Source organism: Sus scrofa, chromosome 5 (assembly GCF_054392235.1).
Source record: "Sus scrofa isolate SSC_HxYL_T2T_F1_AM1 chromosome 5, Sscrofa_HxYL_maternal_Yorkshire_Landrace_v2.0, whole genome shotgun sequence".
Lineage (NCBI taxonomy): Eukaryota > Metazoa > Chordata > Mammalia > Artiodactyla > Suidae > Sus > Sus scrofa.
This window is the reverse complement of record NC_139387.1, coordinates 68,249,116-68,393,294: the sequence shown is the minus strand read 5'-3', so window position 1 is coordinate 68,393,294 and position 144,179 is coordinate 68,249,116. Positions and strand designations below refer to the sequence as shown.

Genomic DNA, 144,179 nt, shown 5'->3' with positions numbered 1-144,179 from the left:
AAATACAACACTGAAGTAATCAGCACCCAGATTGTTAATATTTCACTTTAAAAAGTGGAAAAAAAAAGGCAATGAAGTGGAAAAATGTTTGCAGCAAATATAACCAAAAGAGGGGAATTAGCCCCACCTACCAGTGTCCTGACATGGTGTCAGCCCATGCAGTCCACATGGGGGCCACACTTAGAGCAGACGGCTCTGGTGTCCAGAGAAGTCTGCTGCTGGGCCCCACAGGACATTTCCTATATAAGACCACTGCTCCAAGAACAAGAAACATGACCAAACCTCCTAATATATAGAAATAGACAGAGAGGTATGGAAAATGACAGAGACAAGATGTCCCAAGAGAAGGAACAAGAAAAAAAAGATAACAGAAAAAGAAGTAAACAAAGTGTAGATAACCAATTTACCTACAAAGTTTAAGGATATGATCATAAAGATGCTCAATAAACTCAGAAGAAGAATGGATGAACACAGCAAGAATTTTAACTACAGCAGGACAACCAAACAGAGCTGAAGACTACAATAAAATTTTTAATTTTTAAATAGACTCAAAGGATCCAACAGTAGGTTACATGCAGATGAAAATCAGCAATCTGGAAGACATAGTAGTGGATATCGCCAAAGCCAAACACAATAAAGAAAGAAGTTTTTTTTGTTTTTTTGTTTTTGTTTTTGTTTTTGTTTTTTACCTGAGAACAGTTTAAGACACTTACGGGGCAACATCACTTAGACAAGTATTTGCATTATAGAGGTCTCAGAAGGCGACAAGATACAGAAATGGGCAGAGAACTTATTTGAAGAAACAAGAGAGAAAACTTTCCTAACCTGGGAAAGAAAACAGACATCCCTGTCAGGGAGCGAGGAGGGTCCCAAACTGTATGAACCCAAAGAGGTCCACAAAAAACACATTATAATTATAATGGTAAAAATTAAAAATAGAGAGACTATTAAAAGCATCAAGGGAAAAGCTACCAGCTATTACGAGGGAACTCCCTTAAGGCTATAATTTAGGTTTTCAGCAGAAACTTTGCAGGTCAAAAGGGAGGTGAAAGTGTGCTATATTCAAAGTGAATAAAAGAGGTTCAGACCAAGATGATGGAGGAAGAAGAGAGAGAGCCCATCTCCTACAATCACATCTTAAATAGATTTACATGTGGACCACTTCTCACTGAAAACTAGCTGGAAACTGACAGAAGGACATCTGTATAACCAAAGCTGTAAGAAAGATACACAAATAATCAGGGAGGAAGGGAAGAAAAGTGATTGGATCAGAACCAGTGACCCTGGGAGGGGACTCAGAGGAAAAGGGAGATTATATTGATGGAGACCCACCCTGGGAGTAAACAAGTCAAGCCACAGATTGGGCTGTGCCTTTCTGGAGGACTACTGGGACAGACAAGAGTGCTGTGGGACCACTAGACACTGCTCTTAGGGAGTGAGTATGAAAACATGAACATGAATGCACAAGCCAGCTTGCCTCCAAACCTGGACAGAGGTTTGCTCTGGGGATGCTGGGTTTTCCTCCACTGTTTTTCCAAATACCCCAGCTTGAGCACAGTAGACATTTTGCCTTACTCACTCCATGTCACAGCATGGCACTGTATCTGGGGCAGCCATGAACAGGGGAAAGGATCTGACCATCACACACAGAGGCATCCAGGTCTTGGGGAAGAGCCTGGGTTGGGGGTGGGGGTGGCAGTGGCCATTGTTGGCACTCACTCAAGCAGTTCCTCAGAAGGGGTCCAGATCTCTGATGGTGTCTGCTCCACCACAGCCCACTCCCATATACCTTCTCAGACTCCACTCAGGCCACTATTGCCCCACAGAGGAATTCCACAACATAGTAAGGGGAGTAGAGGCTGGGGACAGACACAGATGAGAGAGATAAAGAGAACTCATACCCCATTGGTGCATCTGAGAGAAGCCATGGTCGCTTGTAGATGCAGCACATCAGACCTCTGTCTTCAGCTGTACAGGCCCCACATGGCTTGACACCCCCCCACCCCCGCTCTGGGGCAAGGGTCCAGGTAGAGCAAGAGGGAAAAATAAACACTTAAATGGAACAGGGCTCGCTTGATCTCAACCCTCAGGAATTCTGCTTCAGCAACTTGGAATCAGATCCTCCCTCTAATAGGTAAAGAGTGGCCTTTGAACAAAGGAATAGCCCCACTTCATACATGGCTCCAGCTCTAAGCCCTCCATCTCCAGCCCTATCCCCTACCCAGGTGATAGCTGCACACCCTGAGGAAATAGGTAACTCCTGTTTATATCAAATCCAGCTCTCCCACCAAAGGCGCACACTGTCAGTATAGGGACACTCCCACATAATTGCACATTTAAGACCACAATGCATATCTGTTTCACCTAAGTTAGTAGAAGTAGATAAATTTAAGCAAAATGAAAAAACAGAGAAACTATTCTCAATTGAAAGAAAGCAAGGCAGAACCCCCTGAAAAAATAAGTATGGGGCAGAAATAATTTACCAAAGAATTCAAAGCATTGGTAATAAAAACATTAATTATAGAAAAGAATTGGTGTACACAATGAACTTAATAAGGAACTAGAAAATATGAAAAAGACCCAACCAGAAATGAAGAATTCAGCAGTTGAAATAAAAAACACGCTAGAAGGAATGAAAAGCAGACTAAGTGATAATACAGAAGAACACATAAGTGATCTGGAAATGAAAGTAATGGAAATTACCCAACCATAATGGCAAAAAGCAACACAAATTTTTAAAAGTTAAATCAGTCTAAGATTTCTCTGAGATGACATCAAGCACTGGCATTATAGGTGTCCCAGAAGAAGGCGTGACAGAGAAAGGGATGAAAAAATATAGAGATGTATTTGAGGAAATTACAGTTGGAAGTTTCCCAAAACTGAAGAATAAAAGTGATATCCATGTACAAGAAGCAGAGAGGGTCCCAAACCAGATGAACCAAGACAAACTCACACCAAGACATATCAAAATTAAAATGTCCTATAGATATCTATTAAGTCCAACTGGTCTATTGTGTTGTTGAAGATTACTGTTGCTTATTGATTTTCTGTCTGGATAACCTGTCTATTAACGTAACTGGCATGTTAAAGTCCCCTATTATTATTGTACTATTGTCAATTTCTCCTTTTATACCCGTTAGTGTTTCATTTATGCACAGGTGCTCCTATATTGGGTGCATATGTTAATGAATGTAATATCCTCTTATTTTCTTGATTTCTTTATCCTTATATAGTGTTCTTTTTTGTCTTTGTGGACTTTTACTTTGCCTGATCTAGGTATTTCTGCCCTTGATTTCTTGTCTTTTCCATTTGCATGAAATATTTTCCCCATCCCCTCACTTTCAATCTGTATTTGTATTTAGCTCTGAAGCCTTTTGTAGACAGTGTATATAGAAGGCATTTGTTTTTTTATCCCATCAGCCACCCTTTGTCTTTTGATAATAGAATTCAGTCTATAGACATTTAAAGTAATTATCGACAAGTATGTACTTATTGCCATTTATTGCTTTTCCACTTGTTTTTGAAGTTCCTGTCTGTTCATTTCTCCTTTTTTTTTCTTCCGCTGTGACTTTATTTTCTTTAATAGTAATCTTATGTTCCTTTATTTTTAGTTTTTGTATATTTGTTGTAGGTTTTTGATTTTTAGTTACATGAGGCTTGTGTATGTTGACCTATAACTATTATTTATTTGTTTTAAACTGGTAGTCATTTAAGTACCAACACATTCTGAAAGATCTACATTTTTTACTCCCCTCCACCCTATTTTGTGTTTTTTATGTTATCTTTTACATTCTTATCTCTTAACTATTTATTGTAGTTATAGTCGCTTTTATAATTTTTTGTCTTTTAATCTTTATACTGGTTTATTTAATTGGTTGATCCTCAGTTCTTTCTATATATTTGCTTTTCCTCCTGGAATTTTCCCTTTCCTATAGATTCTTGCTTCCTTTTCATTTAAAGAAGACCCTTTAAAATTTCTTCTAGGTTGAGTTAGTATTGATGAGCTTTTTGTTTTGTCTGAGTTCTTTATCTCTGCTTTGATTCTAATTGATAAGCTTGCTGAGTAGAGTATCCTAGGTTGCAAGTTTTCTACTTTCTATGTTTTAAGTATGTCATGCCACTCCCTTGTGGCCTGCAAAGTTTCTTCAGAGAAATTAGCTGATAGCCTTATGGAATTTCCCTTGTATATAACTGTTTTTCTCTTGCTGCCTTTAGAATTCTCTCACTAATCACAGATCACCCTAAAAAATATAATAGTAATGAAAAAGTTTAAAATATTGCAAGAATTACCAAAAGGTGACACAGAGACATGAAATGAACAAATGTTATTGGGAAAATAGTGCCAATAGACTTGCTCAATATAGTGTTGCCATAAACTTTCATTTTGTAAACTATACCTTTACTGTGAGGTGCAGTAAAATAAAGCACAATAAATTGAGGTATGTCTGTACTGTCACATTTTCTAGTGTATCAAACAAGCCCATATAATAATATCTACTAGATTTTGGATCTTATGAATGATACATTATAGAATCTCTGGATTCCATTGTATTTCCGGTATGTCATAAACCATAGAATGACTCTTCAGGCACAAGATTGGCTTGCTTACCTAGAACAAATAGAAAGGAAAGGAAAAAATATTGACCTACTCTATAGATAGGTACAAGATACTAGATCTGTATGGACAGCTGCTGCATTCAAATCCAACTTAGAGATGTCCCTGTAAGAAAATGATGAAAAAAAATTCAACATAGTGGTCAGTACTCCAAAGAGTCCACCTGTTTTTCACTGTATTTAATGGGTTTCCAGCAGGTCAAAGTCTTGGCAAAAACAACATGCATTAAATAGAATAAGAAAAAAATGTAAAGATATTTGTGTACTACACAAATTACCAGCAGAGTGAATCCACTCCAAAAGAAACTCTCAATAAACAACTGCACAAGATGACCATCTTATGGATTTTCTCTAGCTTTTGAACCCCATGCCACTGGAAAAGGAACCAAAGAGGCTTACTGTAGAGACTAGAGTTATTGATACCTGTTATCACGGTAATATTGGTTTGATGCTACACAATGAAGATAAAGAGAACTATACCTGGAACACAGGTGACTCATTCAGGAGCTTTTCACTATTCACATCTTCAGTAATAAGATTCATTAGATAATACTTGTGATATTATGGAGCTAGGTTTTCAATACAGGGGCAGTGAAGCTTTGGGTCATGTTACCAGTTAACAAATAGCAAAAAGAAGCATGAAATAAATGATGAAGAAGAAAGTTATGATTATCAAGTTTGTCCAGGAGTTCTGGTTGTGGCTCAGTGGGTTAAGAATCCAACTAAGATCCATGAGGTTGTGGGTTTGATCCCTGGCCTAACTGAGTGGGTTAAAGGATCTGGTATTCTGCGAGCTGCAGTGTAGTTTCTAGACATGGCTTGGATCTGGTGTTGCTGTGGCTGTGGCATAGACCAGCAGTGGCAGCTCCAATTCAATCCCTAGTCTCAGAACTTTCATATGGCGCGAGTGTGGCCCTTAAAAAAAAAAAATGTTTGGCCTCATAATCAGTTATACAGACAGGGATTGTGCATAGCACTTCCTTTCTCCCTGCCATTCCTGGTTACCTTATGTAAGGAGGACTGGTTGTATAAAGAATATTTGGTTTTAAGCTCCAAATGGGAGCTTTACTGAACTGATTTTACTCCATTACCCTATACTGGCTGAAGGATATTTGTGCCTTTCATCTATTAGAGGTGAGGAAATGTTTGTTTGGATGAAAGAGGAAAATGCACATGAAGTGGAGAAAAAGTAGCTGTTGCTTATTTTTGATTTGTGATGCCCCACCCCTAATTTTTTACCTTTTTCTGCTCTGTCTCTCCAGCTGGCTACCTAGTGGATTTTGCCAATGGGCAGCATAGAAAAAAAGGGCAAGTACCACTGTATTTGTAGATTTTCATAATACAAATCCACCTTAATACATTTCAAGTTACCAACCAGGTCAGTAAATGCTGAATTGAGAAGAAATGTGCAAAATTGGCTCTCTGAGCCACAAATGGCTAGCTTCAGTGTTCTACTTTCTAGCAGTGATAATGGCTTACCACTATTTCTAGTCTCTTAGTTTCTTTGTTCTTTATTTTATTTATCTTTTTCTTGTTTTTTCATTAAACCTGTCTTCATCACTTTAAATCACTTGAACAATGTGAAATTGTGCATTTTATGCCAGAACGCTGATATAGAAATCATTTTTATCTTTGTATCTCTTTGATTTTGCAAAGTTACTTACTTCATAAAAGGGGATTTATAATCCTATTCAATGAATTAATACTAACATGAGCTGTGTTAGGGAAAGCACTTATTCTTCAGGAATTTCTGGATGGTAAACTTTCCTCAACTGAATATAAATTGAAATTCAAAGTGTTCTGAGTGCAGTTTAAAAAAATGTTTAACAGTAGTTTATACATATTTATAAAAGTAACAAATAAAAAAGTACTTTCTAATTTATTTTATTAAATTAGGATTCAGTAACAACATGTATTAGCAAAGTAGCTGCTAATAGCTGCTACATACTAAACTCACAGACATAACTTTTCCCAGATGAACAATTATCACTGTAAATATAATTTCCTTCTTTATATGCACAACCATAGTCCCCCATTTTCAGAAATTCTGATCTGTAAAGAAAAATTAAAAAGCAAGTGTTGGTGACTGCAAATGCCAATTTTACCTCAAGCTTACAATTATCAAGAACAAACAAAATGAGAAAGAATAAAAGAACACACTAAACAAATTAAAACAAGAACAAAACAAAAAACCCTGAGGACTGATTGTCTTTAATTACAAAACATTAAGCTTAACTGAAAATACTAGAGTATCTAATCCTATCCTGTTTAAGCAGAACTGTAAATCAAATGACAAATGATAAGAATATAGAAGTTTATAGATTTAACTTGCCTAAAACCATGCACACATTTCTTCTAAGAGTTCAGTAAAGTTAAAAATGTCAAGGTTCTAAAGATGAGATTTTTAAGAAAGAACTGGCAATTTTCTCCAAACTATATCCCACAGACTGATCCTCAACAAAAACATGATTTCCTTTTTCTTTGTTGTTCTTTCTGCACCTTAAAAAACACACACACAAATACAAGTTTCCCTTATACTCTCAGAAAAGTTCAATTATTAAAACACTGTACTTACAGGCTTTCATTAACTGCAGTGCCATCTTCCCATAACCAGAATTCATTTGTTTCATTGATTTTGAGACCGATCCATCCTTTCATTTCAAGCGTTGATGTAATTTCCTATTGGAGAAAAATTCATAAGCCAGAAATGTGTGCATATTTTACTCCACTCCTTCCTGTTTCAAGGGTTATTGGTTAAACTTCTCCCAATGGCTTTCACACATCCACTTAGTATTCATACGATTTTTCTCAAGATGTTATCTCATTTGGTAATGTGGTTATCTTTTAGAATTAAATGTTCAAATAGAGGAATTTCTCTAACTTCTTCCTAAGAATATAGAGTCAAAGTAATAAAACATCATACAGTTTTGACAACCTTTAGTTTTCCCAAATTATGATGTCAATCACCAAGGCTTTCATATATAAATATAGTTATACTATAACAAAAACACAAAAGTGTATGCCTTACCAGCTCTTCCTTGATATCTAGCTTTAGAAGGTGGGAATTCAGCTCTGCACAGGCAACATGGCTCTCTGCCCAGGTTTTGGGCTTATTGAAAAGACAGTAATAACTATTTCCAAATCCAATCCAGTCGGTTGAACAAAGGTCATAGGAACATTCTAGAAAATGTAAACATATTTAATGTGTATGTTGTACTATGAAGAGCTGTTACCAACACAATGACTATATCTTCATGTTTGTTATACATATGAATATTAGAAAGCAAAACTTAAAGCACATTTTTTTTGTAATACTTCTGGTAAGTATTATGCAAACCATAGCCAACAATAATATTTACCTCACGTTTTGGATTTTTCTACTTAAAATTTATTACAAAATTTTATCTATAAGGAAAATAATTTCAAATGCGATTATAGTCATGTTTGATGAGATTAAAATTATATATGCATATTTAAAAGTCTAAACAATATATAATCATGTGAACACAGAAAGTAATTAATGAACTATTCCAATTTTTGTCGGGAATTTTTATTAATAATTTTAAATATACAGAATAAAATTCAGTAAGTAATTTTTAAAAATGTATACTTCAGCTAGGTAATAAACATATACAATTGGTATATTTTAATAATCCTTTTATAATCATCAAAAACAGGGAGGGGGATCAAGATGGTGGAGAATGTGGAACTCATCTCCTCACACGAAATACATTTATAGGTAGTTCCTGTCATGGCTCAGTGGAAACGAATCTGACTAGTATCCATGAGGATGCAGGTTTGAGCACTGGCCTCACTCAATGGGTTGGGGATCCAGTGTTGACGTGAGCTGTGGTGTAGATTGAAGACTGGGCTGGGATCTCGTGTTGCTGTGGTTATGGTATAAGGCTGGGAGCTGCAGCTCTGATTTGACCCCTATCCTGTGAGTTTCCATAGCCACAGATGCAGCCCTAAAAAGACTAAAATAATAATAATAATGATACATTTACATGTGAAACAATCCTCACGGGCATATATCTGGAAACTGGCAGAACTCTTACACAATAAAAGCTGCAAGAAAACTGTACCCCAGTAGGATGAGAAAAAAAGGCAACATGTCAGGACCTGCACCCCTGGGAAGGATCAGAAAGAAAAAGAAGAACCCTTATCCTGCAGAGTCAGCAGGTGAGTCACAATCGGGCATCCCAGTCCTGGGGTCCTGTCTGGAGAAGACAAGCCCCCTTCTCTACTGGGAAAACTACTAGGACAGACACAAGGGCCAAAGAAGCCTTGACTCTACTTAAGAGTGTATTTAGTCAAATCAGGGTGGAGAGAGCCTTGCACTGGTAGCTGCCCCATTACCACACTTCTCAATAAAATGAGTGAATACCCTGGCCATGCTCACTCCACCCCATAGCCTATAATGATATCTGGGCCAATCAGGCCCTGAGAAAAACCAAGAGGCCTGGGAAGCGATCTGGTGGGGTGGTGGCCACTGTCAGTGCCCACACAGGGTGCTGGACGAAGCAGTGGTGACTGTTGTCAGCACACATACAGGGTGGCACCAGGATTGTGCAGCTGCTTAATGCTGAATCTCAAGCAAACAAGTGCTAGAAGAGGATTTGATCAATTTTGATGGTTCTGTAATGGTAATTCATGGTGGTTGCAATGTGCATTTCCTTAATTATTTCCTATTTGATTGCTTTTTCTTTTCAAGCTAGATAAATAAAGGAAAAAAACACCAGCAATATGAATACCTAATATTTGTCATGAATATATTATTTTATTTTTTTCTAAGAGACATCAAGCAGGTACTAAAAGCAATGATTAAATTAAACAAAAATTAACAGCTGCTGTTGTCTAGTCTCTGTTTATTGCATCTATTGACATTTTCCCTTTTTTTCAAAGAATTTATTTTTAATAAGACTTGCACTTAGTTCTTTCTTCCATCTTTTTTACACTTCCTTAGACTTCTTCTTTCATCAATGTTTGTCCCTTTTAACTCTCTTTGAGAGTGCTACCCCAAATTATTTTTGTCATATTCAAAGTACTCTATTGTCATTATTTTTCTTTTCTTATCTTTCTTTCTTTTCCTTTTTTTTTTTCTGGCTTATAGGGAATGCTCATCAGGAATACTCAAGATGAATGCCTTTGGGCTCAATGACACAGGAACTCTACCCTTTTGGTTTTTGTGTAGGCAAAAGATATATATTTCTTAGTAAATGCATCTGTGCTGAGAATATAACACTTCATGAAAAAGCATAGTTTTTCCTGGAAAGATGACAGAGGGAAACCACTGCAACTGAAAAAAAAAAAGACACAGTTAAAAACATTTCTCCCGGAAATGAAAGAAGATGTAAATAAATGAAAAGATATTCCATGCTCCTGGATTGGAAAAATTAATATTGTAAAAATGGCCATATAACCCAAAGAAATCTACTGATTCAGTGCAATCCCTATCAAATTACCCAGGACATTTTACACAGAACTAGAGCAAACAATCCAAAAATTTATATGGAACCACAAAAGACCCAGAATTGCCAAAGCAATTCTGAGGAATAAAAACCAAGAGGGAGGCATAACTCTCCCAGACTTCAGGAAATATTACAAAGCCACAGTCATCAAGACAGTGTTGTACTGGTACCAAAACAGACAGACAGACCAATAGAAGAGAGTAGAGAACCCAGAAAGAAACCCAGACGCCTATGGTCAATTAATCTTTGACAAAGGAGGCAAGAACATAAAATGGGAAAAAGCCTTTTCAGCAAGAATCGCTGGGAAACCTGGATAGCCACATGTAAATCAATGAAACTAGAACACACCCTCACGCCATGCACCAAAATAAACTTAAAATGGCTTAAAGACTTAAATACAAGACAAGACACCATCAAAATCCTGGAAGAGAACATAGGCAAAACATTCTCTGATATCAACCTTAACAAGTGTTCTGGTCAGTCTCCCAGAGCAACAGAAAGAAAAGCAAAAATAAACCAATGGGACCTAATCAAACTGACAAGTTTTGCACAGCAAAGGAAACCAAAAAGAAAACAAAAAGACAACTTACAGAATGGGAGAAAATCATTTCAAATGATGCAACTGATGAGGGCTTAATCTCTAAGATATACGAACAACTTCTACAACTCAACAGCAAAAAAGCCAACAACCCAATGGAAAAATGGGCAAAAGACCTGAATAGACATTTCTCCAAGGAAGATGTACAGATGGCCCCCAGCACTTGAAACAATGCTCAACGTCACTGATTATTAGAGAAATGCAAATCAAAACTACCACGAGATACCACCTCACACCAGTCAGAATGGCCATCATTAATAAGTCCACAAATAACAAATGCTGGAGCACGTGTGGAGAAAAGGGAACCCTCCTTCACTCTTGGTGGGAATGTAAGCTGGTACAAATATGGAGAACAATATGGAGATACCTTAGAAATCTATATGTAGAACTACCATATGACCCAGCACTCCCACTCTTGGGCATATATCCAGACAAAACTTTCCTTAAAAAAGACATATGCACCGGCATGTTCATTGCAGCTCTATTCACAATAGCCACGACATGGAAACAACCCAAATGTCCACTGACAGATGATTGGATTATGAATATGTGGTATATACACACAATGGAATACTACTCAGCCATAAAAAAGATCAAAATAATGCCATTTACAGCAACATGGATGGAATTAGAGACTTTCATACTGAGTGAAGTAAGTCAGAAAGAGAAAAACAAGTACCATATGATATCACACATATCTGGTATCTAATATATGGCACAAATGGAACCTTTCCACAGAAAAGAAAATCATGGACTTGGAGAATAGACTTGTGGTTGCCTGGGGGCAGAGGGAGGGAGTGGGATGGATGGGGAGCTTGGGGTTAACAGATGCAAACTATTGCTTTTGGAATGGATTAGTAATGAGACCCTGCTGTGGAGCATTGAGAACTATGTCTAGATACTTACAACGGAACATGACAATGCAAGAAAAAATATGTATACTTGTATGTGTAACTGGGTCCCCATGCTGTTTAGTGGAAAAAATTGTGTTAGGGAAATAACAATTAAAAAATAAATAAAACTCTAATACTACAAAAAAAATTTATCCCTCTCCCTCTCTCTCTTTCCCTCTTCCTCTCCTTCTTTCTCCCTTCCATCCCCTCTCTCTAAGTGCTGAGTTTACTGATAGAGATTTGAGAAAATTTGCAATAAGTGAAAAAAAGAGAATTAAAAATGAAAACAGCTTTCTATATAATGGCTTTGTATCTGGATACAAATTAATGTATAATTTATATGCTTAATAATTTCATAAATGCTAGAGAAATCATTTCCATCAGAGAGAGCTAGAAAGAAAAAAGTGTTAATGAGACACAACTCCCTTGTTTTTCATTTGTTTTCTTTTTACCTTTTGACCCCCCTCACCCATTTCTCTTGCCCTGCATGTCAATATAATTTAAAATCCCAATTTTCTCATAATAATATTCAAATCACAAACAACACTTACCTTATATGCATAATGCTTTGGGTCTTTCCACATTCTCTTATGTCATTTTTCTTATTTTGTACAATATCAATATTTCCTTGGTAAAAATTGAATTGAACATACAATAAAACAGCATTTGATTTGTCTGTCAGGAATCTTTTGGCTTTTTTTTTTTTTTAGGGTCACCCACAGCATATGGATGTTCCCAGGCTAGGGGGAGAATCAGAGCTCCAGCTGCTGGCCTACTCCGCAGCCACAGCAACACCAGATCCCCAACCCACTGAGGGAGGCCAGGGATAGAACTGCATCATCATGGATACTAGCAGGATTCTTTTCCTCTATGCCACAGGGGAACTCCTGTCTATCACGATTTTGAAGTTTTGTGGATGTCAGGAAAACAAACTCTTCAGACCCAATAATCAAAATTAAAAGTGTACTGAACAGAGAAAATACTCACTATCATCTTCGGAAGATAGAGTGGGAACAGGTGATATTTTTTGGTTTTGGTCTTCTCTGCTAGAAAATACTATGGCAGAAATCATAAGAGTAATTAGTTCTGCTTAGGATAAGATAATAAAGACAGTGTAAAATGTATTGATTGTAATAAGAATAGATTATTTTCTTAATTACTTACGGTTTGCAAGCAAGACACCCACTGTTGTCATCAAGGCCACACACAAGATCCCCAGACTCGCAGTTACTACCTGCCATGCTGTAGACTGGTGGTCTAACACTAAAGAAACAGAAACACCGATTAAATTTTACCATTTCCAAGAAGTCATCAAATATAAAATTTAAGATCATTGTTTCACTCTCAGAGGGCATCCGTCTATTTTCTAATTCTTGAATGTGTTGAATGTGTTCAGTGCCAGTGCCAGATCCTTAACCACTAGCCACCAGAGAACTCCAAACCTTAGTTCTTTGACACCTACATTTCCTCATTAGCTCTTTCTTGATCTTCTTTCTTTTCCTACCTGAGGCCCTGGGTATGTCTCCTCAATCATCTTCACTAGCATCTTTGAGCCTTCTTTGCCCAGTATTCTACAAATTATTAACTCTGAGCAACCCCCCCAAAAAAGATACTCTCTGCTAGTAAACTTAGAAATGAAATACGCCTAGAGGAAATAATATTGCCATGCAAACAAAAATATTTCCAAATTCCATATAAATATTAATGTTCATTTACTAGCCATTCAAACAATCAGTCCATGTATTAGTCAAGGGGTAAATAACAAAATACATTTTTTTCTTTTAAGTTAGACACATGAAGATGGGAAATGTTTCTATAAAAAATGACATTGTACTGAAAGTTGGAGGAAAGTGAGAATTATTTCTTGAAATAGGGGTTGTCCACTCAGAAAGGCAATGTCAATCAATGCTGTTGGGTGACAGGAGACTTGGTGCATTTGTGGAACTGAAATTGTAATCTGACTGGAACACAGAGAGCCAAGGAGGGAGTGGAGGTGGTGAACTAGCCCATAGGACTGTAGCGTTAATATATATTTTTTTAACTTTAGGAACAGTAGGGGATCTTTTCAGGAATTTCTTTTGAAAAGTCATCATTTTCTTCTCTATCTGCTCCCCGGCCTCCTGCACATTTCTGGCCTCTACTGTGAACTTCTTTTTCCCCTGGTCCTTCTCCTGGATCTGCCCATCTCTGCCATTCCTGTGCTTTATAGCATCTTCCTGATCCCACCTTCTAAGTTGTGTGGTCCATTCCGGGGGCCATTGTCCATTTGGGCCTGAGTTTATTTGCAGTCTCCCCCAGATTGCCCAGAATTTTCTCTTCTTCCTGGGGATCCAGGCTTTTGCTGTGCCCCTTCTGCTGATCTTCAGAATCCTGATGGCGTATACCGTGGCCCTGGTTAACTCATGTGGGTGCCTCATCGCTGAGCTCAAATGCCAGATAGAGGCAGAGGTACAAAATAATCTTAATTTTAAAAATTAAATTAAAGAATAATAAAAATAATTAAATTTTAAAAATTAAAATTAATTTAAAATAATAGCTAAAATAATTAATTTTAAAAATAATTTTAAAAGGAAGCTTGAAGGAATTCACAATCAATTGCCTGACTCGTTTCAGTGTCCTGCACAGCATACCAAAGTTAGGAAGGCTATCCGCAGCACACATGATTAGGGGAACATGATCTTCAAGGTTTAGCTTTCTTCTAAACGAGTAAAATACTCTCAATTCTAAGTATGTTTCTTGAGACATAAAGAAAGGACTGAAAAGTGCCTAGAGTGGAAGATGAGAGACTTTGGGTGGTCTGTCTCAGTAATTTTGGTGAAAACAGAGGGACCTCAATCCAAGAGAGAAGCAGGTTGGTTTGGACACATGATACTTCATAATTACTTGAATGTGTTAAAGATGAAAGATTTTAAATTTATTCCCAGACTCGGAGATTAAACAATGAGGGGGCTAAATAATGTGTCTAATCTCCTTAGTTGTGGTCAACTTCTGCCCAAAGTCCTTCTGATTATTAAATAAATAAATAAATTATCAAGCCTCTCCAAGGCTCTATCCAAACACCAAGAAATTGCTTTTATTTCACCAAGGATGTTGAGGCTATGAATTCCCTTAACTTGCTCACCCCCATACTGGTATGTATATATTTATATTTTTATATGTTCATACCTTATTGTCAACATCTCCTTTTTGTTTCAGATGATGAGCGATTTCTCTATGGCTCAACTCAAGCCTTTCATATGTCCTATTTACTCCCTGCCACCTAGTCCCCTCTAGAACATTTATTCTCTAAGTTTCTCTTTTTTTGTCCATTTCTTCACCATCTTTCTTGATAAACTCCAGTTAGTTTACACATGGCTTCAAACCTCTCAAAATCTAATATAATCCCTTGTCTTGGTTCATGTTTTTCATTTTTCATTACCATTTTTCTTATGCTGTCTTTTTCAGTGAAAACTGTAAAAATTCTTTCTGGACTCATTTTATTTCCATATTACATTTCTTTCAACCCCTTAAATCTTAGTTGTAACTTGTTGTCTTTCTCCATAATCAAATGAAAATCCCAATTGTTAATCCAAGGAAATAATTTTCCACTTGTACTTTATTAGACATAGTTTATTTTCTCCTTTTCTCAGGACATGTATTTCGCATATACCTGTCTTGAGTCTTTCTCTGCTCAAGTGATAATAGAATTTTCATCCACATCCTCTCTGTTTGCAATATTACCTACTTACATAAGTCTTTCCCACACATTTCCATCCTCTCCCTGGAGATCCAGTTTTTTAAATCCAATTTCATTACGGATATTTTCTTCTGAACTGATCAAAAAACAATTCAAATGCCATATATGATCTAACTTTTACTGGATTAAACATTTTTTAATGGTGGATAAGATGGTTAACTACTCAGTCACTTAAGTTAGAAGCCTTGTTGTCATATTCTACTCAGTTGTCATCTTTACCTCTAATATCCAATTAATCATGAAGTTTTATAAGCCTTACCTCCAAAATATTCTTTTCTTTTTCTATAATCTGCCTTTCCTCCAACAAATTCTGTTACTTTTTTGAAGCTAAGAGGTTATTATTTCTTCATTACTGAACCCTAAGTTCAGATCAGCTTATAGTAAAAATTTCAAAAATAGTTGTGGGACTGAGACTGAACTGAAGACTAATAACAAGAATTATTTTTAAAATAATTTTTAAAATAATGCTCCAAAGAAGCAATTTATGCAATTGTTCTTGCAAGAAATGCAGTTCTGTTGGAATTCGGATCAGTGCCATTTAGAGGAAATGACCATAGCGAAGGACTATTTCAGACACGCTATTTCATGGTAATATCCTAGCATAATTAAGGAGAGTGCTGCCGATAGGTAATTAGTGTAATGTGGCAATTTTATAATGATTTTGAGAGAACGAAATCTTCTAAACCAAGGATTAAGATCTAGCTAATAACAAAATATATATAATATTGTACCTTTTCTGTTTTTCCTAAACAGCTGTTTTCTGCGCTGAAGGTGAGAAGTTCTGGGAAATTTTATTTCCACGTAAGTTACTTGTTCACTTGATATGACATTGCTTTGGTTTTTCTTGGGTGTTTTTTGCTTCTGTTGAGATTTGGACATTTTCAGTTCTGTGTAGGTTAACTCTTGCTTGTTTACAACATCTTTGTTTTGCTTATTCGTAAGCATTTTTTTTTCCTGGAAAGATTTAGATTGCTTTAGCTCAATCTTGGTATCTTTCTGTGTTTGTCTTTAGAATCTATGCAATAGAAATGTGAGGAAAAGAATTGAGGGTCATTGCATTAGATTGGAGAGTGAAAAATGCATTCATTCTGAGGTACAAGTAAACATTTAGGTGTAATATCAGCAAGTATAAATAGGAGGAAATAGGAGACTAAATCTTTCTCTCAACTTTGCATCCCTTATTGAATAATGTCATTCTCCTTTAATAAGAATATACATTTCATTTCCATCTGCATCAGTTTTTGAGAGGAGTAGATTAAAAAGGAGATTTTTTTTTCCTTTCTCAACGTTCTCTTCATAATGAATAATGTCAATAATGTGTGGACTATGGTTAAAACACAACTACATTAACATAGAATTAATTATTTAAATTTGATAATAAAGCCTTGTATTTCAAATCAGGTTGACATAAAGTTTATTGTATCACTGACATAATCCATTGCTTAGTAGGTTCTTTATTAATAGAGGAAAATGGGGTAAATTTTACATTTATAAAATAACTGTATATCTCTCAATCTGCCAACATACTACTTTTTACTACTTAACTTTTTAACTTACTTACTTTTAACTAAATTAAAAAGACAATGCCAATGAACCACCAAAAAGGAACAAGGAAATAAAAAGATAAAGTTCAAAAAATTTACTAAATCTTCAATCTCAATACATAAAGAAAAGCAAATAAAAGAATGGAGTTTTCACTTGTGAGAGTACTAGATCCTTGATACTTTCTGACTTAGCAAGTGATTGAGTACAAAATTATTTATCAACATTTATTAAAACATAAAATATGCAAGACTTTTAATCAGCCAGTCCATTTTTATCAATTTATCTTACAAAATTTTTTTAAATATTAAAAGTTATGTAGCACAGGTTTTTTTTTTTTTTAATTTACTAAGATTTAAATTGGAAAGGACAAAGAATTACCAACAAAAGTGTTACAGTTAAGGGAGCTGTGAAATAAGTTATGATACATCTATATCTTAGCACACCATTAATTAATATAATAAATATTATTGATATGTATAGCAAAGTAAAAGTTTACAATGTGCTATATTTTCAGCGGTTACTTGTAGCTAGACTTTTGGCAGCTTTGCATTGCTTCTATTTCATTGAAAATTAAACATATCTTAAAAAGTACTTAAAGGTGAAATTTTGAGTATTTAAAAAATACTAAATAACAAATAATTTTATACTTAGGACCTTTTGTGTATCTGTGATTATTTCCTAAGAATAAATTTTTAAAAACTGGGATAAAATTATTTTAAAATTAAGGTTTTAAACTCCTTATGTCATTTTCCAAAAGTTTTGACCATTTCATTTATCCACTGGCAAAATGATATTTAAGACTACATTGGCATTATAAGAATATTGCTGTTTAAATATTTGGTATAATTAAAATGTTTTTGGTATAATTAAAATATTTTTAAGAAATTAAAATATTTCCTCCTCCTTCCAGACAAAGAAGAAAAGTGACTATTGTTTTTGAGAATAAATAATTGAAAAAGAAAAAAAAATATCGAAAAAGCATGGTCTAAAAAAGTTTAAAAGTGATAGAATCAGATGGAGTATTGGTTCAAAGTGAAGTATTACATAGACTTGGATCATTAATTTCACTACACATACATGAACAAATTTCAGATAAGCCAAAATGTTAAATGTAAACCATAAGACAATAAAACAAATAAACGGTTAAAAGAAAGTATAAGTTAATAGTTACAACTTTCTAGTCACACATAGACAAGAAAGAGAGTTAAGTTAAATTATGGAAACAAAATTTTATTGCTACTGTAAAGAGCTTTATCACCAATAATTACATTAAAAGAGTTTTATTTTATCACTAGTAAAGAAATACAAACTAAATTAATGATATCCATTTTCACTGGTAAAATCAGTAAATATTAAAAGCCAAATGCAGCTACACAGAGTTAGACAAAGGACAGCAAAGGAGGCATTCATTTACATGTATTTCTAATTAACTTAAATATTTCCCTTCTGGAAAATAATTTGTCAGTATTTATCAAAACCAAATAATGAAAACATCTGATCCAACATTACAAAATAATGAAAAAATGATGGATTATATAATAAAAGAGGCTAAACAGTTGAAAAAATGAAACAATAGGAAAATTCTAAGACAAAGAAATGAAAAATAAAAGGGATAGCTGGATTCATACTTCACACCATTGCAAAATGAGCACGGACCATAATTTTACAAAAAGTATTTTTTCCTAAGCTATTATTTAATACATTCTGAGTTAACAATTGAAATTAATGTTAAAAATTGCATATATTTTAACTTCTTGAGAGAAGGAAATAAATAGAAGCAATCATACTCACCTACTTGAAGAATAAATTTAAAAATAAATTTTGTTGGAAAATAATATGTAAAAGAATGTAATATTGCTGCAGACAGGAATTAAAGTTATATAGTGTATAACCAGGTGTAAGAACATCCAGAGAAGATCTTAGATTAAAAAAGTAATCAAATAATGAGTTATAATCTTTTGCTATTCAAACCGTGTGAAAAACTACAAAGGATGTTTTCATCTAACTGCCAATTTATAGTTTACCTCCCGCCCCCACAAAATACACATCAGGAAGCGAAAATATTGCTTTAGCATGCCATGACCTTTGGTATTTGGAAACCAGTTCATAAATTACAGACTTTTCAATATAAAATGTATTTAAAAATCCATTACATTTAATGACTGCTTAATAAGAATATCCCCATATCAAATCTGAGCACTTTAAGAGAAAAATAAATGAACCAAGTTGCCTAGTGTATTAGAGTTTACATGGAACAAGAGTACCTTTGGATACATTGAGAAGTATGTAGATGTGTCGGAGTAGAAATTATATCTTTGGCTTTACCAGTTAAGTTATAATAGATAATTCTTAGTCATTGCTACCTACTTAGTGGTAGTTAACCACCCAGAGCATGGAGTTTACATCTTTTTATTAAACATGTAATATAGTTTAATATAGTCTAGTATGTTACAATAAATAACTATATAATTTGAAAGCCTTCAATGGTCACCATCTTGTGTGAAAAAGAAAAGATCTTAATATAAATTTCCCGATTTGTCTCTGTTGTTAGTTTGTACCTGACGACTGAGAGTCATAGCACTGATACTATCTTCCTCAAGTTGCCTGGCTAATTTATGAGTCTCACCATCGTTCATTTTTTCTCCTTATCATTGCTCATGCCCTCCCAAGTATCTTCATTATTCACCAGCCTTGATGAATCAGTCTTCTGACTGATCGATATCCATGTGCTTCATCCTCCTGCATCCTGGACACTGCCTCCTCAACTCTAAGTGACTTCATTCTGCCTCAGCTAACCCCTCCCATCGGAACACTGGTCCTTGTCACACCCTTAAAGTTTCATCTCAAAATGTCTTACTAAATCTCCCCACCCTCCAAAAAATACCCTTACCTTTCTAGTGGCTCATTCATCTCCTTCCATCATGAAAATGCTTTGATCTCAAGGCTAGCGTCTCCAGTCTTATCTCTAACCCTAACTTCACTCTGTTTTAAATATTTTTAATTTTTTTAATTTTTAAAGTATAGTTTATTTACAATGCTGTGCCAATTTCTGTTGTATAGCAAAGTAACTCAGTCACACATATACATACATTCTTTTTTTCCATATTATTTTCCATCATGGACTATCCCAGGAAATTGGATAGAGTTTCAATTCCACTTCTTTATAACCTTTCTGTCTGCTTCTTCCCTCATGTCCACCTTGATTCCATAATATGTTTCATTTCTGTCAATATAATAACTCCCTTTAACTTTTTTGGTTCACTTGTTCAAAAAAATCCTTATCCAATATATCATATAAATTATATGTTTCTCTCCGTCAGTGCCTGAGAAGCCAAGGGCTTTATACACAGGTCAGATTTACTGCAGTATAAATTCATTGTCACCAATATGAAATTGCTTTAATGCTGCTAGGAGTCATGTTACTCTTTTCAAGTCACTTTTCTTTCACATTCTCTGAAATTAATTTTATCACACCTTGTCCATTCTTAACAAATCTCTAACTTCACATCCCCTCTTGTTCTCAGAAGATGACCTATATCACAGAAAAAGCCACACATCTCTCAGCTTTCTTCCTATATACACATGCAAATCATCTTATCTCCTGTTCAACAGAGATGCTCTTCTTCCTCTTCAATAAAGCCAGTTTCAACTGTATTTCAATCCATCCACTCCCACTACCCAAGAGTGATACACTCTTTATCACTCTTCTTTCCTTTGGAATAGTCAATGTCTTCTTAGTAGTTCATTCTCACCAACTTAAAATTACAAGCAATTTTTAACCTCATCAGACCTCAATTCCCAATATAATAATTATCCTCACTCTTTGTCTCTCTTAAAAAAAGGAAAAGGTTCTTAAAGAAACATTGTATTTCATCTCTATTTCCTGTATTTTATTCTCACCAGCCAAGCCATTCAATCTGGTTTCTGTACTCCTTGGGATCAGTGCTCCTTTAGATCATTTGTGATCTCTGCTTGGATCCTTTCCTTTCTCTTTTAGTTGAGCTTTTAATAGCATTCAACAACATCCACCACTCTCTTCTTCTTAAACACTTCTTTCTTTATTCTATATTTTCTTGTGGTCTCTTCATCCACAGTCAGTGTTTCCATCACTACTTAAAAGCATGTGTTTGTACATGCACATGTGCTGAAAAGATTTCTCCTTTAGGTTTCAGCTCACTTATTTCCTCATCAATTAACATCTCCTCTTAATAACCCAAATATTAACAACTAAAACACGCACCTCAAAAATGGAAACAAAATAAACAATATTATTATCACAAATATGTTCCTATACTACCAAAGGTTAGCATTCCATTTTTCAAGTTAAATTACAAAACTTGGCTGATTTAAAATAATAAATCATTCTCAAACTGTGTGCTTCTGCTCTGACCTTGCCTTTACAGCTGCAGGTGGTACCATACTTGCTTCTCTCTCTTTGCTCTTGACACATCATTCCTCTTTAATTGAGTGGCCCATTCTTCCCAACATCATTTGCTCTTTACACATCCTAATGTCCTTCGCTGAAACTCTCTCCATCATTTCTTTACCTAAGTAACTAGAGGAATAAGATATTTAATATATCTCTTCTAATCTGCACCCCCTCAGAGATTTTGTGAGAACTCCTACACTTAGGTCACTTACCTCTGTGTTATTTCTCAGAGCATCATGTTGATAATTTACTTTTCTTGAAGCAATAATCAATACTATAATTTAAAAATAATTTCTGTAGTTATTTAACTGATATATATCTTCTCCAATAATTCTATGTTCCATGAGGATATCTCCATTAACGCTTATCATTTTATGACTTGGTATATTACTTAAATGGCCAGCCAGACAATAAATTATAGAACATTCAATCAATTGTGTTTAAATAATTGGGTATATTTTTGGAAAAATAAACAGCTCTCTATGTCTAAAAAATTTCAGGCAAATGAGACTAAACATAAGAAATGTGTGTAAAGAAAAAAAGGAAGACATACTTTTAGTTTTTGAGAAAGGCCAAGAAAAAAGTAGAAAATAAAGACAAATTTTTTAAATAACACATTTGACCAGTCAAAAGAAAAACAGAATATTTTAATTTATATAGCACCCATCATTTATTAAAATATGAGAAATACAGTATATATATATGTATATGTATATATAATGTGTAATGAAGTCATAAAAATATAAGCAATTTCTCCCCAGCATGGTTAATCAGGGGTTTTTCCCACTGTAGACAACACCAGTTCAGTTTTTCAACAAGAAGCTTGCTATTTTTTATCTAGTTTTCTCAGAAATAGATCCCCAGAGACATGAAGTATTAATCTAAAAATAATGAGTACTAGCCGTGGAGAAAGCAATCAGGAGCTGGGACTGAGTGTAGATGGGGAAAGGAAGAGTGGGGGTAAGGGAAGGGGGGGTGGTTGCTGAGGGAGGGTCCATAAGAGCTGGAACCTAGGACTAAGGGCTTAGGAGCAGTGACATCACTCAGTGACATCCTCTTCCTCAGCTGACCACTGAGGGCTGTGCTGAGGTGTCCTCCCTGCCGGTGAAGTCTCTATCGACTGCATTACAGCTGTAGGCTGCAGGAACAGGGAAGACATAGCTGAAGAAACAAGTAAATAATTGTTTATTATTTATAAGTAATAATTGTAAATAAAAATAATTTTAAGAGAAAGTGATGCAAACTCAATGCAATACCCTCTTAAGCAGTTGCATAAAGCAAACTAGGATCTATCATCACACTGTTTAAAATCTGTTATATACCTCACAGCTTTAGCTTTCGCATTGGCTTGAGCTTAATCATGACATAGATGACAAATTGGAGCTTATCTACATGGTTTAATTGCCTTCTGGACTTTTGTCTGAGAAATCATCTTTTAAAATGTATTGGAGTATAACTGCATTTTTAAAAGCTGTGTACAGCTTGAAAGTAATTTACAACATTTGATTAGAGAAAGGAAGGGAAATTAGGGCTTTCACTCTCACATGATTGTGATATGTATGTGCACTGTCTGAATTTGCAATTATATCAATATTTCAGGTTTGTTGAGTTTAGTTTCTTTACTGTCATTCTTTGATATTAGAATCACAGAAAACCTATGAATTATTGGGGACATTAAATCAGCTATAATTAGTAAACAGCTGAACACGAAGTTTGAGATATAAATATTGGAATAGTCTTACCTAAGTATAACATGAAACCCTGGAGAGAGCCACAGGACAGCTCCTAGAGAAAGAGATAAAGAATGCAACTTAGAGATTCACCAACATTCCCAGTTCTAAGAGAAGTGGGGGGGAGAGGGGGCACAAAAATGGAAGAGAAAAAAATGGCCAGGAATCTTAAGAGAAAACCCAAGAGGAAAGGCATCAATAAAATTTAAATAAGAAGAGGAGTTCAGGAGTTCCTGTTGTGGCGCAGTGGTTAACGAATCCGACTAGGAACCATGAGGTTGTAGGTTTGATCCCTGGCCTTGCTCAGTGGGTTAAGGATCCGGCATTGCCGTGAGCTGTGATGCAGATCTCAGACGTGGCTCGGATCCCGTGTTGCTGTGGCTGTGGTGTAGGCCGGTGGCTGCAGCTCCGATTCAACCCCTAGCCTGGGAACCTCCATATGCTGTGAGAGCGGCCCAAGAAATGGCAAAAAAAAACAAAAAACAAAAAAAAAAGACGAGGAGTTCAGTCAAGTCAAATGTTTTCAGAAGATAAACAAATATTGACGTTTAATTTGGGTTCAGAGAGTAGAAGAGTTTGGGTGACCTTTTAAGGACAAGTTCTTTTGAATGTCAGAAAAATCAGTTTCAGCAGAGCACTGGATTGGAGAATAGAAGGCAGATACAGGTGCTAATTGAGAGTCAGTACAATTGGGTGCTGAGTTTCTAGGGGACTCGACCTATAAGAAATTTTTCAATATAGTATCTCCTCTCCATCCTCATGTTATTTTCCTTATCTGAGATGTTATTTTCCAGGCCTTCGCATCTCTGTCATTCCAGGTGTTGGGTTAAAATGCTTTAAGTACAAGTTCCATCATGCTACTTTCCAAATTCTTTAATCAGTGATTCCCTGCTCGACTCCTTCTGGAACGTGCATATACAATTGTATGGGTAATAAACAACTTAATCCTAAATCAGGGTTGAAAATTAGAGGGGGTGCCCTTGTGACGTACACCTTGGACACATATTAGAAACCACCTTTATTTAAATTTCCTTCCTCTCCTAATATGTATGAAGCTGAATAGCACCAGCTCTCTTTTTACCTAGGTTCTGACAGTGAATTCCTGAATCTTTAAGATGGTGCCCTAGGCTCTTACTCTGTATGGTGTACATTTTACATTATGTGTATTATATTGCATCTTAATGTACTTATTATAATTTATAACAAAATTTTTCCTCCAGCCCTACTGAAAATCCCTCCTGATATTTTCAGGCTGTTTGATGCAAGAGGTAAAAATACTCAACCTTAATTAATGCATGTTGTTAGATATTCTTTAATGCATTTGTTAAACTAATAATTATTGAGTATAAAATGTAACTGAGTCTCTGCTGTATGCTGAAGACAGTCACTAAAGTTCAGGTGTTTAGTCAATTGTAAACAGACTACAAGTAAATAATTTTAAATAATTACAAGTAATTGTGTGAAAGACAGTGATACAGGTGTGCCTCTTGAAAAAAGAACCAATGAAATCAAAGCCTGGCATGGGTTGAAGTAGAGTGGTGGTTAAAAACAGTTTTATTTTTAGGAGTTCCTGTCATGCCGCAGTGGTTAACGAATCCGACCAAGAACCATGAGGTTGCAGGTTCAATCCCTGGCCTTGCTCAGAGGGTTAAGGATCCGGCGTTGCCGTGAGCTGTGGTGTAGGTTGCAGACGTGGCTCAGATCCCACATTGCTGTGGCTCTGGCAGAGGCCGGCAGCTACAGCTCTGATTAGACCCCTAGCCTGGGAACCTCCACATGCCATGGGTGTAGCCCTAGAAAAGGGGGAAAAAAAAAAAAAGCAGTTTTATTTTTAGAGATAGGATCTGATTTGAGTCCTAAAGAATTATTAAGAGTTGAATTAAGGGAAAAGCAGACAAATCAAAGAAGTTAATATAAACTCATAAATGGAATAAGTAACCCTTGTGGGCCACACAAAGAAGTAGGAGGACGGTGAGAAGAAATGGAACTGAGAAGAAGACACTCTTGAGGAACAATCTTAACAACTCTTTGAGTAGACTTACTGTTATTCCATGGGCAATGGAAGCTTATTGAGTTATATAAGTCATATGGCAATGACTGATTTGAGTTTCAAATATATAACCAGCTGCTGTGGAGAAGTGGAATTGACATTTCAGAACAACAAAGAAGATCAGAAGACAGTTATAAGGCAGTAGCAGCAGTTCAGGAGAACAAAGATAAAGGTTTTAATGAGAGATATCATGATAGGATGATATAAAATGTCATAAATAATAATGATAATAATTAAAAATAAAAATAATGATTGGAGTTCCTGCTATGGTGCGGTGGGTTAAGAATCTGACTGTAGCAGCTCAGGTCTCTGCGGAGGCTCAGATTCCATCCCTTGTCCAGCACAGAAGGTTAAATGATCCAGTGTTGCCAATGCTGTGGCTTGGATTCAGTCCCTGGCCCAGGAACTTCCATATGCTCAAGGTGTGGCCATTAATAATAATAATAATAGGAGTTCCCCTTTTGGCTCAGCAGAAACGAATCTAACTAGGAACCATGAGGTTGTAGGTTTGATCCCTGGCCTTGCTCAGTGGGTTAAGGATCCAGCATTGCTGTGAGCTGTGGTGTAGGTCGCAGACACGGCTCAGCTACTATGGCTGTGGCAGAGGGTGGTGGCTACAGCTCCGATTAGACCCCTAGCCTGGGAACCTCCATATGCCACGGGTGTGGCCCTAAAAAGACAAAAAGACGATAATAATAATAATAAGTTTAGGATTGACACTGTCAGGGCTTGATGAGTAAAAGATGAGAAAGAAAATCAAGGATGATGTTGGCATTTTCTTGGGCACAGGGTTGGTAATGGAGGTAGAGATTAGTTAACATTTGCTATGTTTAGTATGAGGTGTGGACAAGGGTTTGAGCCCTGACCCTGTTCAGTGGCTTCAGTGATCCAGTGTTGCCATGAGCTGTGGTGTAGATCTCAAACTTGGCTCAGATCTGGCATTGCTGTAGCTGTGTCTGTGGTGTAGTCCCACAGTAGCAGCTTTGATTTTTGACCCCTAGCCTGGGAACTTCCATATGCCTCGGGTGCTGTCCTAAACAAACAAACAAACAAAAACTAACAAGCATCAAATGACCAAAGTAGGGTGTTCCCTTCGTGGCTCAGTGGTTAACGAATCCGACTAGGAACCATGAGGTTGTGGGTTCAATCCCTGGCTTTGCTCAGTGGGTTAAGGATCCGGTGTTGCCGTGAGCTGTGGTGTAGGTCGCAGACGTGGCTCAGATCCCCTCATTGCTGTGGCTCTGGCATAGGCTGGTGGCTACAGGTCCAATTAGACCCCTAGCCTTGGAACCTCCACATGCCGTGGGAGCGGCCCCAGAAAAGGCAAAAAGACCAAAAAAAAAAAAAAAAAAAAAAAAAAAAAGACCAAAGTGGGCCCACTCTGTCATAGCTCCTACAGATAAGTGGGCAAATCTCCCAAAAAAACTTTGATTTAGTATTTGAAATCTCCAGAGAAAAATTGGAAAACCTTTTTGATTCCAGCCTGCCATTTTTTCTGTTCAAAAGGTCTGCTTTTTAAAAAGGGAAACAAAGCTGTGTTGCTTCTTGTTCCCTAGGACTGCCTCAGAACAGAAATAAAGGTTTTAAGTTAAAATCTTTGCTAAATACATCCGTATAAACTAAATGAATTAAATAGATCAATATTCTCTTTTTTTTCCCATATACAATTGGCCCTCTGCATCTGTGGTTGGTAAATTCAACCAACCATAGTTGGAAAATATTTGAAAAAATTTCGGGAAGTTCCAAAAGGCAAAACTTCACTGTGCTGCATCTGGCAACTACTTACATAGTGTTTACATTATATTTAAACTATTTATGTGGCATTTACATTGTAACAGGTAACCTAGCGATCATTTAACTCGTACAGAAAAATGTGCATAGGTAAGGTGCAAGTCCCTTTTATGTAATGGGTTTGTGCATCTGCAGATTTTGGTCAACATTTCTTCCAGGGAAGGGGGTGTGGTCCCTGGAACTGGTCCTTCACGGATACTGAGGGACAACTGTATACCCCAATTTAAACCTTGCTAAAATCCCTGAAGTATTTATTAAAGAAAAATAGCGAACAGAAAATTCTAACCAAATCTACTTGAAATCTGAGCATTTAGATTAATGTAATATCTAGGTCTATCAATTCTTTGCCCTGTAATAACATGTATTTTAATAATTAATATTGTCTTTTTAAATTAGAATCACCAAGTAAATAAATTCCCCAGGATTAAGACTGCCTCCAACTGAAATAACAATATAGCTCAAATTGAACATATTTCATAAATTAAATCTTCTACCTTGCTATGTTGTAACCCGGTAATTCAAAGGTATATAAAAATGTACTCTTCATTTACAAAAGAATAGATTTTGCAATTTTATTCTGAACTTATAATGGTATATACCATTCTTTTATATTTTTAAAATTTTTATTATCAGTCCTTTAAAATTTTCCCAAATCTCTCATGTTCACACACACCTAAGAATTGACAGGTCAATATCTACAATCTTAGATCAGAGGATTTTTCTAGAATTTAGCTAGATTTTATTTAATTTTATTTATTTATTTATTTATTTATTTTTGCTTTTTTAGGGCCACAGCTGAGGCATAAGGAAGTTTTCAGTCCAGGAATAGAATCTGAGCTGCAGCTGCCAGCCTACGCCATAGCCACAGCAACAAAGGATCCGAGCCATGTCTATGACTCACACCACAGCTCACAGCAACGCTGGATCCTTAACCCACTGAGCAGGGCCAGGGATCGAACCCACATCCTCATGGATACTAGTTGGGTTCATTACCACTGAGCCACAACAGGAACTCACAGGAACTCCTGGATTTTAAACTTCATATTTGTTAAAACTTTCCCAGCTAAAACTTTCAGGTATTTAGTCTTAAATTTTCTTTCTCAATGAATCTCAAATTGATTTTTGATATGAAAGTACAAATCTTGCAAATATTAAATATTTTATTCTACTGAGGAATGATGTTTCCTTTAGTTATGTTAGGCTAAAGGAATTTTGACAAGTCTGTTTTTTTAAAAATAAAAAGCAAAACAAAGAGCTAAACATTAAACACAAAAATACAAATATTCAGAAGATAAGTAGCTTTTATATATACATTAATCTCTCATAAATTTTATCCCTGTGTAATCCAATTGGTAAAGTATAATTCTTTGGTTTTATAATGTAAATATTAAGAAGACAAGTTACTTTTAAAACACCAGAAAAAACATGGAGGAGGAAAATCCACAATGTGTGTACAAAAAGAATATACATATTTAATTAAACAAATGATTTTTAAGAAAATAGTATCCTTCACTGTAATGAGACATTTAACATTTACAAGCTTTGTAAAGTCACCTTTTAGTCATTAACTCATAACCACAAATTAAAAAACCTTACTGGTATATCCATTTCATAACACTAAATTTGATATATGTGTTAACTGTCCTTGTAAATGTAATCAATAGTAATCCATTAATTCATGGATGTTAATATTATGTCTAACAAAAAGGTGATTGAGTTTCAGTGCAAGCCATATCAACATAATCCCTAGGTTTTAGATTTCCTTGCAAACATATACGAATGAACAGATTTTGTATGCTGTGAAGCCTGAAAGCTTAGTCGTCGTCTTTCCTCTTATATTTGTGAATATCTCTAAACCAATCTTACTTCCTCTACCAGGGTTTTTTAATTCACTTTATTCCCCTGAAAGCTTCTTCATTTCACTCTCTTTATAGTATTTCAGTTATCAAGAGACATGTTGATGGAAAAAAAAGGCCATTGTTTCAGCCACATAGTCAGGGAACAGCAGCTCCAACCATGTCGACGTCACAGGCTAAGCCACACATCCCCTGGAAGCCACAGTGTCCACCACAACCTTGGCAGAGCTAGTGCTTGCTGTGCATCAGCAGCTGTGAGCAGAGACACCTGCTGCACACATCACCCACTCACCCTCACAGTCCTTTTTCTGCTTTCTCTTCTGTTACACAATCATTTGATTTTTATATGCATTCAATTCTATTGGTCCTATTTCACCTGTCAGTGCTTCCTGAGTGTAAGAGTTGCAACACCTCTTGTTTCAATTCCTCAGAGCCCCTGAGAGGCAACAAATACCTTTTTGTTGTTTTAGCGATTGCTGTTACTTGATAGAGCATATGCAAAACATAGATTAAGACTGAAAATAGTGTGTCTCTGCCTATGTCTTATCCCACTTATTCTTTACCCTTTTCAGTTGGCTAAATCTTAAATATTGCCCAAAAAACACCTATTTAGAGGAGACAACTTTTCACAGCCTACATTTGTGTAAGACCTGTTTAACATACTCCTACAGCAGCCCAGGCTCATTTAGCCTTGTCCTTTGACCCTGCACTGTCATGCTTGTGAATTAATCACCCTAGGCTAAAAGCGTCTTGATGGATTAGACTTATTTTATAACTCAGGGACTAACACCTCACATAAGTCAACTCAATAAATGTAACTCCAGTGAATAAATAAATAATATGGAATTTATGATATTTCCTAGAATGTCTGTTCGTTTCTATCATAGATAGAAAAGCCCCAAATCATATTTTGATATAACTCAGGTAAGTATCCCTTTTATTATATATTTCTAGTATTCAGAACTTTTTTTTCTTATTAGGGGCACACCCGTGGCATATGGAGGTTCCCAGGCTAGGGGTCGAATTGGAACTATAGCTGTCAGCCTAGCCAGAGCCACAGCAACACAGGATCCAAGCTGCGTCTGTGACCTACACCACAGCTCACAGCAACACCAGATGTTAACCCACTGAGATAGGCCAGGGATGGAACCTGCAGCGTCATAGTTACTAGTCGGATTCGTTTCCGCTACACCACAACGGGAACTCCAGGTAGTCAGCATTTGTAAAGTGAATGAAGAAAAGGAAAAATGTTTGTGAAAGACATATAAAATATAATCAAATGGAATACCATATTTTAAAAATAAAACTTTTGGAAGCATTTAAAATGGTTAACGCATTTCAACTTCTACCTTTCCTAATTTTAGTAGAAGCCCCCTCAATACTAGACTCAACCATCTACAGTCCAAACTAAAACTGCTTATGTTAAGAGGTCCTGCTGTGGTGCAGTGGGTTAAGAATCTGACTATAGCATCTCAGGTCACTGCTGAAGTGCCGGTTTGACCTTGGGGCTTGGTGCAGTGGGTGAAAGGATCCATTCAGTCCCTGGCCCAAGAAACTTCTATATGCCAAGGGTGCAGCTATAAAAAAAATAAAAAAATAATGGAAATCCTGTGAAATTAGATTGTTATGATGGTTATACAACTACAGATGTGATAAATTCATTTGAGTAATAAAAAATTAATTTAAATAAATAAATAAATAAATAAAATAAAAATGCCTCCTTATATCAAATTAGTGAGTATAATTCAGAAGGATTAAATTGGAAAGTGTTGGTAAATGTGAAGAGTCTGCAAACATCATCAATTTGTTTCTATTTTTAATCAACAAATATTAGATAATCAGGCATATTTTTAAAATCAATTTTAAAACTACCAAATTCATTTTTACCAAATTGACATAAGCCTATGATTACATATACTATCAAAACAAAGAACATTAATATGGATAAACAGGGACAATTCAAAATGGTAAAGGTGTTAAGTGTCCAACATGACATAAAAATCCTTAGTGTGTACATAGCTAATAATAGAGTATAAAATACGTGAGGAAAAAACTAAGAGATCTTCAAAGGGAAATGGATAAATTAGCTGTTATTGTTGGAGACTTCAACACATCTCCATCAATAATTGATAAATCCAGCAGGCAGAAAATCAATTAAGGAGATAGTTGACCTGGCAGCATTACCAACTAACTCGACATAACTGATTGACATTTATAGAACAATTCCTCCAACAACAGCAGAATACACATTCTTCTCGATTTTGCATGGTCAGTTCACCAGGATAATCCTCATTTTGAGCCATAAACACTTCTTAACAAATTTAAAAACATAGAAAATATATATAGTATTTTCACAGAACACAATGGAATTAATACAAAAATCAGTAATAAAATACAACTGAAAAACCCTCAAGTAATTGGAGACTAAACATCATTAAAAAACAAACCATTAAAAACATATGCATCAAAGAAGAAGTCTAAAGGGAAATTAAAATGTATTTTCAAATAAATGAAATTACAACTTAAAATGTGTGCAATGCAGCAGAAGCAGTGCTCAGAGGGAAATGTCTGGCACTAACTGCATATAATACAAAAATAAACACATCGAAAAATCTAAGCTTTTATTTCAAGAAACTAATGAAAGAATTTAAGGCAATTTAAGTCTAAATTTAAGACTTTAAATTTATATTATATTTAATTTATATTTATGTATAATATAATTTAATTTATATTTAATTTAAGAATTTAAGTCTAAATTTAAGAATTTAAGGCAACTTAAGTCTAAAGCAAACAAAAGAGAAATAATAAAAATTAGAGCAGAAACCAATAAAATTGAAAACAGAAAGCAAAAGAGAAAAATGGAGGAAAACAAGATGATGTGTTAAAAAAATATCAATACAATTTATAAAATTCTAGTTGGGGTAACCAAAAAAAAGAAAAGATACAAATTATTAACATCAGTTAATAAGAAACATCACATCAATACACAGTAGCATTAGCATAAATGTAGATAATACAGTAATAAGAGAGAAGTGAGAGTGCAGAAAAAATTAGACTTATGATCAATTATCTTTTGAGTAACATTATCTCATTTTAATGTCTATGGGGCTGTAGCTATGTCTTCTCTCATTTATGATTCTCTCTCTAATTTTTCTTGGCCAATCTGCCTGCAGGTTTATCAATGTTATTAATCTTTTAAAAACTAGCTTCTGGTTTATGGATATTCCCTATTATGTTTCAGTTTTATTTTTTATTTCTGCTCTTATTTCCTTTATACAGTGTTTTGTGTTTAATTTCATTTTCTTAAAATCTTAGTTAACTGATATGAGAGCATTATTTTTCCTTAAAAGCATTTAGTGATATAAATTTCTCTCTAGGTACCATTTTACCTGCATCCCACAAGTGCTGGTATGTTGTACTTATTTTCATTTGGTTCAAAATATTTTTAATTTCATATAAGTTAGAAGCTTGCTACTGACACATGGTTCTCTGAAAAGTTCTTTATTTTCATCAGTCTTTTGTGGGGAAGAGGTCTTTAAATTATAGAACTTCTGTTGATCTCTCTTTAAGTTCGCTGGCCTGTTTTTCCATCCTCTCTAATCCACTGTTCAATCCATCCAAAAAATATTCCATTTCAGCTGTACCTTGTAGATATAGAATTTTCTTTAAGTTATATTTTGTAACTTTCTCTGCGGATGTTCTCTGTCTATATAATCATGCATATGTATCTTTTTAATATATTTACAAAAGATGGTTTAATTGCTTTTAATTCCTTAGCTCTTAATTGCAATGTCTGGTTCACCTAGGGTTGGTTTCTGTTGATTGTTTTTTAAAACATGGTTCGCATTTTCTTGTTTCTTTACATGCCTAGTGGTTTTTTATTTTTATTTTTTTTGAATGATGTACTTTTAAAGATTTGGATTTTATGTTCCTCTGAAGAATGATTATTGTTCTAGAGTCAGTTAACATGTCTGGAATCAGACTCCAAACTCTCTTCATTGTATTGGCCAGCAGCTGAAATTTCACTACGTTCTCTCAGTTTCTCTTTTTTCACCAGGCCTCCTTCAGCTTCCTCTGAATATATACAGTTATGTGCTTAGCAAAGGATTCAGGCAGATTTCTGGGGGCTTTTTCACAGTATTTTCTGAAACACATATAAACATATATATTATTTTTTAAATTAATCATTCTTTGCCTTGATTTTTCTCTTGAAATCAATGTTATAAAAGAGTATAATAAATAACAACAATCTTTGCACTTCTAAACTTTTGTGGTTATGTATGGAAGTTTCTTCTAAGAAATACTTTTATTATGACATAAAGCATAGACCTATTCTCTTTTATCTTTTTGAGGGGTAGAGGGTAAGCTGTGATTAAACTGAGAGAATTTTTGAAAGCAAAGTTAGAGAATTGAGTCAACTAAGAAAAATTTTAAATTATTGGCTTAATCATCAAAACAAGAGGAATAGAACACAAGTCAGTTACACCTATATTGAAAATTCTTTCAGAAATTGAAAACTACAAACTTATTCTTCAACTTACAGGGCCACATTCTTAGTTTCTCCCTTCATTTTCCTAGTTGTATGTGAACTTTATCATCTGATTTTGGACATTTTCTATTTCAATGTTCAATTTTTTTCTGAAGCATTTTATTGGCCTATAATTGTCAGAGAAGTAATTAAAATGTTTTATAAAGGGTTCATCAGAGTAAATTACATAATAAAGTATCCAGATGAAAGGGATACTGTGAAAACACATAGAGAGAACTTAGAAAGGGTTTGATTGTCAGAAGGACTCAAGTGTGTCATTTAATGTGATAGATGTAAATAAAATCCAGGAAGTGAAAATTGATTGAGATAAGTGATTTAATATTGTATGTTTTCAGAAAAAAAATTGTATGATGATGAAAAGTGAATTTAATAAATATATACGAAAATTGATAATAAATGAGATTAAAATAAAAGATGCTCTTTGAAATAAGCTTGGAGTTATAAACTCTATTATTCAGATGACGAAATTCTCTACAGCAATAGGTGAGTGAAAATGGAAAGAAGGAACAAATGTTGTATTTCTTTCTATGTTACTTTGTTCCTTAACGTGTGAATTTTTGGATCATGTGTCCAGTTTTTGTTTGTTTTAAAATATTTAAATCAGTTGGGAGTATTATGTTACAGTTTTCTTATAAACTGCTGGGTTTTATGAGAGGAGTTTCATCAGCTTAAATGCTTTTTAAAATTTATTTTATTAAGGTATAGTTGATTTACAATGTTGTGGGTTTTTTTTTAATTAAGTAGTTGATTTACAATGCTGTGCCAGTATCAGCTTAAATGTTTTGATTCTCATTTTCTGTGTTATTCCTATAGTATCTTCATTAAGTGAAAATACTTTTTGTGGACTGGGATGGTAGGTGCCATGATTTGTTGGATTCCAAGGTCAAGAGTGGCTCCTTCTGTCAATATAATGATAGTGCAAGGCAGCATCTTAAATGGATGGATTTTGTAGATAGGAGATCTTTTTTTAGATGTCATTTTGTCTGACACTCCCCACTTCACATGCCTACACTTGCTGCTTTTTTCCATTCATTGTACAGACTCTAAAGGTGTTTCTTCCTTCCTTGATACATTTCCCAGAAGTGCTGCTTTTCAAGAATGACTTTTAAGTTCCAGAACACACTTTTCAGCCCTTTCCTTCTACCTAGAATCTGATCTGCTGGAACTCCTTGGAAGGATCTTCACAGTTAGTGTGCTTTTCCTGTTTCAGAGGTAGTGCCCAGTTTATCTAAAACCCCCAGAGCACCACAAAATTAGTTAGAAATAACTTCCTAGACCCTAGGGGTTATTTTTCTACTTACCAGTAATTTGGAGATTTTGTATTTTCTGGTTCTTAGTCAAGCTAAATTTGTGTGAATTGTTTAGGGCCTGGGTGCCCCTAAACAGCTTCATGCAGAGTGCTGCAAAGTAAAAGCCCCTAAACTAATCCCAAATGAGGGATTGCTGACCAGGATGCTACCATAGGTCCAGGCTTAGGCGAGCCTGCCTGTCCTGCGCACCGTCAGTATTCCAAGTCATCTACGCTGATGACTTTGGCGGGCATGGAGGGCAGGGGCTGCTGTAGCAGGTTTTTGTTTGTTTGTCTTTTTTTTTTTTTTTTTTTTTTTTTTTTTTGCCTTTTCTAGGGCCGCTCCCGCAGCATATGGAGGTTCCCAGGCTAGGGGTCGAATCGGAGCTGTAGCCACTGGCCTACACCATAGCCACAGCACAGGATCCGAGCCACATCTGCAACCTACACCATGGCTCACGGCAACGCCAGATTCTTAACCCACTGAGCAAGACCAGGGATCAAACCCTCAACCTCATGGTTCCCAGTCGGATTCGCTAACCGCTGAGCCACGACGGGAACTCCTGCTGTAGCAGTTTTTATTTTTCCATGTGATGCCCATGGTCTTTTAGGCTCCGTTAGGAGGTCTGGATGTAAACAACTGCTATTCCCTCACTCTGTATCATCCATTTCTGAAATTCTCAAGGAAAATAGTAACTATCTCTGCCTTGATTGATTTTCCTCATTCTTGACTTTCATGTCGTGAAGAAACAACAACATAAGTAGCATGTTATCAATGTTTTGCTTTTCTATGACCTGGTTGGTTAACTTTAGTAAACTATTTTAATTTCTTATTTAGAAATGACAGCCCTAGCAGAGTTCCTGGTGGCACAGTGGGTTAAGAATTTGACTGCAGTGGTTTGGGTCGCTGCAGAAGTATGTGTTTAATCCCTGGCCTGGCACAGTGGGTTAAAGGATCCTGCATTGCTGCAGCTGTGGCATAGGTTGCAGCTGCAACTTGGATTTAATCCCTGGCCTGGGGAATTTCCATATGCCTTGGGTGCAGCCATAAAAAAAGACGAAAGAAAGGAAGGAAGGGAGGGAGAGATGGAAAGAAGGAAAGAATAAAGGGAGGAAGGGGGAAGGAAGGAATAGCTTTTAGCTCTATCAATCTATAATATATTTTATTGATAAAAAGTAATTATAAGGTCTAAAAGGCATTTTCTAATATCAAAGATGGAGTAGTACAGTTACCCAAGAGAATGAGAAAATTTAGATCATTAAAATGATTAACAAAGCAAAAACAGAATGAAACATGGATTAGCCAAGGCCTTCCATGATTGTTTTATCTAAACATCATTTAAACATTTGACACTGAAAAATGCCCTTCACTGCTTTATTTTTTATTAGCTCTTATGATCAGTTAGAGTCTATCTGAAAGTAGCCTTTGGCAGGATATTTGTCTTCATCACTAAGACAAGAAGCAAGGAATTAAAGATGTAAGTGAAGTTGATATACTGCAAACCTGTTAGGAAGACTTCTGCAAGCAACTTGAAAAGTAGATGACAATTAACTTTTAAAAATTCCCTGCTTTTTGTTTCTATTGACATTTCTTCATATTTCTTACAGCCTTTGTATGTTGTATATTCACTTTAATTGTATATTTATTTATATTGTATGTTCATTTATATTTCCCCACTCTATTTGTTCTAAAGGTTTATTTCCATAAGGTCACAGCCATAAATTATAAATAGATTCTGAAATATAAAAAAGATTCCCAAAGTCTAAGTATTTACAATCAAATGATATGTTTATTAATTCATCTGTTTAATTCTCAGAAAATCAAACAGGTTTTGAGTTTCTAAGTTTTTTATGCTACACTTAACAGTTCTTTAACTCTAGACCCTGTCTTCTTCTATCACGAAGGCATTTATCCATTTCTGCTCCAAAAAGAGTTTGAATAACGTGAAGCGATAATGGAATAAAGGAGGTCAGATCACAAATCTGGAATGTTGTTGGGATGTGCAAACTTCTTAGCTTTTCTTTCGACCTTCTTCTTCTGAGTTTTTAGCAGACAGCCTTCTCACACATGCAGGAAAAGGATGTGGTACAGTTATCAGTACCAACACTGTGCATATTTGCATACACACATTTCCCCTGGAAATCCGTGCTTGGCTCTGGTAGACTCCTGAGAAATTTAGAAAACATGTCACTGACCACTCACTGTGTTCAAATTAAGTAGCACTATTAAGAAACTTATTATGTGAAATGTATTATACCTGGTGCTGTCGGGAACTCAAGGGAGTCAAAGCACTCTCCTCTTTTCAAAGAACTCATGTATTTATACATAAAAATGTGATGTGCATATAAGCAATACATGTCTTCACTAAATGTGATGATTATTTATAAATACTTATAAATGGGAAGGATAACTCCTCTATAGAGCAAAAGGGAATGGTCTGGCTGGAAAAGGGTGGCAATAGTGGGAAAGGTAGGATATATGATCTGGGATACACAATTAAGTTCAAATACAGATCAGCATGATAGCAACCACATGCATGTCCAGCTATAGTTGGAGGAGGCATATATTACTTGTAAACACATTCTATACAAAAGCTAGCCAAAATTAGTAAAATTTAGAATATGTATACATAAATATATATGTATATAGGTTTATGTGTGAGTGTGAGTGTGTATCCTTCAACAACATGGATTTGAACTGTGCAGGCCCACTTGCATGTGGATTTTTTTCAATGGTAAATATTACAGTACTACAGGATCTGTGGCTGGTATAATATGCAGATTTGGAACCGCCTATAAAAGGACTGATTGAAAGTTCTAAGCAGATTTTTCCACTACATGGAGAGGTCATTGCCCCTAACCCCCTGCATTGTTTAAGCATCAACTGTGTATATAATATGCTGGGACACTTCCCTCTGCTCTGACATGTTCACCTTAATTTATACAATCATCATTTATATAAATGCCATGGGATAGATCCTATCAAATACAGGATCAAATACAGATCAGCATGATAGCAACCACATGCATGTCCAGCTATAGTTGGAGGAGGCATATATTACTTGTAAACACATTCTATACAAAAGCTAGCCAAAATTAGTAAAATTTAGAATATGTATACATATAAATACTCTTATCAAATTTAGTCCTTTACTAAAAATCTAGAATATCTTTATTTATATTGTATGTTCACACACATTTTAAGTCAATGTCAACAAAATTACTTTTCAACAACTCTAGAGCAAAACCAGTTGTTCAGTGCTATCTGGGAAAAAAAGGCAAAGCTAGTTTACTGAATTATTAAACGCTTGGTACATTTGTTTTAAAAATGCCAGATAAACTAGAAAACAAATTTGAACTGTGCTGGGAAAATTAAATTGCCAAAATATTTCATGTTATTTCATTCAGTAATTCAACATACCTATTCAGTGTTTTATGTTCCAAACATTATATAAGGTTTGAAGTAGAGGAATACTTTCAAGTCACAAAATTCCAATGATTAAAATGATAAATCATGAAAGTTAGAATAGACAAACAATTTGATGCAATAGTACAAGCAAGTCTGGGAAAATATTCAAGTATATTTATGCATAAAATAGTAATACAAGCTGAAATATTTGAGATGTAAAAATAACATTTGGATATTGAATTTTTAATAGATATTACATTAAAATCAGTGATGAGGAGTTCCCATAGCGGCACAGCAGAAACGAATCTGACTAGGAACCATGAGGTTGTGGGTTCAATCCCTGGCCTTGATCAGTGGGTTAAGGATTCGGTGTTGCTGTGGCTGTGGTGTAGGCCGGCAGCTGCAGTTCCGATTAGACCCCTACCCTGGGAACCTCCATATGCCGCAGGTGTGGCCCTAAAAGGACAAAAGACAAATAAATAAATAAATAAATAATAAAATCAGTGATGAAAGAAAAATAATTTAATAGTACTCTGAGAGTTGATTACCTAATTGAAATACACATAGAGAGATATAAAGTATATGTGTATTTGAACACAAATGTACATGCTTCAGCTTTTCTCTCATGTCTCAGAATAAATTTCAAATGAATAAAGACAATCTCATTATACTTGTGTTAACCATTTGTTCACATAATAAAAACAAACGTAAAGGACAAATAACTAAAGGAAAAAACCTGGTAAAATCTGCCTGCAAGAGAACTTACAAACTAAATACATAAGGAACTACATCAAAAAATAAAAGGTAAATGGGAGAAAATGGTCAAAAGCATTATTATAGGTTATTAAAAAAACACCCTCACTAAACATTAGAATACATAATATGGAAAAAACAAAAATAATCAGCTACTGAGATTACCAAAACTTTGAAATATTATCTAAGATTGGCACACAGTGATAAAACAGCTTGAAAATGTTTTTGCCATAGTTGTTTAGTGCAGTTTTTTCTTTGTTTGTTTTTTGGTTTTTTTTTTTTTTTTTTTTTTTTGCTTTTTAGGGCCATACCGGGGGGCATATGGAGGTTCCCAGGCTAGGGGTCGAACTGGAGCTATAGCTGCCAGCCTACGCCACAGCCACAGCAACACCAGAGCCAAGCCGCGATACACCACAGCTCATGGCAATGCTGGATCCTTAACCCACTGAGCGAGGCCAGGGATCAAACCCATGACCTCATGGTTCCTAGTTGGATTCATCTCCACTGAGCCACAGCGGGAACTCCAAGTGCAGTGTTTCTAAAGAGCAATTGAAAAACATGTACTTAAAACCGAAAGAAAGAAAGAAAGCTCAAATTATTTGGCTGAAGAATGACAAATCTATACTTCTTCCCAGTAAAAATACCAGAGAGGTCCCCAAATTCATACTATTGATACTCTTCCCTGTAATATATTTCTTATCCCAAATTGTAATCATTCAAATTATCTTACAGTAAGGGTATATTCACACTAATCATTATATCACGAACAAAATAGTATGAAATAACAAAATATGATACGAAATTTAAAAGCAAAAAATAAAGATGTCTAAATTCTGTGTCTAGCAATCGTCTCTATTTCCTCAATCTCTTTAAACCAAAAACATTGAAAAAGGAATAAGGAGTCAGATTTTGTACTAGAAACTTACAGGCCAAGAGAAGGAAGGGAGCCATCCTTCCACTTCCATTGATTGTCCTCTTCGTGATAAGATAGGCCAAGCCAAGTGTGATTTACTGCAAGTTGCCTCATGATGTTCTACATGGAACCAAAATACACCAAGATATTAATACTATAAATGCACTGGAGATGAAAATATAGAACTTATGCCAAAGAATCATAAAGATAAAAAATAATGCAGTCTAAATATGCCTACTGATAAATAAAACACTGAAAAAAATATTTCAATTCTTCAATGTCTGTGTGTTTCTCAAAGCAGGAATTAAATATGAAGAAGAAAAAATATATATATACATAAAATAAAAAATTTTTATACTCTAGAGGACACCACACAAGGATATGAATTATTTTATCAGTTATTCAACACTGTGCCTGTTCTTCAAACTTGAGATTAGAGCATTGAACAAAAATGAAAAGCTTCCCATCTTCTGGGATATGTGGGCCAGATAGAAGTAAACAACATACATATAAATGATGTGGTATCTGAGAAGGTGACAAGTGCTATGAAAAACTAGAGCATGGTAAGAATTCTTAAGAGCACAGAGGAGGGGTGTTCCCATCGTGGCTCAGTGGTTAACGAATCCGACTAGGAACCATGAGGTTGTGGGTTTGATCCCTGGCCTTGCTCAGTGGGTTAAGGATCTGGCATTGCCGTGAGCTGTGGTGTAGTTTGCAGACGCGGCTCGGATCCCACGTTGCTGTGGCTCTGGTGTAGGCTGGCGGCTACAGCTCCGATTCAACCCCTAGCCTGGGAACCTCCATATGCTGCAGGAGCGGACCTCAAAAGGCAAAACAACAACAAACAAACAAACAAAAAAAGCACAGAGGAGGTGTCTGAGGGGGCACTGATACACAGGTTGCAATTTTAAGTAGGGTTGTCAGGGCAAGTCTCATGATGAAGGTGATAACAGAATGAATAGTTGAAGGAGGTGAAGTAGTTAGCCATGGTTGCATCGAGGGAACAGCAGACGCAAAGGCTATGCAGTGAATGCATACATGGTGTGTTAAGAAAGCAAGGTGTACAGAGGTGGAGCACCCCGGGGAAAGATGACTAGAAAGTGAAGCAAGAGAGTGTGCCTAAACCTGGTTTTACCCAGGTGCCCCTGGACAGCAGACGAACCTTCCCTTCCACTAGTGGCTACTCCCTATTTCTATCCCAAAAGTAAAGAATGAAATACAATCTCACCATCAATCTATGCCTTTCCATATTTAAGAATGTTGCATTCAAAGCGACACAAAGATCAGAACACTCTGACCAAGAAACCATTTTCAGAGTTTGGTGGTAGCAGTGGTTTCTGTATTTTACCCAGTGACTCAGGGGAGGTCCACACCTGTCTCCTAGGAAAGAAAATATTTATAACTCAGAGCCCACAGAACTTCACAGACAAGGCCTTGTGTCGTTAAACCTTTTCTCCCTTAAAAGAATGAAGCTATTATTAAACATGACCATCATCTCAGAATTTTCTCACATCCAAATTACCTTGTTTGGCATTTAGTTCTCGTAAAGCCTCGGTGAGATACTCATTCTGGTTTAGGATCCACTCTAGGATTTCTATATAGGATAATGAGACTTAACATTAGATAAGAATACACATTACACCGGGTATTTTACTGTTGAAAGAGTTGTAATAATAATAATTAGTGATAACGATCAAGTGGCAAAAGGTACAAATAATTTTAGTCCAGTTCCCTCCCCTAGTTAATTAGTTTCATCTCTGGCAGAAGTAATCGGCTGCTTAGAAACCAGCCTTTTAAAATGCACAGCTTAGTAATTAGAGTCAGCCATACTGTATTATAAAATCAAAGTTGTTGAGACACTAGATTTTAATTGTTGTCAACACAAAAAAGAAATGATTATGCGACATGATAAAGGTTATATGTCAATCATATCTCAATTTTAAAAAACAACGAGTTCTTTTAACATAATGACTCACTCTCAGATAGTTCATTTAATTTTTCAATGTAAGTTCAATAGCTCAAAGAAAAAAATAACATTTTAAGCAAGGCCTTTGTAAAATATGTATTTATTATACCATAGACTATTTTTATAATTCAATGAACATAAAAGAAGCTTGTGGAGTTCCTGTCGCAGCTCAGTGACGATGAACCCAACTAGTATCCATGAGGATGTAGATTCAATCCCTGGCCTCCCTCAGTGGGTTAGGGATCCAGTGTTGCCGTGAGCTGTGATGTAGGTTCTCTAGCCAGGCAACTTCCATATGCCATGGGTGCGGCCTTTAAAAGACCAAAAAAAAAAAAAAAAAAAAAAAAAAAAAGAAGAAGAAGCTTTATAATGCCATAGTATCATAAACACCTCTCCTTAGGAGGCACTTAGAAACTATGAAAACACCATTGCTTTAGGATATTTGAGTTCTTCCATTTTTATGCTCCCTGAACACCTTGCACATACCTCTACTGCACACCTGAAAGTCTGGGGGTTTTTTTTGGTTTATATGTTTTCTCTAAGCCTTCCAAGGGCAGGATTCATATGGTATTTACCATTGATCACCTGCCAAGTGGCTAGCCTCTGGTGTGCATTGAGCAAATATGATTAATGAATTACTATAAAACACTCAAGAGGTTGTATTGGGTAAATGTGAGACTCACTCAGTTTCAGAAGGTATATGAAGAACTAAAAGAGTCAAAAGCCATAAAAGCCACCGTGCTGCCATACTGGCTCCTGTTGCATTTGGCAACCAACCATTTTATAGCTACAACAAGAGAAACAATCTAGCATTCTGTAAAGATACTTCATTCTAGCTCTAATATTACCTTTATTTTGGTCAAGAGCTTTCTGGACCTGAAGAAAGTTTTCATCTTTGTTTTGGAAAGACTCATTCCATTGGTTAAAGCTCTTCATCTTACTCTGTGATTCCTGAACACTTTGAAAGTCTAGAACAAGAATTCCAGATATGTATAAAACATATGCTCAGTTATGAGACAGTGGGATATTAGATTGCAAAGCTTAATGTTTATAGTGTATCCTTAATAAAGCTCCCCATAAATGTTTTCAAAAGCTATCAAAAGATATTTGGATAAGCATGTTTTTATTTCTCTACTATTATTTCTAAAGTCTAGGCCTAAATCTAAAATATCATCCTAATGCCTTATAAGATAGAATGTGTGTTTATAGTAACAGGACAGTGGTTTAATTGAATTAAAACAGACGACAACAACAACAAAAATGAAGTCTCAGATCTTTTGGCATCAAGACTTGCTATGATGTATGGAGTTCCCGTGGTGGCACAGTGGTTAACGAATCCGACTAGGAACCATGAGGTTGTGGGTTCGGTCCCTGCCCTTGCTCAGTGGGTTAACGATTCGGCGTTGCCGTGAGCTGTGGTGTAGGTTGCAGACGCAGCTCGGATCCTGTGTTGCTGTGGCTCTGGCGTAGGCCGGGAGCTACAGCTCTGATTCGACCCCCAGCCTGGGAACCTCCATATGCCGTGGGAGCAGCTCAAGAAATAGCAAAAAGACAAAAAACAAACAACCAGAAAAAAAGGACTTTGCTATGATGTATGGAATTTCACCTCCTAATCAAATTTTAGAATGCTGAATTCCAAACTAACCTTATCAATAAGAAACTACTATTTTTAAACAACTGGTTGAGAATAATTTTTAATAATTATCATAACATTCTCAATCTAATTTAGGATGCTGCAGGAATGGGCAGTTAGAACAAGCTGTAAAAGAGGTTACTTTTTATTTTCAATGTGAAGAGAGTTACAAATTCATCTAGTTTAATATCATAGTAAGTTGTAATTTTCAAAATAATAATAATCAATCATTAATATCAGTATCTTCTGCAGTCATTTCAATAATATACCCTCCTGGGGGGGGATGTTATTGAGAGCTCACCAGGTTAAATTCCTTCATGGAGTAAAAAGTTGTGATACTTTCAAGTCATTCTTTTCCTGTCCTCTATTTAGTATGGCAAGAAAACATTTATCAAAAGCTATCATCTGGAAATGGTTTAATGAAATATGATAATCTGATAAATAATCTATTATTTTCTCCCAATTAATCAACTTACACTGATAACCAAAGAATCCACATAACATCAAAAGCAGCAGGCTGAAGATTCCCAGGATCACAGGAATTATTCCATACAGAGAAAAGGGAAAACAAGAAGCTAAGAAACAGAGTGAGTAAAAATCAGAGATAAGGTAAGCTCCTGTTATTTGAAAGGGTAATATCATTATTTTCCTTTTATTATTGTTTTTAAAAATGTCCTAAATATTCTGAATAATAATGCCCAATATGTGAATTACTATTAACTATCAAGCTAAATAAGGGGGAAAAACTATTTTAGAGGATGGTAGAAAAGAATTAAATAGCAAATCTGACTTCTATCCTGAAAAGCCAGCTTACAAGGGCAGCCTTGGCTGAGACCTGGCAACTTAGATGTTAGCAGGGCTTCCCACAACCATGGGTTGATAAGCATAGCTCACAGTACCTAAACTGTTAGTGCTACCAATATCATGTGCTGAAACTTTGCTTTCCTTTCAGAAGTCTGGAGTTTCGTGACATGCCAGGCAGACGCTGCCTATGTGATTAAGTCTCAGATACATGCCCTGAATACTGATTCCCTAATGAGTTTCCATGGTTAGCGGCATTTAACACATTGTCACAACTTGCTACAGGGGAATTCCTGTGATCTGTGTGAGTCTCCCAGACGAGGACCTTAGAAGCTTGAGCCTTGTTTCTCCCATGCTTCACTCCATGTGCCTTTTCCCTTTACTGATTATGCTCATTAACCTTTCATTGTCCTAAATCTTAGCTACAAATACAACTGTATATTGTCCTGTGAGTTCTCCTAGTGAGTCATGAAACCTGAGTGTGTCTTTGAGAACTTCTAGCACAGGTGAAAATTTTACATATAGGTATTATTAAATATCCTGAAGGACCAGGCACAAGGTTTTAGTTCAGATTACTTGATCCTCATCAATACGACCAAATGGAGAAATACTTAATGATTTTAAATCTGTGCTGTTGTTAAGACAGAACTCTTTATTTGAACTCGATGACTACTAGTATATTCCCCTCAATTCCCCTCATAAAGAATTACAGTAAATCTTTGTGAATGTTTTAGCTGACAATATTTGGTTTAGATCAAACGACATTTATAACGTATTCAGTTTCACAAGAATAATATGCTATAGCCTCACATTGTAGAAACTGAACTTGCAGAGATTACTGTTGATAGTCTTTTACTGGTAGATGTATTCCCCACCAAAACAGATTTATTATGTTTTGGCAGAACTGCACTTCTGAAACAAAGTGAAAAGTTGCCATCAAAGAGAATGGTTATATTCATAGCTAACAGCCTAATAATTTCTCTAACGTTCTGAATAATATTAAGCTGGTAGTTATCAACTAGAGGAAGGGTTGTCCTCTAGGAGGACATTTGTAAATGTCTGGAGACCTTCTTGGTGTCACGACTGAGGGGTGAATGGTACTGGTGTCTAGTGTGCAGAAGCCAAGAACGGTGCCAAATAGCCTGAAATCACTAGAGAGTCCCCCACAATAAAGAGTTATCTAGCCCAAAATGTCATTAGTGCCTAGGTGGAGAAGCTCTGCTCTGCTAAACTATGTTTAAAGTTAATTATGGTCAAAGGGAGGCGTGTGATCCTGTGGGACTGACATATGCACACTGTGGTATATGGAAGGACTGGCCAACAGGGACCTGCTCTACAGCATAGGGAACTATATCCAATATTCTGTAATCATCTCTGTGGGAAAAGAATCGGAAGAAAGAATGGATGTGTGTATACGTATAATAGAATCCCTTTGTTGTACAGCAGAAATTATCACAATATTGTAAATCAACTATACTTCAATAAAACAACAAAAAAAAGGAGGCATCGTGTAATAGGGTTCTACCTTTCTTTGTCTTTTTTACAAGTTTGTTGATTTTTAACCTTGATCATGTTGAAGTCTCTCAGTTTTATGTGAGGAAACAAGTCTAAATTTGGACAAATGGCTTCTTCTATCTTTAAATAGTCTCCTTCAGATGTGAACGTTTCAAACCTCTCTGTCAGAAAATAGGCTTTTGTTTGACTTCCATGTATGTTTTCAAAATTTTTTCGTCTTTACATTGTCTCTAAATTTGAAAATTTCCACATGCTAATAACTAGAGAAACATAAAATGAGAGGAAGAAGTACCTTATGATAACAAAGAGAGAGAAAATGAATAAAACCTGGAATTCCACTTTACCATCCACGTTGGTGTGTTCAGGAATTGGGCGCCATTCATCCTCAGGAGGAGGAGGGGGGAGGGCAAGAGATGGTTCCAGGTCCGCAATAGGGATGGTCTCTGTCTGCTCTGTGTTTTCTTTTAGCATAGAATACACAGAATCACTTTACAACTTTGTAAAGCAAATGAGGCTAGAACTTAAGAGCTTCATTACTCTTGTCAAAAATCACTAGAAACACAACCATAAGTAGTAGTAAAATCAAAGATACACAAACCACATTTCCACTCAACAGCCCATCCAGCTATCCTAAAACGATTTAAACCGGTGGACTTCATTTGGGGTCTAGCCAAGAAACAGATAATTATCTCAGTTAAATAAACTGAAAAACACGCTTGGAAAATATGGGAAAAAAAAAAACAAAACAAGATGTTTCATACCCCCACTATAATCATAACTAGCAGTTATGATAGACAAAAATAACACAAATTTTCTTTTCAGTAAAATAGCATAGGACATCTAGATTTTAAAAAAATACCTGGATGCTGTTCACAGTCTGAAGAATTTGACATTATGGAGCCTTTTAGATGATTTCTTTATCCCAGTGGTGAAGAAGAGCTTCAAAGATGTTGGCAGGTGAATGAAGAGTTATTTCTGCTACTAGCTTCCTAGAGCTGATGAGAAGTCCAGACCTAGCCCCAGGGGAGACAGCTACTTACAGTTGTATGATACTAACTTAATTTGGTAAAAACCACAGAGGAAATGTCAATCGATAACTGGATATATTTCTAATACACAAAAATAAACTTGTCCCTGCTTAATCAAACGATGTACAACAAGCCTTTTAAATGCCATCTGGTTGGTACAGGTAATATGCCATCACTCTGGAAATAAATTAGGGAAAGCCAGTGACAAAATGTTATAACTGAGTAGAGTGAAATTTTTTATGAGAATTAAGTATGCAGTGAAGAAAGATATAAGTATATAGAAACTAAGATTTTAGAAAACCAGAGGAATAAAAAAAAAGAATAACACTAGAAATAACAAATCTGTTGCTCAAAGGGATTTAAATGACAGCCTATACAAAAATGGCATTTGAAGATAGCGATCGCATAATAAAATTTATGTATCCAAATAGTGACAGTTTGGCTTAATTTTTTTGGTACTTCCCCCACCCTGACTTTTTTTCAAAGGAGAAACAAATTCTATTCATAGAAATATGGTTGGGTAGCCATCGACTACTCATAGAAATATGGTTGGGTAGCTATCTTTTGCTTTTTACCACTCAAATGAAAAAAGCTCAATATTTGTAGTGTGAAGAAATACATATTGTACAAAAACAAAAATAGACATAAGAGTCTTTTTCATTGTGGTTAAAACCTCATAAAAACAAATGTGTATTTGAGTCTGGCTGAAACCACACAAGATACCTCTGATAAGGATAAGTTTCCCATCTTTATTTGTCCAGTTCAGATTAAATTGTCTTACTAGTAATCCTAAAAAGATATCACATTTTATCTCTTTGTGTGTGAAATGCAAGTTTGGTTGACTAAAAAGAATATTATTACATTACTCCCCACTTAAAGAGCTCAGTAAATTCAGGAATGGAGAGAGCAGAGGCTTAGTAAAAAGCATTCCACCTTGATTTTCTGCCTACACTGTAATTCATTTCATTTTGTTTACTTTCTGATTCTAAATTTAAAAACCTGATTGCATTGCATTGGGCCAGGATTCAGATAAGTATAAGTAGGAAGAAGGAAAAAGTATTCATTATTACTGTATGATTAACAATTATAAAAGCAAAGATGAAAAAAATTAAATGGGAGTTCCCATTGTGGCTCAGCAGGTTGAGAACCTGACTAGTATCCATGAAGATGTGTGCTCGATCCCTGGCCTTGCTCAGTGGGTTAAGGATCTGGTGTTATTGTGAGCTGCAGTGTCGGTCAGCAGCTGCAGCTCCAATTCAACCCCTAGCCTGGGAACTTCCATGTTACATAGGTATAGCCCTAAAAAAACATTACATGGATAACCACAATAGCATCCATTATATTAGAAGGTGATTCTATTATATTAGAAGGGAAATAAATTTGTACTGTAGCCCTGTGACATGACTAACCACCTCCACACTTGGGTAATTATATGTTCGTGCATTTTAAATAGAGACTCTTTTAGAATGAGCTAGAAGGAAGATTTTATATGTTTTGTTGTTTAGGAGCAAAATCAATTGAGTAAGGGGAGTTCCCGTCATGGCACAGTGGTTAACGAATCCGACTAGGAACCATGAGGTTGCGGGTTCGATCCCTGCCCTTGCTCAGTGGGTTAACGATCCCACGTTGCCGTGAGCTGTGGTGTAGGTCACAGACGCAGCTCGGATCCTGCATTGCTGTGGCTCTGGCGTAGGCCGGTGGCTGCAGCTCTGATTAGACCCCTAGCCTCGGAACCTCCATATGCCGTGGGAGCGGCCCAAGAAATGGCAAAAAAAAAGACAAAAAAAAAAAAATTGAGTAGCAAAGTCATGGGCACATATAATAGCATATGTCAAAGGAAACGAGGAAGGAACATGAGGAAATACAAGAGGAAGAGAAGGAAGAGAAGAACAACAGCAAGAAATGTTTAAATCATGTGAACATAGAAAATTATTTACACAGTGATCACAGGCAACTGGACTACAGAGAGGAAATGATTACTTACATTTGTTTCATAGTGAGGCCTCATATTATATACATGTGTTATGTGTATCATTTTTTAAAGAAATTCTAATAGAGATAGGCAAGTAAAAGCAAAGTGTGATTAAGCATAAAAAAATTCATGTTGTGGACAAATTTTATCTTGGAGAACACTCATAACACTACTATATCTGAGCACCGGAAATATTGGAAAAATTGTCCATAAAGGAAGGGTTGGTTAATTCCCTATTAATATAATGACATATTGTAATCCAATTAATCACTTAATTGAAATCTGCTTTATGACAAAGACATATGTTACTGTAGAGAAATTGATTGAATAAAAAGACTACATCAAACTACAAAGATTCTGCATTGCAGAGCAAACCATTGATGAAATGGAAAGACACACTTAAAATGGGCGAAAAGATTTGCAAATCATATATCTGATAAAGGGTTAATATCCAAAATATATAAAGGACCCATACAACTCAAAACAAAAAAAAAACTGATTAAAAAATGTTCAGAGGAAATGAATAGACATTTTTCCAAAGGATGCATACAAAAGAGCAACAGGCACATGAGAAGGTACTCAACCTCACTAATTCAGACGGATTTAAATCAAAACCACAATGAGATATCACCTCACCCCTCAGAATGACCATCATCAAAAAGACAAGAACAAATAATTGGTAAGTATGTGTCCTGATGGCAGTAATACAAAATGATGCAGCCACTATGGAAAACAAGTATGTAGATTATTCAAAGAACTAAAAATAGAACTACCCTATGATCCAGTAATTCTACTCCCGAGTATATAACTGAAAGAAATGAAAACAGGATGTTGAACAGATATCATTACTCTTTACTCTTAGGTTCACTGCAGCATTATTAATAATGGCCGAGATAAGGGAAACAACATAAATGATACATTATATATATAGGTAATGAAATATTTTATAACAAATATTGATAACTACATATTCATAAATATGTAATAGAACATTCATTATCCAGCCCGGAGAAAGAAGTAGCCTTCTTTAGGGCATTATGTGAAATGGAATAAGCCACATAGAGAAAGACAAATGGTATCAGTTATGTAAATCTGAAAACAGAGTCAAACTCATAGAAACAGAGAGTAGAAGGTAATCCAATAAGTGGACCCGAATAGATGTCAGCCATATAGGGACAAGGGCCCTTCCTGGGGGCAAGTCCAATGCTAGTGTTTTGCATTGTTGTTCTACCTGACCGTCTTCTATTATTCCTTTGTTCATTTGTTCCACCTCGGAGAACTTGGGCCCGTGAAATCGAACAGGGGTTTATTCTAAAAGAGGAAATTTGCATTCAAGAAAAAAAGATACATGGAAAAGCAAAAAAAAATCTTCCTGTTTCACAGCGCACATTATTGGAAGTACTTTAAATACTGACAATAGCAAAAGGACACTTGGTCTTTATATTTCATTTGATATCATTATTAAGAAAAATAAGGTCTGATTTTCCCTTGTTTGTCTGTGAAATAACCTAGAAGACAGTCAAATTCTCCTATAAATATGTAAGAAGTATTTTAAGGTCTTAATAGTGAAAGTTAATATCTGAGGATAGTTTATCTGAAATTATGAAAGAAATCGCTAATCAATATTTATCATAGTAAAGATATTTTTCTTCTGAATATACAGAACAAATACTTTTTATCTTCTAATCTTTTATTACCTCTACTATCCTAGCTTTTAAAGAAATTACTGAGGTAATTTTACAGTTTATTTGAAAGTTAGTACCACACATCTTACAATTTTCACCATTTTGCAAAATAGACAAAGAGGAAATAGCTTCAAACTTGCTCTTAGATAATAATATATTTAAGAGCAGTTCTCTATTAACACCCTCCTATGATCAAATTGCAAGTCTTAGAGTGCATCTACAACTTGATTGTACCATGAAAAATGGATTCTGCTCTTTAAATTAGTTAATTGTCATACAGATTTTTGCAGAGGCCCATAAAACAAACAACAACGACAACAACAAAAGTTGGGTGGATTACAGGTCGATTCATAAAACAGATCCTTGGAGAAGGAAAGTCAAGTTTTACAGTGGTGAATAAGGAAAAAGAAAAGAAGACATCACAATATCCAAATTCTCAACTCTGCCTGTATACATCTAATTCAAATGGTTACTAGCTCCCATGTATGACAGGACAATGTTCCGAGTGGAAAAGGACTTGTCAAAAAGAATAATTCTGACCAAATAGCCATTTCCACACGGTATCAAATCATTTCAAATGTTCTCCTTCAATCATTTAAAATTTTAAAATAGAATGCATCTAGGAGGTCTCTGGTGGCCTAGCAGTTAAGGATCTGGTGATTTACTGCTGTGACTCAGGTTCAATCCCTAGCCCAAGAACTTTTGCATGACACAGATGCAGCTGAAATAAATAAATAAATAAATAAATAAATTTAAAATAAAATAAAATGCATTTCAAGGCAACACTTCATTTCAAATCCATTTTAATAAATTAAAAAATGCTACTAATTTGTATGCATTTGCTATATGTCATTTTAGACCATTTTAGACATTTAATAATATAAAGCAGGATAAACATTTTGAAATTAATGTAATTAAACCATTGTCACTGACTTTAATGTACTACTAAGAAAATGCAGCTTAAAGCTTTAACTTAGGATGAGCTAGATAAAAACTTGTCAAGTGTGTATTCGAGAAATCTGTTCTTATTGTACTATAAAAATAGTACAAAAATTAACAGAATAGATTGTGAACCTAAAGACAAATACAAAACTCCTAGAAGATATCATAGGAGAAAATCTTGATGATCTTGTGTTTGTGTTTGGTGATAACTATTTTTTTTTTTTTTGTCCTTGCCCCTGGCATGCAGAAGTTTTCAGGCCAGGGATTGAACCCAAGCCACAGCAGTGACAGGAGCTATAGCATTAACAACACTGGATCCTTAACCTGCTGTGCCACCAGGGAACCCTGGTCATGAATTTTTAGTGCAAAGACAAAGGCACAATCCATGAAGACTGATAAGCTGGAATTGATTAAAATTAAAAATATCTGCTCTACAAAAGACATAGTCAAGAAAATGAAAAGAGAGGCTACAGACTGAGAGAAATTAGTTGCAAAAGACATATCTGATAAAAAGATGTTATCCAAATGTACAAAGAACTCATACCTCAACAGTTAGAAAACAAACAATATGGTTTTGTTTTGATTTTGCTTTTTAGGGCTGCATCTGTGGCATATGGAGGTTCCAAGGCTAGGGGTCGAATCAGAGCTACAGCTGCTGGCCTACACCCCAGCCACAGACACGCCAGATCTGAGCCACGTCTGTGACCTACACCATAGCTCACCGCAATGCCAGATCCTTAACCCACTGAGCAAGGCCAGGGATTTTTTTCTGCTGCACCAATGTCCAACAATCTGGTTTTTAAATGGGTCAAAGGCTTTAACAGACGCCTCACCAAAGACAACATCCAGATAGTAAAAAAGCATATGAAAACATGTCCCACATACTATATCCTCAGGAAAATATAAATTAAAACGACAAGCTACCACAATACATCTATTAGAATGGCCAAAATCCAGAGCACTGTTCCAAGTGCTGTTGAGGATGTGGGGCCACAGGAACCCTCATTCATTGCTGGTGGGAATGCAAACTGCTAATGTCACTTTGCAAGACAGTTTGGCAGTGTATTACAAAACTAAACATCCTTTTACCATATGATCCAGCATCAGACTCTTTAGTATTAACCCAAAGGAATTGAAAACTTATATCCACAAAAATTCTGCCCACAGATGTTCATCACATGTCTATTCATAATTGCCAAAACTTGGAAGCAACCAAAATATATTTCGGTAGGTGAATAGGTAAATAAACTGTCGTATATACAGGCAGTGGAATATTAGTCAGCACTAAAAAGCAATGAGCTATCAAACTATGAAGTGACATGGAGGAATTCTAATGAATATTACTAAATGAAACATGCCAAGCTAAAAAGGAAACCTATGGTATGATTCCAACTATATGACATGATGGAAAAGGCAAAACTATGAAGACAGTAAAGATCAATGGTTGCCAGGGAGGAGGGTGAAGGGAAGAATAAATAGGTGGAACACAGAGGATTTTTAGGGCAGTGAAAATACTCTGTGTCATACTATTAATCGTGTGTACATGTCTCTTTACATTTGTTCAGACCCATAGATGGTTACAACACCTAGAACGAACCCTAATGTAAATATGGACTTTGGCGATTATGATCTGTCAGCATTGGTTCATCAGTTGTAACAAATGTTCCACTCTGGTGGGAAGTTTCTGTACCTTCTCCTCAATCTTTCTGTGAACCTAACACTGTTCCAAAAAATAAATACAGAGAGAAACTTATGTTTGAATGAAAAATAAGAAAATACACACCCAGTTAAAAAGAGGAAAAGATCAAAGTTGACCCTTTACAAAAATAGATAGGCTGATAACACTCCACAACAAGAGTGACTAGGGAAATACCAGTTAAAACAAAAAAGGATATAAGCACACACTTAACAGCCAAATTCATGAAAAATAGTACAGCCACTGTAGAGAAGAGTTGGCAGTTTCTAATAAGTACCAGCAGTAGCACTTATATTTACCCATGTGAACTGAAACATATGTCTACACAAAATCTTGTATGCATGTATTTATAGGATCTTTTTAAATAATCAGTAAAAACTGGAAGCAACCAAGTCATTCTTCATGCGACAGAAGAAAACTTTAAAACTTCATTAGAATAAAAAGCTTCGTGATATTGAATTCGGCAATAATTTCTTGGATATGACACCAAAAGTACAGGCAATGACGAAAAATAGGTAAATAGAATTGTATCAGAGTTTAAAATTTTTGTATATCTAGGAACATTATGAAGAGGGTAAAAAGACAACACATCCAATAAGAGAAAATATTTGCAAATTATATGTCTGATAAGCATTAACTCTTACACATAGAAAGAGCATATAAAGTTCTTCTAAAACTCAACAGCAAAATGCCACCCAATTAAAAATTAAACAAAGGACTTGAATATACACTTCTCCACAATAAATATAAAGAGTAATCTATAGGCATATGCTATGATACTCAACATCATTTGTCATTACAGAAACACAAATCAAAACCACAATGAGAAATCACTTCACAAACATTAGGATGGTTATTACATTAAAAATTAAGATAAATGTTGACAAGAATGTGAAGTTAGAACCCTCATGCATTCCTGATAGGAATGTAAAATTGTGCAGCCATGAGGGAAAATAGTTTGATGACTCATCAAAAACTTAAACTTAGAAATTAGCATATGATCCTGCATGTCCAATTCTAGGGTATATTTTTAAGAAACAAAAAGCAGGACTCAAAACAGATACTTATGCATCAATGTTTATAGTAGCATTATTCACAAAAGCCAAAAGATGGAACTATCATAAATGCTCATCAACAGTCCATCATTTTTAATGAATGTTTAAACAAAATGTAGTATACACTTACGATGGAATATTATTCAGCCACAAAAAGAAATGCTATTCTGATACACAGTACAGCATGGATGAGTCTTGAAAATATCATGCTAAATGAAATAAATACCAAAAATATAAAAATTGTATGATTCCAATTATATAAGATACCTGGAATTGGTAAATTTATAGAAACAAAAAATAGTATAGAGGCTACTAGGGGTTAGGGGTTGGAATGATGGGAGCTACTATTTAATGGGTACAGATTTTCTGTTTGAGATGAATAAAAAGAAAAAGTTCTGTTAATGAATAGTGGTAATAGATGTGGCACATTAAAAATGTATTTAATGCCACTGAATTGTACAGTAAAAATTTGTTAAAATGGTCAGTTCTGTGTTATGTAATTTTCCACAGTAAACGTTTTTTTGTAAGAATGAGCTTTTGATGCACAAAACCATATGGATAAACCTTATTTGAATTCTACTAAATGAAAGAAAGTCCATAGAACTGTACATCACGAATAGTGCATTTTAATGCAGCCTGAAATAAATAAAAATTCATTAATTAAGATGTCAGGAGATCCCAGGATAAAATGCAGACCGTGACAGATGAATCTATATTACACAGCTGCACTGAAGGGGATGGGAAAAATAGAAGCTGAGTTAAATAACTTTGGAAAAAGCTGTTTTGACCAGAAAGTATAAAGGTAGAGGCAAAAAGAATATAAATAGTATTCTAAATGGTCAATTTGTTTTTCATGTTAGTATAGCTAACACTTCTAAAGCTGATTTATATGTACAATAGGTTTGAAACAAATAGATGGTGGTCCGTGGGAGCCAGGTTTCACATTTTCAGAAAGATGAGTTAAAGATAAGCTATAAAGGAAAGGGCAGACTAAATCCTGTGCTACTAGAGACATCTATATCCATTCATTTTTAACTTAATGTATATACCGATGGAGAGAGACACAAACAAATATGCCTATGTTTGTACCCAAGATATTAGTGTATCACCTCGCTCCCTCCTATTAAAGAGCCTAGAAGCACTGAAACCTCAGAGGCAGTGAACATACTCAACACCCAGATCTTGTGCTATTCACTAGTGAAAGGAACCAGAGTTCTTTGGAGAAATGATTGATTCTAAGCATGGGGCAGAACAAATGTATAATGAGCTCAGAGTATCCTATAATGCCAGAAAGTAAGAAAGTGCTCAAAAAATAAAGATGGGGGCATGTCAAAGGCACAGAAGAGATTACCTGAAAGACCTCTCAATAGGCAAAACTGGAACAATTTCAGCAACAAAATTAGTGAAGTAGCCTTGTATTAGAACCCAAGGAGAAAGTGAATATCTGTAGTCCCATAATATAATAAATAAGTGACTGAATAATTAAAGGAGAGAAAAAAGACAAATCTTCATAAAAACATTTTAAACACTCCCTCCCCAGGGTTTTAACCCCACTGAGGATGGTCAGGATTTGGTGACTCGCTTTCAAAAAACAGAGCATGGAAAGCAGGAAATGGTAACTTCCCAGTGGGGAAAACTAGCGCACACAAAATTAACCAAATGATAGGGTTAAGATCCAAGGATGCCTTGGGGATAAATACATCCCTGGAATTCCCATTATGGTTCAGCAGAAACGAATCTGACTAGCATCCATAAGGACACAGGTTCGATCCCTGGCCTCACTCAGTGGGTTAAGGATCCGGCCCTGCCATGAACTATGGTGTAGGTCACAGACACAACTCTGATCCTGTGTTGCTGTAGCTGTGGCAGAGGCCAGCAGCTGTAGCTCCTATTTGACCCCTAGCCAGGGAACTTCCATGCGCTGTGGGTATGGCCCTAAAAAGACAAAATAAATAAATAAATAAAAAGCCATCCCTGTTAAGATTTCATGGTTAGAGTGCTTCACCTTCAGGCTAGTTTTTCTGAAAACCCCATAACCCCAGTGTAAACATGAGAAGAACATCAGGAGAACCAAATGAAGGGACTTTTGACATGAAACATGACCACAAGAGAAGACAAAGTGTCACAGAACAAAGAAGACATGACAACTAAATGTCACGTTGTATTCTGAATTTTAGAGAAGAAAAAGGACCTTAATGGAAAAAGCGATGAAATCCTGATAAAATCTGGTTTCATTGATAGCAGATCAGAAATGTTCAGAACTTCAGGGTTTGACTACAGTAGTTTAAGATGATTGAATTAAGGGAATTAAGTGAGGGCTATAAGGATACTCTCTGTCCTATCTTTGCAACTTTTCTGTAAATCTAAAACTAATCTAAAACAAAAAATTTATTTTACTTACATTGAAGAAGTACTCTTAATAAGATGTACTTAGATCACTTAGACATATTAGTCATTTGAAAAAACAGGGGCTATAACATCTACCAACAATTTTGCAAAAGGTCCTAAAAAAGACTTGTTTGTTTGATCAATATTTTAATATTTTACTAATTATTGTCATGTTAAAATTTTGTTTGAACACTGCTTACTTAGTAAAAATACTTCTTTCATCAAAAAGTAAAATACTTAATATTAATAGTTGTGACATATCAGCTCATATTATTAAAACACCAAGTAACACAGAAAGCAAAATAAACTTCCAATGAGTTTAGTGTATAAAGGAAGTCAGGAAATAAAAATTGATTTTTAGTTTTTTGTAATCAGAGAAAATAAGCATTAAAAATATTTTAAAAAATGTGATACCACCATGATTATTTTTAAAAAGCATATTTTGTACTGGAGTTCCAGTCGTGGCTCAGTGGTTAATGAATCCGACCAGGAACCATGAGGTTGCGGGTTCGATCCCTGGCATCACTCAGTGGGTTAAGGATCCGGTGTTGCCATGCGCTGTGGTGTAGGTAACAGATGCAGCTCAGATCTGGCGTTGCTGCAGCTGGGGCATAGGCCGGCAGCTGTAGCTCCGGTTCGACCCCTAGCCTGGGAACCTCCATATGAAAAGAAAAGACCCTAGAAAAGACAAAAAACAAACAAAAAAAAAGACAAAAAAAGTATATTTTATAGATGATAAATATTGTGTTCCCAATGCTAACATTTTCTTAACACCCTCCTCTTTCCATATTTTGAATTTTTTGAGTTCTTTAAGATGTTTTGTTTTGTTCTTGGTGCTAACTAAAGGCTAACTGAGGCTTACATGAAATAACAGGCTCTTCCATGTACTGTGAGTTTTGGATGTTTTTGTGTTTATCTACACATATGTGTTCCTGAAATTAAAATAGAAGAGGGAGTTCCCTGTTGTTGTGCAGCAGAAATGAACGTGACTAGTATCTACAAGGATGTGGATTTGATCCCTGGCCTTGCTCAGTGGGTCAGGATCTGGTGTCGCCCTGAGCTGTGGTATAGGTTGCAGACATGGCTTGGGTCCTGCAATGCTGTGGCTGTGGCGTAGGCTGGCGGCTGTAGCTCTGATTTGACCCCTAGACTGGGAACTTCCATATGTTGCAAGTGTGGCATTAAAAGAAAAGAAAAAAGAAAAAAAGGAGTTCCCGTCATGGTGCAGTGGTTAACGAATCCGACTAGGAACCATGAGGTTGTGGGTTCGATCTCTGGTCTTGCTCAGTGGGTTAAGGATCTCGGCATTGCTGTGAGCTGTGGTGTAGGTTGCAGACGTGGCTCGGATCCCACGTTGCTGTGGCTCTGGTGTAGGCTGGCGGCTACAGCTCCGATTCGACCCCTAGCCTGGGAACCTCCATATGCCAGCGGGAGCGGCCCAAGAAATGGCAAAAAGACAAAAAAAAAAAAAAAAAAAAAAAGGGAAAGAAAAAGAAAATAAAGAAATTAAAACAGAAGAGCGAACAAAAAGTTAACAATGCCTCAATGCTTATTAGGTTGTATGATCATCTAATAATAAAAAAGTGATATTTACTTTTTATAAATTCCAAATTATTTCAGGATTAAATGAGACAATACCTGTGAAATCGCTTAGCGCAGCGCTGACATCTTGCAAAATGTTCAGTAATCTGGGCAAACTCATATTTAAAAATCAGAGAAGGTAATTTGTAAGGTGAAGTGTAATCATAGTGTTGACTTAGGAGAACTACGTTGAATCTGAAAGATCAAAGAATTAGTGACATTGAGAACTACTGGTGCACATGTGTTTCATGGTGAAAATAATTATTAGAGTATACCATTGGTTAAAAAAGATTAATTGCTAAGTGGTATAATATTATCCAAAAAAGCTAGTCAAGAAGTGGGTCAGATAACTGGATTTTTGATTAAATGGAGAGAGTACTGATTAGGAAGAAATGAAAATATTTGATGGACTTGCAAATGTGAGAAGCTAGAGCAAGTATTTTCAGGGTCTAACATTCCAATCACAGTGGTGTGGAGTGTTAAGCAGGTGGTTGTTTTAGATGAAGTCTCCAGCAGTTGGAGAGAGCAAGACAAAAATAAGGGACTATTACAAAACTAAAAAGAACATAGAGCCAGAACATAAATAGCACTCTGCTGTCACAGGGTACACAAGGTTATTTTTTTTTATTACGCTAATTCTGTTTGAAAATTTCTGCAGCAGCTTGTTTTTATATCAAAATAGTGTTTCCTTTTGTCATCTCTGCATATGGAAAACTTTTGCAAATGTGTCTACTTCAAAATTTTTTATATGAATGAAATCCACAATTGAAATGCATTTCTTTATTGTGCCTTCTATTATTACTGAGCGGTGAAAACAGATAAAGTCATTCCAATCTTTTTCTACTGAGTTGAAACTCACATATTTCAACCGCATTGTCATCGTCTATCCGTTTATCCATTTCACATTGGAAATGTTACATTAGACTATTAACGGGGAAGCCAATATATTTCTCCTCCTTATAATTAAAATACAGACTGGAGGGGAAGGGAACCAAAAATTATCAAGGGCTGAAGCTTAGATAGAGTATACACAGAGTATACGTAGAGAATATAAAGTTTACTTCTGTTGGAATGAACTGAAAAACAGACTGTAAAAAGTTTATGTTCTGGAAAAAATTTTTTAAAAGTAAAGCAATTAAATTTAGACATATTTTAAAGGAACCAGGGATGGACTGGCTTTGCATCTAGTAAACCTTAACATCTTAAAATTTTATCATTTAAAATCTCCTTCAGATAAATGTGGATAATGATGCACTGTTGGTATTCACTTATTTTCACTTAGCTAATACAAGCGGAGTTTAGAAGGCGTTTTAAATATCTCATTAAATACAATTTCTGTTTAGAGCCCAAACTAATGTCTGACATAGGAATTATATTTAGAATCTTTGAATTTGGTGGTGATCATGGTGGTGATGGTGGGTTTTTGTTTTTCGGTTTTTTTTAATGTGCAGTGTTGGGATTCTGTGCAAAACAGGCATGGCCCTTTAAATTATTTTGCACATTTATTTCCCCTGTTAAAAAACCGCATTTCCGGAGAAAAGGCTCAAATGGTGAAGATACATAGAAGACACAAATGGTGAAGCTTGAAATTCAAATATGAACTGCTTTCTCACATCTCACAAAGAGCTAGCAACTACTGAAGCTTCTTTACACTAAGAGCCAATAACATAGAGGCCAGAAGAGTCGTCTTGAGTTCCAGCTCACACACGTCTTTGCCATTCACCCACTGGAGCTCACCTCTTCCATTTGGACGAGATTCTAGCAGAAACTGCTGCATCGATACAGGTATCACTAACCTTATCTATAGCTGTTGCTCTCAGCATATCTCATGGTCACTAATGCCACTGGATTGTGCATATGGAGCACGAAGAAGAGATTTGAAATAATAATCCCGTCAATTTAACTTTGTAGGAAAAGAGCTGACTTACTTGACAAGGTAAATGACCTCACAGTTGTTCATGGTTTACCATTTACTATAACTGATAGTTCTGCTAGCAAGTATCTCAATACATCATTTGGATTAACCAAGTGAATTAATAGAGCAAATGGTCACTTCAGTGAAGGCAGGATACAAGTAGTAAAATAATTATTTAATCAGTGATTACTTTTTCTTGTCTATATAATAACATGTTTCTCTATTTCATATCCACATCTAGAATTTTCTCATTTTTGTGATATAACCAGCATCCACATTCCTGAAATATTCCAGACTTGGTAAAGAATTTTTAAAGGTATTATAAATGTATTTCTGTACAATCATGTTTTTTTATGAGAAGTTATATTGTGGGATACAATTAAGTGTTATAAGTGAATGTTATGAACAAACAGGCCTATATAGTTTAATCATATTATAGAAAGATAAAAATTGGGTATAATTCTCTGAGGAAGGAAATGAAAATATGTAAAAATTTTATTTGATGATATACTGGCAAACTAGTAAACATAAGAATTTTTAAACATTTTATGCTATCAGAATTCTATTCCATAGAAACATCTTTGATTATAAAAATAAAATTCTTGAAATAAATTAACTTTTTAAAAAATTCACAAGTAAAATTAACATTTCAAGAAGAATTGGATGCTTTTAGCCTATACCTTCAAATGGTATGGGCACAATCCCTCATACCTCATAGGAGTAAAACTAAACCAATTTGAGTCCTAATTGTAGGGCTTTCATTTTTTATAGCTTGTTGGAAGAGAGCCTTTAGAAGATTATGGGAAATAAACTATCTTCAATCACACACAAAAAAGTGAAAGCAGGAGTTCCCACCATGGTGCTGTGGGTGAAGAATCTGACTACAGTGGCTCGGGTCTCTGCAGAGGTGTGGGTTTCATCTCCCAACGGCAAGGATCTGTCATTGCCGCAGCTGTGACATAGGTCACAGCTATGGGTTGGATTCAGTCCCTGGCCTGGGAATTTACATATGGCAAGGATGCAGCTTAATAAATAATAAATGAGTGACAATAAATAGGAAAAAATATCTGGAGAGCCCATGAAGGAGACATTTTAGAATAACTCATATGTAACACTATTTAGCTTTACAATACAAATGAATAATTCATAAAAAATTATCTTTATTTTCCTAGAGTACAACAATTTTAATTGTCATATAAATAATTCTTAGACCACAGCGTTATTACCATTTAAAGTTAAATTAAAACCCGTTTGGAGATCTCCAGGTAATAGGTGAAATGACATTTCTCAAGCATCTAAAGAGATGTTGATAATTGACGATTTTAAGAATAGAAAAAAAGAAACTAAGGCAAAAATCTTTCTTGGAAGAAAACTGCAAATGTAAAATCATGCATCAGTAGTTAAATGGCATGAAATAATGATTTCAATGATACTCAGAGAATCCAGAAAAGATAGAACACGAAAACTTAGTTTAAAAAAAACCTATGAACTTAAGTGTCTTAGAATTGTATCTCAAAATTTTTCAGAGATGAATGAAAAACATCTAGCATATGCAGAGGTGAAACACATTCCTTCCAAGAAACAGATGCAAAAAGAAAGTGAGTATTTTTTTCTCTTAATCCCTACTGAATCCTGGTATTATTATCTGCTTCATATTAAATAATTTCTCCAAAGAATTTCATTATAATTTAGCATAAGATACATTATGTCTAATTCATTTTCAAGATTTTATCTTTTAAAAGATTTTAAATGGTCTGATGGACTTTACAGGATAAGACGAAAACAATTAAATAGATCTCCTTTATTTGGAAAACAAATCCTATTCTGTCAGCTCTCTTCACACATATTTATAACTTTCATGCCTTCTGAGAAATAGTGTGACTATGAGGCGGTAACCACATCTCTGTTTTAATCTTTAGAGAGAAATGAGCAGCTAGTTTACGCAGAAGTGAAAATGTGTACTTCAAAGCCAAATCAGACAAAGATAACAAGAATGGATTCACCTAAAGAAAAAGGTATTGTTTATGTAGAGAACCTAGCTTACCTGTCCTAAAATTGCTTAGCCTACCATTATTCCAAATAGCTAAGTTAGCACGCCCAGTTTCAAGAGGTTGCTTAAAGTATATTTTATAGTCTAAACAAAGAAAGAAAGAAAGAAAAAAAAGAGCTGTTGAAAGTGAAATATCCTGTTTAGTATACTCCAGATAATTAAAGTAGTTTGGGTGCTATATACATACATTCATAGCTGAGCAAGTCAGGTAGGAATTATTTCTCTTTGATTTGTTTGTAAGTGATGAGTCTCCGGAGGTCACGATCTACTCATTTTATGAAGTTTCAGGAAACAGTATTTGATTAACTTTATTTGATCCTTGTTTGGAATTCTAATCTCTTCTAGTGTTGAAGAACAGTAATGAGGCTCCCATGGCAAAAAAATGTGGATATTTATGTACATACATAAACCCATGATATTCACAAAATAAAAAAATATCTTCTGATTATGGGTCAATAAAGTAGACTTATACAGAGATGTTTTAGAAAAATGTTTGCACTTTAAAAACCAAGCCTGTATATCTAAGATTAACTTTGTATCCGTGAATCCTGGAGATGATTCAGAGAATTATTTTCCTTAAATTAGAATAGGAGACTCCCCTAAAAGAAACATGGTAACGGAATAAGGAGCAGAACCCAGGCTTCCAGCTCTCAGTCCACTGATACTTCAATTTGTTCAGTATCCCCTTCTAATTTATCGTTTCCAGTTGGAAGACATCTGTGAGTTAGGGTCTTGAATTTATGGAACATCCCCCTCTAAACCCTGCTGTGTAATTCAGTCTTTTCTCTGCTAATCTCCTCATTCTCTTTTCTTTTTTCTCTCTGGGCAGGGCCCTCAGTTCCACTTGCCTGGTTTCTTGCCACGGTGATTCTTGGAATCTTCTGTTTCTTTCTCCTTTTAACAGTTGGAATCTTAGGATTCAAGGGTAAGTTAAACTGGGTCTGTGACCTGATCCAACTATTTCCTCCCTTAGGAATTTCTATTTTTACCAGTCTTCCTTTCCTAGGAGTTCCAAAGCTATGCTCTCCTGCGCTACCCAGACACACCTCCACCTTCACCACTAATGTAGTCACTTGGTCATTTCCCAAGTTCCTCAAAAGCTTCTGACACCTTCTATACTTATAAAATCTGGAACATGTTCAGGATATTCCAGAAAAGTCTATATTTGGGGTTTCGTTGATGATTTGGTCAGTACTGCGTGCGCATTCATTTTCTCTGTCCTCTCTGACATCTTTCAACAAAGAGTCCAGTCCTCTTGCAATCTCCGTTCTACAGCTCAAACTTAGGAGTTTTTGTTTGTTTATTTGTTTGTCTTTTGGGGGCCGCACCTGCGGCATATGGAGGTTCCCGCAGTAGGGGTGAAATCGCAGCTGTAGCATCCAGCCTACCCCACAGCAATGCAGGATCCGAGCCATGTCCATGACCTACACCACAGCTCAAGGCAGCGCTGGATCCTTAACCCACTGAGTGAGACTAGGGATCAAACCCGCGTCCTCATCGATGCCAGTCAAGATTGTTAACTGCTGAGCCATGATGGGAACTCCCAAATTTAGTTTTTTCATAGTTTATTCTCAAAATACCTAATACAATCCAACAATACTTTTCTCCTATGCCTGCTAATTATCCTAAAGTCAACAGACTTTCAAAAACCTATTGCAATTGCCAAATAACTTCTCCCAATATAGTCATGATCATGGCATCAAAATGCCAAGAAACCATTAACAGTTTTTCATTTTCTACTGAACTATGTTAAAATTCCCCTACTTATATTTGTTTTCTTGAATAGTTAATCTTTCAACCAAATGATTTTAAGCTTTACTCTCTACATCCAAACTGCCTTCAAATAATTCTAGTTGTGGTTCCCTTCATGTTCCCTTAAGTTTCTCTGCCCCAGGACATTCGTCTGAGCTGATCCCTTCATCTGGACAACCTTCCTCATGTAGTCTATCTCTGCCCATGGAAACTGTACCCATCCCTCATGACCCATTATATAGGATGTGGGTGACTTTTCAATTCCCTAATTAGATGTCAGTTCTCTCTTTCTAAAATCTGTGTTATGACCTTTTAATATTTTCATCTTGCAATTTTCCCCCTAGATGAGTTTCTAGACCTCAGCACTATTAGCATTTTGGTAGGATAACTCTTTGTTAGGGATGTCCTGTGCTTCGTAGATTATTTAGCAGCATCCCTATTCTCTACTCACCAGGTGACAGTAGTTACAACCCAAATGTCCCCAAATATTGCCAATGTCCCCCAAAGGGTAAAATAACCCCCAGTTGAGAAACACTGCTCCAGATCATTTTCCTTTACTATTGAGTACCTTTCAAAAGCTAAAAAACTACCATATGAATGATTCTGAAGGAGTAACAAGTTTTGGGGTTAAAAAACTTGTTTAAAAAGCAGACTTTTTAAAAATGGTTATGGCCATTAGAATCTCTAGCAGAATATTGAACATTACTGGTATTTCTCAAATGTATTTGTGTGAAAATCTTAAATGTTGAACTTGTAGGTCTTATCTTGAAATCCAAATACCATAATGTCCATATACGGTTGTTTTTTTCTAATGATGTAATTTTTGTTTTCCTTTACAGTCTTACCTCTCTAAAATCCCTTAAACACAACCTATATTCAGGATGTAATGACTAATTTTGGATGACCTTAATATGTCTCCATTTCTCTCCATTTCTCTACTTTGGTTGCAGCAATCTAGAATTTTATTGTCCATCCTTCACTTTCCTATCTTTTCTTATACATAGGCAAAAAGAAAATTTAAGGTTAACACTAATATATGAAGTCTACCTGACCTGTCATACTATTCTTGAACCTGCAGTTAGTCAGCCAATCCTCTTCTGAGTTCTAAAAACAATTCGTGTTGACCTTTGTTATATCACTCATCATGTATGAATACTCTAATTGCATACTCTCCCCATTACGATGAGTGAGTTTCTTGAAGACAGAAGCTTTGTATTTCTCATCACTGTATCATCAAGGTCTAGTATGATGTTCTGTCATTAATTAGTGTCTTTTCAACAAATGAGAAGTGTGTAAATCATATGCAGAGAAGAGATGCCTAAAAAGCACAGGAATAAAATTTCTGACATTAATTGACACATTAAAATTAAAACTGTGCCTTTTAGTCCTCCACATGTTATGTTTTCCTCAAGCTAATGATGTATAGCAAAGTTTTCCAGGGTGGATCATGGAAACCTTCATTGAACAATGAAACACAAGAAGACAACATGTCTCTCAGAGAGAAAACACTTACCAGAGGTATGTCGATTGGATTGAAGGCTGAGCCCAACTAGTTTCTTCTCTTTCTCTCAATCACTTGATAATCTACTTAAATTGGATTTTCTTATAGACTCAGCCAGTTGTGATGTCCAACTTTCATTTCACTTCATTGAAAAAACAATTCAGTCTTTCCAAGAGATTAGGTTCTTCTATATGTGTATTATATTTTTTAAATTGTCATTTCTCAAAATAATAGTTTTTCTACCAAAAAAAAAATCCTACATCTCCTTTAGCATATTCTCTAAGCATTATTTATATGCTCTGATAGGGGTATGTAGATAAGGTACTAAATTAATGTACTAAGTTAATGATTATTAACTGTACTTATTGATTTTTGAAATAAATGCTTTTAGAAGGACTAGAAAGGATTCCTCAATTTCTGAGCTCCAGAGCATTTCTTTCAAGATTTACACTGAATGGTCTCCTGGGAATATCTTTTGTTTTCAAGGAAAGGAAATCAGCACATGTAGAACTAAATGGTCTTGTTGTGGACAGAAATGTTATTATTTTTCGAATGAATCGAAGAACTTCAAAGAGAGTCAACATTCCTGCAAGGAAATGGGCTCCACACTTCTTAAGATAGACGATCAGGAAGAACTGGTGATGTATATTTTGTTTTCCATCTCAAACATAATTGTCTAACTACTCGTTGTTGGCTAAATCTTAATGTTTAATAATATTTGAGTGTCTCAACATAGTTTACAATTGTAAGTTGCCTCTTGTCCAGGCAGTACTCATGTTAGTGTCATGAATACAAATAGGAATGAAATCAGGATTTCATTTAATTCATCCAGTTCATCCACAAGTAAAATTTTTACAATATAGTAAATGTAAAGGCAAACATGAAGCAATTAGAAAAAAAATGTATCCTTAAAATATATTATTTTATCAGAGATAATTACATTTATTGATTGATAATTTCATGAAAATTTAGCACTTGGCCTCTCAAAAAAAAAATCATTTTATCTCTGACAAAATCAAGAAATACATTACCCCTGAGCTTGAGTTAAAAGTAAAAACTCAATATAAATTTAAATTTGAAGATTAATTAATCCCAACTCATATTAACTTTTAACTCATATTAGCTTTCAAAGAAAGCTGAACTAAATATTTTATAATTTTTATCCTTTTGTTTTACTTTGAATATAGACATAATTTACCATTATTCTTTCAAAAATATACATTCCTATATTCAGGTTAAGCGGAATATTTTAATATCTTCTCATAGATAGACTAATAGATTCTAAGAATCACTCGGTTTTCTGTGCTAGTCCAATTATCCATATCCTTGGCTTTAACAACTCATAAATAGCTATAAAAATATGACCTTGAAAATCATGAAGAAACCAAAGCAAATTTGAACCCAAAAAGAAGACAGCCATACTGTCTGAATTAACCTCCTTTTTACACTGGTAAAAAACTGATGTATGGTAATGATGTTAATTATACCTTTGTGGTAATCATTTTGCAATACATACAAATAATAAATCATTAGATTGTACCCCTGAAACCAATATAACCTCGTATATGTCAATTATGTCTCTAGTTTAAAAAAATAAATAAAATTACAACTGTTGTTGATAGGGTAAAAGTTTTTTTAAGTTGATCTTATTTACAGACAGGTTAAAGAGCTTATGTGAAAATATAGCATATTTAAAGGTAGCCATATAAGGGAGTGAATGTGAGATTTGTCTCTGTCCAACATAAATTAATAATCACATTTTAGTGAGAAAATCCCTTATTGTCTTCTTAGATAAGAACTATAGAATTTATATAGATAATGACTAAATTTTCAGAAATATTTATACTATATCACCCAGAATTATTATAGAAACAGAAAATAAGTGAGAGATGTTAGCCCATGGAACTTTTGGTTTTTCCTAGGAGTGTCTGTACCTTAACTTTATTTACCCTCAGCCTTCTTAGAGACTTAGAGAATTTCAGAAGGACATTGTAAAACATGTCATATTCAATAATCCTCTTGTTGATTTATCCACTGCAACTTTTTACATAAAAAATCTTACCTTGGTGTCCATGGATATACAGAAGGTCCAAGAATGAACTTCAGAGTCTAGGATCCCTAATCTTTTGTGCAAGGTATCTTCTTCAAAGGAAAAAAAAAACAAAAAAAAAAAAACAAAAACGAAAGCCCTAAAATTTAATGCAAAACTGTGTGTGTGTGGTGTTTTTTGTTTTGTTTTGTTTTGTTTTGTTTTTTCTGGATAGAGGGATTAAGTTTTTGTAGCCTTCCTCTGGGAAAATAAACAAAAGAAAACTAAGGGTGAAAATTGAAGCAGGGTAGGAAAACAGAATTTACAATCAGAAACCCTCAATTTAACTCCCTTTGACACATTTTGTTTGACTGAATCAACTAGAGCATCAATTATCCCATTAGGAAAAGGTGGAAAAGAGGTAATGAAGCTGTTTTGATTTTCTTTCCAACATATTTAGAAAGATCAAGTGAGATATTATATGTGCATACATGCTATAAAAATTAAAATACAAGATGAATATCCGTCAGTTTTATATTTATGAAGTCATTTCCAGCCAGCTATATAAACACCTCTTCTGATAGCATAGGCACTACTTCAAGATGCCCACTCTGCAGGAAATAAACAGGTTATCTGTAAGACTTGTAGATACCTCAAGGCTGTCTCACCTGGATCCAAAGTGCAAATCAAACTTTGCTCAGAGCTCATCTTTGATCTATAGGCATAAGTTTTGAAAGGAAATGAAGAGATTTAGTTAAACTAAGAGAGTGTTAACTTTATGTCTCAGTTATACCACTATATTTAATAAAATATCATTAAGTTAGATTCCATCATTTTATAATTTGAACAGAATCAGAATGAAGTTGATCTTTATACTTTTCATTATTTAAAATAATAAAAATATTAACTAGATTATTACTTCATTTCAAAAAGCAAAAAAGACTTTTTCCTCATAGAATATATTCCTTTTTATTACAGATCTTCATTCAAAGTCACCTATCCTATTTCTACTGGATCGGATTGTCCCGTAAAAGTAGCACAAGTTACTGGACATGGGAAGATAACACACGACATTTTCTGGACTTGTAAGTCTCTAGAGTAGATAGTAATTAATAAGTTCTATAATCACAGCTTCTGGTTTACATGCCTGAAAGTATATGGGAAAAAGTCATGCATTCACATACAGGCATTTATGCATACATGTATGGGCATATACATGCACAGACACACACATAAAAATTTTAAGTTCGGGAGTTCCCTCTGTGGGGCAATGGATTAAGAATCCAACTCAGGAGTTCCCGTCGTGGCGCAGTGGTTAACGAATCCGACTAGGAACCATGAGGTTGTGGGTTCGGTCCCTGCCCTTGCTCAGTGGGTTAACGATCCAGCGTTGCTGTGAGCTGTGGTGTAGGTTGCAGACGCAGCTCGAATCCCGCATTGCTGTGGCTCTGGCGTAGACCGGCGGCTACAGCTCCGATTCGACCCCTAGCCTGGGAACCTCCATATGCCGAGGGAGCAGCCCAAAGAAACAGCAAAAAGACAAAAAAAAAAAAAAAAAAAAAAAGAATCCAACTCAGTCTCTGCAGAGGCATGGGTTCGATGCTTGGCGTGGCACAGTGGGTTAAAGGATCGAACATTACCACAGCTGTGGCTCAGATTCTGAAGTTCTCTGGCCCGGGAACTTCTGTATGCTGTGGATGCAGCCATAAAAAATAATTAAGTTCAGAAAATGAGTATATGAAGAAGAGCGGGAGGCTTTTCAACTTCACTCCTGTAATCCTCATAAGGCACTCTTTAGGAAAGTTTAGGACATTGAGAGATGGTTTCTGATAAGGAAAGAAAAAATATACTACAACTTTGGACCAATATTTCTTATTATGTCTGCATTAGTGAATGCATGTTTTACATTATCTATATACTTTTATTTTGTGTGAAGTGATTGGAAAGACTCAAAGGATGGAAACTGTGCAAGTATATCAGCAAAGAAGATCACTGCTACTGACTGTGCCAAACTGATATACTACATTTGTGAGAAGTAAATTGCTTGTCTTGCTACCTAATGAAATAACAGCAAAAGGCATATCCAATAATTTTCCTTATAAAAACTCATTTCATAATATGTGTGCTTTGTTATGGGCTCTACCTGTATTCTAGCCTCTAATTGAGAGATGTCAGGCCCTCCACCTTTGCCCCTTTCACAAGCAGACTGTTAGATCACACAGGTTATGAGCACAGGTTGGTGGGGTGAGAAAATATCAGTGCTTTGGACGAGCACTGGGAAGTGAACTTCTGTATATTCTACTTCTGCAACTTAACACAGATAAAGTAATCCTGCCAAGGTCTCTCACCATCATGCACATTCTATCTGGCATTTCCTGCCAACAATAGTTAACAGTATTATTCTTTATGAATTGTGTATGCATTTCCCTTTGGCTCCTTACTTTTTAGGAGAAAGATAATATAGTATACTGGAAGAGAATAGAGAGTATCTTGAATCAGACCCATGTCTGGGAGCCCGAGCCATACCACAGCTAATGGCATAAAGGCTCTCCAGCAAGTCCAAACTTGTGAGTCGGTTTCCTTGCCAGGAGGGAGACTACTAGACTGTTATGCGAAGTGGCTGTACCATTTTGCATTCTATTAGCAGTGTGTGACAGTTTGTACCCTTCCAACATTTAATACTTGCTTGTATCCTTCCAACATTTAATATTGTCAGTTTTTTAAACCATCTTAATAAAGATACAGCGTAATTGAACTGAGGTTTAATCTTATATTTCTATAATGAATAAATGATGTGGACCATCTTTCCATATGATTTTGTTAACCATATATCTCCTGTGGTAAAGTATTGATTAAAATACTTTGCCTAGGAGTTCCCTTGTCACATAGCAGTTAAGGATTCAGCATTGTCACTGCTATGTCTCAGGTTCAATCCTTAGCATGGAAACTTCTGCATGTTGTGGAAGTGCCCCCCAACCCAAAGTGTGTGTGTGTGTGTATAAAATTTTGTGTAAAATTATATAAATTATATATATACACATATATATATAATTTTGTGTAAAATGATGGGGATTTGTCAAAGGTATTGAGGAGCTAGGTAAAAGAATTCTAGCCAGAGCTGAAACAATCTGAGCCATTCCAACAATAACAAAAGTAGTATTGGATTATAATCCAAAGTATAAAATAACTATCCATGAGTCCATAGTAGTATAAAATAATCAAATATTTAAATAAATGAGGGAGATGAAACAAATCTCCTGTGCAGAATAAGTCCAAATAAATTACATAGATGCTCCTGCCTGAAGGTGGTGGGACCCAACTCTTCGCTTCGTAAGCGTAAACAATATCCTTCCAAAGGGGCTCTTATAGAATCACATAGAAGGGGGAAGAAAAAGTAACTTCTGAGTGAAAACCCTGACGAACACTTCCTCCGCCTGTGATTAACATCAATAGTGGTAAGTTGCATTCACAGTTTGTACCTGTAATGTGACAAAATGACACCCTGTGGTCCTCCTCAAAACTTATAACCTCAGGCTACTCATGAGAAAAATGTCAGACAAATTTTAATTGAGCAATATTCTATATGCCTACCTATTACTCCTCAAAACTATTGCGATCATCAAAACCAAAGAAAATCTGTAACAGCCCAGAGAAACCAAAGTAGATATGACAATTAAATGTAATGTGGTAACTTGGATGGGATCCTAGCACAGAAACAGGACACAGGTAAAAAATTAAGGAAATTAAATATGGTTTAAAATATATAATGTTCAAAGTGCATTTGATAGAACGTGTGGTCTGCCACTGCGGACTGGGGAATTCCATAAATATTATTTAGGACAGGTTGGTAGATTATATTGTTCAGGTCTTCAATATCCTGACTGATTTTATGACTATATATTCTCTTGATTACTAAGGAGTGTGTACATTTCCAGCAGTCAGTGTGGATTTGTTTATTCTTTCAGCGCTATCAATGTTACATTTTATTATATTTTAGAAAGATTTCTAACATACAGAAAGAATAAAGAGCAATACAACAAATATTGGTGCCAACTTTAAAGATGCAATAAATGCTGCTATTTTATCTACTTGCTTTGGAACTAGATACCAGATACAGTTGGAAAGAATTTTGTACTCCTTCCCAGGCCCATTCCTCTCCCTCTATATGAACACCTCTGTTTTGAGGTTTATGTGTATCCTTACCATAATTTTATATTTGACTACATATTGACAACTTTTATTTTTATATGATTACATATATTTCTATATACTTATATATGATATAATTATGAATGAAAAATATATAGAATGGAAGTATACCTAAATGGAACTATTATTACACATGATTTACACTGCTATTTTATTCACTATTGTTTATTCCAGTTTCTATCTATATTGGTACAAGTGGATCCAGAACTTCATTTTTTCCATTTTAAGTTTAATGAAGTACAGTTGATTTATAATGTGATAATTTCTCTGTACAGTGAAGTGATCCTGGTATACATATGCATAATCCACTCTGGCGTAGAACTTCATTTTAATCTCAGTCCGAAAATTCCATTTTACAAAATTCTTACAGCTCATTCATCTGTTTCTCTGTCTTCAAACATCAATATTCCTCATTTTTCTATGCCGGTAGTGCTGCACAAAACATATCTGTATCAATAAGTGGAATCTTCTATTTATACAATTGGCATTTTTGACATTCAAGCTACCTTTTCTTATTATTATTCCAATAAAGTTATTTAAAATTTTGAATATAATCCTTTTATTGTTGTTTTATGATATAAAATATAATATCTTCAATTATTTGGGATTTTTTAACTTTTTGTTTTGAAATAATCATACACTCACAGGTACTTGCAAAAATAGTGCAGAAAGACCCATGTATCTGACACACAGATTTCCACAAATGTAGCATCCTATATAACTGTTTAGATATTTGCAAAACAACTTACATAAAAATATATGATGACATAAAAACCAAGAAATCAACAATGGTACATTCAATAGACCTTATTCAGATTTCACCAGTTTTATTCATTTCCTTAATTTTTAATATGGTAAAAAAAACCACTAACATAAAAAATATAATAATATCCCATTATTCAAAGTGGGATAATGAAGTCTCCTAATATTATTGTGGATCTATTTATCTCTTCAATTTTGTACATGTTTGTTTCTCATATAGTAGCTCTGATATATTTATAATATGAATTATAAGTATCAACCTGTGGATTGACCCCTTTATCATTATATAATGACCTTCTTTGTCTCATATAGTTTTTGTTTTAAAATCTAATTTGTCTGCTATTAGTGTAACCACTCTTGCTCTCTTTTTGCTACTATTTGCATAGACTATTTTTTCTATCTCCTCATGTCCACTGTATACATGTTCTTATATCTAAAGTGAGAGCTGTAGACAGTTCATATTTTGATCCTATTTTTTTCTCATCCATATGGGCAGTCAACATCATTTGATTGGGGAATTTAATCCATTTACATTTAAAGTAATAGCTGATAGGAAAGGGTGTCCTATTACCATTTTGTAATTTGATTTTGTATGTGTTACAGCTATTCTGTTCCCCATTTCCTGCATTACCGGTATGCTGTGCTCTTAATTGTTTTTTTGGCATGCTTTGATTCTCTTTTCCTTTTGTGTGTATTCTTTCAATATTTATTTGTGGTTACTGTGGCAACTACATAAAACAGCATAAAGTTATATAATCTTTTTTAGCCTGAAATCAACTTAATTTCAATCATACAAAACTTTACTCCTTTACAGCTCCGCCATGTGTTATTGATGTCACTAATGACATCTAAATATACTGTGTACCAGTTAACACAGTGTTAGTTATTTTTATGCTTTTGTCTTTTAAATCCTATAAAAGAATTAAAAGTGGAACTTAGGAATGAAATAACAAGAAGTAAGTTTTCATATGTATCCATATGTTTATCTTTATTAGAGAGCCGTATATTTTTTATGGTATTTGGTTACTTGTCTAGCATCCCTTCATTTTAACCTGAAAGACTCCCTTTAGCATTTCTTGTAGGACAGGTCTAACAGTAATGGACTCTGTTAGTTTTTATTTATCTAGAAGAGTACCAGTATCTCTAGTTTTGAAGGACAGTTTTGTAGATACAATATTCCTAGTTAGTTTATTCTTTAAGCACATGAAATCTATTATCCCACTTCCTTCTGGCCTGTAAAGTTTCTACTAATAATCTTATAGAGGTTTCCTTGTATTTATGTGATGAGGCACTTTTCTCTTGTTGCTTTCAGGATTCTCTTTGTCTTTGACTTTAGACAGTTTGATTATAACATGTGTCAGTGTGGGTCTTTTTGGATTATCTTACTTGGATTTTGTTTAGCTTCTTTTATTTTATATTTATTTCTGTCCTTAAATTTGGGTATTTTTTTTGGCCATTATTTTTTCAATTAAGCTTTCTATCCTCTTTTTCTCTCTCTTCTTGGTCTGGTTGATGGTGTTCCATAAGTTCTTTTGGCTCAGTTCACTTTTCCTTATTTTTTTCTACCTCAGACTTATCTATTTCAAATGACTTATCTTCAAGTTCAAGGATTCCTTTTTCTATATAATTAAATCTGTTATTGGATTTCTCCTCACTTTTAATTCAGTTATATTTTTCAGCTCAAGAATCTATAATTTCTTTCATTTCTCTATGTTTATGGATAATTTCATTTTATTTATAAGCCCTTTTCTTGATTTTTAGTTTTAGATATGTGTCCATGTTCCTCTGGCTCACTGAACATCTTTTTTACAGTTTTTTTATATTTGTTGCAAATAATCAGAGGCCTACTTTTCTTTAAGTTCAGTCTCTGAATTTTTTGTGCATTGTTCTTTTGAGTGGAATATGATTTCCTGTTTCTTCATACGACTTATGAATTATCACTGAGATTTGAGCACATGAAAAAGCAGTCACCTCTCCCAGTATTTACAGATGAGCTCCATTCAAGGAAGATCTTCACTAATTCGTCTAACATAAGGGGTCAGGATTCTCTCAGTCTTTTCTGGTGATATGTCTTTTCTGATTCTGTGTGCTTTTACTCAAGTTTCGCACGAATGTGGCTGCTTTTTGAATGTCTTAATTTCTCCTAAAAGTTTTACCACTGCATCTTTTCAGATGCCTTGGATTTCTATAGCCTTCTGCTGCCCATAATCATCTTCCCCCAGGAGTTCATGGCTCTGCAGAGCCCCTGTAGCTCTAAAGCATCACAACACCTGCCACTAGTATATAAGCCAGGTATCTAAACGGTGCCAGAGTTCTCATCATTGCTCTGAATCAAGTGAGATAAATCAGTCTGTGCAGCAGCCTCCAGACCAATTAAAACATTACAAGCAAATGTCCTGCTTTTCCTTATGTTCAAAGGGAGAGTCAGGAATTTGTCAGTTTCCTTCTAACCATTCTGTGCTGCACTAGAGAGGAGGTGAATCAAGGGCCAAGAAATCTATTATTATTGTGAGTGAAGCTTTTTTTCGGTTAGGCATTTGCTTGGTTGCTACAGTTCCTTAACTTCTAGAACACATATAAAGCCATTTTGCTTCATGTATAGTTGCTTATTCATGGTTCTGTGGGGAAAATGAGGGCCTGGGATGTCTTATCTAGCATCTTGCTGACCTCATTCCCTCACTAGTTTTTTTTATATGTACTCACTATATATGTGATGTGTGTGAGTGTGTGTGCAAGTTAAAATCACAATGACATAGTATACCTAGAAGAATGGCTAAAATTTAAAAACTTATCTTAGCAATTTTTGGCAAGAATATGTTGGAACTGGTACTCTCATACACTACTACTGAAAATGTAAGATTGCACAAGCACACTATACAAGTTTGGTATTTTCTAAAAAGTTAAACATGCAACTACTAAATGATTTAGCAGTTCCACTGTTAGTATTTAACCCACAGAAAAGGAAATGTATTCCCTACAAAAATTTTAGACTAATGATCATAAGAGCTCCATTTTTAATCATCAGTATCTGGAAATAACTCAAATGTTCACTTTGGTTTGTAAACTGGCCCCTGTACACATTGGGCAAGGACAGACCATCTTTGGCAGACTGCTTCAGATTGGTAGGTGGTAGGTTTAATCAGCAAGGGAGCATACCTGTGGGACTTGTCTTAGGTGGTTATAAGACAAGTAGATCTCTGCATCCATCTCCCAGGATCTTAAATGTTTACATAGAGGCCCTAGCTGGGTTCAGTCATGTATACTGTCCAGATGATCTCAACAACACATCGCTCTCTCAAGTTTGCATCCTTGCAAAGGGAAAGGCTCCCATTGCAGGAATAGTGTGCAGAGCCCATTCCAAGAACAGAGGAGATTCCAATTGCCTGGAACTGCTTGTGGGTCAACTGGTAGTCACATCCTTTTGAAGACCTCCATCAATGGTCCAAGAGCAGATATATAGATAAACAAATGGTGGTATATCTATACAATGGATATCACTTAGCAATAAAAAAGGAATGCACTACTGATGTACAGTAACATGGATGAATATCAAAATAATGATTCTGAGTGAAAGAAATCAGAAAGAGTACATACTATGCAATTCTATTTATATACGTTTCTAGGAAATGCAAACCAATCTAAAGTGATAGAAAGCAGATCAGTGGTTACATGGTAATGAAGATGGAAACAAGATGCGGAAGGAAGAGATTATGAAAAGGCACAAGCAAATTTTTTTTCTGGAGGGATAGATATGTTCACTATACTTGGATCAGTGGCTTCACAGGCACAAATATATGTCAAAATTTGCCATGTTATACAGTTCAAATATCCCCAATTTGTAGTATTCAAGTATTCCTCAATAAAGCTACTTTTTAAAAACTGCCTGCCCAGAGCAGCCTGACAGCTCCAGCTAATCTTAGTTTTAATGTTACTTGGTTGATGGCAGTACTACTCTAATTTTACATATTTGGTGAATCTCTTGAAGCATTATCTTGTTTCTCTTTTGTTCCAGTGGTCAATTCAACTGCCCCGATCCAATATCAAATGGTATAAATTGATATTTTTTGTAATATGTCACTTTGCATGTATCATGCAAAATTCCCTCATCATTCTTTAACTTTAGAAATATCATGGCTATTCTTGGCTCATTGCCATACTATAGACATTGTAGAATTAAATGATGAAGTTCCAGAAAAAATAAAGTTAGGATTTGTTTAGTTTCACTGAATTTTTAAAACACTTTGGGGAGAAACAATGTTTTTCTAACATTATTAAATCTTTCTATGCATTAATAAAAGATATCTCTCCAGTAATTTAGATCTTCTTTAATATTTTTTATGAAATTTTCATAACTTTCTACATGAGAATTGCATTCATTTTCTGTTGTATTTACTCCTAAGTTTAATTCTTTTCTAATGTGAATGGTATATGTTATTAAATAAACATTTTATGAAAGTATAGCACTCATACAGAAATCTGCACAGACCATTTTATGTGCAGGTCATCCATTTTTACACTTGTTATGGGTTAAAAATGTGTCACCAAAAATATATGTTTAAATTCCCATGCTTGCGAATATGACCTTTTTTGGAAATAGAGTGGTTGCAGATGTAATCAAGTTAAATTAGGTCAAAGCGATCTATTTGCAAATAGAATCTTTGCAATGTCGTTAAGAGGAAGCCTAATAAAATGATGAATCTCTTTCTAAAAAGAAGGACATTTGTAAGTGACCCAGAGAAAGAATAAAACATGGTGACGGAGTCAAAGACTGGAGTGATACAGAGACAAACTAAGAAATGCCAAGGAGTATCAATACCCACCCAAAACTAGGAAGAGGCAAGGGAGGATTAAATCAGAGTCTCAGACAAAGCTCGGCTCTGGTGAACTGTGATTTTGAACTTCTAGCCTATAGAACTATGAAAAAATAAATTTCTGTTGTTTTAAGACACCCAAGCTGTGGTACTCTGTTATGACTGCCCCAGGAAGCAAATGCAAGACCCATGTGGCCAGCATGCAGATTATTAAGAACGATGTTACCATTACCTGAGAAATACACCTTGGACATTGTCTCTGGGAATGACTTCTCATCAAGGTATTACTCATTTCCATTATTACTCCTTCTGGGAATACATCTACATTGCATAATGCTTGTCCTAATTTCCAACATCAGAGATTAGATTGATCTGGTTTCACTTTTTATAAAAAAATGGAATTTCCAAGATGAAATATTTTGTGTCTGGTTTCTTTTGCTTAAAATTATGTTCATGACATTAATCTACAATGAACAGGTAGTTTTAGAAGAAATACCATAAAGAGATCTCAGATTCATGGATAATAAGGAATTATAAACTTAAATAACACAAGACAACATTTTTATTAATAAAGATTTTATTGGCAAAGTCAAACAGATTGGTAACACACTGGGTGGTAAAGATGTGAGGAGGCAGGCACCCTTGAACATTGTTATTTCAATATGATGGATGTTCAGTTTCTATTTGAACAAAAAATATCAATTAAAATTTAATAGACATAAATTTTCACACAGAAGTTGCACTGATGGATATTTACCCTTTAGATATATTCTATGGCAAATAAACCTTTATTAAGTTCTATTTATTGCCAAATTTTTATGTAATTACAAAATTCTGGGACAGACCTGAATATTCATTAAAATAAACTCATTAAATAAATTTTGGTACATCCATTTAGTGTTACACTTGCAACTGCTTACAAAAAGTGAAAAAGCTCTTTGAAACAATTGACAAGATAATTTTTAAATTAAAATATAAAGAAACAGGACTGTTGATCACAACTATGTAACATCTGGTTTAGCATATATCAGGTATGTAATTGTGTTTTCCTGGAATATATCTGTAATAATACCTAGGAAACTAGTTATCTATTTGCCTCTGAGAAGGGAACTAGGTAAATAGAAAATAAGATGAGTAAAGAGACTTTGTTCATTATTTCATGCTTCATATTTTGAACATGCAAATGTATTAATTACCTATTCAAGTGTTTAATTAAAGATGAAGAAATACAAACTTAAAATATTTACTCTATTAAAAGACTGCTTCACATTCTCTGATTTATTGATTCTTGAAATTTCCAAAAAACTAAACTTAATTTTTGAATTCATAAATTTACTAAATATTAAACCTCCTGTTTATCTTTTCTCAGGGATGTCTGAGAGTTCATAGTCCTTCATAAATCATGCACAGTTGAGTAATATAGGTTTTTCCTAATATCTATTTAAGAACTAAAATATTAAGACTTCGATCATAGAAATTCTTTTAATTATTAAGGCAAGTAAACACCTTTTCACATATGTAACGAAACTCTCTACTGCAAATATCAGGAGTAATATTTGGTGACTTGAGGGATCCACATTTTGCATCAGATGTACTCTCTTGGAAATTCCTGTGTCAGAGAACATGTTTATTTTAGGAAGTCATTCCTTAGGCAAAAATTAATTATCACAAATTCAAAACATGTGTAATTATCTCAATGGATATATAAATCTTTTGATAGACTTAGCTGTAAAATTATAAAGTGTAATTATGTCTAAAACTATAGAAATATCACCAGCGGTTAATTATAGATAGGTAGAAAGGGTAGTATAGAATGGGATGTATAAATAGATTAGATATGTAAGTTTGAAAAATTCTTCTGAGACTTCTGAAAATTCTGGAAAGTGATTAAATATAATAAATTTATTATGTGGTACAGTGTAACTAGATATAAAAAATATTTCCAGTTGCCTATGAGACTAATGCAGAGAACATGTGATTCCAATGCTATCCTCACTTTGAACACAGAAGGTGCTTATTTGCATTTAAAATGAGAGAATAGGTTTTGGAATCAAGATAGCAAAGTAGGAAGATCCTAAGCTCATCTCCTCCCATGGACACAACAAAACTACCTATGGAACAACCATCTCTGAGAACAACCTGGAGTAATTAGAGCAGATTTTCTAAAACTAAGGATATAAATAAAAGGACATATCAAGGCAGGTAGGAGGGACAGAGATGCTGAAAGTCAGAACTCACACTTCTAGTGCCATGACTCACAACCAGGGAAGTCATCTCTGAGGGGAGGAATTCAGCCCCCAGGGACCTGCTCTGGCAAGCTAAGCCCCTGTAAAATCTGGTTTTGAAAACCAGTGGGATTTAAGTCCCGGAGACTATGGGAAACCAAGACTTGTTTCTCAAATTCCTCACATACAAACTCACTCGCTTCAATTACCAGCACAGACACAGGAGCTTGGAAAGCACCTGTGTCACTGACTGATTTTAGGTCATGTGCTAAAGGGGCAAGGATCTGGTGGAACTTTCTCCAGGGACAGAAGCACAAGGCCACACTGTTATTTCTTATTCTCCTTCTATTTAGCTAACTTGACACTGATGGTTACCATTTCTGCCACGCCCCATCAACCTAGCTAATGACTGCATCTCACCTTAGTATTTCCCTGAAACCAGACCATCCCAACCTGCCTACAATGGCAGACCCCTCTACGCCACCTGGTGGATGGCCCCAGCCAAAAGTAGCTCCCCTCCAAAGTAGTTCCCACTCTCCCCCCCAATGCAGCAGGTGGTCCTAGTCAACACTGGCACCCCTTGAAAGTGACTCTGGGGAGCATGTCCCACCCCACCTGGAGGGTTGATCTGGCTGGCACCAGCCCAATTCAAAGCAGCTGTTGATCTAGGGGCCAGACATACAAACCAATATGCCCCTAGCAATCACAGCCAGACTTGTAGACAGCCAGGCTGGAGGCAAGCCCTGCCCACCATTGTATCCACAGCAGTTACAGCTGGACATCATAGCCAGCTGGGCTGCAAGCCAACCTGACCTATCAGTGCACCCAGAGAAATTACAGCTCAACCACAGCATGAAGGCACTTGCAGCCCACACAAGAGATACCTCTGGAGCACCTGGTTCTGGCGACCAGAGTGGATTATGCCACTGAGCCCCTAACACATATTCCACATAAAAGGCCACTCTTGAAAGACCAGGAGACATAGCTAGTGTAGCTAATACACGGAAACAAATACAGAGTTAGACAAAAACAGGAGACAAAGGAACACCTTCTGAATAAAAGAACAACAACAAAATCTCAGAAAAAGAACTAAGCAAAATGGAGTCAATAATTTATTAAGTAAAGGGTTTAAAGTAAGTCATAAAGATGCTCGCTGAACTCTGGAAAAGAATGGATGGACTCAGGAGGACTTCAACAAAGAGACAGAAAACATAAAAAGAACCAATCAGAACAGAAAACTAAATAACGGAAATAAAAAATACACTAGAGGGAATCAAGAGCAGATTAGAAGGTGTAGGAAAATAATTGCCAATCTAAAAGGCATAGTAGTGGAAATCACCCAATCAAAACAGCAAAACAGAAAAAAATTTAAATGAAGACAATTTAAGGGACTCTAGGACTATGTCAGGTGTACTAACATTCATATTACAGGGGTCCCAGAGAGAGAAGAGGAGAGAAAGGAACAGAAAAACTATTTGAATACATAATGGCTAAAAACTTCCATCCAAGTCCGAGAATCACAGAGAGTCACAAACAAGACAAACCCAAAGAGACTCAGACTAAGACATAATTAAAAGGCAAAAGTTAAAGAGAGAATGCCAAAGGCGGTAAGAGAAAAAAAAAAAAAGTCATATACAAGGGAACTTTCATAAAGCTGTCAGTTGATTTTTTTTTTTGTGCAGAAACTTTGCAGGTGAGGAGTGAGTAGCATGAGATATTTAATGTGCTAAAAGGGGAAAAACCTACAATCTAGGACACTCAACTCAACAAGGTAATCATTCAGAACTGAAGGAGAAATAAAAAACTTCTCAGACAAGTAAAGGTTAAATGAATTTATCACCACCAAACCAGCCTTACAAGAAAGGTTAAAGAGTCTTCTTTAAATGAAAAGGAAAAGGGCATAGCAAGAAACAAGAATATTATAAAAGAAAAATCTCACTGATAAAGGTAAACATACAGTAAAAGTAGTGGACCAGCCACCTATAAAGCTAGTATGAAGGTTGAAAGACAAAAGACAAAAGTACTAAAAGCATTTATATCTAAAATAACTACTTAAGTAATATACAGATTTAAAAGATGAAAAGTTTGATGTCAGAACTATTAAATGGGGGTAGTAAAAAGGTAAGGCTTTAGAATGTGCTTGAAATTAAATGACCGCCAACTTAAAATAGATTGCTATATATGTCAGTTGCTATCTACAAACCTCATGGTAACCACAAACCAGAAACCTGTAACAGATAAATAAAAAATGAGAAGAAAGGAATACAAACATAACACTGAAGAAAATCATTAAATCACAAGGGAGGTGAACAAGAAAAGGAGAAAGGAACAGAGAATAACAGCAAAAACAACCAGAAAGTGATCAATGAAATGGCAAGATGTATTTATGTATCAATAATTACTTAAATGTAATTGGACTAACAGCTCCAATCTAAGGTCATGGGTGGCCAAATGAATAAAAGGACAAGACCCACATCCATGGTGCCTACAAGAGACTCACTTCAGACCTAAAGATACACAGACTAGAAGTAAGGGGATGAAAAAATATATCTCATGTAAATAGAGATGAAACTGGCATAGCAATACTTATATCAGATAAACTAGACTTTGAAACAGACTGTAATGAAAGAGAAAGAAAGACAGTAAATAATGATAAAAGGAATGACCCAACAAGAGGACACAACACTTGTAAATATATATGCACCCATCATAGGAACACCTAAGTACAGAGGGCAAATATTAAGAGACATAAAGAGAGATATTGACAGTAATGTAATAATAGTAGTGGACTTCAACACCTGATTTATATAAGTGGACAGATCCTATAGACAGCAAATAAATAAGGAAGTGCAAGCCATAAACCACAAATTATATCCCAAAACAGAGAATACACACTTTTCAAGTGCACATGGAAATTTTTTTTTTTTTTTTTTTTGTCCTTTTGCCATTTCTTGGGCCGCTCCCATGGCATGTGGAGGTTCCCAGGTTAGGGGTCGAATTGGAGCTGTAGCTGCTGGCCTACTCCAGAGCCACAGCAATGCAGGATCCAAGCCGTGTCTGCAACCTACACCACAGCTCACAGCAACACCAGATCCTTAACCTACTGAGCAAGGCCAGGGATCGAACCCGCAACCTCATGGTTTCTAGTCAGATTCGTTAACCACTGAGCCATGAAGGGAACTCCCTGAAACATTTTTCAGGATAGAACAGATACTAGGCCACACAATAAGTATCAATAAATTTAAGATTGAAATCATATCAAGAAAACAAGGTGGTTCAATATCCATAAATCAATCAAAATGATACACCGAATTAACAAAACAAGGGATAAAAATCACATGAGCATCTCGATAGATGCAGAAAAGGCACTTGACAAAATTCAATATCCTTTTATGATAAAAACTCTCAACCAAGTGGGGTCTTCTAAAATAAGGAAAAAGACATGGATGCCCACTATGACCACTCTTCTGTAGTATAATATTGAAAGTCTAAGCCACAGAACTCAGAGGCATTAACAAGGAAAATGTTAAAAGCATCTAGATTGGAAAAGAAGAACTGCCACTATGTGATGCTATATGTAGAAAACCCTAAAGACTCCACAAAAGAACTCTTAGAACTAATAAATGAGTTCAGTAATCTTTCAAGATACAAAATTAATATACACAAATCTGTTTTGTATCTGTACACTAATTGCAATCTATCATAAAGAGAAATTAAGAAGACTCCCATTTACATCAAAAAAGAGTAAAATATCTAGGAATAAACTTAACCAAGAAGGTAAAAGACATTAACACTGAAAACTATAAGGCACTTATGAAAGAAACTGAAAGTAACATAAACAGATGAAAAGATGTACTGTGTTCATAAATTGGAAGAACTGCTATTGTTAAAATGTCCATACAACCCAAAGCAACCTGCAGATTCAATGCAATTGCGATTAAAATACCAATGGAATTTTTCACAGAACTAGAACAAACAATTCTAAAATTGGTGTGGAATCCCAACAGAGCCCCTCCAAAGCTAAAACAATCTTAAGAGAAAAGAACAAAACTAGAGGTAGCACACACCCTATTTCAAATATATTACAAAACTATAGTAATAAAAATTATATGGTATTGGCATAAAAACAGACACATAGATCAATGGAGCAACATAGAAAGCCTGGAAATAACCACAGTTATATTGCCAATTAATTAATGACAAAGAAGCCAAGGGTATACAGTGGGGAAAAAAACAGTCTTGTCAATAAATATGTTGGGAAAACTGGGCAACTACATGCAAAACAATGAAAATGAACTCACACTATATACCAAAATAAACTCAAAATAGATTGAAGACTTAAATGTAAGACCTGAAAACATAAAACTCCTAGAAGAAAACATAGGTCATTGGTCTCAGCAATGTTTTTTTAGCCCTGTCTCCTCAGGCAAGGGTAACAAAAGCAAAAATAAACAAACCAGACTATGTCAGAGTAAAAGCATTTGCACAGTGACAGAAAAAGGCAACCTTCTGAATGGGGAGAAGATATATGCAAATGATATATCTGATACAGAGTTAATATCCAAAATATATAAACTCATACAACTCAATATCAAAAAAAATTCTATTGATAAATGGGCAAAGGACCTGAATAGACATTTTTCCAAGGAAGATATACAGATGGCCAACAGACACATGAATCTATGTTCAATATCATTAATCCTTGGGGAAATGCAAATTAAAACTACAATGAGATGTCACTTCCTAAGCTGTTAGAATAGCTATTATTAAAAAGACGGAAAAAAACAAGTATTGGCAAGGATGCAGAGAAAAGGAAACCTTCATGCAGTGTTTGATGATAGAAATGTAAATTGGTACAACCACTGTGGAAAGCAGTATGGAGCCTCCTCAAAAAATGAAGAATATCACTAGTGATATGATCTATCTATACTAGTTCTGGGAGTTCCCATTGTAGTGCAGCGGAAACAAATCCAACTAGGAACCCTGAGGTTGTAGGTTCGATCCCTGGCCTCGCTCAGTGGATTAAGGATCTGGCATTGCCGTGAGCTGTGGTGTAGGTCGCAGACCCGCTCAGATCAGGCATTGTTGGGGCTGCGGCATAGGCTGGCAGCTATAGCTCCAATTAGACCCCTAGCGTGGGAACCTCCACGTGCAGGGGTGCAGCCCTAAAAAGACAAAAGACTGAAAAAAAAAAATACTAGTTCTGGGTATTTATCCAAAGAAAATGAAAACTAATTCCAAAAGATATGTATACCCCTATGTTTATTGCAGCATTATTTACAATATTATTTACAATTATTTACAATAGCCAAGAAATGGAAGCCTGTATTGATGAAGTGTACATCAATAAATGAAAATGGGTTAAAATAATGTGGTGTGTGTATAATATTACTCAGAATCACATAGAAAAAAAATGGTGTTTGGATAGAAAGGAGAGTGGTGGGGGGTGGCTGGTCAAAATAGATGAAGGGAGTGAAAAGGTACAAACTTCTAGTTATAAAACAAGTCACAAGGAATATAGTCAATAATATTGCAATAACTTTGTGTTGGTGATAGATGGTTACAGGACTTAATGTGGTGATCAATTCATAATGTATATAAACATCAAATTACTATGTTGTACATTGGAATTAACGTAATACAGTGTATCAACTATACTTAAAGCAAAAAGAAAGAAAGATGAGAGTGCACTTTTTCCCACTGGCCCTAATGTCTTCCATACCAAGTAAAGCATTAAAATTCTGTAAAACTGAGCAATGAAAACATGGGTTTTAAATTTTAGGGTCTAGACCACAATACACAGAAGAAAATGTAATTAAATTTTAATTTTTCTCCAAATGTTCATGAATCTAACTGATATTAAGTAATAAAATCAAGGAACAACAAAATTATCAGTGAGAAGTCACCAGCTTTTCAAATTCTGCTTATTATTTCAATGACGCTTCTTGTATCCCATGATCCTACCTGCTCTTTCATTGTTTTCCTCCTATGTTTTTACACTCTTTTCTCAGTGATGTTCTGTGGTTATCCTCACCTCCCCATTATCCTAAACATTTGAGGGCTCAGAACTTAGATTCCTGAAAGTCCACCTGCAGCCTCATTGGATTAACACTGTCTCTGCACTGATGCACGCATAGCCTTCTCATTTGAACTTGATAATCATGTACCAAAATGCCCATGTAACATCCTGTGGATAACTAAAGGTTTATTCTATTTATCTAACTTATACCTAAAATTGAATCCTGGTTATGCCCCATCAGAATTAATGGCAACACTATTCGAACAACTGCTGGCTAAAAGCCTTGGAACCACTCCGACTTCCCTGTCTCTCGCACACCTTTGAACTATAGCTAGAATCTGGCCACGTTTCACCAGACTGACTTTATCAATCTTCATCAAGCCACCATCATCTCTCACCTGGGTCACAATAGATTTCCTGAATACCTATTTATACTACCCTTCCCCCCAACACATACATACTTACACAAGCACTCATGCACACACACACACAATCTAATATCAGCAAGTGCCCAAAGTGAGTTTCTAAAACAAGAAGCCTGATTTTGTCACTCCTATGCTCAAAGCTGTCCAGTAGCTTCTCATTACCCTAGTGAAAAAAATCAAAGTCTGTGACTTCTGATGTCCCACATGCTCTCACCCTAATTACCTCTCTGATCTACTTCTCTCCCCCTCCACCTCCGCTCACTTCGCTCCAGCCTCACAGGACTCCTTGCTATTTCCCCATGCACGTTAAATTCACTCCCACGTCAGGGTTTTTACATAAAGGTGCTCTCCCATCAGGCAACCCACATAGCTTGCTCATTCAAGATATCGTACCAACATCATTTCTCAAGAAGGTTGTCCCTGATCACCCTATTTAGCACAATTAAATCCCTTCTTTTTACCTACATATGCAAAGAGGGACTTTGGAATATAGCAGAATGCATTGGAGGGCGTATCACTCCACAGTGTTTATCATCCTCTAATATGCTATGTAATTTACTTGGCATATTTGATTTATTGTCACTCATTCATGCTGCCACTATCACCCCTGCATTAAAACATAAGTTCCATAAAAGTAGGATATTTTTGCATGTTTTATGTATTACTATAGCTTTGATGGCTAAAACAGTACATGATGGGTTGTGGGTAATCAATACATCATGTTAAATGGTCTTTTTATACTGTCCCCCATGTTATTTAGCTGTAATGATGAGGTAATTTTTCTTTATTTTCTTTTTCTTTTTTTCTTTTTTTTTTTTTTTTTTTTTTTTTTGGTCTTTGCCTTTTCTAGGGCCGCTCCCATGGCATATGGAGGTTCCCAGGCTAGGGGTCGAATCAGAGCCGCTGCCAGCCACAGCCACAGCCACAGCAACGCGGGATCCGAGCTGCGTCTGCGACCTACATCACAGCTCACGGCAACGCCGAATCCTTAACGAACTGAGCAAGGCCAGGGATCGAACCCGCAACCTCATGGGTCCTAGTCGGATTCGTTAACCACTGCACCATGACGGGAATTCCAATTTTTCTTTATTTTCTAAACTGGTTTCCCAGACATCAACCAACAAATCTATGCTGAGAAAGGATTACCAGGAATTTTGTGGATTTATGAAAAATAATGGCATGAAAGATATTAATTAGCACATTAGTGATTCAAGATTACAAAATCATTTATTTAGAGGTGGATTTTTTTTTAACTTTTTAAATGATACCAAATAATTGGCTATAAATTTCTTTGAGAGGATGGGCTAAGTTTACATACAACTTTTCTTTCCCCATTTTATTTTCACCTTTTCACCCAACCTGTAAACACAATTAGCATCAGAGAATATACAAGAGAAAAATACAAAAGCAAAATATTATTTTACTGTGTTTGGAAAAACCCTCAATTAAAGAACATGGAAAGAAATAATGTCCTCAGTTCTGATATTTGCAATTGATTGCCTATCTGAGAGAAGTGAGATCAAATGGAATGAAAGATGTTCTCTAAGTCCCCAAGGACCATTTCCTGCTCTTGACCTACAATCTATGAATTAGCTACAGAGAATAAAAGAAAGGGGGGAGAATATGAAATGAAAACTTACAGATTTTTGGAAAGCGATGAGCCATCCTGCCATTTCCAGGGGTGATTAGCTCCTTTTCTACGTAATCCAACCCAGTGATTGTAGTTTATTTTTGACTGAATGAAGAGCTGTGTGAAAATTAGAATCACTAGCATTATTCATAATATCAATGATAACACTTTACTACAGAGGACTCATAAAATACTGGACACATTTATCTTCAAATGGCTCTATGATAAATAGAATAAGGATTAATTGCTCCATCATGTGGAGAAAAAAAAATGGAAGCAGAAATGTGTCATGAATTAATCACTCAATTCTTTGTGTCTGGGTGAAAGATATCAAGGAAGGAACATGATGAACTTTTAAAAACTCCCCATGTGTAGCAGGATACATAGGTAAATATGACTGGTCTAGACCTAGAACTTCTTGTCATCAAAAGATACCTTAAAGAATGTGAAAAGACAAGGCTCAAATCTGGGGGTATTTGCAGCAATTTAGGTTAAAGAACAAATAAAATATCCCTGTAATTCAAGAAGGAAAGAAAATTATCCAATAAGAAAGGAAAAAAAAAGCAAAAATTAAGAACATATTTCAAAGAAATAAAATACATAACCAATACATATAGAAAGACAGCAAGCTCAATGGAGAGCTGAGAAATACAAATCAAAACTACAAAGAGGAGTTCCCCTCATGGTGCAGCAGAAACGAATCCGACTAGGAACCATGAGGTTGAGGGTTCAATCCGTGGCTTTGCTCAGTGGGTTAAGGAGCCGGTGTTGCTGTGAGCTGTGGTGTAGGTCGCAGATGTGGCTCAGATCTGGCATGGCTGTGGCTCTGGCGTAGGCCGGCAGCTGTAGCTCTGATCGACCCCTAGCCTGGGAACCTCCATTTGCCATGGGTGTGGCCCTAAAAAGACACACACACACAAAAAAGCCTACAAAGATATATTTACAGATATTCAACTGGCAAAAATTAATAAAAATAACACCGAGTATGTGGGATGGTAAAAACCAAAGATATTTTTTAAACTGTTGCTAAAGTTATATTGAAAAATAATTTGGATCATGTAAAATGCAGTTTCTACATACCCAGTTACCCAATGATTCCACTCCTAGGGAGATTTGTGATAAAGAAAAGATAGGGAACAGAGGAAAATCTTGCAAAAAGAAGTGTCTAGAAATATTTAATGAATAACAAAAACTAGAAACTACCCAAATTCCCGTTATCCTGACTGTGGATAAAGTATTATCTACACTATGGATTATTATATACCAGTGAAAAATGAAGAAACTATCAATTCAGATTTTAAGATAGATCCATCCATTTACTTGCATGTAAATTTTGGCAAATAAATTTTCTTCAACATTTTCCTTGTCTATAAAATGGGAACTATATTCTCTGTTTTGAAGATTTTGTACGTTGAAATAATGCATTCAAAGTGTTTGAAACATCTTTAAAATAAAAACATTGATAATTATTTGTAATAATTATTCCAGTTGGTATAATTTACTCAAATATTTTCATATGGATGCAAAAGTGAAGTAATAAATTAATACTCTTTCCTAAAAGCAATGTCTCTGTATTTGTCTCTCTCTCTCTCACACACACAGACACAAAAACACATCAGTGTTTTTACATCATAATTAAATTGTATAAAAGGAAAATCATAATAGTTTATTTTTAATACCTGTAAAAATGTATGGGTATTATAGAAGTATGTCAAAAATATACTTTATCATTTCTAGGTCTCTGAAAAAGCACTAAAATTAAATGTCCATTAATTCTTTCATTTATGTACTTTTGCTAGATGTTAAGGACATATGCAATTGTATAAAAGTCAGTCTCTATTTTCAAATACCAGTGGACTTAAGTAACTTCTCTAATTACACTCTTATGTTGTGTAAAGCAGGAAAGATTGAAAATCCTAAGCCATTTGTGTGAAAGTACTGCTGTTCTAGGACAAACACTGGCACAGGGTTTGCATAGTGCACAGTGTGCAGTTTTAGATACTGACAGGAAAACTATCATTAAATGAGGTAACAGAGTATGAAACATAGCTTTTACTCTAATCAACATTAAAAGCTTTAAGAAATTTCAAAAGAGCTAGAATAGTTCTGGAAATATGGAGATGATCAGTGTATCAGTATAAGCAGTGTCATTGAAACTTCAAAGTCCAGAAACATCAATGGCAGGAGGAAAACTAGAGAACATTTAAAAAAAAGAATTATAAATAGAGTTCATTTTCTGATTGTAGAACAAAACATATCATTTAGAAATTGATTGATCACAACTGAGGTTTAAGTTGATCAAGGTACTTATAGTCTGTAACTGGATTTTTATATTTCTTTGACTTCCATTACTTAGTTCACTCATTTTTATAATAAAGAGTCATTCATTCATATTGTTGTTTTAAGGATATAAGAATTCCATACACAAAAAAATAAGGCTTTTAACCCATACTTCATAAGACACTAATAGAAATAACATTGCTAGGACTAAATATTATAAGTGAAGTTCAGTGCCTAAATTGCATCCTTACAAGGAAATGTACAGAATCTGCTCGATAGGATTTATACTCCCAAATCTTATAAGTAACAGCAAATGTAATATAGTTTTTCTCTTCCAGGAAAGAGAAGCTTCCTTTGTCATTCAGGATTATGAGTAAAACAAAAAATCATTTTTGAGAAATCATTCCAACTAAATTCACTCTTTATTTTTCATTCTATATTTTCCATGGCCATGAAAGTGAAAAATTCATCTTCCGTTAGAAATGCCATCCCTCCCAAATATTGATGGTGGGAGAAGAGGACTCAATACAATGACATGTTGTCTCCTGCAGACTGTTCGTACCATTGAAAGCAGTTTTTCTCTTGCCCTGTTTAATTCCGAGAGGCTAAATACTGAATAGTCTAGTGTATACTAAAATGTAACGATGCAATGCATATTGTCAGAAGACTGAAAACCATCCTACGGCATCCACACACACCAGAAAGCTATTTGTCTTGGTTTAAAAAACAGTTCTTGTAGGTCTCTGTTATACCTTCGTCCACTCTTCTGCAGGTATACCTGCACCAGTATGTATGAGTGCTTCAAACCAAACTGGCCAAATAATACTGAAGGAAAGCCGACCAATTATACTAATGTAAGACATATGAACATCTCCTGAAGCACTTCCTCAGGTTTAATAATGTAAACATACCTGCTCCTTTTGGTCATCAATCTTTATGAGACTAGAACCCAGGACTCGGCATAACTTCGCACTCTCATCCCAACTTTTCTCTTCTTTTGAAAAATAGTAACAATCTTTTCCACAGCAGAACCATTTTCCTTGACATGTGCCACAGTCTTTATCTTGAAAACAAAAACCACCATCATCCACAAGCTCAAGACCATTTAGAGACTTGTGCTTTTTGCATACTTCTTTGCTTACTTCAGACTGAATGCACAGAGAATGGATGATCTCCCTACATCCCAAAAGTCCTATGTTAGGGATAGCTCTTCTACCAAGCTCTGTAGGTAAGAGACTATCTTTGGCAGACCCAAACCCATTGTTAAGACTGAGAAATCTTGACTTCTCAAGTACAAATAAACTGCAGCTAAATGGAGCAGATCTTCCTGCAAGGAGAAACCCATCAAAGTAAATACATGGAAATAGTATTAATTCCAAGGGATCTCTATTGGGAAAAATTCAACCATAAGCACAAACTACTCAATCAAATCAATATAAAAATATATTTGGGGCTTCTTACTTTGTAAATGTCAAGTGTTCAATTACCTATAATAAATAAAATTGATGTGATGAGAAAGTGAACAAAACTAAAGGTCCTAAGAAAGTTCAATGTGAAGTATTAAAATTACATATTAAAAGGGCACAGAGGGGATAATTCCATGAAAAAAAAATCTGTCAGCTCTCAGCCTAAATATTTAGTACTTACCTATAAAAGGCTGTAAAACTGAGGGTTCTGTACCAGAAGTATTTCTTTCTTTTGTGCACTCCATATTTTTCCCCCTAGACTGAAAATCTTCAATCCACATTATAAAATTAAGATCATGAAATGCTTTAATAAATCACTTTATTATGATCTTTTACTCTAATTCTAAATAACAAAATAAATGACGTTGACTAAATTGAAAGTACAAAGAAAATGTAACATTAAAAATTTTGAAGTGTCAGAACACAATATGGGTTTTTATATAAAACCATAACTTGCTATAATTATTTTTAAAAGTGCAAAATAGTAATCAACATTTATAAAGCAAAAAATATAAACTGGAAATAGGAATATACTAACTGGATTTTATGCCATCAACTCTTCAAATAAAGATTTCAAAGTTTGTAAAATTTAGTAGTCACTATTTTATTTAGCATTCAGTATTTGCATTTAGAGTTAATCCAGAGGGATTTGGCTCTTTTTACTACAAGTTTATAATGGATTCATCGAATACACATACAAAAAGAACTCAGAGGGCTCCTTCTAATGTGCAAAAAGAAAGTTAAAAATCTCTGAGAAAAATAGAAATATCTTCCAAAAACTCATAAATAAAAAATACAAAACCATGAAGTGCATGGCTGTTTTTTTTTTCGTAGAATACAGTTAATTTACAGTGTTGTGTCAACTTCTGCTGTATGACCCAGTCCTACACATATACACATTACTTTTCTCATACTATCTTCCATCATTTTCTACCCCAAAAGACTGGACAATGCTCCCTGTGCTGTATCGTAGGATCTCATTGCTTATCCATTCTAAATATAGTAGTTTGCATCTACTAACCCCAAACCCCCCATCCAGCCCACTCACTACCCCCTCCCCGCTGGCAAGCACAAGTCTGCTCTCTGTGTCCCTGATCTGTCTCTGTTTTGCAGATAGGATAATTTGTGCTATGTTTTTGATTCTACATGCAAGTGATATCATATAGCACTTTCTCTTTACATGTATGGATATTGTTTCAAAATACATGGAGAATTTGTTACCCAATTGAGAATCTTCATTTCAAATTGTGCTATCACTCACTATCATTCAGCCAAATTCAATGTCTACTCGTAAAAACCTAACAACATCAATTGCACAGTCTATTTATGTCCTCAGTTACAGTAAATATTACTCTTGCTCTAACTTGATTTAACTCGACAATCCATGCCAGTGTTTATATTCTGCACTTGAGTTACAAGACACACCAAGACCTCTGCTTTCTAAATACTACCATTTCTGCTGACTAATCAGCTCCTTCTTCATTTCCTTTTTGTCTATCCTAGGCCACACAGTGGAGAACTAATTTGGGCAGGACTTCCAACAATCTTGTAACATAGTCTTTAGGCTCAGCTGAAAATAGCCAACTCTGAAAAATACCACTCACCATCTCATCGCCTCCACACAAGCTTCTGAAAGTCAGATGATAAAAAGTCACAAATCTCTTCAGATACAGATTAATGCTGATCAATATTTATGTTTCTCATCATCATTTTACCCTCCAATACTGCACTTTATGCATCCTGAGTTGCATCTGCTTCTCAATTCTATAGCTATTTAATCTTTTCCTAAATTATCCTAATTCTTCCTCTCAGCACATGGCCTCATCTGCTATTTCACACAGAAACAGTCGCCTTCAAACATAAGTACACCTCATCTTCTTGCTTCTCTTTTTATAAATACACAGGTATCCATCAATCTATCTCAGCAAAAAAAAAAATTGCTTCCCCCTTAACAAGTCAGAAACTCTGACCCCTAGTCTAGATTTCATGCCTACTGGATGGTCAGTAATTATGATCTCTAATTTATATCTCAGCTGAATCCTCAACATGTTTCCTTTTCATGTTTCTCTTCTCTTTCATGTGATCAAGTCACCTTTTCCACAAAAATCCCCATCTTTTCTCTTCATATCTTTTATAACAGAATCATTGCTTTGTAAACTTTAGACCCTGATTTCCAGAAAAATACTATCATTATCCTTCCTTCATGAGACACTCTCAACATTGCTTCAAGAATTTTTTCATTTAGTTTATTAATCAATTTGTCAGTTACCCCAAACCCTAGCTAGGACTTTAGCCATTACATTTATATAATTTTATATTTCATACCATTTCATCCTCCGGACCTCTTTCAAACAGTGCAACTGAATTCCACAGCAATTATTCCTTTGATATATTTTAATCTGTAATTGTATTACCTCTTTATGTATTTCCTGAATACAATTCCTAAAAGTGTGCTATTTATTTTATGTGTTTTTATCTTCTTAACCTGTTAAAAGGCATCATAGTGTGCAGAAAGTTTTGGAACTTACGGTTTTAAAATTCATATTATCTTGCTAAGTTTCATTCACATTACTGGACACCATTATAGTTCATTTGTTTTGTCAGTTATGTAAATTCCAGTTTGTGAGTAAATCATAGAGATTGCATTTACTCTCCCACTGATAGCCATCTGGGTAGTTCTGAGGTGTTTGATATTGTGAACAGTGCTGCTATTGCTATTGTGTAAATGTGTATACTTGTACATGTACATGATTTTTTTTTTTTTTTTTTTTTTTTTGCTTTTTAGGGCCGCACCCACAGCATATGGAGGTTCCCAGGGTAGGGGCTGAATTGGAGCTGTAGCTGCTGGCCTACACCACAGCCACAGCAATGTGGGATTCTTAACCCACTGAGCAAAGCCAGGGATCAAACCTGCGTCCCCATGGATACTAGTCAGATTCATTTCTGCTGCGCCCCGATGGGAACTCCTGTACGAATATTTCTGTAGGATATCTATCTATCATTAGAGTCGCTGAATCATGTTCAGCTTGGGAAGATCACACCTAATGAAGTAGTTGTATCAATTTATACATCCTTCAACAATGTATGAGAGATCTTGTGGACCCACCTACTTTAAACACTTGGTAAAGTTTTTTGTCCAGCCATCATTTAAAAAATTACTTTCAGGATGTACTGTCTCTGCTTCCTAATCTTTGAAAAACTTTTAGCCTCTGTAACCTGGATTTGACCATATCCATCATTCCACTAAATCTACTTTAGCAAACATCATTAATAGTCTCTCTCTTGACAAACTTAATAATACCTTGGGCCATTATATCACTTGAGCTTCCTGTGCTCTTTGGAACCATTAGTTATCTTTAGCCTACCCTCTATTTTGGCATACTGTTTTGGACCTCTGCTTATTTGTCTAACCAAAGCATCATTTTTTTTCACTGTTTACTCATCTTCCACCGACTTCTAAATGTTGATTTATCCTAACAATCATTCTCTTGACCCCTTCTCTTCTAACATAATCTATTCACTCTGGTTTTACAAGCTTTTACATGGTCTGACTTCTACTATCTTCTATCATGTTTTCAAATACTTGTTACATTAATCATTGAACCTGCGATTCATATCTCTAATCTAGGTATTGCTCTTGATCCCCAGACATTTAATCCTATCATACATATGCTGATGGTCTATGTCTACTTTCTAAAGCACTCTGGAGACACAACCAATCTAATTCTTTCTGGTCACCAACACTGATATGCCACAGAACCCAAATTTTTACCATTATTAAAAAACAAACACACCAAAACAAACAAACAATAGCCTAATGTTCTTGTGTTTTCTACCACATTTGCTAGAACATATTCGTCAAAGTGTTTAAGGCTGATACCAAATGGCATCACCAATTCCTTTCTCTCTTTCACCCATTCAGTCAAATGCATATCCTAGCAATTCCACATCTTAAATATTTCTCCTATGTATCACCTACACTTCATTGCTTCTTTCTCAACACTTGTTCATACAGTCCTTGTCTCTAACTCTGGTTCCTAAAACAATCTCCTATGTCATCCCTCCACTCACTTTCCAGTCTACTCACACTGACCTTTCCAGAATCCATATCTGCTCATGTGATGTGAGTTATGTTTTTCCCTCATGTAAAATATTGCCATTATTTCTGTTTTTAGGGCAAATTTAAAGTTTCTTAACATGGTACAAAAGATTTTCATGAAGTTACATACCTAGCCAAACTTATTTCTAGCCACTTTTTAAAGTTGCCCAAATATGGTAATTCTTCTAACATGTAAATCTGTCCTTTTTTCATATTACTTTCTCCTGGATGAGTCTTCTCTTCTCTAACCTTTCTAATGAGTTCCTATCTGCCCCCTGCATGTTGTCAATTATTATCTCCTAAAGGAGTGCTTTCCTGACCTCAGCATGCTATATGCCATTAATCTGATATCTTAATGCCATTATCCTACACCAATAATATTTTATTATATTTTATTTTAAACACTAGTCCACTTAAAACTATTTTCCTTAAACTGAGTGAGCTCATTGACAGATGACATTTTTTAAATTTCTGTGTCTTTGGTGCCATATATACTTCCTGAGCCATAAAATATACTCAAAGTTTTGTGTTAAATAAGTGAATCAGGAGTTGCCTGGAAGCCTAACATTTAAGGATCCAGTATTGTCACTGCTGTGACTCAGGTCACTACTGTGGCACAAGTTTGATCCCTGGCCCGGGAACTTCTGCATGCCCTGGGCACAGTCAAAAAATACAAATGAACCAAAGAATTAATATTCATTAGGAAAAAGATATTGAAAGTAAGTGTATACAAATCTTTTAAAAATTTAAATGAACTATATAAAAACTATTAACATTTAATCACATAAAAAATAGATCATTTATTTTCCTTTGATTTAAGCAATATTACACTATGAGAAGGAATGTAATATTCAAATGAAGATTTTCCCAATTCTCTGGTCCTACGGAAAACCCCATCCTACTTGAACAATAAGTTCAAATATATATGTAAGCAGCGCTGTATCATCAGCAAAATTTTGTGCAATTACATTTAACATACTATTTTGTGTGACATAAAAACTAAGTGATAGCAAGGTAAAACTGTCATCAACATTATTGTCAACAGCATCATGATTCCCAACATTTTTGTGTATGTGTCCACACCCAAGGCATAAGGAATTTCCAGGTCAGGGATTCAATCCAAGCCACAACTGCAACCTACACCACAAATGTGGCAATGCCAGATCCTTAACTCACTGTGTGTGTCGGTTGGGGGATCAAACCTGGGCCAACACAGAGACAACACCAGAGTTTAACCTGCTGCACTAGAGCAGGAACACCGAGATTCCCAACATTTCTATAGAACTTTATATATGTAGAAGTTCAGTAGCTATCCTATCTCATTTTTCATCCTGGCTCGTTGTTCTCGAAGAAATGTATATATCTGATACTTACATGTATATCCTAAGACTGTGGTTGTCAGTAGGAGAAAAAAGCATACAATTCCCAGGACTATTGCAATAGTATGCCATGGAAAGTCTGTATAGAATAAATAAGCACAATATATATAATAAGCATCAAGTGTAGAAACACCCACAGAATTAGAACAAAATGTAAATTTGTTCTGGAGTTTAAAATTAACATCACTTGGAGTTCCTGTCGTGGCACAGTGGAAACGAATCCGACTAGGAACCATATGAGGTTGCGGGTTTGGTCTGTGGCCTCGCTCGGTGGGTTAAGGATCCCACGTTGCCGTGAGCTGTGGTGTAGGCCGGCAGCTGTAGCTCCAATTAGATCCCTAGCCTGGGAACCTGCATATGTAGTGGATGCAGCCCTAAAAAGACAAAAAAGACCAAAAAAAAAAAATAAAAATAAAAAACCAAAAAAAAAAATAAAAAAATAAAAATAAATAAAATTAACATCACTATTCACTGAGACCACAAATCTCATTGAATAGTACATTTAAATATACTCATCAGTACATAAAGAACCAGGTATATAATATCAAATATACATGGACACAATTATCAGGATATCATTTTCTTTTTACTTAATGGTATATTTTCAGAAAACAGGAAAACAAGCTGAAAAAATATTTACTTCTCCTTCTGTTAGTTCGATGCCTTTTTTCCTTCCATTGCTTTTCAAACAGGACTTTGGGTTCCATGTAGATCACTTTCTCCTTGTTCATATCTGAAGGGTGGAGGCAAAGAATACAACAAGAATCCTTGGCAATGTTGAATAAGCCATAATTAATAACACTGAAAAATGGCCACATTCATCATGACATAATAAAGAGAGCTAATGAATGATAAATATCGTCATCTGAAAGAAGTGATTTAAAGCGATTATTTATCTGAAAATATCAGGAAAAGATAGTTTTAAAACTTCTCATTGTGTTGACACAACAAAGGTTCCACACCATGAAATGATAATCCATTACAGTTCATGGACCTGTCATGTTAAGCTTTTACTGTTTTTAAAATAACTGAATTCATTGTGAAAGTTTAGGAATTAGTATATGTCATACTAACAGAAAAATCTAGATTGAGAGCTTCTCCTGAGAATTTGTACTGGGTCTCTTATGGCTTGTGTTATGCCCAAATGACAACTATACTCTGACACTGAAGAGAGTAGCATCCCTTTAGGACAGACACAGGCACTCAAATTTGACAGACTCCTCCAACTGCCATACTGTCTTCAGTCGTTCATATTATCCCATGAGCTTTATGGTCACTGGATTCCTGACTCCTCTCTTACAATCTGAGAAAAATGTAGAAAGCATGGGATTCAAGGGAAGCCAGTTTAGGAAGAAATATCAAACAGGGAAGGCTTAACTTTTAATTCTAACAACATTGCACAGTGATGATTTTATTTTCTTGATTTATAGACAAGGTAAATTGAGCCTCAAACAGTACAAATAATATTTCCAAGGCCAGACATGTAGCAAGTAATAGTATCTAGTTCAAATAAATATAGAAAATACATATTAAGATATATATTTTATATGCAATATATGCAAAAAGATATCTATTTTATATATTTATATGCATATTTAGTTCAAATATGTATATTGTATAGTTTACTTATATTTATCCAAAAATATGATCCTTCATCTACGCTTAACTTAAACAACACTTCCACAAAAAATACATAATAATATCTCTCTTCCCTAGAAATATTAATAAATAAATAATGACTAAAGTGTAGAAACATCTTCCACAAAATAAGGGGTTTTTTGACAACTCTATAAAAGAACCAGGTAATTGGTCTTTCTAAATAGATTTTATTCTTAATTCTTAAAATATCGTATTTCACCATTTACTTTATGATTTGAGGACATGAACAATCATCAAATAATGATAAAATATATAAATAGACTATCATTTGTTTCTCAATAAATATTCTTTTTTCCACAGTGTCAAATTAAAAGGCAAATATTATTTTAAGGGCATATTTTCTTAGCTCACTGATCTTTCTTTGGTTACTTTTTTTTTTAAGTATTTCTAGAAATATTTTTAAGAAGGAGGGAATCCCGGTTTTTTTTTTTTTTTTTTTGCTTTTTATGACCGCACCCGTGGCATATGGAGGTTCCTAGGTTAGGAGTCTAATCGAAGCCACAGCTGCCAACATACACCAGAGCCACAGCAATGCCAGATGCGAGCTGCATCTGCAACTTACACCACAGCTCATGGCAATGCCAGATCTTTAACCCACTGAGCTAGTCCAGGGATCAAACCCTCAACCCCATGGTTTCTAGTTGGATTCCTTTCTGTTGCACCACTACGGGAACTCCTGTTTGGTTACTTTTTATTTGAATAACTATATACCAAAATAACAAGAAAACACATTAGTGATATAAAACTGGATTTATTTTAATAGTAAAATAATCATATTATCCAACCACTAAATTTTGTCCATTGTATTTTACTTTAGAATAAGGGAATTTTTTTTTTTTTTTTGGTCTTTTTTAGGGCTGCTTCCTGCGGCATATGGAGGTTCCCAGACTAGGGATCTAATCGGACCTGTAGCTGCCAGCCTACGCCAGGGCCACAGCAGATCCGAGCCACATCTGCAACCTACACCACAGCTCATGGCAACACCAGATCCTTAACCCACTGAGCAAGGCCAGGGATCAAACCTGCAACCTCATCGTTCCTAGTCGTATTTGTTAACCACTGCGCCACAACAGGTACTCCTAGAATAAGGGAATTTAAGCTTTGCATAATTCATTGTTAGCCAGTTAGGTGGCACCCATAGAGGGGAAAGAAAAAAATAAATGCACACAGGTTTATATTACCTAAAAAAGAATTACCTATTCCCCAAAATATTTGAGGATTTTTAAAAAATTATATTCTGCATAGTAAATATTTCAACTCACTCTCCTCCATTCTTGTCTTCACCTATAGAATAAGTTAACATGAGATATTAATTAATATGGACCCCAAGTTTTTTCCTGCAACAATCTCAAACCCTCCCAAGCTTCTACAGAGCTTTCCAAATAGCTTCCCCGTAGCAAATTCTTTATCCCTTTTTGCTCAACAGTGTGACAACAGAGGCATGAGTTACATGCCCACACTGGCTGATAATACCTGTGTCTGTTCCTTGAATTTTCACCAGCCGGAGGACAAGCTTGGTCAGAAACACAGCTAAGACATCCTGGCCTTTGAACTCTGCTTTGAGACTAAGAGGGACTTGTTGAAATGTATGAGTGGCCTCAGAGAGGTGACATCAGAAAAAAGATAGCCAATGGTCAGATGGTGTTTTATATTCCCACACACAAAGTTTCCGCTGGTGTCAATATCTCATTTACTCCACACTCTGTCGGACAAGAGTTATAGAGAATCAAAATGCTAAATTTCATGGGCATGTGGTGGATCAATTCAAACCTGAACTTTAACAGTTGCCATAAAGCTTGAAAAAAGGGTCATCTCAGAATTTTTTGAGGCTAGGAAATGGTTAACAAAATAAAAAATTATAAAAATAAAAAGTGAACCGTCCATATTCTACCTGACATGAGTCATACATTTTTTTCTTTTTATAGAATGAAGGTAAACCTGCAATTGTTATATATGTGGTGTGGTAAAAATAGGTAAGTGTCAAAATGTGCATAAACAACCTATATTTTTAACAAACATCCTAAGGATATCAAATTGCCTGATAGATTACAGTAAATATAAATACATGAAATATTGGATTGACCAATTTGAATAATAGCATATTACTTATTTCTTATGTTCTCTTTAAATGTCTAAAGAAATAGACTTTCTCTTTAAGTAATAAATAGAAATTAAGACAGAAACAAAGAGACAGACTCAAAATTTTGAGTGGATTTTAATGTAGTCATTTTAAAGCATCAAAGTCAAAATCATCTGTTCTGCTGGTTGTAGCCAAAATTGTCAGAACATTTTTTACAAACTATTGTTTGTTTAATTCAATAACCGCCCCATTTAACCCTAGAAGTAGGTATTATTCAGGAATAAAACTTTGTGGGTTCCTTTTTTTCTTATCGACTGCATTGATCTGTGCACCAAAGGATCCCTGATACTTTAAAATTCTTAGAAATGTATAGGAATAACAATTGAAATCCACCTCTATGTCAGCTACACTGTTTGAAGTCTTTTCAAAAGCATTTTTCCACGGTTTGAGCTTTCATCCCTCCTTGCTCCCAAAGCAAAACTCTTTATCAATTCTAAACAATGGTGGCACATTTGAGATTTTCTAGCTTTTTATTTTTTTACAGGTTTGCCTTTGGCTTATCAATTTATTTGCTAGGAGCTAATTGATTGCTTTCAGAGAAGAGGTTTCCGACTTAAATAAAGAGAATGAGGAAAGTGTTCTAGAAATCCTCCATGCGATAGGAGTTTCTCTTCAAGGCAAACTTTAGTTTTTAGTCAAGTCTGTGAACCATGAACTTCCGGTGTAACAACTGCTTGACTGCTGTAAGGCCCAATCTATGTGTTCTATGTCAAATTCCCCCCATTTTAAATGTGTCGTTGAACAGAAATGCATTTGATACTATTTTTTTTTTTTTTTTTGCTGTGAAAAAGAATTCTTATTGGTGAAGTATAATTAAGACAGTAAATTGCTTTTGAACGCAGGTTCTGGGAAATGTATGATTTCTACAGTCTCAATGTAGTGATGTCATCCAGCAGTGTGGGGCTTTAGAGCTGGCTGCAGTTTATACTTTGTCTTCCTCTGTTGCTGCAGTGAGTGAAGGAACTGATTTTGGAAGTACCATACGCTTCAGGAGCATCCAGAATAACTTCCATGCAAATGGGAGTCTGTGGGGAAGCTTCAGGATCAGAATTTATTAGGTGGTATTTAATAACATTTTTATATGTTAGGAACCAAGTAGAAATTGACTAAAAAAAAATAACCTGTATATATGCTGCCTCTGCTGGTTATTTTTTTAAGTTGTAAAGACTTCACATTTATCATCATTTAATATTAACAGGTTAACTGATACATATATATATCCCTAAAAATTGGTGGCAAGTTACCAATGAAGAGCAATTAGCAATTTTAGTTCTTGGGATGTTGTTAATGAGCTTCCATAACTCATTTTAACATATGTTTAACATAACTAAAACATATCGTAGTTTTTAGAAAGTCTAGCAAACTAGATAGCTTTGAATATGTTATCAATAGTATCTACAGCAAGTAAAAAATATAAAGTGTTATTATCAGAGTATGACTATATCACATCTTTCTTCCTAAAGATTTTCTGTTGTAACTATTTTGAGTAAAGAATGAGGTATTTTCAATTGGTTAATTATAAAGACATTTTCCCAAAAACATTTTCCTGTCCTTGAAATACCCACATACCTTTGCACCCAAAACATCATTGTATGTTTAGTGCTTTTTATAATGTTTTCTATATTTCTTTTCTTCAACTTTATTTAATCTTTAGGATTCCTCTAAAATATCACTCATGCTTCACTATTTTTACATCCACCAAGCCTAGTCAGTATCAAAGAAAAGGAAAAACTAAAATGACATTGATTGAAAGAATGATAAGGTCATAGAAACCAAGATTTAACCCAAGATGAAATAAATGAATAAGTAAATAAAATGAGACACAGAAAGAGAGAAATGTTCTTGATAACATTAGGTAAAAAGAACAAAGCAGAATGATAAGATATGGATAAATTAGTGTGAACTTTTTTTTTTTTTTTTTTTGTCTTTTGTCTTTTGTCTTTTGTTGTTGTTGTAGTTGTTGCTGCTATTTCTTGGGCCGCTCCCGCGGCATATGGAGGTTCCCAGGCTAGGGGTTGAATCGGAGCTGGAGCCACCGGCCTACGCCAGAGCCACAGCAACGCAGGATCCGAGCCGCGTCTGCAACCTACACCACAGCTCACGGCAACGCCGGATCGTTAACCCACTGAGCAAGGCCAGGGACGGAACCCGCAACCTCACGGTTCCTAGTCTGATTCGTTAACCACTGCGCCACGACGGGAACTCCAGTGTGAACTTTTTAATAAAGCGGAGAGACTGCATAAAATTTTAAAATAATTTTCTAAAAAAATGTCCAAGGAGTTCCCGTCGTGGTGCAGTGGTTAATGAATCTGACTAGGAACCATGAGGTTGCAGGTTCGGTCCCTGCTCAGTGGGTTAACGAACCGGCGTTGCTGTGAGCTGTGGTTCAAATTGCAGATGCGGCTCGGATCCCGCGTTGCTGTGGCTCTGGCATAGGCCAGGGGCTACAGCTCCGATTTGACCCCTAGCCTGGGAACCTCCATATGCCGCGGGAGCGGCCCAAGAAATAGAAAAAAAGACAAAAAAAAAATAAAAAATAAAAAAATAAAAAAATAAAAAAAATAAATTAAAAAATTCCAAGAAAAAATATGCTTTTAGTTGTTACATTATATATTTTTTTTCTTTTTATAGCCATTCCTGCAGCATATGGAGTTTCCCAGGCTAGAGGTCAAATCGAAGCTGCATGCATCTGTGACCTGTTCCACAACTTGCAGCAACACTGGATCCTTAACCCACTGAGCAAGACCAGGGATCAAACCTGCATCCTCATGGATACTATGTCAGTTTCTTAAACCACTAAGCCACAGTGGGATCTCCCTTTCTTATATACAATTTTCACTTATCTGCTTTTGCATTTAATTTATTTTATTGGCCATGCCCATGGTACATTGGAAGTGTCCAGGCCAGGGAATTGAACCCATGCCACAGCAGCTACCTGAGCCTCTGCAGTGACAACACTGCTGTGCCACAAGGGAACTCCTGTTTCTTCATTTTAAATTTGGTAAATATTAGATGAATGTGGAGAAATCATGAATCCAAAATTCTTGGTTATGTTATAATGTAAGGAATAGAGAAAAATGGGTTAATTAGGAAATAAATAGGGATATGTGTAAACAAGGAATAAAAGAGATAAAGGAAGATTTATTTCTAATCCTTATAGTGTTTCCATATGTAATTTTTGCTCAGTAAATAACATCAACACATTAAACTTCAAATTATTTGGGAGCATTTCTGTTCCAGTTTTGTCTTTAGTAACTAAAGATTTAGGCCTTTATTTGCCTTCTCCAGTCATAGCCTCTATTTGCATTTTTCTCACTTTAGTTATTAAATGAACAAAAGAGTAAGTGTTGACAAGGGTATGGGAAGAATTGGAATCCTTGTGCAATGTTGGAGAGAATGTATAATGATGCAGCCACTCGAGCACTACATAAATAACCTGAAAGCCTTAGGGGTGCCCTGAAGGAGGTTCATATCACCTGTGGCCATAGGGCTGAGACTGCTGAAAATGAACTTCAGACTTTCATCCTGCTTCTAGCTGAATCACAATACACATTGAACTGTCAACTTCTCAGGGTGCCTACCATTAAAGTGAGGGCATTCATCAGGAAAGAATGAGATCTTCTAGTTGGCATGGGGCCTTGGGGGAAGACTCTGATGATTCTGGAGTCTCTTCAATCCTGGTGGTAACAGCTTCCCCACCCCCACTGGCAATAGCTTCTCCTTCCTTGTTTGAGGCAGTCAACTCTGAACTGCCTGAGGAAATGATAATGGCCTCCCCTGGAAAGTAGTCATGCAAAACAATACTGATTCCCCTCAAGACAAGTCCTTGATACCCCTCTTTGCTTCTACATCCATAACTAGATTCAAGTCCCAGCAGGCCCTTAAAAGGTGTGACCTATGACAAAGAGAGCTACACTCCAAAAAACTACTTTGAGTTTTCTAAGTTATACACCCAGAAATCCAGAAAACATATGTGAGAATGGATACCACTGGTATGGACTAATGGTGGAAAAAACATAAAGTGGGATGAAGCCGAAGATTTTGATATGGGCCCACAAAGCAGAGATTCTGCATTCAAGGTTGCAGCTCAGGGAGCTAGGATGGGCTCTGATAATTTGCTTGGTTGGTTGCTTGGCTGAACCATGAATCAAAAGAAATGCCAGGCTTAGGTGCCCTCCAGCACTGGTGTCCATGCAATGGAGAGAGCTCCAAGGAATGGCTTCCACCAGCATCTATGTCCTCAAGGTGAGCCACAGCTGCCCACCCTCCTCCCCACCCCTGTATCTCCAGGACCAGCAGAAATCAGGACCTTTTATCACAGTGGCCAAGCACATACCTGGTCCTGGAGTCAGAGAAGCTTAAGAGGATCTACAGAAGGTGGAGCAGTTGGAGGCTCCATTGTTTCTTCATACCATTGAGGTGAGCTAGCAGAACCCAAGGATGTAAAAGAAATATAAAATGATCATTATTGCATCATCATAATCATCAGAAACTTTTTGCCTACAAGCATGCCTTGCAAGAGTTTAGGGTGGAAATGGTACAGGTGGGAGTGGATAAAGGGGATACTGATGAGCCACTATTCACATTTTGGTTGTTCATCCTGGAAAAATGAATTATTCCTCTGTAAGTATAAGGAAAAAAATCTCCATATTTGAAAAAAGAAAATAAAAGAAATGCAAAACTTGGGTTTAATCAAGAAGGAAGGATTCCAAGATTTATGGAGATTGGGATGTGACAGCGGATTTTGTCATTTAAGACATATTTAAGCACATAGAAAAGGTATGGAAGACACAACTTTTACCACTACTGTGAGAAATAAATTTGTGTGGGGAACCCCAGCATCCTTGAAGAGCTCTATGATAAATCTTTTCTGTCAGCTGGCCTTTACAGTGGGAACTGTAATCACTGAATTGGAAAAGCTAAGGGTGCAGGGGGCAGTGCAGGGGGCTCAGTTGCCAAATGCAAGGTGGGCACAGTTCCCATAATGGATGGCAGAGTCAGATCAGTATTCAGAACTGTCTGACTTGTGTAGACATATGGCATTGGCAAGTTGATCCTAGTGTTTCCAGAAGTAAAATAGATGAGAAGCCTAATAAATTGTTACTTGATCTGTATTACTAGAAAGGTTCTGGGTCAAGGGAACATACTTCTAACTTGAATGATAAGAATAGAGTCATAGCCTGTCAATCAGTTCCCAGACTTGAGCCAATTTATAGACCCAGGTCCTTAAAGCAAACACAAAGTCCTCTTGAGGAAGGAGCCTGGACTATTACCAAAAATGTGTACTGTTACCAGTTTTCCCAGCCTTCCCCAAAGAAACCTATAGCCTTTACTGGGGTAACTGTACACTGGGGAAAAGGAAAATTCTAGAATGTTTGGGTAGTACTAGACACAGGCTATAACCTGACATTAATTCTAGGAGAACTAAAGCATTACCCTGTTCCACAAGTCAGAATAGGGGCTTATGGAGGTCAAGGGATCAGTAAAGTTTTAACACATATCTGCCTCATGGTGGTTATTTCCCCAGCTTTAGAATCCACAGTTTGAATAAGTATACTTGTCAGCTCAGTCACCATGTTGATTCCCTGTCCTGTGGAGTGAGGGCTACTATGATGGGAAAAAACATATAAAAGCCACCAAACTACCTCTACCTAGGAAAGCAGTAAACCAAAAGCTGTACTGCATTCCTGGAAGAACTGCAATGATCAGTGTCACCATCAAGAACTCACACAGAGGTGATAATTTCCACTATATCCTCATTCCACTTGTCTTTTTTGGCCTGTGCAGAAGACAGATCTTGGAGAATGATAAGGGTATTTTTATAAGCTTAACCAGGTAGTACGTCCAATTGTAGCTGCTATACAAGATGTTGTTTCATTGCTTGAGGAATGATCCACTTTTCTAAATACCGCCTCTTCTTGGGTGTTGATTAGATCTAATCAGTTTCCACATAAAATATCATCTTATCAGTGAATAAAGACAATAGTACTTCTTCCTTTCCAATTCCTTTGATTTGTCTTTTTCTTGCCCGATTGACCTGACCAGAATTATGAATAGGAATAGTGAAAATGGGCATCCTATCTTGTTCCTGATCTTAGAGGAAAAATCTTTCAACATTTCATCATTGAGTGCTGGGGGCTTCTTTCATCATTGAGTTTTGATGGTCTTTATTATGCTGTGGTGTGAAGTTTTATCATGAAAGAATGTTTTATTGTTTTAACTTTGCATCTATTATGATGATAATGTGATTTTTTAATCTTCCATTCTACTAATGTGATGGAATATATTTGTTGATTTATGTATGTTAAATCATCCTTAAATCCTGGGGATTTTATTGGAGGCAAAGCCATTGCCTGAGCACTGAGGTTGGGTGGTGCCACTGGCTGGGAACAGTGGGATAGGATTATTGCCTTAGTTTTTGCCCAGTTTTGGCTATTGGATTGGTCTCTATGGTTGCTCAGATTCTCTTTTCAGACATCCTAATCAAATGGGACTGGATGCCCTACTCAGCAGCTGGTCAGATCTGCAAATTTGCTTCCCTGCCTGAGCATTGTCTAAATTTAGCTCCACAGCATTATAGCTCAATAGCTGGGTACCCACATTTGGCAGAGATGCTCAGGCAGGGAAGCACAGGGCCAGATGGGGCCATTGGCTCAGCTCTGCAGATGAATGGCATCTGCATGAATGCCATCACAAGCTGGGCTGTAGGATAGGTTATGCAGGTTTCCAGATGTTCTGATTAGGCTTCCTGGTTGGCTGGGTCTAGAAGCATACATGTGTGTGCTAGTTGACAGCATTTGTAGAAATTAAGTTCTTATATTTCAGGATTTTAAAAAATGCATACTATTTCACATATCAGTTTCCATTCTATTTCTTTTTCATCTTTACAGCCACACCTGTGGCATATGGAAAGAAGTTCCCAGACCATGAGCTGAATTGGAGCTACAGCTATGGCTTATGCCACAGCCATGGCAACACCAGATCCAAGCTGCATCTGTGACCTATGCCACAGCATATAGAAACACCAGATCCATGACCATCGAATGAGGCTGGGGATCGAACCTGCATCCTCACAGAGACAACATTGGGTCCTTGACCTACTGCAGTTCCATTCTAGTTTATAGAAATATTCAAATAATTCACAGAGATAGATATGTAACAAAGTTACATATAGCATTATCTATAGCAAATGACAGACAAAAATGTCTGGAAAGATACAAACCAAAATGTTAACAGTGTACCCTGGAAAGGCAAAGAAATTAGAAGAGAATGTAGTTTGTATTCAATATGCTTCCACATCTTTTCATTTTTATTTTTCAACTATTAATTCTTATATAAATTGTGAAAAATGTTTTGAAACCTAGAAGTAATAAAGTGGAAGTCACAGAAATGAAATTCATTCTATCTGAAGGTACTAATATACTTCCCAGAAAAAGAAAAATGGATATACATAGTCATGCCATGGTCCACCTCAATTTCCTGAACATCAATTCAAAAATAACTCAAATGGCTCAGTGGGTCAACGATCTGGCCTTGTCACTGCAGAGGCTCAGGTTGTTGCTGTGGCAAGGGCACAGTCCATGGTCTGGGAACTTCCACATGCCAAGGGCATGGCCAAAAGAAGAGAGGGAGAAAGAAAAAACCCTCAAATGTATTGGCCATTACTTCACAAATAGTATGAAGGATATCATATGTTTCAAGGAACTCTAGCTGAAATAGAGGGGGAAAATATATAACTCATTTCTGAATAATTTATTTTGACATTAAAATAAATTCCACTTGAAATCAAGTCAAAGAAGGTGTTTACCACCCCCTTCCCATGCAGATGAAGCTCTGACACTCAAAAGATCTAGATCAAATCACAAGTTCTCTTACATATGCAACTAACTTCACAAATAGACCAATGTTAGGATTACAGAGCATTTATCTGCATCTTGCAGGTAAAAAGCAGATGCATCAGATTGTTCACTATTTCATTTGCTTTCTCCAAATTCAAGATCAAAATCAATAGAATTCTTCTCACAAATAAAAACTGCCTGATGCAGGTTGTGGCAGCTATTTTGGTTGTTGTGGTATATGCACAGTTGTTGTTTATCTTTGAACTCTGCAGAGGTCTGTTAATGAGGGGAAAAAATTAAAATTGACCTAATATTCAGACATAAACCATGTTTTCAGTAGATATACTACTATAGGCAAGAAGGGAGTTATAGATCGAGCTATTTCTCTGTTCGTTTATTTATTCAACAAACATTTCTAGAGCACCACACTATTACCAAGGCCCTGGGATGCACATGCAGAGAAAATCTATTCCTGTCCCCAAGGGTTTCACATTCTGAGGGAATGACACATTCATTTGACACAGAAGCATCACTCTAATCCAGACAAGGGGAAAAGAGTTTGCCAGGGAAAGCAATTTGGATGTGGGAAGATTTAAGCTAAGTCTTAAAGAAGATATGCACACTTAGTGAGTAACCACTATAGAACTACTGGTACTTGGTTTCCGAGGAATTAAATCAATGCATGCACAAATAAATAAGTGATCTAATTATCTACTAAATTATTGAATAGGACCCAACTAGATGAAGAAGGGTAATCCAGATAAAGGGTGTAATATATGCAAGTATGGCGAGAGATGAAATTGCAAATCTGATATAATTAACTGCAAATTTGAAACTAACATTTATTACAGCCAAGAAAAAAGCTCTCTACATATTATTCTAGTAAAAAAAAAAAAAAAAAAAAGGACCAAATCCAGAAATAGGAGACCTGGTCCTCAGCTTGTCTCTGCCATTAATAATTGTTAGGACTGTCTTAGTTTATTTAATATGAGTAGAGAAAAATTCATCTGATCTTCAATGTTATCTATAGTTCTAAAACTCTATGATCCAATAGATCATAGAAAGATGTATCATTAAAAAATGGGGGAAAAAAAACTTATTACACTGAGTCCAAGCCAACTCATTTTCAAATCATTTCTTGGTAGTGTATACTCGTCTGTGACATGGAATGGGCTTTGCTAGACATTGAAGACAATCAGATGGAGAGTGAAGGTACTTGATTTAAACCATGGGACTAGTCATTGAACCCCCAAATTTTCAGTTACTCCCTATATATTTCTTAATCTAGAAACTTCATTAACATCCATATTGATAATATTTTAATTTATGAAGTAACCATCAAGTATAACGTCTTGTGTGCTATCGGTGAACAAAAGATGAGAGACACCATATTCTAGATTGGACATGAAATGGTAAAAGGAAAAACATGTTATTTCAGAGCATAGCAAAAGAACTTATTTCAAAGCTGAAGATCAAGAATGACTTCAAAGAGAAAGTGAATTCTAACTCAAAGTTCTAAGGGAAAAGCATTGCTAGTTGAGGAAACCACATGAATACAAGTACAGAAGCATGGAAGTCTGCAGGGTTTTTCTAATGCCAAGGATATTTTATAATATTAAAATTAAACTTTTAGGGTTGCTGTTGAGGTCAGAAAGCTTTGCTTTGTGAAACTTATCTGGGCAACACATTTCCATACTTAACAAATGAACTGAAGATCTCAAGTGTGTTTTACACATTATCGTGTATCAAGGAGCCATCTTCCCACATCCAGGGGCTGACAATCCCTTTCTGAGATAATCCAATCCAATAAAAATAAGATACCAAAGACTGAATAAATTCCTGAGAAGAGAGACCCCTATATGTAATTTAGCCCTCATCTTTTTTAATAATGAAAACAATGTGAACACTATAAAAAAGAATGAAATAATGCAGCAACGTGGATGGACCTAGAGATTATCACACTAAGTAAAGTCAGAAAGAGAAAGACAAATACCATATGATATCACTTGTATGTGGAATCTAAAATATGACACAAATGAACTTATTCATGAAACAGGAACAGAATCACAGACATAGAGAACAGACTTGTGGTTGCCAAGGAGGTGAGGGGTGGGGGAGGGATGGATTGGAGTTTAGGATTAGCAGATGCCAACTGTTATACATAGAGTGGATAAACAATAAGTTCCTACTGTATAGCACAGGGAACTACATTCAATATCCTCTGATAAACCATAATGGAAAAGAATATAAAAAGAATATGAAAAAGAATCACTTTACTGTACAGCAGAAATTAACACATTGTAAATCAGCTATACTCCAATAAAATAAATTTTTAAAAAGAAAATAATGTAAACATCAAGAATGATTATCTGATTTTTATCAAAATCCTTTTTTATACTTTCAATTAGGATTGATTATTATTGCCTTATCTCCTATGTGAAACAAGTATTAACACATTAAAAGGCCCATTACTATCAAAGGACTTCAAAACAAAACAACATGAAAACAGGGCAACTCCCACAATGGCCTCACAAGAAAAGGGCTTTTTTTTTTTTTGATCGTTTTAGGGCCATACCTGTGGCATATGTAGGTTCTCAGGCTAGGGGTTGAATCAGAGTGTACCACCGGCCTATGCCAGAGCCTCAGCAACTTGGGATCCAAGCTGTGTCTGACCCACATCACAGCTCACAGCAATGCCAGATCCTTAACCCACTGAGAGGCTAGAGATCGATCCCACCTCCTTATGGATTCTAGTCGGGTTCCTTAACCACTGAGCCATGACAGGAGTTTCAGAAAATGGGCTTTTGTTAAGAAACTGGATTTCTTCTTAGAGCAGACACAGAGAATCATCACGAGAGCCTAGTTTTGTCCTGAAATAAAACAATAATTGGTACTGTGGTTCCCAATAACAAGGGAGCCATTTTATTTACCACAAATTTTTCTACTTAACATGAAAAGATAAGTCACTGTTATTTAACATACACTTGGTTTTCAAATGTTTTTAAAAATTTTAAGTGGTTTTCTCCTTGCATACAAAAAATATGGGGAAAAATTACAGTTTCAAAACTAATTACCTGTTCACCCTTATCATCTATCTTCAAAAGATGGGAGCCCAGTTTAATGCAGAATTTTTGGCTCTCTTCAAAAGTTTTAACTCTGACAGAAAAATAGTAGCATTTCTTTTCACAGCAAGGCCATTTGTTTTTGTATGAGTCCCTGTATTTTTTTCTTTTTTTTAAAAAAATTAGAGTTAGTTTGATTCCTTCCCTGGAAAGTTTTTGCTCTTGGGTGCTGTAATCCTGACACCCTTTCCTATTACTTTCCATGAAATGTGAGGACATAACTGCTGACTCAAGAGACAAAATAACATTTACCGTTGAGAGGGAAAGAGTATTTTTCTTTTTCTTCAAAGCCTTCTCCAAGATGCCATAGCCTCCAGGACATGAGTGAAAAGTAGAAAAATACTCAAGAGTTTACAAACTCTATGGTTCTCACCATTTAATTTTTGTATTAATACTAACAACACCTTTCCTCCATGAATTCTCTAGATACATGAACGCACACTAATTATTTGTTTAAAGAAAGAAAACAATCCATTTCTCCCTTCTCTTACGCATCAAACTTTGCTATCTAAAAAATATAAGAACCAAAAATATATAGTTAATAAAAAAGCCATCCTCAAAGTTATTTTCAAGGTAAAGACAAAACCAAGATAACTGAATTATATTCTAGCAGGAAAATTTTAAGACAATTGTTAGTGATGGGCAAAATAGAAGGTCAAAGTCGAACCACAGTTGATCAATATCGGCAGATTTATATGGCCATGAATCCTATTGAATTGGTTTCTTGACTTAAACTTGCCTGATGGGAGGGGGAGGTAGTGGGAGGGATCGGGAGCTTGGGCTTATCAGACACAACCTAGAATAGATTTACAAGGAGATCCTGCTGAATAGCATTGAGAACTATGTCTAGATACTCATGTTGCAACAGAAGAAAGGGTGGGGGAAAAACTGTAATTGCAATGTATACATGTAAGGATAACCTGACCCCCTTGCTGTACAGTGGGAAAATAAAAAAAAAATAAAAAAAATAAAAAATAAAAAAAAAAGAAACTTCAGGGAAGCTCATGACTTCAGTTGTTCATGACTTTGAGAGATAGAATGGAACTGTCTGCAAGGTGAATTTCACCCCTATGAGTAAGTCAGGAGTTAAGATCTGTTTCAAGAAAGTCTAGTTAGCAAAACAGTGCATATAAGAGTAGAGCTTTGCAAAGGATCAATGGACAATACTGTCCCATAAAGGAATATGAACCTAGTAAGCAATTATACTATAATATGCATACTATAAATTAAATACACTGAAAGATTCCCTTTGCTGATTGATAGATCTCTGAAAGAAGTTCAAAAATTATTTCATTTCTTCTTTATATGCAGTGAATTAGCTTATGGGACAATAAACGGAAACCACTAAAGTTTGATTATCCCCAATTCAAAGAGGTAAGCCGACCGTGTTGCAAGAAATTGCAATTCCTAGAATGAAAAATATCTTTATCATATGTTGTAGATCACAATTTTAATAATGAAATAGAGATTGCCTGGCAATAATTTGTTATACCAATTTTTAATTACGAATGCTTCTATATTCCTCCATACCTGAGTTTAACTGATGCTTTGAATAGCATTTATTTTTCATAGGAATCACAGAGTTCTCATACTCCTGGGTGTCATTATCCAACATTTTCTGATATTTGCAAGCAACTTGGGAGTATGAAATTCATCAGTCCAAAACGGTTAAACAGGTAAAATATAAACGCGTCACACTAAAATTTTCTTTTCATTTTCTAAATGAAGAACATGCATATACAATATTAAGAGTCAGAAAAAAACTCAATCTTCTCCCATAATTTTAATCTCCTTTATCTCTCTCTCTCTTTTTTTTTTTTTTTTTTTTTTTTTGTCTTTTGTCCTTTTTAGGGCCGCACCCACGGCATATGGAGGTTCCCAGGCTAGAGGCCTAATCAGAGCCATTGCTGCCGGCCTACGCCAGAGCCACAGCAACACCAGATCCGAGCCGTGTCTGTGACCTAGACCACAGTTCATGACAATGCTGGATCCTTAACCCGCTGAGCAAGGCCAGGGATCAAACCCGCAACTTCATGGTTTCTAGTCAGATTCGTTTCTGCTGCACTACTACAGAAACTCCTAATCTCCTTTCTCTTGCTTTAGGATTATACGAGAGAGTGAAATCATCAAATGACATCACAGGTCATTCCCTACTTCGATCCTCTTTACAAGACCAGTCAGCAGCTATCCATAGACAAGACACCACTGTGAAAACCTCAGAACTTGGGGATGAGGATGAAACACCCTCCTTGACCACAGAGACTAAGAAGGATGCATTAGTAGAGAAAGGAAAACAGCTACCTTCTGACTGCATTATGCTTCCCCCAAGGCACATGGTGCCACATCCCCAGGGTCCCCCCGAGCCTATGTTTTCACCTTAAACTTATACAATGACTTTATGTCAATTACATCTCGATAATGCTGGAAAAAATATGTAGTATGACATCCTCGTTCATGATCAAATACAGTCTAATTACCTATGTATAAGACTTGTAAGTACAAGATTAAATAATGTGATGACTCTTAAGTATTTATGAACACTGAAGATAGTAAAGCCAGAAAAAAGAATTAAATGCTTGTAACTCTAACATTTACATGTGCATACATTCTTCTTTTTGTTATTGTTAATATCTCTCTAGGTAGATAAATTCTGATGAAGCTTAGAGAAATTATGATAAAATTTAGATATTTTTATTATTTCATTCTCCAAAGGACATAAACTTAGGTTAAATTGCTTCATGTATCTTTTCATAGTTCTATCATTGCTTTGATTGTTCCCATCCAAATGATTCCATAAGACAGGAACTTACGAGATTCTGGGGAAATTATTATAAGTCATCATAATTGATATATTTCCTCAGCTAAACAAGAGTCCCTGGATTTATATATTTAAACTCTTATAAACAAATTGGAACAGCACTTTTGTCTGATTAAGGAAAGATTAATTCAAATATTGATGCTGAGGTCTGCATTATAAATTAATATTAGAGAAAGTGAGTCTTAATTACCTTGAAACAAGAAAAAAGGAAAAAGAAGAGAGAAAATGATATCCATTAAATATAGCATTGTTGAGTAGGGGTGTGTGTGTGTGTGCCTGACTATTTCTTTGCATGTAATGATGCTGGAAAATTTCTTTTGGTAACATAACTCCTTTCTTCTATAGAAAATGCTCTTCTGGTGTTTGGGAGGGATTGAGCGAAAAGAAGCTAATCAGAAGAGTTATGTATAGGATGCTTTCACTGATATGACAGAAAAAACTCTTATAATTATAGTGGTCCAGATGAAATCATGTGAGCCTAGGGCTGTCAGTGGATAAAACCTGTCTGAAGATAAGGACAGGAGTAGCTGAGCACAGCTAAAAGACCCCAGAGGAGAGAACCTGCCACATCATTTTAGTTCACAAATTCAGCTGTGCCGAAACCCAGAACTGCTCTTGTAGTTGCCATTTAAATGAGCCTATGATATCATATAAGATAATTAACATGTGGAATCTAATAAAAATGTTACAAAAGAACTTATGCACAAAACAAAAACAGACCTAAAGGTTTTGAAACTAAATTTATGGTTACCAAGGGGGAAACTCTGGGGGAAGGGGTGGATAGGGAGGTTGGGACTGGCATATACACAGTACTATATACAAAATTGATCACTAACACAGACCTACTATATAGCTCAGGGAAATCTATTCAATAATTTATGATAGCCTCTATGGGGAAATAATCTGAAAAAGAACGAGTATATGTGTATATGTATGGCTAATTCACTTCGCTATACCTGATACTAACACAACATTGTAAATCACCTACACTCCAATAAAATTTATTTTTTTAAAAAATGAGCCTATAAATTGTTTTGTTTAAATTAGTTTCAGTTGAGTGTCTGCTTGTCTCACCCTTCAGCCTTGCAAACTATTAGAAGAATAAAAATATTTATTGCTGGCACGGTGGGAGAAAAAATGTTTTCTTATGCTTTGACAGTAGAAATTCAAATTAATACCACAGATTTAGGAAAATATCTCACAAAATATATTTTATTGGGAATATACATAATTTCCGACCCAGAAATTTCTGAGAAGCCTCCAGGAATCTAGCTCACAAAAATTAAATCATTAGTTTGTAAGGATGTATGTTGTAGTGTTATTTATAACCACAAAAATTTGGAATAAAATAAGTGCCCCGCATAGGGGCTGGTTGCAAAAGGTCCAATAAATTCTCATTATGGATTATGAGGTTGTCATTAAAAAGAATGAATTACAGTTTGATTCCCAAAACCTATTTTCTTTTCTTCTTCATTTTTTTAAAAGTTTTACTGAGGTATAGTTTATTTACAATGTTGTGATAATTTCGGCTATACAGGAAAGTGATTCCGTTATACATATATGCACATCTATTCTCTTTCAGATTCTTTTCTAAAACCTATTTTCAAATGAGAAAGACAGGATGTATGAAAGTACATATAGGATAATCACCCATTATAATGCAAACATTGAATTAGCTGGTTCTTCCTGCAGGTAGATGGAGGGGAAGGTAGGAAAGGATACATTCAAGTCCTTAATATTTGTTACCAAGAGTGATGCTTTTGTAACAAGGATGGGAGCAGGGGGAATCAAAGGAGTTGTAAACATATTGATGGAAACAGTCACCATTGTAAGAACAAATAAGAACAAATCTTACTTGTTCTTATTTCAAGGACAAAATAAAAGATTGATCCAGGGAGCCTTAAAACAGTGCCATAGTCACTATATATTGTATTAATAATAAAGGAAGAGTCGATCTAAATGTTAAGGGGAAAATATTCAAATTAGAGGAATACAGAGGTGTGCAAAATTAAATTAAACTGGAAGAAAGAACTGCTTTAAATTTGTCTTCAAACGAAAGTCATCAGGAACCCATAAAATAAGTAGCAAAATATTAATGCCAGTGAACTCAAAGAGTGAATGTGTATGATTTGCAGTGGGGTGGAAAGGACAGTAAATGAAATAAAACACATAGTTCTCGTTGTTAAGAACTGTTTACTAAAGACTTTCTTCTTTGGGTGGCATGAAACAGATGAAGGCAATTAAGAGGTACAAATCTCCAGCTATATAATAAATAAGTCATGGGGATATAATATACAGCATAAAGACTGTGGTCAATAACATTGCAAGAACTTTGTATGGGGACAGATGGTTAATGGATTTGTCATGGTAATCATTTCATAATTATGCAAATGAAAAATTATTATGTAGTACACCTGAAACTAACACAATATTATATGTCAACTATATTTCACATAAACTTAAAAAAGAAAAAGTAAAAAACTTAATCTCCTTTTTTAAAAGGAATTTCTTCTTTGGATTCATGAATATTTTTTTTTCTTAAGTCCTGAGAAAGACCTGGAAAAAAGAATATTTCCGACATCAAAATGTGATTATCTCATTAGACTTACCCTTAACTCTCCCTTTGGGAAAAAAAAAACAAAATTTATATAAAATCCAATGTGAGGAATGAGGTTTCTGTAAAATGCTTACCCTGAGTAGCAAAAAAAATGCTGATAAAACATATGGTTCCTAGTATCACTGCCATAATACATGCAGAAGATACTGCTCAGAACTCTGTCCAATAGAATGTGTAAATTGAGGAGAAAGTGTTGCAAGGCTTCAATCAAGGAATTTTTATCCGAGCTTGTGTCTCAAAAAAGCACACAGGTTAAGAATGGAACAGCTGAATGAATCAGTCCTGTCATGAATAGCTATTATATAACCCACTCAGCTCACATGAGTATTTCGTCTTAACCATCTATTAGAACTATTCACCTCTTATTTGTAAATCGTTGATGCTGCCAACTTAAGCATAACTTGGTGGTGTAAAGGAATTGAGGGGGAAAGGTAATTTTCCATTTTCTTTTCAAAATAACATTTACTTTTTAAAAGAACAATCTGTTCTTTCTTGAATTGCTTTGCAATATGCATGGCATTTCCCTTATTTGGAACTACTCCCCCTAAAAAAACTTGTTACTTTTAGAGTAGAAAAGAGGAATACCAATAACATAAGCTAGTGATTTTAAAATTTAGGTGATTACAGCATCCCTTCCCAGCCTGCTATTCAGGGAATGAATATAGTAACAGAGACTGTCTCTGAGAAAATAAGCAAAGGGTTAAGGGTACTATTTACTACAGTCAATTAGGAACTAGCCGGGAGTTCCCGTCATGGCGCAGTGGTTAACACATCGGACTAGGAACCATGAGGTTGCAGGTTCGATCCCTGGCCTTGCTCAGTGGGTTAAGGATCCGGCATTGCCATGAGCTATGGTGTAGGTTGCAGATGTGGCTCGGATCCCGTGTTGCGGTGGCTCTGGCATAGGCCGGTGGCTACAGCTCTGATTAGACCCCTAGCCTGGGAACCTCCATGTACCGAGGGAGTGGCCCTAGAAAAGGCAAAAAGCCAAAAAAATAAAAAATAAAATAAATAAAATTAAAAAAAAGGAACAAGCCAAGATTCAATTCAAATGCTAAGGGAGCTGGGAGTTGGTAGACACGAACTATTACATCTAGAACGAATAAGCAATGAGGTCCTACTGTACAGCACAGGGAACTATATCCAGTCTCTATCTCTTAGGATAGAACATGATGGAAGATAGAATGAGAAAAAGAATGTATGTATACGCATGACTGGGTCACTATCCTGTACAGCAGAAATTGGCACAACACTGTAAATCAACTCTACTTGTATAAATACAGTGTGTGTGTGTGTGTGTGTGTGTGTGTGTGTGTGTGTGTGTGTGTCTATATGTATATATAGCATATATATAAAAATGCCAAGGGAGAAATTTCAGACTATGGCCATGAAGGGAGGAAATGACAAACACACTGCAGGACCTAGAAAATCCTCTGAAGAAAAAACTCGGTCAGAAATTTGAAGTCCTCCCTGATCTTGTGTCTTGCTTTCAACCTGCTCATTCAAGTCACAGTCACAGCTAGTCGGAACCAACACAAAAGTCTGCTGACTAGATTTCCTTTAGGACAATGACTAAAGTAGACAATAAATATCTTTAAATAGTTGAGTGAATCACTCAGGAATAAACTGAGAAATTGACTACATGAAAATAGTCTTGGTTAAAAGGTTCTTCTCTTCTAAAACTCAAAAAGAGACATGCATAGTTTGAAAAAAAGTATTATTTGGAATATACTTTACAATATAATTACATATTTAATTAATGGTTATGGCTTTATTTATATAATTTCATTTAGTCTCAACAACAATGCCAAGATTTTTATCATTCTTAGTTTATAGATGATGAAGCTGAGGTGTGGATATTGGTAATTAGATAACTGGCCTACTGGTACATCACTAATTATTGGTGGAACATATTAAAACCTAGTTCTACCTGACTACAAAATGTGTTGTGTTACCTCCAGCTTCCAGTAATGACAATTTGAAGTGAAAGGACTATTTCAAAGGAAAACAGGTGTTTTCTGAAATATGCTCAAGCTTAGGTTAGAATACCTATCTGTTGGATCCCTTAACTTCTGCAAAACCTTGAATTTTCTATAAGTATTAAGCCATTCCCTGTTCCATGCTGCCCTCAGAAATTTCTGTTGAGATGATCCAAACCCCTTCACTGAGCAGTTTGAATAAATATGATTAAAGTGTGTTTTTTCTTGTCTGTGATCTATTAAAATTCAGATGCCATAATAGCTCTGAAGTTCTCCATGGAGTCTTAAGAGATCATAGCAAAATTCTGAGTGGTCTAACATTCAGGCCATGATGGAAATTCAGAAACTTACATATACTTTTAACCCTGTCATGTTAAGGAATTCTTTGTATTTGTTGACTTGCTTGGATCTGAGTCTGAGAATGAGCATGAAATTCTGTATTTCTCCAAGGCCTTTCCAACCTGTTTTTCTGTGGCTCTTTATAGAAGAGAAATATCCTCAGCACCAATTACCATGCTGAAACAACTGTGGGACTAATCATCATCCCAGAGAAAAAATACAGATGCCAGGGCAAGATGTGTTGGTATAGGGAACAATATGTTTCCAAGACAATCGGGAGCAGCAACCCCCTTAGCCCTGGCCACACTCGGATTTGCTCATCCAGACTTTAGAATCTGGTCAGGCTACAAGGAGACACAGCATGGATTGTAAGCATCAGGAATAGATTCATGAAAAAACAGACAAAAATCTCTCTTCTCATAGAAACAATATTATAATGAGGGGTGGAGGGAGGATAGATAATAAATAAGTTTTAAAAAATCATAGTCTATGAGAAAATGGTAAAAAACAAACAAACAAACAAACACCACCACCTCAGGGAGTCTCCATTGTGGTACAATGGGATTGGCAGCGTCTGCAGTTTCAGGATGCAGGTTTGATTCCTGGCTCAGCACAGTAGTTTAAAGGATGCAGCATTGCCCACAGGTGTGGCATAGGTTACAACTGCAGTTCGGATCTGATCCCTGGCCATGGAAAATCCATATAACCGTCGGGAGGCCAAAAAAGGAAAAAAAAAAAAAAAAAAAAAACCACTTAGGAAAGTAGGATACAGAGTACTGAAGAGTTACAATTAATTTGAAAATTTAGATGACGTGAACAAAATCCGAAAGATATTTAATTTATTAAGACTTACTCCAGAAGAAAATTTTTATGTGTTTTAGACATCAGGACACAGCAGATGTTCACAGACTGGTATATTTTCAGGTTAGTCGGGCTTGTGCCACACTAGTTGAGAATATTTTAAATCTCATCCTTGCCAATAACTGCTAATGAAAATGAATCTAAAATATTCTCAAAAAGAAAACGGTAGCTCTAGACTGTTTTTTGTTTTTTGTTTTTTGTTTTGTCTTTTTGCCTTTTCTAGGGCTGCTCCCGCGGCACATGGAGTTTCCCAGGCTAGGGGTCGAATCGCCGGCCTACACCACAGCCACAGCAATGCGGGATCCAAGCCATGTCTGCAACTTACACATTCTGCATTAGTATGATTTCTATTAGTTAGTTACTATCAGTCATTACTACTTATTCTCATCAGGTTTTATGACCCATGAGGTATGAGACTTAGCTAACTTTCTCATTAATCTGTTCTTACCAATCACAGGAGATGGCACATTCTAAGCACATTCTAAATACACATTCCTGTGTGTATTTAATTGAATATATGGTTATTCCTTTATATGTGTAGCATTATCTAATATACCAAAAATTGCTTGACTCTTTCTACTGAAATAAAATCACTTAGCAACTTAAATCTTTACCTATATGAGATCAAAGTTAAACCTAGAAAGTTCAAAAAGCTTTTAATATAAAGGTTCAAGCATCTCCTTAAATAAAATATTTTACTAATTTTAAATTTACATACAGTAATTTTCACCCTTTTAAAGGGTATAGTTTGATGAGTTTCAATAAATAAATAGATTGTATTTGCACACCTAATGGAGATATGGAATATTTCCATCTCCCAAAAACTTACCTCATGCCCCCTTTGTAGACAATCCTCTCATGTTAACCTTGCCCCTGACAGCTACTGGCATTTACTATTCTAATTTCTTTCTCTATAAATTTGCCTTTTCTGCAACACCATACAAGTGGATTCTAATGACATTTAGCTTTTTTTATTATGACTTTCTCTTATCACAATGCTATTGAGATTTATGAATATTGTTTATGTATCAGTAGTTATTCCATTGTATAGGTTGTTATTCATTCATCCGTTGATAGGCCTTTGGGCTGTTTCCAGTTTTTTAGTGATAATGAATAAAGTCATAACATTCATGTTATAGGGCTTTGTGCGGATATATGCTTTCATTTCTCTTGGGTAAATACCTAGGTATGATTTCTGGGTCATATGATACGTGTATATTTAACTTCATAAAAAATGCTAATTGTATTCTAAAGTGGCTGTACCATTCCTCACTCATATGAGGATTTTCAGATGTCCCACATCTTCACCAGCACTTGGTATTGTCCATATTTGTAATTTTAGCCATTATGGTAAGTACATGGTATCGTGCTGTGGTTTTAATTTGCTTTTACTGATAACCAATCATTTTCTACCATCTCTTTGCCATCTGTATATCTTCTTTGGTGAAGTGTCTATTCAAATCATTTAACTATTTTTTAATTGAGATTTATATAAACAGACCACCAGTTTCTTGTTACGTGAGCCTCTTCAATGGGCAACTCATAAATGGCAGTTGGCTTCCCGCAAAGCAAGTGAGCGAGAGTGAGAGAGCACACCCAAGATGGAAGCCTAACCACAGAAGTGACATACCATTACTTTTACCACATACCATACCTAGAAGATAATCACTAAGTCCAACTCACACTTGTGAGATTATAATAGGGCAAAAATAGGAGAAGACAGGAATCATGGGAGGCCATTTTAGAGGCTGCTTACCACACTCATATAAAAATGCAATTACGCATTGATTACATACTGTGTAAACTTGATACAATTATTTATTATCATAACTTTTCATAGATTCTTTTGAGTAAATTCTTTATATAAGATCAGATCATCCAAAAATTAAGATGATTTTTATTTCATTTTTTCTAATCTTGTGTGCATTGTATTTCTTATTCTTGATCAGCTGCATGGGCTGGAACCAGTACAACACTGCAAACAAGACAGTAAGAATGGATATCCTGGCTTTGTTTCTGATCTTAGGAGTAAAGCATTCAGACTTTCACCTTTTAGTATGATGTGGGATAGAGTGCTTTTTTGTTTTTTTGTTTTTTTTTTTTTTTTGGTATATGCTCCTTAGCAGGTTATCTTTTTCATAGTTGTCTGAGAGCTTTTATTAAGAATGAATGTTGAATTTTGCCACGTTATTTTTCCTGTGTGTATTTAGTTGAATATATGGTTATTCCTTTTATGGTGTTGAAATAGTTAATTATATTAATTGATTTTCAAATGTTAAAGTAACATTGAATTCCTAGGATAAACCCCAATTGGTCATGTTATATTAAGCATTTTTATATTGCTGGATTTTATTTGTTAATATTTTGTTAAGAGATTTGGTCTATATCAGGAGGGTTATTGATCTGTAATTTTATTTCCTTAAAATATCTCTGTTGTTTATGTCACATGCTGCTGATGGATGTTCCATGTGCACTTAAAAAAAATGTTTTGTTCTATTGTTGAGTATAAGGCTCTATATACATCAGTTAGGTCAATTTGGTTGCTAGTGCCTTTTCAGATTTTCTAAATCTTTATTTTTCTGTCTAAATATTCTGATAATTACTGATACAATTGTGTTGAAGTGTCCAGCTGTACTTAAGGATTTGCCTATTTCTCCTTTCAAGTCTATCAGGGTTGACTTTATGTATTTTCAAGTTCTGTTATTGAGTATATACACATTTAGAAGTGTTAGGCATCTTATTGCAGTGATACTTTCAAAGCTATGTAATATTCATCTTTATCGCCATAGCAGTTGTTGGAATTTTTTTCAGTACTATAGACTTTCACATGGGAAATCTAGGATTCTTACTGCCCCAAAACTCTTGGGTGATTTGCCTATTTTCACTCTTTTTTTAACTCTTTGTAGTTCAGTTGGGATATTTCTGTTGATTTATCTTCAGGTTTACTGGGACTTTTTTCTCTGTCTTGTATCCAGTTTTTTGATAACCTTGAAGAATGAATGATTTATTTCTGATATCATAGTTTTTCCCCACCTGGTTTTCCATTTGGTTTTCATATAGTTCCCATATCTCAAATGAAATTTCCTCGTATGTTTATTTATATTTTCCTGAATTTCCACAATTTTTTGACATATTAAAAATTATTTTTAAAATTTCTTGCTGATAATTCCAACATCTTGAACATAGCTGAGTTTATTTCAGCTGATTACTTTATCTTTTGGCAATGGGTCATTTTCTTCCTTTTTTTAACTTTGTGTCTAAAATTTTTTTATTGGATGGTAAACATTGTAGGACTGGGCGGAAATAGAGATGCCTTTTCTTCTGTAAAGCTATTAGTCTGGGTACTTGGGCTGGTTTATGTTTCATTGCTTTGGAGGTCATCTTCAGTTCATCACAGACTTCAAATTCTTTTAGCAATGCGCTGCTGCTACCTAGTGCTTAGTGTAGGGTCTTTGTGGCTGAAGAGTTTTTCTGAGCGTTTTGGTTCAATGCTATGATTTCAGCAGAGCCTGTACACCTGCACCCAGAAGGGGGGTCTCTCTCCAAACCCTTGCCTCCCCCAGTGCTAAGCTCTTACAGTTTTTCTTCTGTTTTTGTTCCTATTTTTGTTTTTTTAGGGCCACACTGGCAGCATATAGAAGTTCCCAGGCCAGGGATCGAATCAGAGCTATAGCTGCCAGTCTACACCACAGCCACAGCAACGCCAGATCTGAGCTGCATCTGTATTAAAATTGTATACATTTCAATGTGTTTAATTTGCATATATACATTCCATATGTGGTTAAATACACACTATTTTAATTTAATTAGGAAAAGTGCCTGGGGAGGAAAATGAAACTTTTTTACAAAGTGGTGTTTACTGTTGATGATAAATGGAAATGATAATGGAGTAATCACAGTTCAGGCGTAAAAAAAATGGAGGTGGCAGCCAGTGGGGATCTGGTCTCAGACACACCCCTGCACTGCTGAGGACCTGTATTTTCTTCAAACTGAATCAAACCCAAGGATACCATCAGGTGTTTTGGGAACAACATCCACCAGCTGCATGCTCTATGGTCTCAAGGTCCCCCCTTATCACTATGCAACCATTTCAGACCTCAACCAATCCTTTCTTTTTTGTCTTTTTAGGGCCACACCTGCAGCATATGGAGGTTCTCAGGCTAGGGGTCGAATGGGAGCTGCAGCTGCAGGCCTACACCACAGCCACAGCAACTAAGGATCTGAGCCATGTCTGCAGCCTGCACCACAGTTCACAGCAAGGCCAGATCCTTAACCCACTGAGCAGGGCCAGGGATCAAACCCGTGTCCCCATAGGTACTAGTCAGGTTCATTACCGCTGAGCCACCCTGGAAACTCTACCAACCAGTTCTTTCTTAACACGCATCCTTACTTCTGGCTGGCTCCCATTATAATTCTTAACAAACAACTTGTGTAACTAATTGCAGCTTTGCAGTTTTTGCCTTTATAAATTCCCTCCATCTTGTAATCCAGGAGAATACGTTTCAAGTGCTTCTTGGATCCATGTCTCCCAGGCTGCAGTCCTAACAAACTCCAAATAAATGCCCCTTTATTTCAATCAGGTCTTGGTTTCTGCAACTTTGGTTAACAATGTTAACTGAAAGCACACAGGACTTCATAAATATTTGTAATTCTCAGATTGACCAAAGGGTACTGGTAAGCATAATTAATACTTTCACTGTGAAATAATGGAATATAAACAAGAGATGAGATCTTCAAGCATGGTCCCAGGGCCGGAAGGATAAGCACCACCTGAGAACTGTCAAAAATGCAAATTCTTGGGCCCCACCCTGGAATCACCGAATCAGAAACTCTGAGAGGGGAGGCCAATAGTCTGTATTTTTCAGAAGCACCTCAGATGTTTCTAATGCAAACTAAAGTTTAAAATCCACCAATAAATACTGACATTAGAAGCAAATGAGTCACAGCTCTGAAAATCTCCTGGCGTTAAACCCATGGGTAGAATAAATAAAAGATGAGAAACTAAAAACGATAAATAGGAGTTTCCATCATGTCTCCATGGTTAACAAATCCAACTAGGAACCATGAGGGTGAAGGTTCAATCCCTGGCCTTGCTCAGTGGGTTAAGGATCCAGTTCGATCCCTGGCCTTGCTCAGTGGGTTAAGGATCTGGTGTTGCCATGAGCTGTGATGTAGGTCACAAACGCGGCTCCGATCCCACGTTGCTGTGGCTCTGGCGTGGGCCGGCAGCTACAGCTCCGATTCAACCCCTAGCCTGGGAACCTTCATATGCTGCGGGAGCAGCCCTAGAAAAGGCAAAAAAAAGGACAAAAAAATAAAAAATAAAAATGATAAATCACCAGAGGTTAACTATAGTTCAGAAGTAAGGATGCACCTAAGCATAAAATTCTTTCTTAGCCTAGATTTTTAAAAAAGGTACAATGTTGAATCATTCATGTGACATCCCATTATGTTTTTGTAGCATAAAAACCAGTCTGGGGAGTTCCCTTCGTGGCTCAGTGGTTAACAAATCTGACTAGGAACCATGAGGTTGCAGGTTCAATCCCTGCTTGATCAGTGGGTTAAGGATCCTGCGTTGTGGTGGGCTGTGGTGTAGGTCGCAGACATGGCTCAGATCTGGTATTGCTGTGGCTGTGGTGGAGGCTGGCAGCTGTAGCTTGGATTAGACCCCTAGCCTGGGAACCTCCATATGCCACGGGTGCAGCCCTAGAAAAGACCAAAAACAAAAACAAAAAAACAAGGGAAAAAAACAGTCTTTGAATTGTACTTTATGTTTTTGCCTTCATTTCAATTTTTTAAAATATTTATTATAGCTGATTTATGATGTAGTTTCAATTTCCGCTGTACAGCATAGTGACCAGTCATACATGTATATATATATATACATTCTTTTTCTCAAACTATCTTCCGTCATGTCCTATCCGAAGAGATTCGATGTAGTTCACTGTGCTGTACAGTAGGACCTCATTGCTTATCCACTCTAAATGTAATAGTTTGCATCTACCAATCCCAAGCTCCCAGTCCATCCCACTTCTTCCCCTTCCCCCTGGGCAATCACAAGTCTGTTCTCTATACCTGTGAACCTATTTCTGTTTTGTAGTTGGGTTCATTTGTGCCATATTTTAGATTCCACATATAAGTGATATCATATGGTATTTGTCTTTCTCCTTTTGACTTACTTCACTCAGTAGGATAACCTCTAGTTGCATCAGCACTGTTCACAATGGCCAAGACATGGAAAAAAAACCTAAATAATTTCAATTCTTGGTGCCTGAGAAAGCTAAACTCCAGGTCTAGGCTAGCTAGAAGGACAGAGCATTATCCTTCACTTGCGGGTGTGACATCAGGAACAGGCTCAGTTAGAGAGATTCAGTTCACCCTAGACTGAGATGTAGCTCTGAACTCACCTTTCACTGATACATCCCCTTGATTTCTCCCCTTAGTGAATTTACAGTTGTTCTTTTTCATGCGTCACCTACTTTCCTACCAGGACCTCACCCTTCTTGGCTCACCTTCACAGATCAGCAGTTAGTGAAAGCTCAGGGAACGTCATCATTTGATATTGCTTTGTTAAAGAGTATTCAAACCAATAGTAAATTCAAAAATACAAGCAAATAACACATAAGCCAGTTTTTGACTGCCTGCTATGGGCTATGCCCACGTGACCCTCCACCATCACGAGGAATAACGAGAAGTCCATTCTCAAAGATGCTATAAAATGCTCTATGGAAATAAAACATAAAAATAGACCCCCATACTTCCTGAGAGAGTATCAACATATTGAGCCCAGCAGAGGAAGAGAAGTAGCTGGAGGTGCCTTGGTTATTTGAGCTAAAACCACACAGGAAGTCTCAAATTCAAGGTTCAGGGTGGGAGGCATGTCACTGGGTGAGGCACAGGGATGCCATCCAAGGCCTCCTCTCTTTCCTCACTTTCATGCAAGGTCCCGGAATGAAGCCAAAGGTAAATTTTGTAAAACTATTGATGTAACAGCCACCTTTCAATCCTTGGCTTCCTTTAAATGTGGCCTCTTGGACATGGATTCCCACAGTGTAGTCACAGTAAGAAACATGCACGGGACAATCCGATACTGTATCAAAGGGTCTGATGATGGAAAATGCAGTGTCTGGGCCCAGAAGTTACTTGTTGCTGTTGCACTTGTTGTTAGAGTATTTTTTTCCCTCTCTTCAGAGGTGAATAACTGTGGGCCAGTTCTTGTGCTGTCCTCTGTATTTTATTGCATACTAGGTGAAGCAAACTAGCATTTAGGGAATCCACATGCCAAACACAGTTTGGGGGAGCTCGGCCGGGAGGGAGGTTGTTATTGTTGCTGTTCTACATGAGTCATCTCATCTGATCCTCCATAAACTGAATAATAAATCTCTATCTCTGTTTTATAGATGAATAAACTCAGATTTGGGGGCATTAGGTGCCTCACAAAAGGGCCATAAATGCATATAGATGACTTTATGTGGTATATGTACATTTACTTTTACAGGTAAGGAATAAGTGAATTTTATATACAGTCTCATCCCACTTTTCTGTTAATAACAAAATATTTTGTTAAATTAAAAGAAAAGACTTTCCATAAAATCCTTCTTTTTTTTAATCTTCAAGGACTATCATGCACAAAATTTAACTGTGAGAGATAGGACGAAATGGGGGCAGACTGGATATTTGCCTCCAGATGGCCACTATGGGCTCACAATGATATCAAGAAATGAATGAGGGGAGAGGAAGTGGCTAGCTCAAGAGCCCAAAACTACAGATTGGGAGTTTTCTGGAGACCTCTGTGGGGTGAGGAGAGAGCCACTAAGCTCCAGCACCATTTGCAGCCTAAATAAGTGCCAACGAAACCTCGTCAGTCACCATCTGTTCCTTCAAGAATGAAGTCACCGGCCACTGCAGTCGATGACTTTCAACACCCCCTGAAAGGAATTCAGGGCAGAGATTAGGAATGAGGCACTTGAATCCAACTAGGATCCACAAGGATGCGAGTTTGATCCCTGGCCTTGCTCAGTCGCTCTGGGATCCAGCATTGCAGTGAGCTGTGGTGTAGGTCGCAGACAGGGCTTGAATCCTGTGTTGCTGTGGCTGTGGTGTAGGTCGGCAGCTGTAGCTCCGATTCAACCCTTAGCCTGGGAACTTCCATATTCTGTGGGTGTGGCCCTAAAAAGCCAAAAAAAAAAAAAATAGGAACAAGGCACTCTGTGCTCTGGGAAAAACTGGCAGAACAGGTCTCAGATAGTTAGACATTTTCAGAAGATTTTATGAGCCCAATTTCTCATATCTTCACCTATCTAGAAAAGCACTAAAATTGTTCATGGAAATGTCTGCTCCTTGTGACCCGCAGCAACCTTCTGCCAAAACATGTGCCTGATTGCACAGAACCCCCTTCACCAAAATCACCTATATATTGACCCACCCCTTACACACTTCATTGGAGCAACTCCTCAGAGCTCTCAGAGTCCTCATTTGGCCTCAGAGTAGAACTTAACTCTCACATGTTGCTTTTTTTTTTTTTAGTCAATACTGAAAAATGTGTACTTTCATGGCTTTGTTGAAAGCATTTCCATTCACCTTTCCCCCTTCGAAATGATGGCTCCATGTCCACCCCTCGTCAGGATTGCATTGTAAATGTTCAGCAAGCAAAGGGGCATGAACCAGACCTTCTTTTATTCTTAGGAAAAAAGATCCCCTGGTCCCCCTCACACTCTCTCAGGTCCACAATCCAGCAATACCTTAGCAGGCTCTGGGGCTCAGAACCTTCACGCGCCAGTGCTTGTCCACACCAATTCAGCCACCTGCTCCTCAACAGAGGAAAAACATCCCCAAAGGCAATTCTGTTGTACTAAAACCTCAAGTTCCAGAGAAGAGAGAAAATCTTGTGGAAACCCCTGGGAACTCATTCCAGGCTCTCAGTCGGAAGGTTGGTAATCTCAAACAACCAAGATATTTTATATAGCAGTTTTTTACAACATAATCTTCCTTCATAACATCAGTAATAATCCATTTCTCCCAGGGAGATAATTCCTTTTCTAACAGATAAATACTTGCAACCACTGGAGAGATGATGCAAATATGATTTACTCATGTATCATGTTTATTTACTCTTGGAAATTCTTAAATAATGAAAATATGTACAGGATTAAGTAAATCACAGTCATAACTCAAGCATTTGAGAGTTTGAAGTGGGAGAATTGAGACCATTAAATGGGATAAAGAAAAGTATTATAACCATGCTTAGTTTTTAGTATAACATCTGTCATATTGCTTTACAAAATATCTGCATATATACCTCTCTCTCCACGTTGACATAGTTCAGTAAAGACAGAAATTGTTTCTTTTTATTTTTTTAATTTTTTTTTTTTCATTTTATGGCCACACCTGCAGCATATGGAAGTTCCTGAGCCAGGGATTGAATTCAAGCCACAGCTGCGAACTATGCCACAGTGGTAACACTAGATACATTAACCCATTGCCCTGGCCTAGGAATTGAACCCCCACCTCCACAGCGATCCAAGCTGCTGCATCAGGTTCTTTATCCACTGTGCCACAGTGGGAACTCCCAGAAATTGTTTCTGATTTACTTTTGTGTAATCAATACCCAGTGAAATGTCTGTCATTAAAAAAAAACCTCTGTATTATTATTAAATAAATGAATTTTTTTACAGTTTAACAGAGGACAGAAAATTTTAAATTACAATAAGCACAAAAAAATTTATTCCCTTGCTTTATTGTTCTCACACTTATATCTGCTTATTAAAAATATGTGATGGGAGTTCCCATCATGGCTCAGCGGAGACAAATCTGACTAGAATCCAGGAGGATGCAGATTCAATCCCTGACCTCATTGAGTGGGTTAAGGATCCAGTATTGCAATGAGCTGTGGTATATGTCGCAGAAACAGCTTGGATCTGGTGTTGCTGTGGCTGTGGCCAAGGCCAGTGGCTACAGTTTCAATTTGACCCCTTGCCTAGGAACCTCCATATGCCACAGATGCAGTCCTAAAAAAAAGACCAAAAAAAAAAATGTGGTGTTATTTGCAGCTAATCATTGCTGAAAATTGGAGCAACAAGGAAAATATGAAGGAAAAAATTATAATTTCCTTATAAAATTATTTCAATGTTTCCTTTCCATTTTCAATGTATATCTTGTGCATAAGAGGAATTACACATTATTTTCCAGTCCAATTTTTAATTAATATATCAGAAGTATTTCTTATATCATTGAATCTTTAGAAAAATAATTTTTAAATTTCCATATTTTTCCGTTGTATGGTAATAACATATATGTGCCCTTCCCCTACTATTGGATACAAGATTTTCCCTAGTATTTAGCAATTCAAATAATGCTGAGATAAAAATCTAAGCATGTAGAATTGTGTTCATATGTATTATGTTCTGTAGATCTCTAAAGTAGAATCATTAGCTCAAAACATACTACCATTTTTAAGACCACAAATATATTTTTCTAAATCTATTTGAATTAATAGTTTACTAATACTCCCAATAGCCATTTATGAAAATATAGTTATCACTTTATTCTAATAAGACATTTTAAAATTTGAGCCTTAATTTAGGACTTGATTTATGTCATGCTGCTATCTGGTGGCCATAGGGCAAAATTACAAAACCAGAAGTGGAAAGAGCCTTTGGAAACTGTAATAAGCGATATAAAATACACAAAATGACAGCAACTATTATAGGTCTTATAAGTTTTCAAAATGCACTCTTGCTATTTTTATTTTAAAATAATCTCAGAAACTGTATAAAATAAAGCCTACAAACTGTTTCAAATGATACTTCTGAATTCATCTATTCAACCTGAATTTCTGGAGCACTTCCCATAAGGTGATTAGTCTACCAAGTGCTGAAGACAGATATGAGTCATAGTGTATGACCTCAAGGAGTTTATAGCTTAATGGGAATAAATGAAAGCAAACTGATCACTACAAACTTGACCAAAGGCTTTTGCAAATGGAAAATAATAATTACCAATATTTGTCATTTGAATCATACTTATTCTATAAAATGCAAAATATCAAAATAGGCAGCCTCTAAAATGGCCCCCAAAGATCATTCCCCACCACCTGGTATTCATACCTTTGTGTAATCCTCTTCCCAGGAGTGTAAGCCTGTTTCCCACTCTCTTTCTCCCTCCCTCTCTCTCCTGTCTGTTCCCCCACTCCCACAGGAAACAAACTGCTATGATGTAAATAACTTTATGCAAAAGCCGGGAGTTCCCGTCATGGCCCAGTGGTCAGCAAATCCAACTAGGAACCATGAGGTTGAAGGTTTGATCCCTGGCCTTGCTCAGTGGGTTAAGGATCTGGCGGTTGCCTGAGCTTTGGCGTAGGTGGCAGAAGCGGCTCGGATCCCGTGTTGCTGTGGCTGTGGCGTAGGCAGGCGGCTACAGCTCCGATTCGACCCCTACTCTGGGAACCTCCATATGCCGCGGGAGAGGCCCAAGAAATGACAAAAAAAAAAAAAAAAAAAAAAAAAAAAAAAAAAAGACAACTTTATGCAAAAGCCCATACAGCAAGGAATTGAGTCTCCAGTCAATAACCAGTGAGGACCTGAGGCCAGGCAACACCTATGTGAGTGAGCTTGGATGCAGGAGCTCCCTAGTCAATCCTTGACATAAGACCCCAACACTGGCCCACACCGCAAGTACAGCTTCATGAGAAACTCTGAATCAGAGTCACCCAGCTTATCCATGCCTCACTGGAAGTGAGAGGTAAGTTTCATGGTAATTCATCACACATAAATAGCTCGTTCACTAATACAGAGAATTTAAAACTTATTTAAACACTGAACATTAATTTCAGTTTAATTACTCGAAGTCCTATAAAAAATTTAAACTGCAAAATTAAGTGTTTAGTTAACATTTTTGAACACCTCAAACACCTTATGTAGCAAACATAACAAGTAAAATTATGACTGAATCTACTGCTATTCTTATACTTAAAACATTTTAAAATATAGCAGTAGTTTTTAAACCTCATTTTGTATGTTATTCCTATAAGTTTTATACTTCTCTAAGGCTATAACTATACTTGTACTTTCCAATAGTTGCGCTAAAAGATCCTTTGAGATCTTCATAGCTTGCAGGAATCTCACCGGAGCAATAAAAGCAAAATATTTCAGGAAATTATTCATCAAAAAACAGATTTTTAGACTACTTTTGGAACATGCCTGCTTTTCCCGCAGTGATTTAATTCAAACTGCAGGCCATTAAGCTAGTACTTGTTTTAGAGTTAAGCTTCATTTATTACAAAAATAGTACATTTGAAATTCCCACCTTTTGCATAGGTTTTGGATGTTTATAACCTATTGCCTCCATTACAAATGATATATTTTAAGTGTCACTTAGCTAACATTTCATTATGTATGATCCTATCATTTTTACATGTTACTTTTATCTATTAGCACTATTACAAAATATGTATGCTTTCTTATATTTAAATAGTGTAGCAGTATTTAAATTTTAAGGCCATTAGAAATTCCATATCCTAGGAAAAGAGGAATCAAAGGGTTGCAGTTAGCCCCCTTTTTAAAACTCGTGGCTACACCATCATTTTATAACACAATATTGAAGAGTTCCCACTGTAGCTCAGTGGGTTAAGAACACGGTAGTCTCCATGAGGATGCACGTTCTATCCCTGGCCTCGCTCAGTGTGTTAAGGATCCATTGTTCCTGAGTCTGCAGCATAGGCCAGCAGTTGCAGCTCCCATTTCACCCTTAACCCAGGCACTTCCCTATACCTCAGGAGTGGCCATAAAAAAGAAAAAAAAATTAAATAGAATATATATTTTCCTCTTCTTACTTCCTTATTGTGTATAGTCATCCTATTTCTGGTTCTGACTTTTCTGGCCTATTTGACTTACAGACCCAATAGTTACCTTTTTTTACTTCTACAGTTAAAACGAGTATCTCTCTATACTTTATAAACATATGTACTTTTAAAAAAATTATATTACCTTTTGTTATTTTACAACATATTTCAAAAAATGCCATTACAGTTGCCTTAACTGCTCTATAAGGCCTGGAACCAAAGAACACTGAGAATTAGAACACACAAACATCAAGCTGTAATACCTACTTGTGCTGAACCACTGCTACCAAAGGGACGTCGTTTTTTAAAGAAGCAAATGTGTGGCAATGCAAAATAAAATACCAATTTGTTAAAACACAACAGTAAACTTTGTTTCAATGGCTATAAGAAAGGAGGTGGTTTGGGTTTTATTTTCCAACACATCTGCTCTGGCAGCAAATTGTATTATGCATTTAAAGCAATACATGCCCTGAAAGCTTATATTTTCAGTTGTGCGTGTCACCTGAATCAGAGCCCAGATGGAAAAAAATATCACTCTCAACACCCCTCCCTCCATAAGGTCACGATGTTTTGAACTTAAGGTTCTCATTGACGAAGTATTTTACAGTAATTTTTCTCCAGCGACACTGGATAATTTCAGTTTTCTCTAAAAGAGAACCGATGAAAACGCAAGGAAACCCTCGAGGGTCCAATTTTCACTTCACATTCTCCAAGTAACAAAATAGCAGCTCTACCTGTTGATGAAAAAATTATTCCATGTCTTCCCAAATTATTCCAAACACTTTCTTAATAGTTTTTCATCGTATTAGCATTAAAAATGTATCTGGATTTAGCTGGATTTCCAAAAGAAAACTTTTAACGGCCAAATACCTCAGAAATTCAACAGAGCATTACATATATGTTATTAGCTCTTATCTACCAAAAATATATATGCATATATATTTATATTTATTTATCTTACCTTCACTGAAGTCTTGTTTTTTTCTGGCCGAATGTGACAAACAAGATTAAGTGGACAAATGCTGACTTTATTTCTTCATAAGCAATAATTTGAGTCTTTTTTCTTTTCATTCTGTATGACTGCATATTCACAGAAGGTAAACAAGGAAACACCTGCAGAAAAGGCATCTGCCAAGCAACTCATGTTTTAAGGTTAGACTCTACCAAATAGCACTATGGCATTATAGGCATTCCATTTTTGTTTTCTTTTTTCAAGTTTGTCAGTTTTTTACTAATTTTTTCTCGCAGGGGACAGCGTATAATCGCAAAGGAAGGCCTGGAGAACACGTACGGTCACTCCCAGTATCCACTCTCAAGAGCTGTTATGAACCAAAATGCACGGTAGACCACTACACCCATACTTGGTCACATTCAAACAGTCTCCACAACATAAACATAAATACTTTAAACAAGAGTAAACAAAATAATTTAGATATATTAATATACTCAAAAAATGATTAACATTGAAATGCACTCATAAAATATCTATTAATACTTCCTTTCAGATTGCAACTACCTACATCTACAAACTTTTCTTTTAATTACCTTTAGAACACATGGCCTTATAAAAGTTAATTAATCTTAATTAATTAATACCATTAATGCTCAAAGTATAACTCCCCCTTCCCCCACAAAAACCCCTTCAAGGTCCTCTATGTATTTGTCTTATGCATTCCCTTATTTGCTGATAACAATAAGATATCCTTGCTCCAGTCTATTTTTTTTTTAAGGTCTCACCCTTTGTATATGGAAATTCTTGGGTCAGGGGTCAAATTCTGAGCTGCAGCCAAGGCCTATGCCACAGCCACAAACACAGCAACACTAGATCTGAGACACATATGTGACCTACACTGCAGTTTGTGACAAAGCAGGATCCTTAACCCACTGAGCAAGGCCATGGGTTGAACCCATATCCTCTTGGACACTAGCGGGTTCTTAACCTACTGAGCTACAACAGCAACTCCCCTTACTCCAATCTTAATTTTTCCATCTTCAAGACATGAAATCAGCTAAAGTCCAAAAAGACCTGGTTCTTTCTCCATTAAAAGCTTTTATTTACTTCCTTTTGAACTTAAGGTGAATATTCAAAATTGCCTCTGGCCTCTGATCACTTCCTCAAAATTATCTGGCCTTTGAGCACTTCCCTATCTTCATTTCCTATCATTCTCCCAGCCCCTCTAATCTCCTCCCACACAAGCCTCCTCTGAGGTTTCGAATGCCCACAATAGTTGTTTATAGTTTCCATCCTTGAGAATTTTTTTATGGCTACACCTGCAGCATATGGAAGTTCTTGGGCCAAGGATTAAATTCCAGCTGTAGCACCTACACCACAGCTGGCTATGCCAGTTCCTTAACCTGCAGCTTGCAGCCAGGGATTGAACCTGCAACTCTGTAGCAACCTGAGCCATTTCAATCAGATTCCTAACCCACTACACTATAGCAGGAACTCCAGTCTTGAGGATTTTTTTAGATTTGTGGGAGAAAGCACTGCAATAAACCACAACAAAAACACAATATCCCCTTGGTATCACTGGCACCTAACGCAACACTCAGAATTTGGTTGGTTGACCTGCAGAAAACAATTGTGATTAAAATAAGAGCATATCAGAATAATAAACCAGATGAAAGTAACTAATGTATAAACTGAAAGTATTATTGCAACAGTATTTCAAACAAAACAAATATTACTTATGTAGGTCAAAACCAAATTATGGAAGCATAAAATTATTGGATATGGCTGCAGCATGATGTAGAATACTGCTCAGTAGAAGGCATTGCAAAGATGCAGTTAAGAAAATCTTCACAGAAACCTGCTGTGTATGTGCTGCTGTCTTTGCCTCAAGTTGCTTAATGGACATGTCTGCTCTTAATTTTTATATATGTAAATACATATCAAGACATAATGACTTCCTACAATATTTAAGAATAAATGGCTAAAATGCAGAATTTTAACATATAATAAATCATTAAAGTGGATTCATGTCTGTGTTAAACCCCCTTCCTAAATGCCACTCACAAAAATTACAGCATGTATGTTTTTTCTTTGATTTTTTTTAAAACTGCTGTAACTAAGAGAAAAAATAATTATAAGTCAGATTTTTATATGCAAGGAGTTTCCAGAAACTGTCCAAAGTCATGAAAACCAAGACATTCCCTTTCAATTCTCCCACTGGTGAGGACAATAGTGGATGGAGAAAATAAAGCCCATCACGGAATATTCACTTGACTTATTAAGGAGGACAGAAAAGAACCATTAAAAAATGGCAATAAGGCCCCCAAACGTTACTGTATAATGCATTTCCACAATTCCCTAACATTAGTATTTATCTCTTTTAATAACAAAAGATTCTTAAGTAGCAAACACACATTGTCTTGAAAACAAGATGATCTTGCTGTGTTTTCTACATTGTAATTAATGCGCAGACCCACAGAAAGAAATGATGTGTTGTCTCGAGATGCCTATTATGAGAATTAATTCATTTTCACCATCACAAAAGCTTATAAGTGGTGTTCATGCATATCACATACAAGAAGAAATATTCTGATTCAGAATAAATAAAAATATTCTGGGAGCAGTTAAAGTCTGAATAAACAACCTAAACTTATACCTAAAACATCTAGAGAAAGAAGAACAAACAAAGCCCAAAGTTAGGAGAAGAAAAGAAATCATAAAGATCAGAGGAAAAATAAATGAAATAGAAATGGATAAAACAATAGAAAAGATAAATGAAACTAAAAGCCAGTTCTTTGAAAAGATCAACAAAATTGATAAACCCTCAGTCAGACTTAGGGAAAAATGAATTATGTTTCCCTGGAGATGTTCAAACAGAGTATAACCACATGACAGGGAAGTGATAGAGAGGAAATTACAAATTCACTGGATTTTTGGACATGTAAGATCCTGTTCAAACCTATGATTTCTGATTCCTTGAATATAGATGCTTACCGTAATCGTATTTCCTCTCAGCAGCCTTGGATTCTATTTTCTTCCTTTTGTCAGGATATTTCACCTCTGTGTAAATATCCTTCTCAGCCATTTCTGGAGAGCACAGATACATATTGAGATAAGATATGGGGGAAGAACTTCCTCCCCAACAGTTCAAGGAAAAAAATCCTTACAATTCATACTTCCCATATGGTCTATGAGAAGAGACTTTCTTCCTCTTTCATGAGAATACCTTTGAAGGGCTAACCTAAGGAAAGTTTATATTGGAATTTCCCACCATTTGTGGTCTTTTTAGGTTTGAGGGATGCTACTGTGCCGATGATGAATGGAGAACTGGGCCAGGGAGCAAAACTAGAAGGTGTTAAGACAAAAAGGTATCATTTAAAGAGGCTCTCCTGCTATGGTCAGAAACAAATTAAAGTAATAGGTCAGGGAGTTCCCGTTGTGGCTCACCGGGTTAAGAACCCAAGTAGTATCCATGAGGATGCATGTTTGATCCCCCACCTCGCTCAGTGGGTTGAGGATCTGGCATTGCCCTGAGCTTTGGCAATGCAGATGCAACTCAAATCTGGCATTGCTGTCTCTGTGGCGTAGGCTGGCAGCTGTAGCTCCAATTCGACCCCTAGCCTGGGAACTTCCACATGCTGTAGGTGTGGCTCTAAAAAGAAAATTAAAGGTAAAAAAAAAAAATAGATAAATAAAGTGATAGGTCAGAATGCATAAAAGCCGAGCTCTCAGGAAAAAGGCTGCAGCTTTGGCTGCCTGAGAGATTTAAGAGCCTTTTATTTTTAAACCGCAAATCACAAGGCTTTCCTGTTTTGTTTTGCCTTGTTTTGTTTCAATCTGATGCTATCTTGTTTTGTAGCACAGCACATACTCTGTATATTTTAATGCCAGATTATAAGAACACAATTTATAGCTAGAGTGATCATAAATCCAGTATTTTCTGATTTTTCCATCGTGTTTTTCCTAAGTCCATTTCCACTTGTCAAACAACCTGCTTATTATATTCTTAATTCAGTGTGAAGTTCCTCTTCTGTGTGATGAGGAATCCATTGAAATTGACAACCATGGGTAGGTAGCTCTTCAATATACATCTAGACATGTATAACAAAAAAATCAGAGATCAAGAGACTTCGAGGTTGTCAAATTTGTTGGCATACAACTGTTCATAGCATTCTCTCATGGTTTTTGTTTTTTTGTGTTTCTGTAGTATCCATTGTAACTTCTCCTTTTTCATTTCTTATTTTGTTTATTTGTGTTTTTTCTCTCCTCTTCTTGGTGAGTCTAGTCAGAGGTCTGTCAATTTTGTTTACTTTTTCAAAGAACCAGCTCTTGGATTTTTTGTTTTTTTTTTTTTTTCTATTGTTTCTTGAATCTCTATTTTATTGATTTCCTCTTTGATCTTTATGATTTCCTTCTTTCTGTTGATTTTAGGTTTTGTTTGTTCTTCTTTTTCCAATTTGTTTAGGTGGTGGGTTAAGTTGTTGATTTGAGATTTTTGTTCTTTTTCGAGGAAGGTCTGTATTGCTATGAATTTCCCTCTGAGCACAGTTTTTGTGGCGTCCCATAGATTCTGAGTGGTTGTCTCTTTATTATCATTTGTCTTGAGGTATTTTAATTTCCTTCTTGATTTCCTCATTGACCCATTGGTTTTTTAGTAGCATATTGTTTAGTCTCCATGTAGTAAGTTTTCTCATTTCTTTTGCTGTGGTTGATTTGTAGTTTCATGCCATTGTGGTCAGAGAAGATATGTGAAATAATTTCTATAGGAACACTCCCAAAGACATTCTATGATGTCACCATCACCCTAATTCCAAAACCAGGCAAAGGTACTACCAAAAAAGAAAATTATAGGCCAATATATTTGATGAATATAGACACAAAGATTCTCAGCAAAATTTTAGCCAACCAAATCCAACAACATGTAAAAAAGACCATACACCATGACCAGGTAGGATTCATCCCAGGTGCACAAGGATGGTTCAACATATGTAAATCAATCAACGTCATACACCACATTAACAAAAGAAAAGTAAAAACCACATGATCATCTCAATAGATGCAGAAAAAGCATTTGACAAAGTCCAACATCCATTTATGATCAAAACTCTTACCAAAGTGGGTATAGAGGGAACATACCTTAACATAATTAAAACCATTTACAACAAACCCACAGCAAATATAATACTCAATGGAGAAAATCCTTCCCACTAAAATCTGGAACAAGACAAGGATGCCCACTCTCACCACTGTTATTCAACATAGTATTGAAAGTCCTAGCCGTAGCAATCAGACAAACAAAAGAAATAAAAGGCATCCAAATAGGAAGAGAAGAGGTAAAACTGTCACTGTAGGCAGATGACATGATACTAAGGATACAAAATCCCTAAGGACTCCAGACAAAAACTATTTGAACTGATAAACAAATTCAGCAAAGTAGCAGGATATAAGATTAACTTTCAGGAATCAGTCACATTTCTGTATATTAACAAAGAAATATTAGAATAGGAATACAAAAATACAATACCTTTTAAAATTGCACCCCAAAAAATCAAATACCTGGGAATATGCCTGACCAAGGAGATAAAGGATTTGCATGCTGAGAACTATAAACCAGTAATCAAGGAAATTAAAGAAGATGTAAAAAATGGAAAAACATTCCATACTCTTGGGTTGGAAAAATTAATATTGTAAAAAATGGCCATAATACCCAAAGCAATCTACTGATTCAATGCAATACCTATCAAATTACCCATGACATTTAACTACAACAAACAATCCAAAAATTTATGTGGAACCACAAAAGACCCAGAATTGCCAAAGCCATTCTGAGGAACAAAAACCAAGTAGGAGGCATCACTCTCCCAAACTTCAGGAAATATTACAAAGCCACAGTCATCAAGACAGTGTGGTACTGGTATCAAAACAGACAGACAGACCAATGGAACAGAATAGAGAACCCAGAAATAAACCCAGTCACATATAGTCAATTAATCTTTGACAAAGGAGGCAAGAATATAAAATGGGAAAAGACAATCTTTTCAGCAAGAATTGCTGGGAAACCTGGACAGCTGCATGCAAATCAATGAAACCAGAACACACCCTCACACCATGCACCAAAATAAACTCAAAATGGCTGAAAGACTTAAATATAAGACAGGACACCATCAAACTCCTAGAAGAGAACATAGGCAAAACATTCTCTGACATCAACTTTACAAATGTTTTCTCAGGTCAGTTTCCCAGAGCAACAGAAAGAAAAGCAAAACAAACCAATGGGACCTAATTAAACTGACAAGCTTTTGCACAGCAAAGGAAACCAAAAAGAAAACAAAAAGAACAAAAAGACAACTTACAGAATGGGAGAAAATCGTTTCAAATGATGCAACTGACAAGGGCTTAATCTCTAAAGTATACAAGCAACTTCTACAACTCAACAGCAAAAAAGCCAACAACCCAATTGAAAAATGGGCAAAGACCTGAATAGACATTTTTCCAGGGAAGATGTACAGATAGGCAAAAAAGAAAATAAGAAAATGCTCAACATCCCTGATTATTAGAGAAATGCAAATCAAAACTGCCATGAGGTGCCACCTCACACCAGTGAGAATGGCCATCATTAATAAGTCCACAAATAACAAATGTTGGAGGGTGTGTAGAAAAGGGAACCCTCCCGCACTGTTGGTGGGAGTGTAAGCTGGTACAACCACTATGGAGAACAGTATGAAGGTACCTTAGAAATCTATATATATATAGGAGTTCCCGTCGTGGCTCAGTAGTTAACGAATCCGACTAGGAACCATGAGGTTGTGGGTTCGATCCCTGCCCTTGCTCAGTGGGTCAAGGTTCCGGCGTTGCTGTGAGCTGTGGTGTACGTCACAGATGCGGCTCGGATCCTGCGTTGCTGTGGCTCTGGCGTAGGCTGGCAGCTACAGTTCCAATTCAACCCCTAGCCCAGGAACCTCCATATGCCGCAGGAGCCCAAGAAATGGCAAAAAGACAAAAAAAAACAAAAGAAAGAAATCTATATATATAGAACTACCATATGATCCAGCAGTCCCACTCTTGGGCGAGGAAAAAAAAAATTTGTAAAGGAGAAATAACAATTTTTAAAAAGAAAATATACATGCAAAAACAAAACAAACAAACAAACAAAAAAAACAAACAAAAAACTTCAGTGGAAGGATGACCTGCAGATGGGCTGGAAATAGCAAGAGAACTAGAATTAGAAATGCAGCCTGAAGATGTGACTGAATTGCTGCAATCTCATGGGAAAACTTGAATGAAGAACTGCTTCTTATGGATGAGCAAAGCAAGTAGTTTCTTGAGACAGAATCTGCTCTTGATGAACAAGCTGTGAAGATTGTTGAAACAAAAACAAAGGATTTATAATATGACATAAACTTAGTTAATAAAGAAGCAGGAGAGTTTGAGAAGACCGACTCAAATTTTGAAAGAAATTCTACTATAGGTAAAATGTTATCTAACAGCCTTTGCCTGCTGTAGGGAAATCGTACATGAAAGAAAGAATCAACTGATGTGACAAATTTCACTGTTGTCTTATTTTAAGAAATTACCATGGCCACACCAGCCTTCCACCATTCTGATCAGTCAGCAGCCCTCAAATATCGAGAAGGCCCTCTCCAGCAGAAATATTATAATTCATTGAAGGCACAGACCATGGTTAGCATTTTTTAGCAATGAAGCATTTTTAAATTAAGGTACATACACTGTATTTTTATTCATGTTATACTTAACAAACTACAGTATAAACATAACTTTTACATGTGCTGGAAAACAGAAAAAATTGTGACTCACTTTATTTCGATATTCACTTTATTGCGATACTTGATTGTGGTGGCCTGGAACCAAACCTGCAATATCTCTGAGGTATGCCTGTGTTATCTCTCCGGATGGTTATAATGAGAAAATACATGTGTATCCATCAGAGCCTAGCAAGGAAAACAGAAATTTCTCTGAGTTTTTAAAACGGAGGGAATTTAATTCAGGGAATTGCTTAAGAAGGTGACAAAGATGCTAAGAAAACACCTGAGTCAATAGAAAAACTCAGAGTTTAACAATACCAGGATGCTTCTACTACCCCTTAAACTAGGGATAAAAGAAGGAGGTGATTTCCTAGAGTCAGGATCACTGGCAGAAGCTATGACTATAAGTCTATCCAAGGTCCGTTACTCCCATTCCAAACATAGGAGTAATATATCTGTTAGAGATACAGCATAAAGTAGAGTAGGGTTAAAACACCCTGGCTTCTCCCTTTTGTTCCCATACTCCAATTTTCTATCAGCATCTCCTATTGTCAAAACCCACCTAAATCCGGGAGCCTGGTTTTATGGAACACATTTTAGGCATCTCCTCAGGTTCTCAGTCACAGCTTCATAAGGCTCACTGTTTTAACCCCTTGCTTTTACACAGTTGTCCCTGCACTGATCACCCACAAGTGAGGTACATGTTTCTGCTGTCTATAATCTACAACTGAAGTGTCCAGCTGAGAACATCATTTCCAAGCTTTTATAAGCACCCAGTTAAAGCTATGCGAGCAGGATATGAAAGGCTGTACCTGATAGAAGAGCAGGTTATTTGTTCTTTCTGGGGATGAACTATAACCATTGGGAGACAAGAGATAGAAATGAATTGGCACAAAGTTTTTTGTTCACTTTTCCTTTCCATTGATGGTTTACACTTATGGTGTCTCTTTACAGTCCTGCTCTCCATGGTCAAGTGACCAGTTTGTTCCTTTGTGGAGCAGTGGGCAGCTCAGTTATGCATCACCTTGTATTTATTTCCCATCCTCCTTCACCTCACTTCCCCTTTCCCTCAGTTTCACTGCCCTGTAAAGCACTGATGGCACTTAACTTCTGCCTCAGTCTTGTTTGGTTAAAGAAACCCTGGGAAATGCACCTCGGAGGGGTTAGCTTTCCCCACAATGCAAAGCTGAGCAGGGGAAGAACAAGGAATAAATCTGAGCACAAACAGATCCAGAGGGACATATTCTAACCTCCATGTTCATTGCAATCCTTGCATTCATATTTAAATATTGTATAATATTTCATGGTTCCACCTAATATAAAACTCCTCATTTCTTTTTCTTTCTTTCTTTCTTTTTTTTTTTGTTTTTTTATAGAAACAAACATGCCTAAGGAAAATAGTATGACAATAAATTTGACAAATTAGACAAAATGGGAAAATTTCTTAAAAGATAAAAATTATCAAAACTGACAAGAAATGGAATGTCTAAATAGTCCTAAGTCTAATTTTAAAATTATATTCTTAATTAAATACCCTCTCCCAGAGAAAACTTCAGGCCCAGGTTTCAGTGGTAAAGTTGGTCAAACACTTAAGGAATAAAAATTAAAATTCTACCAAAAAATAAAAATATCCCAAATGAATATATAAAGCCAGCATTTCCCCAATACCAAAAAAAAAAAAAGGAAAAAGGTATTTAAAAATAAGGAAAATAGCAGACTAACATCTTTTATGACTATCAAAATAAAAACCCTTAACAAAATATTACCCATGAAAATGTAGCAATAGATTTAAAAGAATAATAAATACATCATGATCAAGTGGGATTTATCCAAGAAGTGAAAATTTTATTTAATACTCAAAAATAAGCTAATGGTAAATCATCATATTAAGAGATTAGCAGAAAAAGTTTGTGTAATCATCTCAAGAGGTGCAGAAAAATATTTTAAGAATTCAACTCCTATTCATGACCAAACTTGATAAACAAGAATAGAAGGGAATTTCCTCAACATGATAAAGAGGATCTACCAAAAAACACAACATCTCTCATACCTCATGGTGACTCAATATTTTTCTTTGTAAGATTAGGAACAATGCAATGATACTTATCATCATAACTTCTCTTCAACGTTGTACAGAGGTCCTAGCCAGGACAAAAAGGAAGGGGAAATATTGAGGAACAGAAGGAAGCAGAAATTTTTTAATTCCCATAGGACTTGACCATGCCCATAGAAAAGAAAAATCCTAAGGAATCTACAGAGAGAAAAAAAACTACTGGAAATAATAAGTAAATTAACAAGATGATATGATGCCAATTTACAAAAACCTATTTTATTTCTATAAACTAACAACAAATAATTTGAAAAATGTTAATGCCATTTACAATAGCACCAAGAAATATAAATTTAACATGCTATACATAAGACCTATATCCTGAAATTCACAGTACTGAGAGAAATGAAAGACCTAACTAAATAGAAAGATAAATCATGTTAACAAATTCTAATATGTAATACTTTTAAGATGCCAATTCTGCCAATTGAATTCTACAGATTCAATACAAATTCCCGTCAAAGTCCCATTAGGCATGGTTGAAGAAATTTTGAGAAAATGAGATTCCAGAATAGCCAATATACTTTTGAAAAAGCAAATTTGGAGAATTGGCATATCTGATTCTAAGGCTTACTGACAAGCTACAGTAATTGAGACAGTATGGAATTACTGCAAGAATAGACATATAGATCAATGAGGTAGAAGAGAGTCCAAAAATAGACCCACATAGATATGGTCAGTTAATTTTCTACAAAGGTACCAAA

At 35.8% G+C, this 144,179-nt stretch overlaps 4 protein-coding genes and 1 pseudogene across 7 annotated transcripts; 1 reads left to right on the top strand and 4 right to left on the bottom strand.

The window, feature by feature from the left end:
- Positions 1 to 6,482: 6,482 nt before the first annotated feature.
- LOC102165642 (killer cell lectin-like receptor subfamily I member 1) lies at positions 6,483 to 19,598 on the bottom strand. Of its 4 annotated transcripts, none has more exons than XM_013988416.3 (7): positions 19,484 to 19,598; positions 16,044 to 16,327; positions 12,741 to 12,839; positions 12,564 to 12,632; positions 7,643 to 7,794; positions 7,190 to 7,293; positions 6,483 to 6,666 (listed from the first exon to the last, which is right to left on the bottom strand). In XM_013988416.3, exons 2-7 carry the CDS (start codon positions 16,255 to 16,257, stop codon positions 6,555 to 6,557), a joined length of 750 nt encoding a protein of 249 aa, XP_013843870.2. In that variant the 5' UTR covers positions 16,258 to 16,327; positions 19,484 to 19,598; the 3' UTR covers positions 6,483 to 6,554. The 4 variants fall into 4 exon arrangements, with proteins under 4 accessions (XP_013843870.2, XP_005655733.2, XP_020948015.2 ...); XM_005655676.4 differs by lacking the exon at positions 19,484 to 19,598 and adding an exon at positions 18,649 to 18,843; XM_021092356.2 differs by lacking the exon at positions 19,484 to 19,598 and adding an exon at positions 18,649 to 18,766 and having other exon boundaries at positions 16,044 to 16,266.
- A 16,964-nt stretch (positions 19,599 to 36,562) lies between these two features.
- LOC106507519 (killer cell lectin-like receptor 8) lies at positions 36,563 to 46,578 on the bottom strand. Its single transcript, XM_013988381.3, is given in 9 exon segments — positions 36,563 to 36,599; positions 36,601 to 36,717; positions 39,639 to 39,745; positions 40,854 to 41,005; positions 41,148 to 41,219; positions 42,440 to 42,559; positions 43,701 to 43,799; positions 45,885 to 46,001; positions 46,400 to 46,578. Coding segments are annotated over 9 exon segments (855 nt in total). The 5' UTR covers positions 46,434 to 46,578.
- A 12,884-nt stretch (positions 46,579 to 59,462) lies between these two features.
- LOC106507518 (natural killer cells antigen CD94) lies at positions 59,463 to 69,282 on the top strand. The gene is made up of 9 exons (XM_013988376.3): positions 59,463 to 59,672; positions 60,044 to 60,118; positions 61,329 to 61,400; positions 61,722 to 61,817; positions 62,682 to 62,777; positions 65,036 to 65,122; positions 65,592 to 65,743; positions 68,113 to 68,219; positions 69,071 to 69,282. The coding sequence occupies exons 3-9, from the start codon at positions 61,331 to 61,333 to the stop codon at positions 69,171 to 69,173; spliced, it is 711 nt and encodes a 236-aa protein (XP_013843830.3). The 5' UTR covers positions 59,463 to 59,672; positions 60,044 to 60,118; positions 61,329 to 61,330; the 3' UTR covers positions 69,174 to 69,282.
- Positions 69,283 to 78,253: 8,971 nt separating this feature from the next.
- On the bottom strand, positions 78,254 to 97,257 carry LOC106507517 (natural killer cells antigen CD94). The gene is made up of 5 exons (XM_085024883.1): positions 97,080 to 97,257; positions 96,435 to 96,518; positions 90,407 to 90,558; positions 87,226 to 87,332; positions 78,254 to 78,525 (listed from the first exon to the last, which is right to left on the bottom strand). Exons 1-5 carry the CDS (start codon positions 97,255 to 97,257, stop codon positions 78,399 to 78,401), a joined length of 648 nt encoding a protein of 215 aa, XP_084881009.1. The 3' UTR covers positions 78,254 to 78,398.
- Positions 97,258 to 108,211: 10,954 nt separating this feature from the next.
- Positions 108,212 to 126,280, bottom strand: LOC146403423 (C-type lectin domain family 7 member A-like; annotated as a pseudogene).
- Between the last annotated feature and the right edge of the window lie 17,899 nt (positions 126,281 to 144,179).

Excerpts from the sequence above, each read along its gene's own strand:
- LOC106507517 (XM_085024883.1), bottom strand. The coding sequence starts at position 97,257 with ATGTGGCCATTTTTCAGTGTTATTAATTATGGCTTATTCAACATTGCC. Across the intron at positions 96,519-97,079 it reads TCGAACTAACAGAAGGAGAA|ACTTTCCATGGCATACTATT; the intron begins GTAAATATTTTT and ends TATTCTATACAG. Across the intron at positions 78,526-87,225 it reads TCATCGCTTTCCAAAAATCT|GAATTTCCAAGAGAGTACAT; the intron begins GTAAGTTTTCAT and ends TCTCTGACACAG.
- LOC102165642 (XM_013988416.3), bottom strand. The coding sequence starts at position 16,257 with ATGCTTACGAATAAGCAAAACAAAGATGTTGTAAACAAGCAAGAGTTA. Across the intron at positions 12,840-16,043 it reads GTTTAGGAAAAACAGAAAAG|TGTTAGACCACCAGTCTACA; the intron begins GTACAATATTAT and ends CTGTTTCTTTAG. Across the intron at positions 7,795-12,563 it reads TCTATCTTCCGAAGATGATA|AATGTTCCTATGACCTTTGT; the intron begins GTGAGTATTTTC and ends TACATTTTCTAG.
- LOC106507518 (XM_013988376.3), top strand. The coding sequence starts at position 61,331 with ATGAATGAAAAACATCTAGCATATGCAGAGGTGAAACACATTCCTTCC. Across the intron at positions 61,818-62,681 it reads GGATTCACCTAAAGAAAAAG|GGCCCTCAGTTCCACTTGCC; the intron begins GTATTGTTTATG and ends CTCTCTGGGCAG. Across the intron at positions 68,220-69,070 it reads ACACGACATTTTCTGGACTT|TGATTGGAAAGACTCAAAGG; the intron begins GTAAGTCTCTAG and ends TTTTGTGTGAAG.